The 105,104-nt window shown below is 39.7% G+C and overlaps 1 protein-coding gene across 1 annotated transcript; it reads right to left on the bottom strand.

Annotated features, from left to right (window-relative positions):
- Nucleotides 1-27,297: 27,297 nt before the first annotated feature.
- On the bottom strand, nucleotides 27,298-87,114 carry CDYL2 (chromodomain Y like 2). Its single transcript, XM_075714809.1, has 8 exons — nucleotides 87,099-87,114; nucleotides 86,059-86,081; nucleotides 53,592-54,186; nucleotides 44,538-44,755; nucleotides 37,364-37,536; nucleotides 32,508-32,718; nucleotides 31,628-31,771; nucleotides 27,298-29,369 (listed from the first exon to the last, which is right to left on the bottom strand). Exons 1-8 carry the CDS (start codon nucleotides 87,112-87,114, stop codon nucleotides 29,211-29,213), a joined length of 1,539 nt encoding a protein of 512 aa, XP_075570924.1. The 3' UTR covers nucleotides 27,298-29,210.
- Nucleotides 87,115-105,104: the final 17,990 nt, after the last annotated feature.

Below are 105,104 nucleotides of genomic sequence, written 5' to 3'. Positions count from 1 at the left end.
GGAAGGTTCCCTGCTCTGTTCAGCATCCAAGCTGAATGGATATTAAAACCGGTGCTGACAATATCATGTCATCACCAGTTCTTTGGAATAGGGCTTGTGCTCATCACAACGTTGAGTGTTTCATACAGTACTGCATTCTAGAAGGCATAAAATTACTGGTGCAGGAAAGAGGCTGGATTCTGTGTGAAAATACAAGCAAGATTGTATTAAAATGAGACAGTACTTGAAATGGTAGCGGAGGCTTCTCAGCATTCACAGCTGTAGGTGTTGTTGCCTCTTAGGCACAACTGGATATTACATGCCTGGGAAGTCTGTACCATTCTTCAAGGTTTTTATGATTTTTCTTACTGCCAGTGGTTAGCACATACCCGTACCTAAAACTGTTCTGAAAATACCCTTTCTCATTATAACTTGTCCAAGCAGAAGAATAACTGCTGATTCAGGTACTTCAGGCAGGTTTTGGGACACAGGGACTGCTCTTGTGACTAGGCAGTTTCAAGAACTGGCAGAGAATGGCACTGAGTCGTGGCACCAGCAGCGCTTGCTCAGGCTGCAGTTAAAAGGCCTTCATTAATGTGTTGTCCAGCAGCTTGTACCTGTGCAAAGTACGGGCAGAATGTCACTAAATCAAAAAGGTTGATTTCACAGGGACAGATTTATCGAGACGGGATGAAGGACCAAAAGGGTTGCTGCTTGCCTCTGCTTCTACTTTGCATTGCCTGGTATGCTGTCCCACATGCTGGTCACAAAAGCAAGAGCAGCTGTGAATTCCTCCATCCACACTACAGCTGTTTCTGCTTTTCTATCATCTCATGTACTTCAGAAGTTCTTGGTCCATAAACTGAAGCTCATTTCGCTGAGCTAGTGGGAGAGTCTGCTGCCCCCAGAAACTTACCTCTGCCAGAGGTTTCTGTATTGCAACAGAAGCTGTGTGAACGCTCCCTAAGCAATTCTACCTAATGGTGTTAATCTGCCTTTGCTGGAGGGTACTGACCTGGCGGATAATGATGAGAAGCTAGAGATGGGTGCAGACTTAAGCGGAATCTGGCAAAGATGTCTGTCTGTGGTTTCCAGTAGTTTGTGGACAGGTGGCCATCTTTCAGCCCTGCCAGTGGAGCTGCTCTGCAACCTATTTCTGTCAAATTGGAGAACTCCGTTCTCTACAGCTGTTTCTTGTAGCCTGTCAGATTTGGCTGACACATTTGGGGCAGTGCTCACCCAGCATGTCTGAAGAGATGGTGGCAATGGCATCATGTTGGAGGATGCAGATTCCTTCTAGGGACATGGGTGTTTACAAGGTTTGTGATGCCACCCCTGTGTAAGCAGCTGTAGCCTGTATTGGTTCACACCAACAAAAAATGTAGTCCGTAAACATGGAGAAGGAGGAAAAGCAGATCAGAATGAGGGTACAGGCGCTCTCAGTGTTTTTTCTCCTTTGTACCATTTAGCCCAGGCTCACTCTTCTCTGCTGTTCTCTAGAGTTGCCTGTTCTTTGGGACAGTAGCACAGAATTTGAGAGTTTTGGTGTTAAAATATAAGGGTAGGACCAGCCAGGATATGAAAAGAGAGAATGTTGTTATGTTCCAGCAATAATAACAGGCCTGAGAGAGCTCAAGAAATGAAGACATGCCTTGCCGCTTTATCATCTCACATCTTCCCTCCTCTCAGCTTGCTCTGACTCTCACGGCCGTGGTATAAAGGCTCCTGTGCAGTTATCCATTGGTAAATGTAAGAAACCGTCTGGGGGAGTAAAGAGAAAGGGAATACTGTGCACTGTGGTCTCAGTTACGAGGCTTCAATGTTTTGTTTGCCCCAGGACCTGAAACAGCTTGTGGTCTGAGAGCTGAGGTTGAGCTGGAGTTCTGTGCTTTGGGGGGACACAGATCAATAAGTGCATGTTGGTGACAAAGGAAGAGCTGACCCTTGGCTGTCACTTCCATCTGGCAGCTGGAGGCCAGGGAGGGGTTTCTTGCAGTGGGGGAAGGGACCGACTCCTTGGGTAGGACTCCAGCAGGACTCCCGCTGCTGGCAGGGGCCAGCGACCGAGGATGGCTGATGCTGATCTGAACCACTCAGCTGGTATCATTTCACAGCCAGTCTGAGTCAGATTGTCTTTCTTGTTCCCTTATTGCTTTTGTGTGTGGCTCGTGAGCACCGTACTTGCTCTGGTGTAAACACCAGTGGCTTTGAAGAACTCAAGAGTAGAGGAGGAAATGAGCACATGCACACGTAAACACTCGCATACAGAGAAGGAAATTAGGAGGAGTCAGCAAAGCAAGGAAGAGTCAGCAACAGAAAGTGGTAGAAGTGTAGGAAAGAGTAGCATCTTGAGGAAGTCTTATTAGGGGTCCTCTTTTCATCAAATACATGTTCTAGTGATGAACCCAGTGAAAGGTTGAGTAATCTTGCAGCAAAGAAGCAGAAAAGGAGAAGATTCTAGAGAGCACATTTTTTCTTGACCAAGCAAGCAATATTTGGATGAAGTAGACCTTTATTGTTTTGAAAATAAAGTAGTACTCAAAGCCATATTTAGTTTAGTACTTTCCCTTGCAGCATTAAAAAACCTAGCTTCTGCCCTGAAAACCTTTATGTAGACAAGGCAGAGGAATAAGGAAGCATGTGAAACAATGAGTATTTATTACAGTTTTTCAAACAGATGGAATAGAATCAAATAATCTGCGAGACTGTCTACAGTAGGGATTTTTGGGGGGAGTGAGAGTTTTTAAAGGGGTTACTTCCATCAAGGTCAAAAGAGTTGTTGTTCCAGGGCACTGTATTTGTGAAGTACTGAGGCTGCCAGGGATACATGTTGTATCAGTTCCTTGTTGACTGTCAGTTAGCTCAAGCAGACTAACCCTCAGGGATGTGTTCTCCTCTTGTCCTCTGGATGCTATTGATCCGGCTGTACTGCTACTTGTACATGTTCTTTCAAGGTATTGTTCGACCAGCTGAATAATGTATTTCTGGCTTAATAGTAATATTTTGGCACTCAGAACATTTTATTAGCTAGCCAACTTTCAAAGAGTGGGAATGAAATAACGTTTCTGGAATGGTATACTAGGAGTTAGGACACAGAGTTAAGCTATTCTGGATATGTGGTCCCAAAGGAAAAGATTCATGTTCGTGCTGGAACGAGAAGAGCTTGGACTCCAGGTACGGAGGGAGGGAAAGGACTGTCTTGCACTTGCACTGCACACAGACCACGGGGTGACAGACCTCATGCAATGCTTTATTTGCTAGTCTAAATCGCCACAGCTGTACGAGGGGCTGACAGGGATGGGCCATATGGAGGATTCACCTCACGGCCATCTCAGTGTGGAAGTGATCAGCCATCCCTTCGTGGTTCACATCAGTACTACTTAGGTCACACCTGATGTTTTTGCCATCGTGGACTGTTACAAAGATCATTGCTCAGGCTTTATCTTCTCTAAGAAAAGATAATCTTGGACTGTTCTGTGCAGAGCAGTTTTAGTGAATGGGTTAAATTCGTCATTGCAAGATTTACCCAGGATGCATTAAAACATGTTAGTTTTGTGAAAAAAGACCAATGCCGCTTGGTGAGACTGTTATCCACGCAGTGGGCAGGAGGAAATTGAAGAGCTCTGAAAGTTTTGGTCTGAGCGTGTTGCCATTGTATTGCAGAAATGCAGTTGCCATAGCTAAGGTGTAATTACCTTTTAGGTTAATATTATAGTGCTTTTGAATTAACCTTCTCTAAAATATGCAGCAGTTCTACCTTTTTTTGGTTGTTTTGTTTCCACAGATTAGACACTGCACATTAAAAAACACTCTTACATGCACGAACACACATCCACTCTCACACTGTTTTTTCTTTCTTTTTTTTTAACCAAGCAAACACTGGAACACAGGCATAAAATTAAATGCAGGACAAATGTTGTAGTTGTTATATGCGTAAGCAATAAGTATAATTTTGAACATGACAGTATTATCTGTTGTGCTCCAAAGCAGAGAAACTACATCTTTTCTACAGTGACAGAAGCAATAGTAAAAGTTAAAACATCATTTCTCAGGTTATTTAAACCAAACTGACTGATGTGCTGTCTGCTGAAATATACATTGCCTCAAAATTGATGCTGCTGTTATTTTTTATATGTCTAAACTTTTAGCGATTTGTCTTCCTCAAAGACAGAAAAAAGAGGTGGGTGGAAGGGTTTCCTAGCATCTGCCCATAATGAAGGATTCTTTTTATTCTGTATTTCAAATCTTTCTTGATCAAACCCATGCCATTCTCCAAACTGCTTCTCGAGAAGGAAAAATAGCTTTTAACCTTGAAGACAAGAATTAAACAGCTTGCCCTAGAGGGCTCTAAAACTAATAGCAAGGGTGAACACTCTTGTAATTATTCATTCTGGTGTTTCAGGTTTGGAAAATGTAAAGTAAAACAATCTGAATAGTCTTTCTAAATAGTTGCACAGTAAAAGATTTTCTTGTCATGAGGACAGGAGATCTTGATCCTAAAGGAGAGAAAGACCTGGGATGGTTTAAAACTGTCTTGCAATATACTTAGTTTACTCTTTCCTGGGCCCTTTCTTCTGTATTTTGTCTGTTGAAGAGGAAACATAATATTTCTCATCAGGTGAAATAAATTAACCTTCCTTCTCTCTCCCATTCATATACTGAAGGTAAAGTCATGGCTTCCAGGTTACTTTAATCCAGGATACACCAAGACTGCATGTGAAGAGGGCCTTCCTGCTTTCCCCCTTCCCCCCATTTTTCCCCTCTTCAGTAAAAAGTCATTATTTGACTGTTTAGCACCCTGTGATGCCTAAAGGGGCCAGTTAAGTGCTGTTGCTTGCATGAGGGAGAGGATGAGTGGATTGGAGGGGAAGGGCAGGGGATGCATTACCAGCTTTCATCGGTCTAAATTTTCCTAACAGTATTAAAAGGCAGGGCTGTGCTAATTTTTGGCTGAAGTGGTTTTGGTACCAGTTAAAGTGAACAGTTGGGAGCTGCTCTGAAGGAGCAGTAACCTCTGCAGCCGCGTTGGTGATGAACATCTGGGGATGAACCTTTTGCACCAACAGAGCTATTTGCAAGGTGGGTGTTTGTCCACACCCTTAACTACTTCTCTCTGCAGAGCTGAACTAAGAATCTAGTAAAATAAATGTCTGCATGCAAAACCCTTAGATATCCATTTGGTGCTGAAAACTCTACATATTAATTTCTTATTATCTTTTATTATTTCTTATCCATTCCTGTTTGGCAGGTACAGTGTTTTAGTTTATTGGAATACAGAGCACAAGGAAGTTTTGCTATGGCACATCTCAGGAAAATATACTTGAACATACTGTCAGTTAAAGGATTGGCAGAGATCTTACTTCATAGTTGCAAGAAAATTTTGAGAATACATTGCTCTTTATTTTCTTTTTTCCCATTAGTTGAATGACTGATTTCTTCAGGAATTAATAGCCCCATCTTCCTTCTCTTCCCATCTCTTGATCAAGGCTACTGAGGATCTGCAGTAAGATAAAGCAGAGGAGAGCTGGTGGCAGAAGCTGTGTTTTGTGGTATTGCCAATCCGGTGTCCTTAATTCTTAATCAGGCATTGATTAAGAACCCGTAGCATTGGTTTAACAGGAAAGATTAATTCAAATTATAACAAAGCATGAGCTCTTATTGCTTTTCTCCTGTCCTGCCGCACCAGGTTTTGGAGAAACCCTGGATATGAATGAGTGCTAAATCTCTCCACAGTGCTGAACCATTCAAGCAGAAGCTAAGTGAGGCTACTGTTTGCCTCTGCTCTGGAGTGGCAGTTGCTGGACAGCTGGCTGGCTATCCCCATCAGCCCTGTGACGCATGCATTGCAAACCTGTTCCATTTTTAAAGATTGGGAGCAATGTCCTTGAACAGCAATAAAAGAAGCACGTTCCTTTATGTGGCATGGCCTGTGGGTGTACAGTATGTACTTCTTAAACTTCGAATTCTTGATCCTGTTAGAAAGCAAACCAGTAGCCAATCTATTATGAAAATTCTTATTATGAAAAGAGTTCAGTACACATGACATGAAACACACTTAAGGCAGGTAAAAAAATCGACAGAAAGGTTTTCTTAGGTCTTCATCATCCTCTTTGTTGTCATTGTTTTGTTCTTGATTTTCTTTTTCAGAAAATACTGTAAAATGTCAACAGCACAGAGCTTGGAAATTAAAACTTGGATAAATGATTGTCTAGTACAGCAGAAACTGATGTATTAAAAATTATGGAAGCAAGTATCTTTTACTAAAGCAGACTCTTTTGTGCAGATCATAGCAGCTGAAGTTGGTTATTTAGCCTTTCAGAGAGCTGGTGTATATTTTATGGTGGGAGATGAGAAGTTATTGAAATGTGATAAAAATCAGCTGCATGTTCTGAAATTAGCGATGCTATTTCATCTGGCTGCTTTGTTTTTCATAGGGTTCAGTACCTTCCGCAGTGTAGTGCACACTAGAGGACCTTCAAAATGAAAACATCCTAGATTTGATATCTGTATCGTGACCAAGGGAAAAAATATTTCAGTACAAGTAGATAATGAGCAAGATTCTCCATGGATGTAAATTATCGCTGCTCCATTGGTTTTAGTAGATCATGGTATATAATGTACAACTTGGGGATCTGGTTCTGAATAATATTCCTTACAATATTTGATGCCATGAATATTTATGTCTATCTTTCTTGCAGCCATGATAAACTAAACAACTCGCAAATATCTACATTAAAAAACCCCATCCAACCAGAAAAAGGTTATTTGAGCAGTTTGTGAGAGGAGAAATAGCCAATCCAAATATTGTATGTGAGCTTCATGCTTTGTTCATGCTGTGAAAATGACAAAAATCTTAGCTGGGATCATGTAGTGGTTTTAAAACTGAGAAACCTAGTTTGAGAAATTGATGTGATCTCAGCTTCCTGCTGTGTTCACTCACACCTGTAAGAGGATATTGAGTGTCAATGTGCTTGGATAGATTAGTGTTGTTTTTTGGCAGATGGTACAGACTGGTAAAAACCTAGTATTGTTTCTTACAGATCAGTAAGAAACAAGAAATTGGGTTAGCAATTTTTTTTTATACTAGGTGCTTTGGCTTTTGTTGTATAAAAATGTTACGACAAAGTACTGTAGTTACTCTCAAATAAACTATCTTCTGTAATGTCATTCTCATCTACCCCACCTCTCAAATTCTGAAGTAGAAAGTAAAAGAAGTGAAATATGTAAACTGAGCTGCATTTGTGATCTTGTAAATGCTACAAACAGCTCAGATTCGTCTCAGTGTATCTGTTTGAATATTGGTGCCTCCTAGTAGATCTGATGAGGTGAAACAAGAGGCTTTGGGTTCATTCTAAGTACTGCCAAAAAGACCATGAGATTGGAATACAGGAACCTTTAGGGCATGTCAGAAAGAGAAAGTAAAAATCTTTAAGATTACATGAGGACTAAGGAGGCTAAAAAAAAATCAGTTGAATTTTATGTGTGGTTATAGGCTTTGCTACAGTAATCCTTGCACATGAATGCATGCATTCACAGCTGTTTTTTAATGTACATAAGCAGTGCCCATACTTTTTCCATTCTACATTGTGCTGCTTCCTCCTCCTTTCAGCAGTAGTGAAAACTGTTCTTGCAGATGCTGGTAATACCCATGTACGAAGATGGTAGTAAGAAAGCTGGGGCTTTCAGTAATAAATACATGTTTATCTGGTAGCATGTGTGTTTTCTAAAGTACTTATAGTCAGAGTTCAAAAAGAGAAAGTTATTTCTGGAGTTTTCAGTGTTGCTTCATGGTTAATTTCTTCTCTGTAACAGCAAGAATTCATCTGTAGTGCTTGCTCCACATGTAGCGAAGTGAGAGGAATAGTAAAATAAGCTCTGTTAATAAAAGTGGTGTCATTGAGGAAGATCTGCTATGTAAAATACTCTGCAGCCTATTTTGCCATAGTCAGAAGATAAGTGAATTTCAGTATGTGCACGCCGCCATCAAAATGCTGAAACTTTGATGGATAGTTTCCAGTTTATTGTAGGTTTGTATGTCAGCTGAGTTTAACATTGTGCGTGGTATCCCTTCTGTAAACATTTTATGCAAATTGCTGAAAGCACATTGCCAGATTTGCTAGAAAGGTAGCAATTTCAAGAGTGAAATTCATGAATGAACTTCCTGTACATTAAAATGGCTGGCAACTTGGTATTTTGTTCTTTTCTGATTTTTCAGGTGACTTATGCACAACATTCACATTCAACCATGTAGACAAGAAGATTAATTTCTTCAGAGGTTTTCTTGCATAATATGTTTGTTCTATAACCATCAGGGTTTTTCAAAACAGTCTGAGAGATGTGTGAGCACTGTCGCCATTTTACAGGTAACAAACTGAAGCAAAGGAAAGTGAGTGACAGTTTATACTAATGCTGGTTGCCTAGGACCACCTAGGACCTAAGGTACCTTTTGTGAAAAAAGGTACATACCATGTGGTACATACACTAAGATCAGGGAACAGCTTCCATTGCAGCTAGTCAGTATTCAGAAATGTACCCAAGGATCTCCAGTCAGAAGCTCTGAAATTGTGGAACAAGTTTGATTCAAACGATTTTCCAACTATGGGAAAGTAAAGCAGGGATGGGGATGAAATCCCATTCCGCTATGCAATATTCAGGTGTCCTAACATGAGACTGTCTTCTTTTTGCTTGCCCTTCTCTTCCCACTGCCTGACATCTTGTTTCAAAAAGCTGTGAACTTCAGCAATAACATGAGAGCCTTTTTCACTAAACAAACCAAGCCCAGCGTGTATCCATCCTGAGCAATAGGGAGTACGGAAAAGCATAATACAGAATTACATAATCTGGGGCCATATGATACTACATAATGTATGGGATGTTTCCCCACATACTAGTTCTGCTGGCACCTTGCATAGCTCCTCGCAAGTTCTTTCCCTTCCCTTCCCCCTGCAAAGTCTTATCCTGCCAAATGTGTTGTAGTTCTCTTCCCTATTTATCTACTGTTCTGCTCCATCTAGACAGACTACTGGCATGAATGTTTAAAGTCTGGCAAAGACATTATCAACTGAGCGCAGCGTTGCTGTGCTAGACTTTACCTTGGTGGGGCTGCAAGGCCAGGAGGATTTCTGGAGCATGGCTATAGCGTACCAAGCTGCTGCCATGCAATACCCAAACATGTTTTTGTGAGAGAGGCTTTGTTAGGCTTCATGTGTAATGATTTGTTGACTTAAAGTATAAAGCAAATAATCAGGCTGAGTACCGTTCCTAAATGGAATCAGAGTAACCTTGTGTAACCTCTTACTATTTTTTGTGATAAAACCTCTTTAATGGACAGGCTTGCTCTGTGAGATCATACCTCATTCTAGTGGCTGGCCCTGGAACAAGAACATTTAACTGCTTAAACAAAGGTGCTCTTAGCTTAGAGACTGGAAGACAAGTTCGATTTTTGTTTCAAGATGTGAAAAATCCAGTCTTCACTGCCAAGTCTGTGTGGTTATATGTTGTTGTACGTAGTCTCATACATAAAACATACTGCCATGTTGACTCTGCATATGTGTATAACATAAGACAATTTAGTTTAAGCTTTGACTCTGCTTGTATCCCTCTACTTTCTTCAGTGCATAAGAATAACCAGGCATCCTACTGTTTTACTATTTAACACCAAGTTCTCTACCCGTTCAGAGGTTTTACATAAAAATTTGTGACTGTAGAAAAAAATACAGTGTATCTGTGGCCACTGTATAGCATTGATGTAAGAGCTGTATTGAAGCCTGACTCAGTGACACAGGGAGAATTTTTCTATCCAAATGTCCTTTGGCAATTATTGCTGACAGATGTAACAATAGAAAATAATGGTATTTTAATGGAAGTTAATATTTCAAATGTATTGAGTATATTGCGGCACTAGTGACTTTCTGCAGTTGTCCACAGAACATCCCAAAGGCATAGTTAAGGTGCATTAAGCAAGAACTATTTAGTGTTTATTTTAAAACACTTAGGAAAGGTAGAGCACAATAGAAGAGAACCTTGCCTGCGATCTGTGGTTTCGTTTGCAGTATATTCAACAGACAGTCTGTAGTTTGTGTTTCCCTTTTCTGGAACAAATTGCCTTTACTTGTGCACTTGCAAAATGTGCAAGTACGGTTGAGCATCTGTAGCCCTTATGTTTTAATTTGTGGACATTTCTGCTTGTGTGTATAAGCTGGGAGCTGCAAACTAAAACTCGGAGATTCATGTGCCCAGTTTTAAAGACATACACGGTTTTGAAGGTATGAACACCTGAACCTTTTAAAGGTAACAGAGCGAAGAGAGATGATTTCAAGTTGTTGAAATATGTTATTGGAAAGGTAGAAATGTTGAAGGCTGTTAATAGCTTTGCTTTCCTTCCCCCATGTGAATTATGTATGTTGTAATAAAAGACCAAGTGTATGTTGGGATGAATGAGTAATTGAATGAACTGTCATATCTCTCTCCCACTCACCAGCTTGTGGAATCCACAGTTAGGGACCGTTAAGCAGTGATCTCAGCTGCAGGGCAGTAGATGTGAAGTTCACAGCTAATCTAGCACACTCACAGTTAAAAAATGTTTGCTTATTGCTTCAAAGGCATCACTGTGAACTCTCACACTGGGATTCCAGTAGATCTCATAAAAAGTTACTGTTCATGAATGTGCAAACACAAAAGGAAAAAGACTCAGTAAATAAAATGGCACTTCAGTCTTGTGAGTAATTCTGGAGATATTCAGTGTTTAGTTTATGCAGTTGGTATTTTCAGGTGTATTCTTCTCAAGTGTAACTTATAGATCATTCAAAAAAACCCTGTGAAACTCTTCAGTTCAAGAATTAAAATAGCTTGATGGAGCAAGGAAGCAAAGTTTTGAGGTTTAGAATGACAGTCTAGATGTAGTAAGTAATTTCTTCTAAAAGTAACCTTCCCCGGGTGTGATGTATTTTAAAGTGTGTTTGGTAATGAATGCTACAGTTAAATTTAGACTTGCACAGTAAGCCTGTTTTATAAACTCATTTCTTTACAGCAGATTTTTTTCTCACATTAGAAGATGATTTTGTATGATTTTAGATTTTGAGAAAGACTGCAAAATCTTTCTTTTCCTCTCTTCTGTCCAAGCTTCTTGTCTACATTCAGACCATATAATAATTTCTGAGTGTTTTTAATATTCGTCAGGGTCACAAGCCAAACCACATTACTGATCTCTTTGGACATTTTGTTCCCCAAAACTTCACCCCCTTTCATTCTTGTGGCCTCCTTCCTTGTCCCTGCTTTCGTTGCTCTTTCCCCAGGGAGGCCTCTCTCTGTCTTGGATACATTTCTTCTAAACTGGGAACTGTTTTTACCCTTCTGCAAAAGAAAAACTGTAGAGAGCTTAGAAATTCCTTAGCTATGTAAAAACGCAAGCCAAGGTCTAAAATGCCTTCAATGATGTAACTGATGTCATCTGAGTCTCTGAAGTTTCCTGACAAGGACGGGGAAATGGGGACTTGGTATGCCAATAATAAAACAAAATGTTTTAGGAAATCTCTGCTTCCCTGTATGTTTTTTTTTTTTCCTCCTTACTTTTAGAGGCACATCCAATATTGTTGAGAAATACTGAAGATCAAAAAGAAACTTATTCTGTATGATTCAACCTAAAAAAAATGTATCCTATTTTAAATTCATAATCCATGAAAGTAGAAATTGCACTCATTTAGCGATCATGGAATCACCATTAATAAGAAGAAAATAGTGTCTTTTGTATATCTCAAATGAGCACATAGTTCTTACGTTTAGGGTAATGTTTTCAATGTACATGTGTATATATGTTGAAAAACAAAAAAATTATCCATGAGCATTAACAATATTTCATGAACAAGAGTTTGATTAATTTAATCCTAATATTTTCTAATTTCCTGCTCTTCTGAGAGTCACTTTTAAACAGGATATTGATTCTGTTTACAAAAAAAGAGCCAGTTTATTAATATAAAGTTGGAGTTGTGCCCAGATGGAAATATGTACTCCCTTGCAGCTATCTGCCTTATATTGGAGCTGAATGCTGAGGTTCACCCACCATCCGCAAATAGTATCTGACTTTACTGTAAAGGACTTTTGGGACTTCTTTTTAATTTTTCTTTCTGTATATGCTTGGTAAATTCCCTGTAGAGATTCCGTGACTGGTATCTGCTGAGGGTCTGGTCCAGCACAAGTTAAAATGTCGAGGTTCTCAGTAGGAGCTCCAAGGCTCTCATCCTGCCCTGTGGAAATGAGCCTATGCTTTATCACTGGTCTCAGTCCATACAGAGTTATGCCTTTTCCAAAGAGAGATTTGTTGACACCATTCATGCAATATGTATTATTTATTTACAAATATACTTGTTCAGTGACTAATTTCTTAGTCACTTTATTTTGCATTTACTTAACTGTGGAGCTGGAAGCTTGAGGTTATCTCGTGTGGATGAATGGTTAGTCTGTGTGATGTTTATTTTTCAGAGGAGCCTTAGTATCTCAGAAAAAGACAATTAACACAAGTGTAGAGTGGTGTGCACATACAGAACAAAAATATGTCTCCATTCCCCTCTGGTATCTGAGCTTTTAAAAAAGCTTATGTTTTTATTGTGTCTCTTTTGACTTGATCAGTTGAGCACAGTTTTGGAGTTTAGTGTGATAATTTAGATGCAAGGGGAAACTGATGGTGGAATGAGGTGCTTCATTGATACAATCTGGTTTAGGGGATTTCAGTGAAAAGTACCTAAGTATCTTTACAGATTGAGACCAAAAGCAGTTCGTATGTCACACCGCATGTTTTGCTGGAGCAGAGAATTGAACCTGGATTTTGTATAGCTAAACATACCACATCAACCTACTTACTTGTTTTCTCTCTATAAGCTGGCTGATTCATTTGAATTCATTTGAACTTCATTTGAAGTACGAACTGATTCGTTTGAATGATTTGAATATACTGATTAATTTAGAAATGCACATATGACCACAAGAAAAGTAAAGAGTAGATTGCAACAAACTTACATTGGCAAAGAAGGGGGAGCAAATCTGATCTGCTGCGACGTGTCTGAGTTCAGCTGTATTGGCTGGAGTTTAATTTGGGGAAAAAATAAATTTCTCATAAATACGATTAAACAATGCGATAGAGCATCTGATATTTTTCTGGTAAACGACTGGTCATGTATGAAAGCCTCTCAGTCTTTCACCCTTACCAGTCATTTAAATTCTGTCATTCCTTGGCGTTTTAAAATTACTTCCAGTATTTTTAAAAGGGGCCGTTGACTAGAGATGAGTAGGCAACCCTTCTCTTGAGATAAAATAGACTCTTTGGCTTGCAGTCCCTAATTCATTTGTCTTGCTATTGGTCACAGTGGAAGTATCTTTATATCTTTTGAATCAAATGTTGTTCATACCAATGAACTCGAAAATCAATCATGTGGTACCCACTAACTGCTCGTTTGCTTGCTGATGTCATTGTGCACTCTGAGAACACTCAGTTCTCAGTATCCTTACATTTCTGTGGTTATTTAACAATTGTTGTTTACAGACTTCGCAATATTATGTAAATTAATCAGTGCGTTCCTCCCTCATGTTTAGGCTAGTTCCTGCTTCCCTTCAAATCACTAAAAGCTCTTATCTAATACCTTTCACTCTGCGGGCTGACAACAAATCCATAGATGTATTGATGCAAGTCTCAATTTTGATTGAATTTTTATTTCCCCTAATTACCTTTATAAAAAAATGCACTCAGCCATCCTCTTTTCTGGTAGTAGAGCCCCATTTTCCACTTCTTCATTTTTTTGTCCTTCACCCGCTTAGTTTCAAAGCCCTGTGTTCATGAAGTTGTTTCACAGTTCTCTTGGAGTTGTACCGATTTGTATCAGCTGCTAACCTGTGCTTCTTCCTATTTGTCTTTTGTCTCATTTTCTCTCGATCCCCAGCCTCAAAACCCATTTCTAAATCTCATACAAACTTACTGTGTCTCTTTCGGCTTCATATTGATCCTGAAGGCCTCCCTCTAATGTGATGATTGTAATAAATGAGACTGTGCAAAGGCTAGGTAGAGTCTGATGAGCAAAACTGGCATATCTCCCATCTCCGGGCTTGATCCTATTTCCATTCAAGTTAGTGAAAAATCTCATTGATTTTAGTACAGCAAGGTCAATATTAAATTTCCATGTATCTGTATTTATAACTCTGCATTTCTGATGTCCCCCTTCTGGGACAGGAACTATGTCTTTGTCTGTGCTACCACAGCATCTTGGCAGCTGAGCCAAATCTGGGTTTGGGATCTCATCTCTGTTGTAATACCAACATCAAAGGCTGGGAAAGAAAAAGAGAAGGGAAGAGGATTTGGGTGTTACTGATCACCTTGCTGCCGCATTGGAATCGGTGAATTTGCCCACTCTGTGTTCAGTTGCATGAATTCTTAAGCGAGAGAAGTTTGCCTTTTTGCTTGGCTATGTTATATATATAAGCACCGTGCCTGATCTCTGACTGTGTGTATACATACTACCACGATCCTTTTGTCGGCTTGTAGTGACAATGCAGTTATCATAATGCCGCTACTGTTTTGGTTGTGGTTTAATTACATGACTTAGTGTTATTTTAATTACATGACTTAGTGTTATTTACTAATCAGTCTGGGAAGGTTCCTTGACTTCATCTCACACTACTGCATGACATGTAACATCCTCCTTTGTAGCTCAGCAGTGGATATATAATAGCACATGAAATAAAGGAAGACATAAGTCTCCTAAAAATGTAACATAGAATTCTGCAGAAAATGAACTTCTGGATTCTAGTGGCCTGTCTTGCAACAATCTCTCAAATCAAGGCTTCCTGCTGTAAAACTTGAAGAACTGAGTCTGTGGACTAAATCTACACACAGTTAATTTAGATTTGTGTTGGCTGGCATTGCAATGCCTAAATCTTAAGGTTTATGTGATCCACAGCAAGTTAGGTGCCGAGGTTTCTAAACAGGTTAGAGCAGAGGATCCGTAGCCAAGCAGGAAAACTCAAGAAAAATGTGAGAAGGCCAATGAAGAGATAGATCCTATTGACTTCTATCCAGTATCACAGCTTTTTTTCCAGAACATGAAATGCGAGAGGTGTAGCTGCAATGCCCTCACCTACTTCATGGATTTGAATCTACCTCCTGCAACATCCAAAAGTGTATCCCAAAGGATGAACAGGTTACTTAGAAGTGAAGGAGGGCTTTCTCAGTGCCTCCCACTGAAACTGTTCTCCTTTGCAAAGAGCAGTTAAATCTTCAGTAGGCCAGTGAGAGAGAGCAAGCGTATTTCTGTGACTTACTGCTCAGGGCACCTGTCTGGGAGGGTGGGAATGAGGTTCCTGTTCCGCCTCGGCAGCGTTGCGCTGGGGAAAACGAGCTGCCGTGCATACTGTACAAGGGGAGTCCTGAACAGAGCGTGGTGGCTAAGTACAACTGGGACTGAGCAAAAGCAAGGTGCAGATTTGAGCAGCAGCAGATGCAGTCTAACTCTTTATTTCTTGGCTGGTGCTGCTGCTCAGCGGTCTCCTTGATGACTCAGTTACGTGGTGAAATCAGCTTTCTGAATCCAAAGGAAAAAAGTGGCTTTTATGGCAAGGGAAGTTTCTTTCTTGGTAATCTGTTCGCAAAGTAGAACATTAACCCGCTGCAAATCATACTCCCGTAATATAAATGTCATCTTCCTTAATGTTCAAAGCGCAGATTGGGAGGTCTTGCAGAATAGAAATGAGGACATTTTAGGGCATTAATTGACTAATAGGGCGAGAACCTCACCCCAAGCATGTGGGTTTGGCTTTTTGTTCGTGGTTGGTTAGAATTCTTTTTATATCAGTTGAAGATGACCTGTTTTTCTAGCGGTAAGAATTGAACGTCTAAAAAATGTACCGTTCTTGTCAAATGAACAAGACCTTCCTCCTGTTTTAAAAAGATAGCTGTTTGCATGCGTATAACCTGTGGTCAGCTGCTTTAATAAAAAACCCAAAACTGCAGTTTAGTGTTTTTGTAGATTATATGCAAGTAATACACAGGCAAAAATAATCCAAGCCTCCGCAAATTCAATATCTCAGCCCGCCTCTGTTTTGTAAGGTGATATGAAGACTTATTTTCAAGAAAGAGTTTTTTAAACACACGGTGGTTACACATGTTAAGAATATGACTGTCGGAGAGCTACGTTACTGAGCACATGCTCAAAATGCCACCTCAGTGGACATACTGGAGTCAGCCTGTGCTCACAAAAGCCATCGCTTTTGTATTTTAAAAGGGTTTATTGGCACAATTCTAAGTGAACAAAGACTTTGCCTAAACACAGAGGGAAAGCTTGCCTCTGAAGACACAAAAGGCAGGTTTTCAAAAGCAGCTATTTAAATTTGGTACCTAATTTCCATTGATGCAAATTTTGAAAAAGACGCATGAGGAGGTGCCCTGTTTTCTTTGACTTGGAAGGAGCCCTGTTGCTGCCATGATGTGCAGTGCAGTCATTCCACAGGTCGTCTTAAAAGCAAGTGGAACGGTGGCCTCAGGAAATCTGGGGGTTTTAATGGTACAGAGATGTACCATGTTAGTCTGCAAATCATAAAATAATTTAGGTTGGAAAGGCCTGCCAAGCTTTAGTTTAACATAGAGTAAAAATAAAATTCAGTTTTCAAAATTATTATGTATATTTATAAACCATTTCTCATCGTAGTAATTATATGAATGTTACTCAGATTTGATTTAAGAACAAACAGTTCCTTTTCTGGAACTGGGGCCCATGTTCGCAGCAGTCTATCGTTAATTAGTCTAAAAGACACCAATGCCTATTACTGAGGAATATAAAGTTTTATAAAGAATATAAAGATTGTGAGAGCATTTTTGGGACATGCTAGACTGTCAGCTACTTACTGCATTTATACCGCAAGTGGAGAACTACTGTCATCAGTAAGAGGAGCTGTTAGAAAATAAAAATTTCTCTGTACTTGGTGTAATTGGTTGTTATCTTCTAAAATTAATAATATAAATTATATCTAAGTTATAAACATTTTTCTCTCCAGTACATTTTATTTGATTTCTGCGATAATGGCAGTTTTGTGGGACTGCATTTCAACTTCATCCTCATGCTTTTTTCCCCTGAGCCTTCATCTTCATTGACATATTTTTCAGTTTTATATATTTGCATTTTCTTTTGGTTGAAATTCATCCTGGCTGTGCTGAGTTTCATTTGCCTATTGCGCTTTTTGCTTACACACACAGAATTATACCTATCTAACCATACCTAGCCGCAGCAAAACATTTTGGTGCCTCTTCCACCAAGTTCACTTTTGAATGGAATGCCTGTCCCTTTGCTGTGTACTGCTGGGGACAGGTTTCTGCTCTGTCACCCGTGGTGTGGTCAGAGCGTCTTGTGTGCTTCCTGACAGGCTCTTACTTGTTTTGTGGTGTTTTTTCATTATGACTGTGCAGAAAAGCTGCTGGCCTCACTGCTACTGTGTGTTTGTTTGTTCCTGTATGTGTTAAGAATATGATTTTTTTTTTTTTTTAAATTTATGATGTAATTTCAGTCCACTGCCGGTGGCATGTCTTTGTGCTTGTGGTGGTCTTTTTCAGTGCTTTGGATATATATTTTTTTATTATTACTTTTCTCTTTTAACTTCTGTAGCTCCTGTTAGAGAAACTTAAAGTGTGCTTTTAAATAAAAACCCCTCTTCTATGACTTAGAGCCTAAGTTTCATAGCTTGCCTGCACGCTGGCCACTGTACAGTGGACATTGGAATCCTTTCTGTTTTTAAATGGATTTGCACAGCACATGAAAACTGAATGCAGGCTCTTGCAGAATGGTTTTTGCACTCTTTTTTAGTAATTACATGCCATTATCGTGCTATTTAAATGCAACCTGATGAAACATTTTATTAGTACTTTACTACTTAATTAACAACTATTGCTCAAAACAGTCCCCATACTAGATGTATTTCCACTTAAGCATCCATCCTGATGAAATGTACCTCCCCATTTGAAGAAATATATGACATTCTTTAGAATGTTTTTTCTTGGTTTCTTGAAAGTGAGCCACTTATTTAGTGCTGAGTATCTGAAATTATTTAAAACTTTTATTATTTATTATTTAATATCTGCTTATGCTTTCTGCATAAAAATTGCAGAGATTATATAAATAAAATTCTCAACAATAATTCACATTCTTATCTGGGTGAAGAGCCTTCATACAACAAGCCACTGAGTTGTAAAGCATTCAGCTTTTTCTGCTGCTAAGTCAACAGTTGTGTTAGTCTTGTGGTGCCACTGCATGTGTCATTTCATTTGGTCTCTTACTCTCCCGATTTGTTCAACATGTTGCAAGCAGCGTAAACTGGTATAACCTGTAGATGTTAGCATACCCTGGGTATGTACACACAGAAGACCAAAAAGGTGTTTGACTATGGGAGTGCAAGAATGGGCAAATAATTTTCTATTTGTAACTGGATTTTTTTTTTTTTTTAAAAACAGTTTTTGATGGAGGAGTGCTGGATATATGAAATAGTGCTCTAGAGAGTTCTGGAGCTCTGCAGGATTTCTGGGAATTAGTGCTGGGATGATGATGGAAGACTACTTAGAGCTTTCTGCATACAGGAAAGATGTGTCATGATTTCCTTCCATAAACTGCAAGCTTAATACTGCAAGCTGACAATCTTTTACATTCCTTTTTCTTTATGAATTTCAGATGGAGGAATTTAGCAGCATACAAGGGGAATTTGCTTTCAAAACTGAGTTCTGCAGGACTTGATTCTACTCTCACACTTGCGTAAGCCAAGTGCGAGCCATGACAGAATCGTTCACAGTACACTGCTTTCTCATCAAAGTTATTCTTTGGTCATATTTCTGTATTTCCAGTCCGTAAGATCATGGTGGAGGGGAATGCGATGTTTGAAGAGATAACCTCCATCTTGCTGCTGTGTTCCTCTGTGGGAGGTTGCCATCTTTCAAGTGTCCTAGATCTTTGTCAACCATTTGAGCTCATAGTCAGCTCAAATTTATCTTCTTTGTGCAGATGCAGCCGTCTAATCCACAGCCCCTGCTGCAGTTGCTAAGATCTGGCAGGAAGACAGGGCTGAAGGTTGGGGTAAAAGTCTTTTCACCCACTCCAGCAGGGTTTGGCAGGGCTTGTCTCTTAACGCTGTAGGTGGCGGGTTAGTCTAAACTTCGGGCTTAGGCTTTATGAAGGCTGTTAGACGGGAGAAAAATTCTTTCATAGATCTGTGCAGGGAAACCAACTATGAGTATTTCCACCCTGGTCATACATTAGATGTCCGGACAAACCAATTCTTATCTCTGTAGTTTCACAGCCCACGCTTAATCCAGGGCAGGACAAACAGTAACATTAAATGGATGTTACTGGCTGTGAGTTGAGTTCCTGTAGAAGATGGCTCAGGCCGTGGAGTTCAGTGGGGCAGCGAGTGAAAAAAATTACTCATTTGCGTAGGTGTTTGTAGGATTGAGCAGCATGAGGTATGGCAGAGCTCGCTGCTCTCAGCCTTTAACTGGAAGCCGTATTGGTTCATTAATGGGGTAAGCTGTAAATTCACAGCTGCTCTATAATTACCCTTAACTAACACTGTAAAGGTAATAACTAGTTTCCCCCCCCCCCCTTCCCCTCCTCCACAGGTGTCCAATGTGGTTATTTACACCTGTGAAGAGTCAGTAAGAAAGTAGGTATAAAATGCTGCCATTCTGGTTTAGCAGTGTTTAACAACCTTGTAAATGAGTGTTCAAATTTTCAGGTGGAAGATTGGGTCCTCTTTCAAATATTTTTTTTTATTTTTTAATCTTCAATCTTCTCATCCTTTTATGCCATCCTGAATAGAATATCTAGGGTGATGATGCAAAGTGATGCTTCAGTAGGGAATTTCTTAAGAGGGATTAATTTTAAAATGATTTAGGAAATCTCATGATTTCATCAAACACTCCGCAAAAGCACTGTGAAGCAAAGTAGCATGCACAGATACTCCTTTGGGAATATGACAGAGCATTTGAGCTGTATTTTCATTAGGAAAATGTACTCTTTTTTTATATCTGTGCAAGTATTTAGTATTATAGATTCTGACGCTCTCCTGAAACCCTTCTGCACTCAGCCTTGCCAGGTTTATCAGTGGGATTTTTGTCAGAGTGAGGATCATAGGACTGGACTGATAAGTGTTCGTGAACCTCCCTCTCATCAGTTTGCTGACTGCTATTTTCTTAAGCATTTCTCCTAATTTAAAATTTGAGAGCTTCTGTAAGTTGGAGGAGAATTGAGATGGCTGCCTGTGCTAATGGAGAAAAAAATTCCAGTAATTTTTTTCTTTTTATGGAGTGTTTTCATTCTTTTCATAAGAAAAGTGTTCTCTGGAGTGAGGGTTAAATGCATTCTTGACACTTGATTCCCTACCCTGGCTGCTGACTCACCATTTTGTTGGCACCCAGCCATGCTACAGTTGTGGAGTGTGTTTACCAAGTGCTTGAATCGCAAATGGAGTGCTGTTGGATTTCCTCGTACTTGGAACGGTTGGGAAAAGTTTTCGCCTTTCAAATCAGCTGTATCGCAGCCTACTTCTTTAAAGCTCAGTTTAATCTTTCAATAGGCTTTTAGAGAATGTGGGCTTATTTAAGAAACATCATTTAGAGAGGGACAGTGTCTTCGTGTTCTAACTAGTTACAGCCATGTATAGAAGATGAATCCTACCAGGTCTAATGTGTTTTGGGATACTTCTTTCCAACTGACATCACGTTAGCATCTGGGAAAATAAGTCTATCTGTTTTATCCTGTTAATGTAAATACATGAAAAATATAATGTCCTGTTTTTCTGGTCTGATTAAGCTAGGCACAGCATGGTGCTGGGGATGGTATGGGTATTATGGTCACCTTGGCCGTTGCTTTTTTCAGGTGCGCCTGGTCACTGGCATAAGGAACTTGCAGGTTGCTTTATAGTTAATAACTTACATTGCTTCAGATGTCATTCCAGGGAGCAGCCCCGTGCAAAGGAGTGATGAAGGGTCATTATGTCAGGAAAACCCACAGAGGGCTGGACCGCTGATATTATTAAGGCTTGCTTTCAGAAATAAAGGGAGGATCAGGGTCAAGCAATTGTCGACTCCAAACCCCGCACTCCAACCAGTGGGCATGCTGCTGCTGATCAGCAAAGCCCTGCTCATCTGACCTTTACCCTTGAAACAGCAGGGAATCCCTTGGCAGCTCAGCTGGCAGGAGTTTTGAGTTGTTGCTCATTATGAGCCTAATGGGCAAAAAGTGGACTTGGAGGGAATTGTTTGCCAGAGCCGGAGTCCCTGACAAACAACTCGCTGCAGCTGCATACAAAATAAACCAATGAGAAGCTAAGATAATGCAGATCTTGAATAATTAGGCATGGGAAGAGTTTTATGTGAACGCCTTTATCCATTTAATGAACCTCTTGTAGAAAGTGAATACCCTAGAGCCCGGTAGGCAGCATACGTAATCACTAAGCAGAAGGCTGGAAGGACAGCAGTATGAAATTGCTGATCTTTTTGGAGTAATAGAAATTGTAGCACTTATTTAAAGACGCATCAGAAACACATTTCGGGATGACTGTGGATAACTTACTTCTAGATGACAGTAATTAATCCTAACAAGTCAAGATTGCCGCTTAGTGTTTAAATCATATTTCGTTATAGAAACTCTAATTAGATGCAGCTTTTCATCTAACACCTTAGGAGGCAGTGGCAGTTCAACAGCCCCTGTTTCAAACATGACTCTTAGCTGCAAAGAGCATTTTTGCTTTTCTCTTTATAGTTGTTCACCAACATGCTTCTGTCTATGACCAATGTATAAAATAAGTTCCATAGATGTAGATAGTCATCCAGAATCCAAGTTCATAAATGTGACTGAAGAGTTGAGGAAGGTTAAAACACAGCAGAGCATGTCTTTCTACTAACAAGAGTCAGTGATAAAGCTGAAAATGTTGAATTTTATTCAAAATTTCTTAGACACTGCTCTTAAATTTTGAACTAAAGATATGGAACCCTGCCTCCCATGCTAATTATGCCTTTCTGATCACTGCTGCATTATTTTTCAAAGAAGTTAACTCCAAGATGTTCCCTCTACTGTTATGGTGAAGGAGTTTGCTGTGGTATCTGTCAACCACTGGGGTTGATCTAGAAGCAACTGAAGTCAGTAGGAGGATCTCCATTGATGTTGGTGGGTTTTGACTTACATCCGCTGGATTTGCTGAAGTGACACCAGTGTCAGGAAGCGACAAAAGAAAGGTCATACAGTTTGGCTTAGCAGTTTTAAAGTTACCCTCTGCGTTACTGACTTCTGCTCAATGTGGTTCATGTATTGTGGGGAAGGTGGTGTGGAGGCTTAAGTTATGGGTTTCCTTTGGGGTCATGCCACTCCATTTTTGCTAGGAATGGGACATGGAGTCACATTGACAGTCCTGTGTCTGTCAGATACAGACCTCAGGTGTTAATGACCTGTCCTGGAAGGAGGATATTTGCTTATTACATGGAAATTTACTGAAGGACAGGTGAAATTGTAACTGCTACGATTGTTCCTGACTCATTAAGTAGCATTACAATTTTTGTGACAGGAATTTGATAAGGATGACATTCTGTAAATTATGTCATGATAAAAATGGTTGTAGTGCTTAAGATAATTAAAATCTACCATCCCCCACCCAACCCCCCAACACCTAGGGCTGCTTTCTAATAACATACAGCTGGAGATCATATATGTTTAGATATTCCTCTGTAACCAGTCTGTAGTAGAAACTTGGTTCTTACACTAGTAGAGACTTTGTATAAAACTCTTCATTGTTTCTTGTGCATTTCTGGTCTTTGCTTCATCCTCTGCGTAAATTAATTCATTCCCTACTAAATGATAAACTGTTTCCTTTTCCTGAAATGAAAATTCCCTTCTTTCTCCTATAGTACTTTTGACAGTTCCAGGTGAAAATTATTGTGTCAAGCCAGGTGGACTTAATAATGGGAATTCAACAAAGTTCTAAATGGTTCTGTTTTTATTATACATCTGTAATGAGCAAATTTCGTAAAACCAAAGAAAGTGTATAAATTAAAGCAAAGTGGTGCTAGCACAATTCAAGTGGTTTGAATTCTAGAGTGGGTTGTTACTCTGGCTTTCTTAGTAATTCAAAACTCTCTCCATGCTATGCCTGTAGATTGGTTTTGAGGATAAGTCAGACATCAGAGTCATGAACAAATGCGCTACGTTTTATTAAATTTTATAATCTTCTGAGGGGGTTTCTTGAAAAATAAGGCACCAGGGAGAGGTGAATACCTGAAGTTAATAGGCCCAGAATTTCACCCTCTGACTTTTTCCTCCTCAACCAAACTGCCCCATAGTCTGACTTCTGAAACTTGATTTACTTTGAACTCGCCCAGTCTTTAAAATGATGTCTTGTTTTTCTCATGTGCTTTCATTTCCTCTCCTTGTTCTTTCCATATGCAATATTGTTTGTCTGTTATTCAAAATGAGAAATAAGAAATGGCATGTCTTAGTTTATGTAGAGCTTTGACCTGTTAGAGTACTTTCTATATCTTAAGTGGGATTAATACCTGCCTGTTCTTTCCTACATGCAATTCATAGACTAGTCTCTTGTCCGCTTCAATTTGTAGACCTTCTTTATATATACTTAGTGGGTTCCTCTTCTATATAGTTTGTTGGTATATTCATTTACAGCAACAAGGACTAACATTTCTCTTGCTTTAAAAAACCTTGACTTAGAATATTTGGATGGATTTTTAAATTGTAAATAATTTTTGCTTTCCTTTAAAAATGAATTATTTAAAATAAAATTCATATGTTGGCCATCTATGTTAAGACCAAAACTTATCAATAAAACTGTTAGACAAGAAAGGTGTCATACTCTGTTCATCATGTGCACATTGCTTAGTCCAGTGCAAGCTACAGTAAGTTAATTCCTGACAAGAGTCACCGTAATAAATAATTGGATTTGTCGATTGTGAAGCAAGACTAAATTGCTCAATCCCCCGCTCTAAATAGCTGACCACAGTTTTCAGTAACAGTGTCTGTCAGTTTAAAGCTAACCAATACAATTGCTAGAACCTAGTTGTTGTCCTTTGAATCAAGTGTAGGTCATTTTTTCAGACCTTGTGGTATGGGTGGTTTGGGTAGCACTGGCTCCCTGTAAAAATACCCTTCCTTTTCTGCCCCAGGCAGAAGTAATTTACAGTTACTCTTCCAGTCATGGGAGATACATGATTGGAAACAGCATTCATGGATACCACAGCCAAACGATCACCTTGTATACAAGAGACCCCATGGAAGGGTTGCAGGCTGTAACCATGTAGGAGGACCACAGGGTCATCCAGCTTCACACTGCGCCAAGGGAGTTCTGGGCTGGATCTTGGCCTGCCTGGCAAATACCACTTCAAAATCAAATTCCCTCATGTGGAGCCGAAATACTGTACGCAGTCGTCGGTTCTGGGCAGGTATGCTTTAGGTGACGTGCACATACCAAAGAGTGGAAGTGACAGTGGTGCAGGTGTCCTAGAAGTGTGTTTATAAGACAGTTCTCAGCGGTTTTCTTGGATTTGATCATGAAATGATAAATGAGAGGGATCACGATGAATGATTTCAGAGAGTTCTTATTGCAGTGTCTTTTAGTGCCCTGGATTTTGCCATTTGGAAAAAACCCCTTTTGAGTTTAATTTCTCTTTTAAAAATCCTGCTGTATGCATACTTTCCTATAAAAGGCCGGAGTCCAGGAATAGCTTTATCATATATAATACATGGGCCTGCGGGTACTACTTATCACATTAATTCTGATTATGTAAAACTGAAAATCACTGCATTGAAATGAAGTTTCAATGTTTTTATTCAAAGCAGCTTCTCACAATGTATAAATACTGCATATTAACACACATGAAAAATACAACTTCTAAGGCACCCAGAAATGTGTCCATACACTAGTTACAGGACCATCAACAAATAAATTGTGTACAATTTGATCTAGACAGTCAATATTTGATATATCAGAAGATACAAGTCCCTCGGTACTGTACCAGTTTCAGAAAATATTTACAACACTGTGATATAGGGGTGCCTGTACCCTTATAATATTATAATATGTACTCATCATTACAAATATTAGAAACTGTTTTAGTCTGTTCCATGGCGTTCTGACAAAATAACTTAAGGGCCTAATTTGCAAAGTTCTACAATTAATCGTTTGTGCAAGTTCTGAAAATAAATTTACATTGACATAATTTGTGAATTTTTGGTTCTTTGCTTCATCTCAGAGGTTTGGTAATAAGCCTTACCAATAGACATGCCATCCTAGCTGAACGTCCCTCCTTTCCCAATAGGTCTGTGGATACATCTTTTCCCCTTACACTTGACATGGATGAGAATGCAGTGTTTGTAGCAGAAAGAGACTATTTGATCTTCAGTACCAATGTCAAACTAGTTCACTGGCGAAGGAACTAATGCTTTGTTAGAATAATGCAATTCTTTGGTCCTTTGTTTTTATGGAAGGCATAATATTTTTATTCACTAAAAATTGAAATCCTGTCTGTGAGTAAGCAAGCTAGTGAATGACTTTCAGTGTAGTATTTAAAGTAGCAGTAAAGAGATTTAATATGGCTTAAAACATACGGTTAATTGGGCAGACGCAGATAACACATCTAGGATACCGAGTACCCAAATGTACTATGATTAAGATTGTCTATAAGTCTCTTATGTAAACTTCTTTAGTGTCTCCTAAAGAGCGCTGGCTTTAGCCAGATTTGACTTTTATAGACCCAGCCACACAAAGCCTGAGATTAAACTACTGTGGTTGGGAGCACAAATGCACAGTTTATATATAACAAAGCCCATGCTGACAAGTCTGTCTATGTTGTTCAAAAGAAACAACCCGTATTATCCTTTTCACAAGAAAAACTTAAGGCCCTGTACTCTGATTTGCTAACTTTCTTACAGCAATTATTTGGGGAAGTCCTTAGTACTACATAAGCAATTATGTAGCTTTAAAGAATTTCTTGTACCTAATGGTAAGGCTTATTCACAAATGCAATACATTTATAAATTACATTTAAAACTGTAAAGGCTGGCAAAATAATAATTAAAAAAACCAAAATAAAACAAACCCCAACCAAAATTGTCTGTTTATCCCTAAGGTTAAAAGAGCATTTTATTCTAATGAAAAACTATTGGCACAAAACCATTGTATTATCGATTAAAAGAACAGTTAATAGTAGTGAAAAAGATTGCCTAAAACGCATACCCTAACCTACCACAGAAATATAAAAGTTTATATTCTGAAAATATATACTGTATTAAAGTTTGTAAGCTTATTCATTTAAACAGAAATGTACTGAAATAGTAAACTAAGCAACACTTATCTACAGCAAAAATATACATGCAGGACAACACAAAATAAATTGCTTACCTTTAATATCTACAAATGCAAAACTGTAGATTTTTAAAGATTGTACAAAACAATTTACACAAGAATAAAATAACATACTTAACAACAAATTGCATTTATAATCTTAAATACTGTGAATATTAGTAAAGGTACCCAGACTAATATGTACAGTACATCTAGATATCTGAATACCTAGTAAGGACAGAAACACAAGAGAAAACTGATTCTGATCTTTAAATACTGGAAAAGAAGTTTTTGACATTGTTATTACTCTTTATTGAAGGGAAAATAGATTCCATGAAAACTAGATTGTAACTGTATAGATATGAATAATTAAAAATGTTAACTATGGTTAGCACTTGCTTTAATGGAAAAATAATTCTAGAAAATGTATTTCAACCATTCCTTTGTCATAAAAAATGCTAAGATACAGCTATCTGAAAATTCAGATGAAATGATGCAGCTTAAAGGTCTAACAACTTACGATTCTTCTCTGTTTGAAAATCTCATATGGAAAGCATACCTTCACATTGCTGAGCAATTTTTCTATATTTATCTACAAAAACCAAGCATAGTATTGAAATAAACTTCCTAATATCTTATTAACACATGACTAGCAGTTATGGCTCTCTGGACAGGAATAAAGGAAATAAAGGAAATTGAGGAATCATGGTACTTTCCATTGCTTTTTTTTTTTTCCCTTTTTTTTTTTTGTTTTTTTTTTTTTCTGAAGTCATATGCTGGAGGCCTGATTGTGCAAACACGTACGCACGTGAGCGGATTTCACCTGAGCGCTCCCTCTCGTCTGCACGGGACGGCCACGCAGGCGACTCAGTGCGCGCACGGCACAGCGGGGGTCCCGTGGCCTTGGCCCAACCGTGCACTCTGTGGCATTGCTGGCAGGTTGTGGAAATAGGCAAGTATTAGTACAAAACAAGTGGTGCATCTGTCACTTCAAATGGTTATCGAAAGAGTTCTGTTTCAGACATTTAGAAATAAGTCACTTGTTTTGAGAAGTTTTTTTCAAAACATTTAGACCAGGCTAATTAGAAGCCGGGTTTTGTCCTTTTAATGAAGCATTTCCATGATAACTTCTGCCTTTAGGGTAATGATTTCCTTACAAGTCAGTGATACAATTAGGCCATAGAAACAGGACTTTTAATTATTTGTGGAAAAAGAAATGTTGTATTAATGTGTCGAAGGCTACTGTTTAGTATAATCACCTGTTTGTTAACTTTACAAAGGCTTTGTTGAAACTCTTTGTGGAAATACTGGGAGGGAGAAAACCTAGCAGGCTCATTTGCAGAGGTTTAAACCATAACCAAGTCACTGAGCTCAAGGATGGAGAGCAAGGGCACAAATTACGAAGCAAACAAATGTGCAAAGCTTCTGCTTCAACAGGTTTTAATTCGGGCATACTAAAATGGCAGGTGAAGTCACAGAGCATGCTCGTGTTATTTCCATATTAATTGCCTTACTAGCAAGAAAGAAATGAGAGCGATCCAGTGTTCAGAAGTCAGTGTCACTGAAAAGTACTAGGCTCACATTCTAAAATAGCAGGTTGGATTTGTGGTGTTTATTGTGGACTGCTTTTACGGATAGCCGTAAGTTCTTGTAACAGATGGTGGGGTGGCCAGATGTGGAGAGCTGGGAAAAGCAACACAAAACCTCTCCCTCCACTTAGTTCAATACCTAGCACCTTGTATAAACTGTTGGCCCACACCCAAAGGCCTCCAGAGCAGAAATTATCTCACACCTGAGGAATCAGGCAACTAGACTAAGGCTCATAAGGATTTGCTTTTAGACTTCAGACCAAAAGGGGACGTTTAAACCTGAAAAACTGTACGATGCCACATAACGGCACCACTCACCCTGTTACTGACATCCGGCTAACAGGAATATAGTAAACTTAAATAAAGCATCTTGTTGGCAAGCCCTTCAATGCTCCTCAAGAAGGCAGAAAGTGAAGAGAGACTTAGGGGGGACTCCCTGTTTCGGAATCCACTTTTTTCCCCTTAACCCTGGCAAATGAATCAGTTTCATACTTTTTTTGTACAATTTTGCACATAGAGGAGCATGCACGTGGCTGTTTCTTTTACTGCCCACAGCATTCTGTGTGTTTTCTATATATTCTGTATTTTTCTACACAATTTGCTGCTCAAAATGTGTTTGTGTTCTCATGTGATGCCATTAATTCAGTCAAGGGAAGTATGAAAATAAGATCTGTGATTAACAAACAGCTGAATATGAACACAAAATAAATAAGTTAAATAAATTCAACAAAGAAAAAAATTCTAGTAGATTTTGTAAAACTAACTTTACATATTATACATATAAATTATCAGATTTTTCCATCACACTGTTAGAACTTAGAAAAAATAATTAAAATATTTCTAAAGTATGGTGTTTGGGCCCCCAAAATATCGTGCTGACCCAGTTTTCAGATTGAGCCCTCTATGTCAGCCCAGAAGTGTTGCAACAGCAAGAATAAGTTAAGAAGGACAGATAAAATAAATCATTGCAGATGGTGTGCCTTATTGGGCCCCAGTGGTGCTTCTCAGCACATGGAATGTATACTTTTGTCTGGATGAGCATGTGAAAGATGCAGCCCTCTGCAGAGATTACGTGCACTGAACAAGCCTGCCTACGTCTCGGTTACACAAAATCAAACCAGCTACAAGCAGCTGGGTAGCTCACAAGGAAATCGACACAACCATATGCATTAGGATACACTGTCACAAATTCCTCAATGATGCATTGCCTCTGCTTTTCCAACACAGGTAATGTTTGACTCTGTTCACAAGTGGAGCATTTTCTCTTCAAGTTAGGCCAAGACATCAGACTTCATAAATTTTATCTTGCAAGTAACTGAATAATGAATCCAGTCCTTTGGAAGAACTCCAGAGCTGTTTTAACATCTGACACTCTTTCTCATTCACATCTTCAAGTCCGGATTTCAGGAAGCTCCGCACGAGACATTTGGACTCTTCCAATACCTAAAGCCAAAATATCGCTCAGCGTTTTATTTTGAATCTGACAAAATTGTTATGGATAATGGCGTGAACAGCATTTTTACACTACTGACTGTTTTACAATCTAAGTAACAACTCCTTCGGGCACAGAAATGAGATCTGATTTCCAGCTGTAACTCCACTTGCTGATAGTCAGCATCTGTAAGAATTAAGGACTTCTGAGGTTTATGCCTTTTTAAAAGGAATGAGGGATTCTGAAGTACCTCAGTTTCTTGAAGGTCTGCCATGAAGCACTAGAAGGAGCTGAACTCCCTCCTGTTCAAAATGTGATCCCTTGAAATGAAAATGCGTGAGGCGTGATATATTGGCTACTTGTTTTCTCAAAGGTAGTCTTTAAGGTTATAGAGGTTGGAAACCCAAAGTGGGTGTCCATCATCTTTAACAATTTTCCCTCATGTATCATTTCCTTATCAAAACAGAAATGAAGAGGAAAGGGCCTTTACTGCAAATACCTTTTTAAGCTTATTTACTTACATTTTTATAAAAGTCAAATATTTTATAAAAGAAAGGTGTTAAGCAAAACGTGCACCCTCTGACTGTGTTCTGGAGATGGATTTGCTTAACATATACAAGCAGTCATAAAAAATCACCTAAGGTTTTTACAAGGGAAAGCCCAATCTCAAGCCCTTAGTAATCGCTCTGTGTTCTTAAAGGCATGAACAGCAGGTCCATGGTTGCTCCCACACTTCAGCTCATTTTTCCCAGACCCATTTTTAGACACATTGAGATTGCCTTTAAAATTCTTTTGGAAATATGTAACACCAGTCTGTATCTCACAAGGAACCCAACTAGTCAAACGAAACCATTAATAATTCATACATTATTGATTTTTTGGGGGCAGAAGACTTAATGTAAACTAATACAGTGTTTATGGTAAGGGAAGCGCATAGTCTCCACTCAGCTTTGTCAACCCCTACATGTTAAGCCTAGGTCCTATCTGTTTTAGGTTACAACGCTGCTATTCCAAAATAGTGTTTCTGTTTAAGTCAAGTAAATGGTGTTAATTGCAAATTGTGGGGCCTGCGCATTTTTTTTGGTCTGTTTGTGAACAAGTATCCACAGTGAACTTGGATGAGCTCATCATATTCATTGTTTTTGTGACTGCAGCCTGATTTGCATTTAGGATCTTGGAGAGTAAATCTAGTGTTGGACAGTTTTAACTCTCATCTTTGTCCACAAGTTAGCACCAGTCTTCCTAACAGATCTCAAGGGAAAATTTCATTGGCAGCCGGTAACAGTGAAGGAAGGAAGAATTCACAGTAAGGTCCAGAGGTTTTCTGAACTCATATGATACATGTTATATCAGCATGATCAAATAAGCTTATGCTACATTTCCAGAGAGTTTCATTCTGAATGTCTTTTGTGAGATCTAATCTACATTTCATTTAATTAAAAATCTCCTGTGTCTCTACCTTCTCTTTTACAACGGATCTTTTAAATGAAACTGAGGGATGCTAAGACAGTTTCAGGCATAGGCAGTATAGCAAGAAACCGCAACAATTTGCGCTTTCGTTAGTGCAGTTTTATTGCAGTCAGTATCACTTTCTTCACTGCATTTTTTTTTAAACAAAGATGTGCCCAGAATAGGAGTATATCTGCCTGAAGGGAAAAAACCTTAGGAAGTAAAAATAGGAAAGGATCTTCTTTCAACTTTTATGTACACAAAAGGAAAGTTATAATACTCTGTGACCAGACTGTGTTCAAATCCCTCTGTGTCTGGATCTCACCTCTCCTTCACAGCAGAGGTTAGCTGGCACTATCCTACCCTTCTGGGGCACTGTGTAGAAGAACATTTTGCAGAATCAGGAACTATGCAGGTACAGAAAAGAAGGCAGAGTCAGCTGAAACATAGTAGGCCAGGACAACGTGAAAGGCAAATATATTTTCTTAATGTCCCTACAGAGATTTCCCAGTACAGTTGTGTAGTTTCAGACTTTTCCACCTTCATGAAGGAAACCTATGCTAAAATCCCCTTTCAAAATGGGGCAAGGAGGTTCCACTCACACTGCATAAATGTGCAGATGGGGAAAGGAAACAACCCTCCCTGCCACTGAAAAATGGGAAACTCCAGGAGCTCACCGATCCCTATCCAGATTTTCTGTTGTTAGCCCTCTTCCACAGGTATGGTTGTGGAAACTGAGGACCCACCATGTGATGAGCCTTGGGAACACATCTTGCCTCTGTGAAATGTAATTTAATCACAGAAGAGTTTGATTTCTTACCACTGCACTGCAGGATGCCATTTCTTTCACTCGTAGCATCACTTCTTGGCTAAATGTTGTTGGCCAAAATACTTGTGACACTAGTCCTCTGCTGCAGGCTTCCTGTGCTGTCAGCTTTCTCCCACAGAACAACATTTCATTTGCCTGTGAAACCAAAAGATTACTTGTGATCTTGGGTTATAATTCCCTTAAAAAATTTTCCATACTTGCCTGCTATTTTCAAGATTAAATTTACAAATGGTCTCCTGTATCTTTCCATATTGCAAAATACTTAAAAAGGAGTTTCGGTAGCTATTTAAAGATTGTGCAGGTGGCCAGAGCACAGCATGGGTTTCATTTAAAAGAAATGTGCTGGCATGCATGATGAATCTGTATTGCTGATTTTACAAGAGTAGCTATCAGTGATACAGTGATACTGTGCCAAGAGTCATGGAACCTAGTATGAAACCTTTGTGGGGCAAATTTTCCTTTGTTATACTGGTAAAAACTAAGCAACCTTACTGGAATTAGCATAGATTGTTTTTAGAGAGCAGAGAGCAGTATCTTGTTCCGTTACTGCACAATCCTAACTCAATACAGACAAGTACTCTGCAACATTATTCTGCTAATGCATTTCTTCCCTTTTCTACCGTGATCTTGACAATTTTGGCTTTTTCAACCTGTGTTCAATCTTCCTTGTGTGCAGCATGCGTAATATATTGAATTCTGAGGTCATTTTTGTGATAAGAAACTGGTAGGGATTAGATTAACTTTCCACAGATTTCACTTCCATTCTTGACAATTAAGAGAAACAGTTGTTTTCTGTTTTACTTTTTAAAGAGAGAAAGACAAGCATGAATTTAAGAAAGGTTCATCAGCAATTTGAGGTGGAAAACCTTACCAGTGCAACACCCAGAATTTGTGGGAATGTGTATGATGAGCAGCCAGCTGGAGTGAGTCGGATTGTTGCATATGGTGTCTGAAACCATGCCTTCTCACTTGCCCAAACGATATCACATAGTGGTAAAATAGAAGCTCCTAACCCAAGAGCAGGGCCGTTGATAGCAACCACAATTGGCTTCTTAAATTGAATAAAAGCTTTTACAAAATCCCTAAAATAAAAAATAAAAGAAAGATCTTGAATATAGAAGTAACACTTAGATAAATACCCGAGCTTAAAGTACTTAATCTGAAAACAAATTAGAACCACAGATGAACACAATAAATGCCATGGCCCAGTTTTACGAGGTCAGAATTGCAAGATACTTTCTAGTTTGCACATGGAAAATTTTGCTCATGTTTAGGTATTTAATCTTTCTGAATACCTGGGATATTAAAAGTTTTGTATATGTTGTACATGAACTGATTAATTGGAGTGCACTGACTGTTGTACTTTTTGCAGAATGGTTTGGTTAGGTTTAGTTTTACTTCTGGACCAGTAACTCATGAGTTTGTACACACAGTGCTTCTCAGTTTGCTCTACAATGGCTAGTATGGATTCTGACAATCCAGGCTGGCTAACCTAAAGACAGGAAACTCATAGGTGGATTGCTGAATATTTTTTTTTTTCAAAAAGTTCTGTTAAGATCCTGTGTCGAAGGTTACTGCAAGTCCCATCAATGGATCAGGAGATAGTAAACATTTATGGCACACCAGTGGAAAGAACAAGACCCACAGAGGGGAGTCAGAGAGAGAGAAATGTTTGAACAGGGAAAGAATTAGGTGAGCGGTCTGTTGGGTCTTCACTGCAAATGTCTTCAGCAAAGATGTAACAAATTAGATGCCCTTGCCTGCCTACAACATCAAATGTGAAGTGATGGGAAATAACGGGGAAGTAAATGTGATCGGATTCATCTGGATGAATGAACTAGAACATGTTAAATTCTGTGCAATTAAGAGATCTTTTAAATATGTTACCTACCAGCAACTGTGGAAAGACATCTGTTGAATGGAACAGCCTAGACACTGATTAGGAAGAAGCATGAGTGTAATTGTGGGCAACTTATGGGCTCCAGCAGCTTAGTGCACAGCAGGTATGTGGAGGCAAACGAGATGCTCAGTTACTTTAGAAAAGAGACATGTATAAATCAAATTCAAAACAAAAGAGAAGATTCTGTTCCTGCATTGGGTATTTATTAGATCCGGAGTGCATCTTTGCTGACAGATTTTAGGAAAGAACATTTTGTCAAATGTGCCCTTCGATGAGTTGCAGCTTTCCCACTGACGTCAAAGAGACCTAGACTTCTGTATCTGAGAATAGGAGGTGTGCCTTGCAGGTTCAAGTGCTAATTTGGAAAAAAATGGAAAACATACCAAAGATAAGTATTTTATTGGACTGAAGTGCAAAGGCATTGGCTATATTTTAAATGAAAACAAAGAGTCTGAGGTGACCCAGCATTAAACGTTCCATGAATGAGTTCTGTTTTTCAGGTTATCTGGTAAGGAGTTGATTTTTGACCATGGAAAAATAAGAGACTCATGGGAATTGATGCAGCTCTGTTCACACACTGAGTAATACACAGAAGATCAGCAGCAAGACAAAGAGAGTGAAGTAAGGAACATCACGTTTGTTCAAGACCATTTCTTTTTAGAGCATAGCAGGGTTAAGGAGAGTTGTTGTTCATCTTTGTTTGCAGAAGCAATGCTGTTCCCTTATCTTGTTATTTCTTCGGTTGTTTATGGTTGAGTAATGACTGTGGATCACTGCATCTGACTAATTCCAGAATTTTGAGAACCTCAGTAGTTAAGCAAGTAAGCCTTCCAAGTAGGACTACAGATAGGAACAGGGATGTGACGAATGATAGGTAAAAAGAACAAACTACAGATAAATGGTGGCAGCAGATCTGAGGACTGTGTGGAGGCAGAAGAAAACAGTGTGGTGGAGAAAAGCAGGAAGCGTGTGGTGATAAATGGGACTGGAAGTGAATATGGAAAAGCCATTAGGGATTATGGAGAGGAAACGGTTAGATGATGGGGAGGAAGAGCAAAGCAGAACACATTAATGGAGGGAAAGGGTTGAAGGAAATGTGAAATCTTCACATGCGTGAGCAAGGAAGGGAGGACCTGGAGATGGGGAGAGAGTGGAACAGAACATTGAGAAGACATCATGAGCCTCTGTCATGAAGGAAGGAGGGGGAGCACAGAGGATGGTACAATGGATGGGTATGGAACATGCCACCTATAGGATCAAGTGGAAGGCTACTGTATTGGGAGCTTACGAGGGGAACAAATGCCTGCATTTGGTCTACAGAAGCTGCAGTGTCCACCACTCCACTCATCTGTGTTCCCTTATTGGTATGTTAGTTGTTTCAGCGAGTTGTCTTTGTACCCAGAACCTGGCACGTTTCTATGTCTCTGAACCGTAAGTTCACATGTGTAGGTTCTGGGCTAGAAGATCTTTGTATCGATTCAAGGCAGTCTTTGAAAAGGACTTAAAATTGTAACTGTTGTTGCACAGTAGAGCCAGAAGCTCAAAGACAGGAAAAAGTGTCACATGCACAAGGCTTTTGGTTTTGCTAGGGGATATATGGCAAGTTGACCATCGAATACACTTTGGGATGCTCAGATACCTCTGCATTGTTGCCCAGGTCTTGCTGCAGGTCAGGGCTCGTAAGTAGGTCAAAGGCTCTAAAGAAGTTGAGAGAGTAAAGTCGTCCTTCTTTGTTTTCTTCTGAGCACACCCAGAATTTTATGTATCGGGTCACGTAACCATGCCCGACTGATGATGTGAGACTGATGCTGAGAATGACTTCCAGTGAGTCCTTTGATTGCAGGGCTCTGTAGGCCACGTATGCACAGTTGCAGCGCAGTCTGTCTGCCTTTTCCCTGCTCCAGAAGTGCAATGCTGGATACACATCTGGACGATGGCAGCTCAGGCTGATGGATCTATGTTCAATACTTGGAGAGAAGCTACAGTGCCACACGTCCCTGAGTTGCAAGCCCCAAAGGCAGTGGATGAGGACAGGGGCCAAATGAATAAATCATTCATGTGAGATGAGACTTGATGGGTATTTAACTTGTGATCAGTATATGAGATCCATATTTTAGAAAGTGGAAACACACGGTAATCAAGATCTTAATTTCATTTTGATACAAGTCTAACTTGATGTAAAGCGGTGGAGGCAGAGATCCATTAATGTGTTTTAGGGCATCCTAACCACTGAAAAAGCAAAGTGTACATTTTTTTCTACTCTTATTACAGTATATTTTCCATGAGTTGAGTCCTTTGTTCACAGAAAGCACAGAGTGCGCTAAATGGAAAGCGTAGCGTATTGTTTCCAGAAGTACAATAAAAATCTATTTCCAGTGGGCCTGAAGCCGACATTCTTGACAAGGAGCAGTACATTGTACCAGTATTGCAAGAGCGTTCTGTGAGTCCAAGGATGGAAAAACTGAGTATCATAGTCTGGCTTATACTCATTTAAGTGTTGAATTGTAAGTATACCTGTATATTAAACGTGTGTAGATAAATGTATACATACATAACAATACCTATCTACACAATATTTACATGACTAATACTAAATTTGTATCTTCTAGTGGAGTGTGAGTGTGCCTGTGTTTTCAAACAAAAATAGTGAATTTCTTCCCTCACTTTTTTTTGGTTCCACATTATTAAAAATCCCTCACATTTGAAAAAAAAAAAACCAGGATGTGTCCTTCAAAGGGTTTTCCTTTTTTTAAATGTCACTACATGATATTCAAGCATAGCTAGGGTCTTAAAAACATGTCATAATTCATATATTTAAGAAGTACATTTTAAATTATTTCAAAATAATTACTACTTTGAGAATTTCAAAAGTATTAAACTGAGAATCCAAACTGATCTGCAGTAGTTGTAACCAAGAGAATTGATGGTTAATACATCATGTAATAAGTGAACCTGATCTTATTTTATACTAATATATCCAAAATACAGATCTGTTGTAAAACAAATTCTTTAATATTCCTTCATAGAATTGTTGCATAAAGTTTTAAAGCTTTCTGAAGAATAATATTTATTTGTAGGAAGTGGGGGGGGGGAAAAAGGGACCACACCCTCTCCTGGTACAGACTGGTGAAATACCATTGGCTTTAGTGGAGTAATGTTGATTTATACGGGAAGATCTGCCAAGTATGTATAAAGTATACCTTGTGGATAATGGAAATATTTGGTGATGTATTGATTTGTAGACTGCATGTCATAAACCCTGGATTTCTATTAAGGTAATGTGATATATATAAGGAAAGTCACATTTTAGTTATGAAAATAAAACTACATTTACATATATATTAAGTAATTTAAGTTTAAGAAAAAGAGTGGAGACCCTTCTAATAAGGTTCTGAAATACAGTGGCAGACTGCTATTTCAACAGAATATGAGTAAGCCATGGATTCCCATTTGCACTGAAATTCATTAAAATGATGAACATTAAAACAAGTAAAATATCTGCCTTTCAGGAACCACTTTAGAACATGAAGCAATAGCTAATTTGGAAAAACAACAACAAAGTTGTATTTGAATTTGGAGGAGTGATTTGAAATATTAAATACAGAGAATTGGAGTAAAATAAATCCCTATGGATATTAGCTCTGGAATAAATGTGCTTTCTTTTCTAATAAGGAAAGGTCCAAGGTTCTTCTTACTAAACAAATTTGTAGGACTATAATTAGAATGCAATCAACACTTAAATATACAACATTTTTGGACCTGATAAATATCTTTATAATCACACACTGCATTTCATAATTTAGAGATCATAGGTAAGCTTGGGTCACCTTATAGCTTCTGCAATCCTAGTGCTTTCCTTTCTTCTGTCATTGGATAACCTGCCAATTAAATATGAGTAATCTAGGCCACTACAGAATACACTTCCCACTGCGCTGAGAAGTAAGAGTTTACTGTCATCAGCTGATGCATTGCACAATGCTCTCCGAACTTCCTTCATGATCTGTGGATAAAGAAAAGTAAACAATTCGACATGCATGCCGTTGCAATATCATTTCCCTAGTTTTACAAACCTTATTGATTTTGAGAGACTTAAATTTTGGGCACTATTAAAACTTACATCAATTATATATATTTATATAATTTTAATATACTTAGAAAGATAACACTGAGAGTTTACAACATAATTTATGTTTGGAAGTGCTTTGTTGATGCTTACTAATTCAGAGAGTTTTTAGGACTTGGCTGTTCTTTGCTTATTCTATGGGAAATTCTAGCCAGCTATTTGATTGCAATTTAATAATCTCAAATATGACTTTTTTATTTTCATCGTGTATATTCAGTGTACATCACTGTACCCTCAGTAACACGGTTATCACAACAATAGCTTATTAACCTCAGCAGGCTGTAAGCAAAGCCTATAAACCCCAGTTTTCAGTTCTTCAACTACTTTGGTTTATATGACTTCAACAAGAGCAAAGCAGGTCAAGAGGACACCATATACATCAACATGACAAATATATCATTCATTTTTCTGTGGTCAGTGATGTTGTTGAGATCTACGAAAGTTAGAGCAAAAAAGCCACCTGAAAGAGAGACATTTTGACTCTGATTTACAACTGGATCAAGCTATTAATTGCACCATAAATCAAACCTAATCAAAACCTGTACAGAGTTGAGCTGCTGGTATTGTAAGAAAATGGCCTCTCATCTGAGCAGAGAATTGTTTTTCTAATGATTTTTAAAAGGAAATATTATTTCATAAACTTCTGATCGGTAACTTCTTGTTTGGTCACAATTGAGTGTAGTTTGTAAGCTGTAATTGATTTCAGCCGTTTCAGCTTCCCCTCTTCTCTTTAGTGATTTGCTCCTCACTTCAAGGGCCATGATTTCATCTAGTGCGACTCCTCCTATGCTTAACCATACTCATGTGTCAAAGTATTTCCTATAGACAGGGTCCTGGTGAGTCAATTTTTTCTCTTTTGTACTGAAAGATTTGCTGTTAGCATAAATTTAGGGAAAAGACAGCAAAATGCGGCTGGGGGATTAAATATGGTTTCCTCGTGAGAGAAAAAAAAAGATTTTTAGCTTGTGATTATTTTTGTTCACTGCTTTCTGTTTCCAAAAATTCTGTAGATCTCTGAAGTGTGTTATTTAAGAAATATCCCTAAACACAGAAGTTTTGTTTATACCATTCTAGGTAGCCTTTTGTTAGAAATCCTGTGAGACCAAGCTTGAACTTGTACATTCAAACCATGCAGTGCAATGCTACCTTCCTGCTTTCCATATGTGTTTGCATAAAAATGATTGTTACGGGCTGCTGAGACCGGGACATGAGAAAGCAGGTGGTGAACTTTTGGATGCTTCGCTTTTACAAGTGCACTTCAGAACGCCTGTAATACCGAGTATGTGACAGTGGGTGGAACTGAAGTAATTAAAAGCAGCAGAATTTGGAAGTGTATTTGAAATTCTTGTGCAGGTACAAAAATGTCATCAGCGATTTTACAAGTACTGTTTATTCTCAGAGTCTCAGAGGCTGTCTCAGCCCTCAGTTGGTAAAAACATAGCAAAACCGCACATTTTGTAAAGGGGAAACAAAGGAATAAAACCACTAAAGCCTCTGTTCAAAGTTAAAAAGAAACTTTAGAAGGTGCTAGATGTTAGAACTAAAAAAGATAGGTATTTTCATTTTCCTAGTTCCATGTGAATGCCAGGTTGTCCTCTTAGTTTATTTTAAATAGTCTCAAAATCTGCTCCTTCTTAGGGAGGATGTATAAAGAATATCAGAGAATACCAGTCAAACATGTTTACGTACAATGAGGAGTGTTGCTTTAAATATGATGCCACGATACGATACTGCATTCAGCAAGTTTCTTTACTGTTCCTCAACCTCCAGTGATATTTGCATATGTACCATCTCTTTGATGTTACCACTGCTATCCCTCAAACACATCGTTACCATTACAAACTCGTCTCTTTTTTATCTTACCCCTCATTGATTTGGATGGCTAAAGCCATCTAAACGTATAGCACGCTTTTGAGCAGAGGTTATACTGCTTGGAGGAAAAACCAATGTGGTGCTAGCACTGTTTTTTCAATGTTTTGGAGCAGGTGATATTAAAGGTCTGTTATTAGGAACTGATTTGTCAGATCTAGTTGGAAACGGGAAGGCTTTGATAGTATTTTGGAGAGTATTTTTGAGCAGGAGTGGAAATTTAGTTCCACTGCTCCACTAGTTTCTAGCAAAAGAAAACAGTATCAGAAACCAGGAAACCATAATGTATCGGTGTTTTCAGTCTACAAGAAGTATTTTTTTTAAACTATCTGTAAGTTTGTCATTAACTTGATCATCAAAAGGTGCTCGGAGGCTCGTTGGAATACACCAATGCCAGCAAAGTCAGTTCTCGCTCCCTTGTTTTACGCCACGCTTCCTTTGCTGGCGCAGCCCCACATACCCCCTAGTTACAGCCAACGCGCTGCCCGCTGCTGCTTCCGAGTGCTGTGGCATCACGGCTTTCCTCCTTGATTATCTGCGTATGGGTATTGCTCTACAGGTGTTTCTATCACTATAGGAAAGCTCCTAACAATAACATGCAGATAAAAAAGATGGTTTGTCTCTAGGGTTACAGAACTGTCTGTTAAACTGCAGTACTGTAAAGTAAATATAATTTTAGTTCAGAACTGCTGTCTGGTTTTAAGTACAAATTTCCATTTAATGCAGTAGTGGATTCAGTTTGCAAATATAGAGATACTGGGTGTCTTTAGTTACGCTTCTTTGTCAGATTACATATTCTTTTTCTCTCTTCCATGGTCCTTAACCTTCCCCCAGTTTGGTATAGCTATGGCATTTGTCCAATTAGATTTTACTTTCTCTGGCGGACCAGATCTAGTATTACTATTTGCAGGGCTCCATAGCAGTATTCTCCAGTTCCATGCTTTTTTTAATTAGCTTTTCTTATGGTCTTTTAGTTAATTTTCAGTTGTGGGGACAACATTTTTATTTTCATGCATTTGACTAAAATTCCTGAGGAAGTATTTACAGAACAGTATGAGCCAGTTCTTTCACTTATGAAAATCTATCAAATTATAAATTTAGACCAGGCCTAATGCTTCACTTAGTGTTTTATGGAAACCCAAATATATAATAAAATTATCACTTTCTCAAAAGTTGCTTATTTTTTTAATCCTGTCAAGAAAGTAAGTTGGTTAGTTCTTTAATAGGACACCTTATATTGCAAAATAAACATAAAATGTTTAAAAACATCATTACACTTCTAAGAGCTTATTTTAATGCTTGTTACTGGACGTAGGAAGTTTTAAAAGGCATTTGGTGCACTTTGCTTTCAATACTGCTTACATTCTGGGGAAATCAGGAAGCTGGAATTTATCACTGTAATTATACAAAGTCTCTTGAACAGAAGTCTCTTGTTCATATAAATAGAAATACTAGTTTAAAATGTTAACTTCTCTGAATCTCTAAGGATTCACTGTTGATATTCTTAAAGGTAAATATTCTGTAAATATTACAGTAAACTAAAATTTTAAAGCCATTCAGTTGTTCTTAGAACCTCTTCCACAATTGTACTTTTTTACATAAATGCACTTTTTGTTACTTACTGACTCTTTGCACAAACAGATTCCGAGTCCTTTCTGTTTGATAACTAAAGGACTTAGGAACCTGTAAGGCTGGCTTCAGGCAGAAGTACTGGCCAAAACCCCAATTTGTCTTTGTATGAGGCAAAACACAGATAGCAGTAAAATTGTACCTGCCTTTTTTTTTTTTTAAAAAAAAAAAAAGTCAGGAGAAGTTGCAGGTAAGGAAAAGTAAAGGCACACCAGTGCTCCAAAATTCACCTGGTAGAACTTCAAACCCTGTAATTCTCATGGCTCGAAATTTGAAACCTGATTCTTTTGTACGAGAAGCTTATTGGAGGTAGTTATATCAGTCTTCAATGAAAACATTAGCTGCTTAGGGTATGCTTTGCTTTTAATTCAGGGGACTATTAATTCCTAGCTCTATTAATAGTGTAAAGTAAAACCAGTGGATGGATCCATTTAATCTTCAGTTTGAAACAGAACTTGGACCCTCCAAATGTGCTGAGTTAAAACAGCAACATCATCACTGGAGAAAGAACTTGAGAAGCAGCAAAAGAGCCGTGAGAGAAAATGACCTAATAGAATTTATAATGATGAAATATTTTACATATCTCTTTTAAAAGTGAATTTTAAAAGTAGCAAGCCTGAGCCACTGAAATAAAAACAAGCTGTGCTGTTTCATGACACTGGCTTGGAAGTTTTATAAGGTCTTGTAAAACATAAGAAAGAATTTCTATAGTGCCCTGAACATTTTGTAGAAAAAACTCAATTACTAGAGTGGCACTGAGCCAACTTCAATCAGTGCAAATGCTGCTGGAAGGAGCATCAGCACATTTCATGCTAAAATCACCTGCACAAACCCACAGGTGTGATGTGGTTACCAAAAACATAGGATAAAGATTCAGGCAGACTTCTCTAAGCTTTGCTTTTTCTTTTTTTTTTTTTTTTCCAAGTAAGTTCTTCGTTATTTTAATTAAATTGGCATAAATAGCAGAGGCCAATGGTGGAACAAAACTATTACATTTCATCTGAAGATTAAGATAAAGTGCAAAGGGAAGCAGGGTTGTTTAAGGGCGAGAGTGATTTTGTATAAGCTTAATTTTATAATGATTGTGGGCAGTGGGCACCTTTTCTTTTCTTCCTAACACAGATGGCCAAGAATAACCAGAGCACTATTTTAACCACACCAAGTAGACCTGCTCTGAGTAAATTAATCATTTACTATTTGGCAAACATAATTTACTGAATGTCTAGTAAAGCTTGGAGTTAGCGTTTCTTTTGACAAAATGAAACACGCTTTCTTCGTTTTGGAGGAATTTTGTGTTCACTGGTGATAAAAGGTGTCAAAACTGAAAATGTTGGAAATGTCCCTAAAATACTCTGTCAGTTTGTCTCAGCCATGGGTGACAAACTGTAGGGACAAGGCATTCAACGTATCCCTCCTCTCAGTTCCTTGGATTTCTGCTGTAATTGCCAGCAAGGATGTGGAATTGCCAATATTGGAGGTGCTGGATTTTGTGGTGTGAATGATCATGGGCTGCAGCCTGGACCGAGGCCAAAGAAGTCGTTTCATGTTTGCCAGCAAGCAGCCTTCCGAGAGCAAGAGCTTTCAATTGCTCTCAGCTTGGATGAGTTTTAAACAGACAATCTCAATGTGGAGAACTCATTACCTTGATTAATTCCTGACCATCCAGATCCTGGTCAGTAATGTAGTTTTCTAACATGTATTTCCTGGTTTTTGAGTGAGCTTCAATAAAGGTTCTAGAAATAGTCTATGCCGGTGATGCAAGGAGAGGACTACTATTATATGCTTATCATTTATTCTTCCACAGAGGTGGGTTCCCGGCATATTGAAAATTTTCAAAGAATGAAACAGATTGGTTTGGCAGACCTGAAGAGCCTGAATTAATTCACCGATTAGAGCATTTGAACACTGCTCATGTGGAACAGCAACGTAAAGGTATGTCTGTTCAGCCCAAACATATTAAGTCCTTGATTTCATACTTTTTCAGGCCCTTGAGCTCTTTGTTTAAATTACCTGCAGTGTCAATTAGCGGTAATTAATACACGGATGGAAGGATGGATTTGATGCAATCTGATGCATTTTAAGGAATTAGTATTAAAAGCAGATGTTTGGTGTTCTGTGTTAATTACTAAGCTAGTCCTTTTAAATATTATGTAGTTTAAAACCTAGGAGCGATAAATGTATGTACTAACAGTTTCAACTATTTAGAATCATTCTGTGTATTAATGTCCACGTGTAGGTGTGCATTTGGGAAGGGGAGTCAGATTTAGAGCCATCATACCTGCCAGTGGTTTTATCTGAAGCTCATTTTAAGTAGTTAATTTCAAAGTTATTCGGTTTCTTACTGAAGAAAATAATTCCTCAAAGCTACAATCTACTTTTCCCTCAAACGGTACCCAAACTGATATTTCATATACTTTTATCCTGAGTTACTGTATAAATCCGAGCTGTACTGGTGTGTCTGGAGGGTAGCAAAGGTAGAGATGTGCCACGCTGCGGGCAGCTCGGGGAGGAACTCTGCCTGCGGAATGCTCACACAGCCCAAACTGGCGCGGGGAGGCAGCTCCCGCTGTCTCCTCTCCGATCTATGGTAACCCCCTTCCACCAGGCCGTTACCGCCCACGTGGCGCAGGGCTCGAGCGTGTTCCCTGCTCTCCAGGACACGCATCCGGACGCAGGCATTTACTGACACCCTTTTTGTTCTGACATGGGAAAGGTAGAGCAGAGCATTGCTGCCCACTGTCCTGGGATCACAGGGAACGGAGGAGCTGCTCAGCCCTTCCAGTGACCAGTATATGTACTGGAGTTGTACAACATTTGGAACAAGGGAATTCATTAATATTATTTGTATGTTGTATGACTTTATGCAATTCAGCTGAGAATAGAGCCCCTAATTGGTTCAGATTTCATAAATAAGGACTCATAAAAAGTGATCCAGAGAAAAAGCAATTAGGGATCAAGATACACTTTTAGAATTACTGTTTCAGGATATAGCCTGAAATTCCTCTGTATGCAACAACTGGAGCACTATTTAAATTAGGAAAATTAAAGAGACCAGATTCTCCTAAGGACAGTAAATATCAGTAAGTCCAACATGTGAACGACTGCTTCACATAACTCCATGCTGGAAATACCAATTCTGCCATTCCTTTCTTTACTTCTGATTTTTGTTTTCAGACATGTGAATTAAAAATTAATTTCTATTGCATTCTTTTTGATAGGAATCCCAAGCATGAAAAAGTTAGGTATATCCGAACTCCCTATTTCCTTTTTATGATAATCAATTAAGATAACAATACATAAAATCCAGTTCAAGTGCAGTGTTTCCAAGATAACCCACACACTAGGATGGCTTTCTTTGGCTTTTATGGCTACGTGCTTACCTCTGGGGTCAGTGCATTGTTATCTGAAGTCTGACTCGACAGCAAAATATGTGTGAAACCATCTTCTTTCCGGACTACAATGTCCCTGAACCGGCAGTTACTTTCATTTTGACGCACGCTGTATCTTAGTCTCTTATCGAAGACATAATCTTTCTCCCCATCTAGTTTCCTTTTCACAGTGCTGTGTAGATTCAAGCTTCCATTGGCAAGAGAAGAACCTTTCAGATGGAAAGAATCAAAGCATAATCATGTATATACCTTCAGAGAAATGGAGTGATACTTTCTATTAGCTTAACCATAGCTCAGTATTTACAATAGCCTCTACGTGATAAATTTGATAGATCAAAAATAGCTTGGCTACTCAAATGTGGCCTCAAGCCATTTTTATTATTCTATACTCCAACATGCAGTACTTTTTCTTCTCTGATCAGACAACCTCTAGATCCAGTGACTTGTAGCATATAGGACTGGTACTCTTAATGGGATTCAGTTCCGCTTTGAAGATGAAAGCAACTGTATCATAGTCTTTCATATGAATTTGGGGGGATCCCTGAATTCATTGGAAAATTCTAATTCAGCTTTGGAAAAACCTGACATGACAGGTTTAGTCCAAATCCCATCCTTCAAAGTTTCATTTTCTTCCTTTTATGGTGACCAGAAAGTCATTATCAGTTTCAAATGACAACCTGAATAGACACTTGTTGCACATCTGTATATGACAGAAAGCTGGGGGAGTTCTTACTAAGCTGACACAACCGGCATTCTCTTCTGCGTATCCTGGTGGTTAGCGTTAGAAGTAGCAGCTGGCCATCCTCTTTGCTCTGATCCCAAGCCTCTGCTCATTACATTCTACAGTAACAATAATTACTGACTTTTGACTAACAGCTGGGATATTAATTTTGGGCTTTGTACACAGAAATATTAATGCTGATGCCATTTTGGAGTGTATCCAGCAGTAGGAAAAAAAGGGAACTATGACAAGAAAGATACAGTTCCTCCTTAAAAATAAAAGAGAGTAATAGTGCATCAATTTTAAAGGACAGTTTATTCAGACTTACACTGTGTATGCACGGTAAACTATTACTTTGCTTATGTTTACAGTTCCTCTTTAATAGGCAATATATTATGATTGGTAACAATGCTGAGCCAGAATGTTGAAAATATCGTTACAAGATTTGTATGCAATACTCCTTTCCTAATTACAGATGTTTCACACTATTGCCGTTAGAAGTAAAGCAGAGACAGGTTGTTGAGGAACAGAGATTAAAGTCACTCCATTCACTGAAATAGTTTCCAAATCTGTTTTTTGTTTAAATAGACATGAGCCCACAACACGCCACATTTAAGAAAGGCCAAGAAAGAGCTGAATGAAAACACCTTTGTTTGTTCCGTTCTTTACCCTGCCAAAGCTGACCCGTTCCAGCTTCTGGTATCAAATAGCCAGGAATTTTTAAAGGGCAGATGACATGGATATTACAACATAGATTTTAATTTTGTAGTTTAAATGACCACCATCCAATTAAAAATGCTCTGATGGAATAGAATTGAACAGTGAATTCATAACAGCTTACTCTCTAAACCAAAATCACTTACCCTCATTTTGGATTAGCTATGTTTCAACTTGATTTTGTGTAGGTAAGTTAACTGGCTGATACCCCTCAGCTGGCAAAGGCCTGTGGAATTGTTCGCAGTGTGTGGAATGCCTGTATATACGCTGCAGTTACGATATGTGAGGTTAAAATATATAGAGTGCTTAATAGTATTTAACTGGTACCTCATTTGGCTTCATTGTGTAACGTGTGCATGTGTGTACACATATATCTACACACAGAAATGCAAGTTTGTTAAAAAGTCTGCTATTTCAGACAATCATAAAATTGTTTTTAATTGTTAAGAGATACCATCTAAAATATTGCCTATATTACACTGAAGAGAAGATTTAACTGGTGCAAAGCAAACATTGACAAATTACATTAGATCATCAATTTGAAGAAAAAGCATTTGAAGCCAGCAGAATTGGAAATTTGTTTTCTTGACAAGAATTATATACAAGTGTAGAAATCACCATGTGCTTGAATTTTTAAAATTACGAATTATTTCTGATGGCATGTTTCTTCTTTTTCATACGGTTTTGCTACTGCATATATTTTGACATGTATTCTTAAAAACAAAAATCAGCTTGTGAAGTTACTAATGGAAAACTAATAGCATTGGGAATAATATACTGAAACAAATTAATTATTTGACTGAGGCAGACTTTTAAATATTGCATTTTTATCTATTCAATCCTTACTATGTTGCTTAACCCAGCAATAAGCTACTAAGATGTGAAGAGTTAAATCTCCCCAAAAAGTGTAAAGAACTTATAAAATCAGAGGCACAAATGAACATTGAATGGAAGATGTGTCAGACTAACTGTGCTGATTATCCACCTAGTGTTGAAGATTACGCCACATTGATTTTAAATACAGATGTTAAGAGAATGGTAGAAGATTAATTTACATAGATAATCCAGCTCAACAAAAAGCCTCATAGTAATAATTTTAATTTTTTGTTGTAGTCTTGAGTAATGTATTCAGTTTGTAAATTAAATATATGATGTAAGAAACTATAGATCTTATAAAAATATTTTAACTGTCTGCACGCCAGCTGACAGAAATTTAACCAGAGGAAAGAAAGACCTAAATTAAATATGAGAGAAACATAAATGGAAAAGTGTCGTTTCCAGGAACGGATGATTAACAGAACAGCATCTACTGAGCAAATTGTTGTTTCAGTGTATACTGTGCATCCCCGTAATCTTGCTTAACCTGATAAACTGGAGAAAATGATCAGCAAAATCCAATGGCAACACTCAAGGGAAACCAGGCCAATTTAGGATGTCTGTTGCCTGGATGTGATGGAGCTACTGCAGGTTTGGTCTGGAGCACCAGAGCATCCAGGCTGTCTCTGCATGAGGGTTAACAGCACCTGCTTAATGCACATGAGGGTGACACTACCTTAATATGTCACGATGCAAAATGACTGTGACATGGGAAAAAAGAGGCATTCTCAAAGCAGTCTATACTGCATGTGAAACAAATTAAGGATGTCACAAATTAACTAAGGAAGCTTTAGGTACCTCTAAATGTGGCTTACTGGCGTAGTAATGAGTATTTGATGCTAAGTCTAAGTACAAAAAGAAAACAACGGGAGAAAACATTCCTTCCTTTAGGGGGAGTTTAATCTAATTATTACCTTGTTTTTAGTCAGCAGTAGAACATGTGGAATACCTAAAAACACACTGGTGTTTAGAAGAAGTTTCACTATTTTTTAAGGGAACTTCAGATGTTTCCCAGACCACTGGTGCATCTAGTAATCCTTCTCCGAGAATGGCAGTAAAGGATGCTATGTAAGGAGAAAATGCAAGCTTGGCCACTTTCTGCAGTTCCCTCCCCTCCTATCACCCCTAAGTGTTGTACAGCAACATGAGAGGATTCATCCTTCCTGTTTACTTCAGTATTTGCTCATGGACCTTTGCATACATTTCTCTAACCTGCTTTTGAGCCTGCTGATGCTGTCTGTCTCCACAGCCTCCTGTGGTTAGAGTTTGAGAAGTTGTGTAGCCACTACACAGAGAAGAATTTTCTTTCATCTGTGCTTTTATCTGATGTTCTACCAGTTTCAGTGAGTGGTCCCTAGTTCTGCTGTTGAGGGATTTAGTGAACAACAGTTCTGCATTTACTTTATCTGAGGCCCTGATGATTTTGTAAACTTTGATCATATTCACCCTCAGCCTCCCCCTCTCCTAACTGAAGCCTCTTTTGTTCCTGTAATCCTCTTCATTTTAGTTGCCTGTCCCTGTATCTTCTCTACCACGCCACTACTGTCAAAGGGTTACTGCTGCTGCTGTTGGTACTAGAAAGCGCTTACAGACTCCAGACTGAGCCTGAGACCGGGGCTCCATTACACTAGGCACTGCAGAAAACACATTAGAAATTTAGAGTCTAAAAAATGAGGCAGACAAAGAGTAGGAGAGGGAAGAGAGAGAAGATCGCAATGAGCCTCAGATCACTCAGTGCTTCAGAGGACTCGGATCCCCCCATCTCCTTCCACTGCTTCTACGCACTAGAAGAGGTCACCTCAAGCTACCGCGATTTTCAGATGTATCTTTTCTTAGTGTTTCAGCACAGTCAGTTTAATGGAGCAGTCTCTGTGCCACCACCCGATGTAGTGGTCCTTGTGTTGGTACCAGCATGCAGGTGGGTAGCCATACTCTGAACTGACCTGACGAACTGTTCTGGCTGGAAACTCACCCTGCAAAACTGTGGTTCGTTTTCAAACAGATCGGGCTCACCTTGTAGCCTCAAGAGTACTAGAACTAGTGCAGGGAAAGGGATGGGAATAATGATCATGGGATGGAGGGCTGGACTGTTCCTTTTGTTAGCAGCATGCATTTGTGCTGAATGAAAAGGATCATGGAGCTGGGGCTTTAATTTTTCTAGGTGAAATAAACCATGCTCCCTTACTCTCCCTAGTAAACCAGCTTGGCATTCCTCAGTCTTCCCAATAGCCTTTCTCTGTCTCCTTTCTGTCTTTCTTGTGGGTAATGGTTAATACTGTACATACTTAAAAGCAGTGTTCTGTTGATAATTTACTAATAATTTCAGACTTCTCCAGCTAAGGGAGCATCTGTAAGATATCTAAAAGCAATGAGTTTTTATCCAAATTGAGAAAGCAAGCATATTTGGTTGTCTTTTACTGCCAGTATTGCTCCAGAATAAATAAAACAGAACAAGCTAAAAAAACAAGAGGAAGCAGTGACTAAGTTCATAGAGAGTATTTAAATTAAGAGCACCATGAGACTACAAAGATTTTCGTAATGGAGAAAAACAGTGGTTAGTGATACATGACAAGCAAAAATTCTTCAGCAGATGGTACAGAAATAGAATGATGTAGAAAAGGGAAAGAGAAAATTAAAAGGGGATGGTTTTTGATGCTGTCAAGAAACTTGACAAAACAATCACTCTCAATTACACTATCTGGAGAGAAACAGAAATGTGATAACAGAAGACAACAAGTATCATCAAAAGAATGGTATTAGCTCCTGGGAGCATCAGTGGTTGTTCTCCTGTGGAGTTTTTCAATATTTTCCAGTTTACGGACCCTTAAATAACTGTCAGTAAAGATGACTCTACTCTTCTTATGACAGGATGTGTAGAAGGTAGAAGAGAGGTTTTGGTACGAAAGGTTTGTCCCAGCTTCAGCAAGGTTCCATATATATGCTAGGGTGCATATATGATTTTGTGCATACATCTGTAGGTATATAGTCATCTTTCTGGGGCAAACAGCTTACTGGTGAGAGTTTTATCTGTAGGTTGAGCAAGAAAGACTTGTACCCAGGTGGATGTATACACAAAACCAAACACAGACTGGTGGAAGTCCATTCAAGGAGTCATCAAAAACTAGTTTTCAAATAGCTGTTATTTCTTGCAACAGAACTGGCATACCACAGAGAAACAAAATAGGTATTTTTTGATTAGTTATTGCCTATAAATTACTGATTATATTGCTTGGCTCAATATGCTGGTAGTTAAACATTATTATAATATGAAAGAATACTGGTTCAAGCCGATGGTTTTGGAGGCCTTCAACCATAGGCCAACACTGGTAGCAGAGCTGGGCTACAGCTGGGTTTTCAAATTGTGGAGAATTTTTGAGTTTTCCGAATCTAGGCTTCCTCTCAAGACCAACTTAAAATTTCTATATACATTTTCTGTGCACTCTTAGACTTAGCTGTGAAATGAGTCTGACATTGATTTGGACTTCATATGGGCAATCTCAAAACTGACACAAATGTCTGCTTCCTGGGATTCTGCACGGGGCTGCCCGGGAACCACAGCTTCTGGGAGCCAAACCCAGGTCCTCCAGGCTCCCTCTTTGTTCTACACATAGTGCCTGGGAGCCCTGCGAGCGTTGATGGGGCATGCCGGGCTTTCGACTCCCAGACTCTGTGGCAGACTGCCTGAAACCTCTGGCATAGCTGGCTGCCTCAAAGCTAAACGTGGGAGTCCGGCCAAGCAGACTGCCACATTGCTCCCAGTCTCACGGGACAAAGCCTTGGGACCTTGGCTCAGATTTGGAGAAAGTTTTGAAACCCAAGATGTTTGGAACAAAACTTCGGTTATTCAACAAATTGGCATTTTCCTCTGAAACTTTCTTCATTTGTAAATTTGTAAAATTTCAGATCAGTTTTAGTGGACGTCTATCCCGTTTAACATGAGTTTGTGATGCTAACAGAACACACGGCAGAATCACACTGGCATCTTCTGCACTACTTCCCTGCGAGTGTGAATACTGAGGGAGTTCAGTAAATTGTTGGAGTTGCTGAAGAGTAGTGCAAGTTTCTTCAATTTGACATTTCAAATGATGCAATATCCTGTATCAGGAAATGTGACTTCTCTGAAGCTTGTAGGGCAATATTAGGAAAAAAGCTAGTGCTTTTATTTTGGCCCTTCTTCACCGGTTTCTGCCTGCCCTTACTTTGGTAGTCTCATCTCTCCTCTTTGTAGTTTTCTCTACTATGCATGTGCTGGGTATCACAAAGCAAGACTGGAGGGATTTCTGGAGTGCTGCCGAGTATGGGTTTTTCAGACAAGAACCAGGGAGAGCTTTAAAGATCTCTTGCTTTTGCCTACAGGGAGGTCAGAATGCAAGGGAGAAAGGAGAGCAAATTACAGAGCAGAAGTGATGGATTTGGAGAATGCAAAAACCGTCATAAAGAAATGTTTTATAGGAGCTGCATATGTTAGGCCAGGAGCCCTCTTCATGGCAGAGCACCTGGCTGCTTAGGCAAAGCAGCTTTCTACTGAAACAGAGCTCTCTTACAGAGATTATTCAAACAGGGGCTGGTGGGTGCCTTTCATTAGCTCTTGTGGGGACAAATGAAAGGCTCATTTGACCGTACAGTTCTTTGTGGCCCTTTAGTTCTTCATGAAAAAAAAAGACTCTAAAATATGGGAATAAATGCATTTTAAAGATGCATTTTGTATCAGAACTTCCCCAATGAATAACATAAAACAAATGATTAAAAAAAACTTCATTAGAAACAGTAAGAAAGCAAAGAAAAATAACTTTATATGCATCTGTAATTAGATATGCAAGTCTTTTTAAAGAAGCAAGTAACTTTTTAAACAGTCTTATATGAGCTCAAACTCATGAAAATACAAAAGCCTGCACTCCCAATTTTAACTGTCATTGACACCCTTTGGGGTACTTCTGCATTTAAAGCTGACCACACATTTTGCTGGTTTGGGAGTCTTTAACAAGACATTTGATGCCTGGACTGAAAGATCCCAGCAGTTACAGGATGCAACCAGTAAGACTGGGCACGGACAGTTCTGCTTCCCAAATCAAGTAGCATTTGCTAGGTTGCCAGTAGGGTGGAAAATGAAAAGTGGGGTGATATCATTTATGTTGACTTTTGAAAAGTTTTTGGCAGGGCAATTCACAAGAAGCTGTTAAGGAAATGAATGCTATCATGGGCTACAGAAAGTGGCTAATAAAAATAAATAATTGGAACAAATGGTTACTTTTCATCATGTCAAATGATTAGTAGTTGGCTGCCCCAAGGACCTGCAGAAGGATTAGTTTATTTAATGTATGTATTAATGAACTGGGAAGAGAAGTATGAGAGGAAAATTTCAAGGGAATACAAAATAAGTAGAGTAAAAACTAGGAAAGAATTTGAAGAGCTTCACTGAGTCATAAGAAAAGGGTGAACTGGCAACAGTAAAGCAGATTAAATGCATAATGAAAAGAATCATACTTATAGCTGTGTTCTAAATTAACTGTAACCAGCAAAGAAAAAAAACCTAAGAGCAACTGTGTATCACTCAATGAAAACCTTTATGCAGTGTGTAACAGCACAAAAAATAATCCTCAAAAGGTTGTATCGCCACTCTATCAGTAAGCAGTAGGAAATCATTTGGAACAGCTCCTGCTGTTTTTAAAAGGTATTAAAAAAACCCACACACACCAAAGGCACAAGAGGATACCGAAAACTACCAGGAATCTGGAAAGTCTTCCACATGGTAGGAAGGCTAAAAAGGCTGGGACTGCCTACAGATTGACAGGACGTCTTCCTCTTTATCCTTTCACATAAGGACAAGAGCTTATTCAATGAAAGCAAAGGTCAAAAAAACCCAAACAAAACCCCAAACCCAAAAAACTGATCAAATAAAATGTGCATCTCATTGTTAGCTCCTGGAAATTACCACCACAAAGCACCACTGAGGCTTTAAATTTGGTAGGATTTAAAAAAAAAAAAAAAATTGGGCACATATAGATAATGAGAAGCTACTTAGTTGCATTATGCTGCATAGTATTTATAGAGAACATAAACCTTTATTCTTTGAGAACTAAGCCAGTCAGTAACTATAAGGATTAGAAAGAAATTTCTCTCCTGTTTCTTCTCGTTCACTTCAAGGCTGTTTGTACCTTCCCGTAAGGTACGTCTTTCGACTTCTGATATATCTGGTCACTGTCAGAGATAAGGACATGGCAGTTCTGAGTACTCCTGAATATGATGAGCATTAATACCAAGGAACTTGAATGTTACTCAGCCATACTTACCAGGATACTTTAGCAAGAGTGGTATCAATTATGTTTCTAAAATAATCCTGATCTTTCCAGACCATTGGGTCTGTGCACACGTAACTGAGAAATGCTTTGTTACTTGGTGATACACAAACCCAAAGTTGCAGTATTGTACGTACCTCTGTTGTCATTCCTACTGCGTGCCTTGTCATCACTACCCCACAAGAACTTTACACTGCACAGGCAGGTAACAAAGCCCACATTGCCTCATGTCACTCCGTGGGAAACGGAAGGAGAGAAGCCAACTGATTAAAAAATGGTATAATATATGGGGAAAGAGCGTGAAACATATTTATGTGCTTCTCACCGTATCACTAGTGTAGCATGACAACGATTTTTCCATGAGTGGACTCTCTGTTTGCAGTTGCTGCAATTACCGCCCCCCCGCCTCAAAAGACTATAGTTTAAATCACATACCAATTCCATTCACAACAGGTGAATCATTACTAACTTCCAACACGCTGGGCAAATTTTGTTCTCCTTCGTGATCATTTAAATCCGTATTTTGCTGTTGTGAGCCATTCCCAAAATGTCTAGAATCCTTTTCATGACTGCCATCTCCATTCTGCAGACCATTATGCGGCTTTTTCAGTGGCATGATCTGTAAACCGCTGGGAGTAGTTCGGTAAGTCACAGTTTTAGCAGCCCTGTCATTAGCAGATGCTGGCTTTGCTGCATATCCTCTTTTCTGTTTTTGAAGAGATGAATTAATTCTCTTCCTTTTGTGTGCTGACCCTTTAGACTTCCCAGATTCAGAAGGTCTATGTGATATTTTCTCCACAGATGACCCTCGGCTTTCCCGTAAAAATTTTGGAGCACTGGCCTGTTTCCCATGTCTCGATCGCTTTTCTCTAGTAACATGTAGTCCATTGAACTCATCAATAAATTCCTCACAATGTAGTAGATGATGTTCAGGTTCCCAGGTGTCTTCATTGCTTCCGTAGCCTTTCCACCTGATGAGATATTCCCATTTGCCCTTCTTGTTCTTCCTTTTGTCTACAATCCTCTCCACCTAAAAGAAAAATCAAAAAAGTATCATATTAGAAAGAAAACCACTTTGCTCATGAAGACAACTGTCTTCATTTACAGCTAGGAAGGCCTCCCTGACATTGTAAAGGCACTTTAGTATTCATGAGGTTTGCCTAAAATGTAATGCCTAAAACATGAACCGACTGACACGGAAAGCCACCCAGGCTAGCCAAAATGTAGCAACCTGTTTTCCAGATTTAAGTTTACCTCATTTTCATAGGATACAGTCCAACACTGTATTCCCATTGGATCCTACAGAGACCATGCTGACTGCTGACGAGAAGCTGCTCGGCGTGTGTATAAACCGCTTGACATAATGGTTAGGAATCAGTGTTACATGTTTCTGTTCAACAAAGAATTCCAACAACAGCCCTGGCAATACAGGAGAGGAATGCAGTAGCCCCAATGGTATTTTGACAGCAAGGCCATTTCCCCTTCTGAAAACATTGAGACATAAACACCTGATCAAACCTGATCGGGGAACCTGCGATAGCCACAATGTGAAGAAACAAGACAGAGCCTGAATATCATTAATGAAAGTGTGTTTTCTTTGAAAATCTGGATGTAAAATGAGACTGTTGTTCCTCAGCTACCTCTTGCTTGAAAGAGCTAAATAAAGTATATTTTGCTGTATGGTCAGTTACTGATCATTCTCCTGAATCCACACATGCATTATGTCCCTACAAACATCCCCATACTTCATGTCCCGAAACTATCTTGAACAGAGAACTGACTATAACAAATTACACTGTTTTACACTGAAGATATATTTGCAGTAGTGTACATCCATTTGTATTTTTTATGAATGCAGTATTTGAGTAAATACACAAAATTTGTGAATGCACCAATTAGGAAAAAAAAAGCAAATGAAAGGCATAAAGGCAGGATTCTTACATCGAAGTAATGAATTTCATGAACCTATGCTAGAGAATGTCAGTTTAAGAAACATTTCTGCACCAAGGGATAAGGGACTATGTTGGGACTGCAAGCTGAATGCGAATTAACAGTAGCATGCTGTTGTGGAAAATGGGCTGTACAACTGAAGAAATCTTTGTGCTATCTCAGCACTGGCAAGATCTCAACTAGAGGGAGAGTGCATATGAAAACCCAAGCACAATCAGTGGACAGCACGTCGTGGGTTTAAACTGCATGAAGTGAAATTTAGATCAAGTCATTAGGAGAAATGTAATGGTAGTAAGAATGAAGCATTAGAATAGGTAACATTGGGAAGGTATGGAGGGGTTTTAGAACAAACACTTTTTGTTAGACAAACATCTGCCATGAAAAGTCACTGCTGGAAAATCAAGCTATGAGAAAACCTTTTGAAGTCTCTACCGAGTTATATTTTCTGATTTTTTTTTTTTTAAATGTGGCTTATGAGGGATAAAGATGCCACTAATGAAAAAAAAAAAAAAATCATTATCATTAACGAAAAGCACTGTTGTTAGTTCAGAAAAATAAATAAGTGGCTAGCTAATGTAATAGTTTTCATTGCTCTTCAGAAAAAATCATCTCATGTGAAGAACAACTGTGGAATCTGTATGGAGAATTTAACCTTGAAGAAGGGCAATCACAGCAGTGTAAGTAATTGTTCTTTTTAGGTCCCCTGTTAGAGCAAACCAATGGATTAATTCTGTCTGTTCACTGGCTGGAACTGTACATTCATAAAAATCTTGGTGGGTTCCCCAAAGGAGTCTGAATGTAATTAGCAACTAAACATTATACTTCTATCTCAATTCATTTACATGGGAACTGTGCTAAGATATCTGTGTCTGAGTGGTAGTGGACAGCTTTCCTCCATCTCCAGGGCACTCAACTGCAGCATCCCCAACAGCTCGTTCCAGCGCTCTGTCTTATCAAATATCTGCACAGAACCACCGCAGAAACAAAGCAAGGCATCCTCTTTGCTCTGAATTTAGCACAGTCCCCTTCAGGATTGCTCAGTGTGGCAAAACAATTAACTGAAGCTCAGGCTAGGCAAGTTTGAGATCATTTGTCGGAAAAGAGGAAAAATCTTCACACAAAAAATGAACTGGCATTTCTTTTGTCCTCATTTGGGATGTGCGGCTTTCAATTGTCAAAGTAATAGACTTATTATGATCTTGTTGACTTTATAGAGAGCAGCTGTCCAAATTATCCCTGGATTTAAAATACTTCTCATCCTCCTATCTGGGACTAGCCAGAAAGACCATACAGCGAACCATGGAACTCGGTAGTGGCCTGTGGTTGTCTGCGGATTTGTTACTTTAATTACTGCAGCTCACTATACCAAGGAGCAAAATGTACATACATATATATATATCTCTATATATATGTCCTGTGGAAAAAATTGAATTGCTGCTAAACTCAGTAGACCACAGCTATCATTACTGCAGAGAATTTGGTTTAGAGCTATTCTGTCTGTACTAGCTAACCAACGCACGCATTCCCCTCCCTTTATAATTCAGGAGTTTGGAATGCAAACTCCGTGTCAAGTTGATGCTACCTTGGAGTAACTTCTTTCTTTCGAGGGATTACACCAGTTGCATTCCCCCCCTTGCTCACTGAAGGAAGAACCTCAGGAAGGACAGACAAATGCCTTGCCATTTTCAGAATCGCATACAAAAACTTCTCTTCAACCTCACCTTTTTCACTCATGCACGTACCTTTAAATTTAACTATATCGATTTCTCATTTTCACATTGCTGCTCTACTACAAGGAGGAAAAGTGAAGGGAAGAGGTTTCGTGGAGAGCAATTTCTAATACGGAAAACACTCAAGTATTTTGGTGATGAGGCATTATGCATTTCAATTAAGAGGATAAAAGGAGAAAACATGAGTGGTCTTTGTTCCTGGTAAACAAAATACTGCCAATGGAGAATGTGATTAACCAGTTCAACACATCATGAAGGAAGAATAAAAGTATTTATGAAATTGGGTCAAATTTAATAAATGGTTTCAGAAAAAACGTGCAGAAAGCAAATATATTTGGGAAAGACTAAGCATTTCATTACAGCATTTTCAGAACACAACGATCAACGTTTCACTTCCAAATTAACTAACAAAACTAAAATAAAGTGGGACTAAATAAACTGAAGACAAAACATTTTCTTTCTGGTCAACCCCCTTCTCAGTTTATTGCTTTGCTGGGGAGAAAATGACAAAAATGTGGGTTGATCCAAAATTAGTTGTTTTCCTTGAGTTTTTTGGTTCAGCCATCATACCCACTGGCTGGGCTAATGATGCATAAAAAGGCTGAGCAGATACTTGCCTTGTCCTCATTACTGCCTCATTGTTCATTACTGAATGCGTTTGAGGGTAGCATCGACCATACTTGACCTCTCAACATGGTCCCTTTTCTTTCTTGGGGCTTGAAGTTCTTCATTGCTATTTATCCCCTTCAGAGTGCCACCGTGTTCCTTCACTCCATACAGTGAAGCGCTTCAGTGGAGGCATAAATATCAGGTTTTTACCCACACCTGATACTGCCTGTCCCATCTTCCTTCTATTCACAGTCCACAGTAATAACAAACATCATTATTTTGGTTTTTTAATTATGTATATTTATTTTAACAGGTAGTATATAAAGTAATAATCTCTCTGCATTTACTTCAGGTTACACAAATTCATATGAGTTTTCTTAATGAGAAATAATTCTGTGACAGCTAGTGATTAATAGAAATAATACTTTCATTCCTTCCCTAGAATCAGCAATATACAATTCTGAGAATATGCAGAAAATATCTAGGGCTTTAATGCCTGATTTTCCATTTCCCCCCTCAGTTCTGTCTTTAATGAGAACTGAGTAACATCTTCCCAAAAGTGACCTTGGTAGTTACAGTTTGCCAAAACCTTGAATTCACTGTATTTGGTTTGGAAAACTAAGTCGTTAAATGTAATAAAAGTGAAATGACTGCAAACAAAGTTTGCAGGGGTATCACAGTTAAGAGAGTGCTAGAATTGACATATACCACTGCTTGCCTGGATTCTCTCTCTCCCTGCCCCTCCTGGCTAATTCTGGATGAACTGAGGTGCTGATATGTTACCATATAAATATGTTTAAAGAGAACAAATAGAATGAGACCATGGCATTCGTGCAAACGCATTTACAACACACTTTTTAGCTTCCAACTAGCCTTAAACCTAGCTCTATACACAGCTGCACAAACTAGGATGAAAATCATAAATAAAAGCCTTTTAAAAAAAACTGTATTCTAAACTTAATGTGAAATAAAAAATACTAATCAACTACAGTACAAATATGTAGTGCTTCATAAACTTTGTGTTGTGATCTGGCGATCAAGTGCTTATATATGCAGAGTACCACACACACATCCTCCTTCACAGAAGATTCAGGGTCAAAATCACTCATTTAACAGCGCAGTGTTATTGTCCACGTATCAAAAGGCTAAGTTAAAAAAGGGTAATTCCTGTTGAATTATTTCCACATATAACTGTAAAGCTGGAGCACAGTATACACATCTCACAGTTCACAGGAGCTCTACAGAGCATAAATAAAAATCCTCATGTTCCCAGAGAACACCTTCCAGGAGATCAGTAAACTTCCAGAAAGGTTTGGAAGATTGCGTATCTACTTAGGGATTTCAAAACGAGTACAGGTCATCTCTTCTTCCTGCCACGCAGATCTACGTGACCAATTTGAACTGTAATCTGTGATGCTCAGATGGTCTCTGTTACTGCTCTCTACAGAGCAGCAGACCGATTTCATGACATATGCTAGAAAAACTTGTGTTACAGGACTTGTACTGGTTTATGTGGTTTTTGCATTGGACGTCTTTGTCCCATGTTGTGCCTCAGGGTGTTGGAAGGGTATTTGAAGAAAGTGCCAAGAAAAGAAAGGCAGTAAGATTTCTGAGAGAGATAAAGGCCGTCTGATTCAACATGTTTGTCTTTTAAAAATTCATTATTGCCCTAACTTCCTCCTTTTTGTTACCTTCGCTTTAAGAAATAATGTATCTCATTAGTTGTAAATCTCTTGCTTGCTTGCATTTGTAACTTATTTGTGTTTCTCTTGTATTTCTATTTAATTTCTCAAAATCTGGTAATTGAGCATTTGTTCCAGATGTACAAAAAATACAGCACCGTATCTTCCGAAGCAGTCAGCATTCATGTTAGAAAAATAACAGTGGAATGGATGCTGTGTCTCTCTTCAGAATCTGACCCACAGTTTAAGACCAGAGCAGATCCAATGTGCCAGCTATGAAACTCCCCCAGTAGTAAATACCTGGAAGGTCAAGATGAAAGCAAAAGGGCTAGATAGTCATAAAAATGAAAGGGAAGACATTCCTCATTGGAATTATTCACAGGCAAAAACATCAAATGACATCTTCCCAGGAAGTTCAGTGAACACCCTGTTAATGTCAGGAAGACACTGCTTTTCATTTTCTTCCCTTTTTCTCTTTTCAAGCATATGGATTTCTAGTTTTCTACAATCTTCTCAGAATCAGAAGAGGTGTAAACTTGCTAGGGAAATCCCGAAAATTCTGCATTTTCACTGGAAAAAGCCTATCAGCCTCATATTACACATGGTTGCAAACCCCTGCGTTAGGTATACATGTCGTCCAAAACATATGCATGAAGACTTACAACAGACCAAATAAATGCTGTAAAAACTCCTGCTGCTCCCTGTACGTAAGCCTGCAACTTTGATCTTCCTCTCCTGACAGTAACACCGTAGAGGCTTCCTGCTATGGGATTCAATGGTCCAGGTTTACATAGAAAACCAGAAGCGCACTGCAAGTTAGTTGTATTTTACGGTAGTGATGCGGCAATTAGAAATTACTGCTTAAGAGTGGTGTTTTCACATTCCTAAGACCTTCTCGACCCAGCATTTTGCCTGCATAAGTATACTGTTAGTTACCTTCCCTGGCATCCAGGTATTTTAAAGAAACTGAAAGATAAGCCTCGCTCCAGGCTTATGCAAGCAATGTGATTTCCTCTTCGTGTAAGGGGTCTTCTGGCAGAAGGAGCTTGCCTTTATCACCAGTTTAGATCAAATGAAGCCCTGGCTGATAGCCTGCAGAAAAACAGCCAACCACAGCTTCCATGTAGACTTGTATCTCTAGTGACCTTACGCCATTTTTCTTGGAAGTCCCAACTTTCTCTGAAATAAAGTCTCACTGAAACTGAAATTCTGGTCTGGTCTCTCAGTTGTTCATTTCTGGCTCTTTTGAAAACTGCCCCGGTGCCATATCTCCAGTTCCACACAAGGGCTGCGTCTCCCCCCTCGATGCCATCTGTCCCCGTGGCCAACTCTACTGACAGAACCCATTTTCATGCCCTTGCCTCCTCTCCTTCTGTTTACTGCAGCTTTCTCCTGCTCAGAACTTAGAGTGCTCAAATCTCCCAGTCTGTTAAAGCCGTTTCCCTCTCCCACTATAAATTTAAGGATGTAATCTAAATCACTTTCTTTTAGTAGGATATTTAAGTGTATGTATGTAAACAGTACCTATGGTGGAAGTGCCACAATCATTGTGGTTTTTGGAGCAAACAGGAATAATAATATACACAAGAATCTTGCACTGGAAGAAGGGCATTTTATATAGACTGATACTATCCCTTGGGAAAGGACTGGAAAAGGCAAATTGACAGATGACACAGGGACCAGGACAGGACTTCTTGGTCAACATGTGTAGTCCCTGTCATTGTAGGCAATTACATCATACAAACCCTTCTGTATTGGGTGTGTTTGTGATACGGAACGTATTTCTGTGTGGGCTTATTGTTGATAGGTTGCACAGCAAACAGCTGGTCATTCTTCAATGTAATAGTTTTCTAAAAAATATTTTAGGTTTTCATTTGGAATGCAAGATAGTTTTCAAAGGTGCAAGAAAACTGCACTAAAAAATAAAGATATTCTTTAGCAGTAGGTTAAAGTAATCTTGACAATGTTCTTTATATAGAGGAAGAGTAGGATTTTTTCCTTTGCAGCCCAAGTGTGCACCCGTGTCATCGAAAATGCTGCTACGTGGCGTCGGGGAGACCTCTTTAGGTCTGTTCCTCCGTATAAGGTTTAAATCCCTTTCACTTACAAACATTAATCAACACATACAACATATGTGGAAATCCAAAGAACATGGGGGTTTCTATTTATTTTAAAGCATTAACAATGCATTTCATTTATCAAATCCCTGTTTTTCTTTTGTACAATACATCAGTTCATTATTGGATTTCAGTGTTCGTATTTCTTAAGGAAAGCAAGAAGCAGGGCATACCAAATTCTTGATGTCCTTTATGTTAAAAAGTGAAGTCAGTTCTGAACACACCCTCTACAAACTTGCTAGCACAATTTATTTCAGAATGAATCTGTTAGAATTCTATCTAGAACATTTGAATTTGATGATAAATGCTTACTTTTATTTCAATAGTAAAGTACAGCTGGTAATTTTTTACTGTACCGCTAAATTTGTTTTGTACATTGTAGTGCACACTTTAAATTTAGAAACAACAGACATCTTCCTGGTTTGTAGATCTGCAAAGGAAAAAATAAATGCTGTTCCTATTTACTATCATAACTGAGATTTAAAAACACACTTAGTGTACGCTGCTAATCTAAGAGAATTGAGACAGGGATGAAGTTTGCTTTAAGCAGAACTGTTCTTGTACAGTCTATTTCTGTGACAAGCACAGATGACTAAAACAGGAATGAGAAATCTAAATTCAAGGACATAAAATATTTTGCCAAGCTCTACAAAGAGCTGGCTGGTTTGGACACCTGTATGATGCTCAGCTTTTTAATACTGTGAACTACTTCCTCAAATGTTCCTCTGCCGAATTCAATGGGATTCTCCAGTTTTACAGCATCTGAGAGCACGTGTATGGGAAATGTGTGTGTTTGTCAGAAGAGTTCAGCACAGCCTAGTAAGGACCTGATTCTGCCTATGCTTCCTTTACAGTACTACAAGTCAGCACAGTTATTCCCAATTTACTTAGATGCAAGTAAAACCAAAGTAGGAGTCCCTGGGATTTAAACCACGAGGTTTTTTACTCTTACTTTGAAAGCAGTTTATAGGAACAGGAGCAGCACTTGAAGAGACTTCTAAGCAAACCAGTGTTTATGTGAACATATCACAGTTCTTTCAGTAAAACTGCCTGGAATTTGTTAAAAATACTCAGGTTTCCAAACAGATGTGGAAATGTGTAAGCAGCAGTTAAAAAATAAAAATATGACTATCACTAAAGGTGCTTTTCACCAACATTAAGGCAAGTCCAGAAATGCGGGAAGCAATTACTAATTTACATAAAAGCTGCACCTGAAATCATTAGAAAAAAATTAATGCAGTTTTCTTTTATGTTCATTTGCAGTTTGTTCTCCTTTACCTTGTTCACTTCTAGCTTAATTTAGCGTTCTGTTGTACAGCTCGCTCAGTCTTTTTCTCCACCATATGGGCTTCATTCAGATTCAACACAAGGCCAGGACTTCAGTTCAACACTTTTACATCCATCCCAACGCTTAGCCAGAAGTGAAGATTCCACATTAAAAAAATACAAAGGTTCAGCTATAATACAGTATAAATAAATATTTGAACTACTCTGCTGTACTACCACTCAGTGACTCACTGCTTTACAAATGCTACTGGTACGACTGTCACAAAATAAACGACGTGTTCTTGTGTGGTAGGTAGAAAAATAGTTTCCTGGCCCTCTTAGAGCAAAGTGGTAAACTTGAGTGCAAAGAAGTGAAAGCCTGCGTTTTGGGGAGCTGTTTGTCACTTGGTTTCCATAGGTGCTGAGGACTTAGGATTTCAAAGTGAGCATGAGCTTCAGCTCTTCAGAGAGGCTTTACCAACTTCATGTGACAACTGAGGAGAATTGTCTGAGGGCAGCTTGCTGGCTTTCCAAAGCTATGTGCCAGGGAAAAGACGAGAGACAACAGGAGGGTACAGCACATCTGAGGGGAGGGGTCCAAGGTGACACTGTCAGTAGAAGTGGCCACTGTACAACACGCTCTCCTCACCAAAGTTTTTGAAGTGAATTTTACAGTGATAATCTTTGAAAGAGGACAATGTAGTAGCTTTGCAGGTGTTTTCAAGGAACATGCCCCATATTGAAATGATTGCTTGGTAAAAATTAAGGCTCTGTGTTGGCAAACAGAACAGATGGACAATTAGAGCATGTATTAGGTAGTTACTCCAAGATGCGGGATGTGGAATAGCAATTTTTGGGTATGGTGTGTAGAGAATCTCCGGGAACAGTATATGTTTTCTAGCTACTGTACACCGGGAGACACAAGTATTTTTGAAATGATCAATACATATTTGACAGAGCAGCAAGTCAAAAAGAATTCCCAGCTCACAGGCCTGAATGTGAAGGAGGATGGTAATCTCTCCTCCATCACTGAAGCACGAGGGAGAAGAAAATGAAGAACTCTGTCCGTGTTATATTAATGGCTGGACAGGGATAAGGAGATGTCAGAAAGATAAATCATATATCCACTTCATGCTTTCTATCCAGACTAGAATAGGAGGCAACTGGTTCGGAGCATCCATATAGCAAAGGTAGTAACAGTCAACTTTGTGAATAATACCATGCAGGGATAGGTTTTCGAAGGAAAGGGCTAAAAATAGATAACTTTATACAATACAGATGGTTCAGGGGCGATCCTTTGAGTGAAAAGCTGAAGTAGCAGTTTGTAAAGTAGTGGGATAATAAGAGAAGAAAAGTCATGAAACACAAAGGTTTCTTTCAGAATTCAGTAGAATTCTTCATTTTCTTGGTTACACAAATGAAGCTAATGTAATGGCAGAATACAGAAATGAGCCGAAAAGAAAGGTAGAGCAGAAAAAAGGAATAAAGAAACATGCTTTAGGCAACTATAATGGCATGATAGGAGCACAGAATTTTACAAGTAAGTATCCAGGATACCACTGCACCATCACAGAAAAATGGCACATAAAATTTCAAAAATTATCTGTGAAAGAGTAATTGTCAAAAAGGAAGAATAATACATGATTATCCCCTCAGAAATAGCATTCAGATGAGCAGGGTCAGTAGGCCAAGTTCTGGCCTCAATTATTGCATGGGTTTTCACTGCAGATTTAATTTGTGTTCGAGATCTGAATTCCGTCCAGTGTAAAACCAACCAGTAGTATACTGGTGCCTGGAAGGAACAAGCTATCTTACGTACAGCAGTAAAGGTAGTTATGAAAGCTGTCACTGTTCATCAGACGGATGCATTTTAAATCGTCTGAGAGTGCAGCTAGTTAGAAATCTGCATTTAAGAAGCGGGGACAGCACTCTAAACGTGGAGATGCAAAGGCATAAAAGCATATTCATTGATATTTAACATAGGAGTGTGTTTGGGAGGAATTAGGTGGACTCTGTGTGAGGAGGACATTTGCTTACAGTGTGGATGAAAGGCACTAACACATCTGTGCTTGTACAAATGTCTGCAATGAGTCAGACCGACTACGCCACACTGCGTGGCCGGCTCTGGCCGCACGCTACCGTGAAACTCCTCCGGCAATGGTAGAGTCCCCCGGGAGCTGCTACCAGAGTGGCGTGCTGCGGAGGAGACGATCACAGGTTACCCTGCTGCTGTCCGCAGGCCCTAGATCCTCTTGAAAGCTGACTTTGGCAACAGATGGTCACCATTCCTTGACCTCAGTGAGTCCCGCTTCAGCCCTGGTAATTCACACAAACGAAGGAAGTGTTAATTGATGAGCCCCGAGTTCTTTAAGACCGTCATTATTCCTGATGATAGGGTTTCAGCCAAGTGTTGGCAGTACTTCCAGCCGTAGGGGTTGCTACAGACTGGAATCCATTAATCCTCTCAGGGAGGTCCCAAGGAACACCATCGGGGTTTCTCTGGTGGAGGGATACACGTCTTGCCACCCTGCTCCAAATGCCTGCTGGCTCACTCCAGGGGTTACTGTGGAGGCATGTGCCACATCTCCATGCTGATGGCTATTTTCTCCTCCTGGTGACAGATCATGCAGACGTATCAAGCATCAGGGCGAGACTGGAACTCTGATGAAGCTGAGGAACCATTTAGAAATGTCTGTGCTCGAAGCAGTATTGAATATGTAAGTAGTGAATATATTACTGAGGAAATTTTCCATGTACTTGTTAGTCAGATTCCTAACTTGGCGACTGTGTTAATACCTCAGCTGCTCCTGGATGCATTTACAGCAATGATGTGGCAAAGGGCTTTGTTCCATGTGCCTCTGTAGAATGGGGCACTATATTTTTATAAATGTAGAGTTTCTGAGATTTATTCCCTACATTTGTCTCACTGGGATTAGGCTGGTGTATGTTCTCTCCGTGGCACTATGCCAGTCACAAACTGAAGCTGTGGAAGGCTGCAGCTGTCTGCTTGTTATTAATTGAGGGTTAGTGCAGAGACCAACACACACTGGTGCTCCAACACCCGTACTGGTTTCCAGATACTTTAGGAATGAAAGCTTAAATCCACACTTTAGTGTAAGAAACCTCTGGGTCACATTTAATACTAAGATCCCACTTGCATGTAGTTTACAAAATTACAAAAAGGAATTTTAACAAATGGCTAATAAGTTGTTAGAGACCCTTATGAATCTCACACCTAATTAGTCTTCTAATTCTAATGAGTCCATGATAATCTGATGTCCTCGCTGTCATCCCTAGCACAGACTACACATGTAGTCAAATGCTGGAACAGATGTTCAGAGAGGTTGTGGAATATCCATCCTTGGAGATACTCAGAACTTGACTGAACAAGACCCTGAGTAACCTAATTAAGTTGGTGCTGCTTTAAGCAAGGGGTTGGATCAGATGATCTCCAAAAGCCCCTTCCAACCCAAATTATTCTATGATTCTACGATACATAAATTTTGTCTAAAATATTTACTAATAATTTACTAATTCTTCATTAATTCTTTCCCACTTGGAAAAGCAGCTCCATTTGGAAAACTGAGTTCTGTGCAATCTGTGGAAGTGGGTGTACGAACTGACTCAGTTAAGCTGAGTTTAGATTTACCAGGCAGCTGGAAGGGAGTTCCTCACAAGCAGCTCTGAACTTCCTTCTTTCCTTGACCTGATACCATCAGGGTTTGTTGACTTTCAGGTCATACGGCAAGAGCAATCTACTCTCTGAGATGTACAAGGGAGACACGGGTTGGAGAGCCAAGGTCAGCTGATCACAAAGTTAAAATGAGTCTCTTAGTCATTAAATGCACATTTTTTTAATACTGAGATACATTGTGAAGTAATTATTCAGTGTATTTTCAGCGTTTGTATGAACACTCAGTAGTTATGGTATAAGCAGAAAAAGGAATTCGCTAAGCTGGGGTATGAACATACAACATGCTCCATGATAGCTGCTATCTATTTGCTCATCACCCAATATGAAGGAATTAAAGACAGGGATAAGAGGGATAAGTTACCATACATTTACCACAAAGATAAGAGGAAACATGCTAATAAAAACACACTTGTAGTTCTTGTACCTATGCTGGAGGTCTGTGCAGAGATAGTAACAGAATACTCTGCAGAACAGGATGCTTAGATGGGGCTTGACAGTCTGAGTTTCTGTTTCTAGTCCTCCTCACCACCTCAGCTGTTCTCTTCATTTTTCTGTGCCTTATCTGAAAAGAACACCCTCTCTGTAAAGTCATTTCAGACCTGGTGTTGAAAATGGGAAAGGTGCATTGAAATAATTTTTATGTACAGCAGTCTACAGAATGAAAATTTTGATGAAGCAAATCTATTTCGAAGCCTAGTGAGCAACATAAAAATAGGAAAAAACCCCAAGATGAACTTGTGCTGAATATCTGCATTTAGTACTTGTGCTAGCTGCTGCTTGTATTTAGCAGTTTTGTAGTAGATTATGCAGTATAATGTCCTGACAAGACCAAGAGGTTCCTAGCATGCTCGGGAGGGGTAAGAGACTCATAAGATGAATACACATTCCCTTTTGCTGGGAAAAAGAATACACCTGGATTAGATGGCTCTGGAATTACATAAGGAATTTCTGATCACACGTCAATCTTTCTTTTTCTGCAAAGAGTAGTTGTGTACAAAGGCATACCTAGAAAAAATAACGTAGAAATAAACAGTAACATACATGATGGAGGAGTGTTGTATTCTTACTGCTTCAACAGAAATACTGATAAATATTGGGGAAAGTATTGCTTGTATTATGCTTGCCAGCTGTAGCCTAATGAAGGAACATAAACCTCATCCTTTTGGAATATTTCTGGGGGTATTAACTAAACTTGATAAGGTACCTAGAACGCAACTAAACTTGCTTTCTAGATAAGAAGAAGAAAGTATTTTACATTTTGATGTTTTGAAGATTTCAAGATGATACGCTCATGGTTCAAGTTTTTAGTTTAATTCCAAGGAAACAAGAAACTTCAGGTGGTCATGGAAGAAGGATTTAAACAAACTGACGGTTTGCCTTTAAATAATCAGAGAATTTCCCTCGAGAGTACGTATTTCCCCAGTTACTATTCTGAAATGTTATTTTCATAGTTACAAAGCACCATGCAAATCTATTCTACTAAGTGCATACTAATGATCATTACTATTATTCAACAGCAGAACAGGTGGAGCTCGGACCAGTGAGCACTTTCCTTTAATATGCAGTGTGCCATAATGGTTTACTTGTTCTTAAAATTAAATGATCAGAATATGTTAATCACAAAATCTAGTATAGGGTGTCTGCCAGATCAGTGCTAACAATTGCTTAATGTGCCCCAACGACAAAGATGTTAGTTTTGCAGTATAAAAATTCGGTATTATTCTGGAAAAGACCTTGCCCTTGGCTGTTGAATGTCGCATGCGGTATTCAGAATAGGCACTGTGCAGTACCGGGCAAACACAACACATGCAGTACCGTATGCTGCACTATCTTTACAATTTCTGCCTTGTTGATTCCGTTAATGCACACAATTACAAACAGTGCAGACTTTAAAAGGCAAGTTTCCACCTGTGAATTACTTGTAAAGGGAATCTGAGATATCTTACAACACGTGTAAGGATATATGCTAGTTAGATGACAGCCACTGGGGGAAAATGAATGGGGAACATTCTTCAGTTTCTCTAAATGGCTAGAAAGAGTCTTCTGAAGGTGACAGTAAGGGAGAACAAAGTGTATGAATCACCTGTACATCTCCTACATTTTGCTGGAAATTTTTCTTACTCAGATGAGCACTCTGCGGTGTTTAGTAACTTCCTCTGATAGCCATATAATACGAAACCATTTTTATTCAAGATAATCAAAATGTCTGAAATCTTTCCACTTTCAACTGTTTGGTGATGTACTTTCTTATTTTTTTAAACCCTTCATAATACTATATGTATTAACAATGGAGGGCCCTGTCCAAGTTAATCAATAAGCCACTTCAGTTTTGTGTAAGGAACATAATTGCATTTTTTCTTCAACATAAAAATCTATTTGGCTTCAGTTTTTTTAATGGAAGATATTTAGAGAGCAAAGAGATTTTTCAGGCTCTCTTCTACCCCGGAGTTCGTATTTTAGGATGTAGGTTCTTTCCCCTGTCTGATGTCTGCCTAGTTACAGGACAATATGAAATCAGTATGAAAAATCATGGAAGTAATTGTGGGCATCGTTCACTGAATGGCATCCTGTGATAATCTAAATATGCTGCATGTACCTTGAGAACATATATCATTCTAAAAAATTAGAGTCTGAAGGAGTTTGTTATTTGTAGCAGTACAAAGTACTGAAAATTTCTGCTACGTGAGAGTGATATGCACTTTATTCACACACTAGAACTCATTCTCAAACAGTTGGTCACCGTGCCTTTCTTAAAACTGTAGATTTTTAACCACTGTTCAAAATAAAAAGCTAATAATATCCTGTTCATCAGATGTTCTAATAATAATGGCAAAAGTGACTGCATGTTTGAGCTTGAGTTTTCTAGCATTTTAGGTGTTTATTGTGTAGTACAGGCTAAAAATGAAAAATACAAACCCATTAAAATAATAGTGACCTTCTGGAGTGAATGACATATGATACCACAAAATTTTTTGCAATGTCACCAAAGGTTTCTTTTTTTGACAAATGATTATAGTCTGTGGCTATAGAACTTCGGGGGATGTCATGTCTTGATAACACTTTGAAAAAAAAACCTAGAATAAAACTAGAATACAGATCTAGAGTAAGTTTTATATACCATGGCACTGAAAAAGTACCAAAGCCACTTCCATTTAAGAGGAACCTGTATTCCTTTTCAGTATGATGGCCCAGACCTGACTATTTGTCTGTCATGACATTACTTACAGGCTCACAGATTCACAGATTTGGAGGCCAGAAGGGACAATTATATCCATCCAGCCTGACTTGGGTTACACAGGAATGTTCTTCATTCAGCAGTTCCGCACCAGGTCCCAAATTCTGATTTAGTTAAACAGCATCTATTGGAAAATCATTGCATCTTAATTTGAAGTGATTCACAGAAAGCACACCATTGCTGTTAGTGAATCTTTCTAAGTGCTATAAATAAAATACTATAACCTTAATGTTAAAAAGGGCATCTCATTTCTAATTTATGAAGGGTAAACTTCCAGCCACTGGCACCTTTTGTATCGCTGTTAGCTAATTTCATTTTCCAAACCTGAAATCCTGCAAAGTGGTTTGTAGCTAACTGAACAGATGGTCTCCATATTTCTTTAAGTTTTGTAAAATTTGGGTGCTAATGTGATGGCTCTATCTAAAATTTTGTAGCTGCTTCAGAAGCCGTATTCTAAAATTTCATCTTAAGTGTTAGGCTTTATCACTTGTGTTTACAGTTCAAATTCACGTTACTTCATATAATTTGGGGAGAGAACATTTTTATGAAGTGCAGGTCTATAACAACTGCATTCACCAGATCAATATAAGTCACTTATTTTCTTTGTTTTATTGTTCAGAAAAATAATGCACCTCTTAAAGAAGGCACAATTTAGACTACAGGAAAAGGAAAAATTAAATGTAGGGAAGATGTGCAGTGTTCAGTTGTGTGCCCTAGTTTTATTCCTGCTATGCAAAAAGTTCACTACTTATTGTCTTAAATCTGTACCCATGTGTTCAGTCATATGCACAAAGAGAACGGTTTTCCCCCGTGCTACACTGGATCATTGCATACAACTATATAATTACCCACACCTGTCTACAGACTGCTTTACATCCACATAAATCTGTACCCTTCTGAAACAGGACAACAATATCCTCATCCGTTTGTGAAAAACTCAAGTGCTAAATATTTATTTGAATTTATTTAGAGTCATAATACTACATAAGTGCAAAATCTTAAAAAAGAAGTCGCACATGCTGTAAAAATTTAATAATCTACCTTTAAAGAAATTAAATTTTCAGTGTTCAGGGTTTTTAAAACCACATGCTATGAATTAAAAAATGCTAATTAAACAAATTAAACCAGAACACTTCAGGAATGTTCTGAAAGCAGGCATATAAAGCAAAAGGCATATAATGAAATATAAGGAAAGAGTTTAAATACTTTTGAGTTTACTGGTTTGTATATTTTTTTACCCTTGTAAAGTACATTCAAGTCTCTTTATTCGAAGGATTAGTATCCTTTGGATACACATGCCCGAAAATAAGAAAGGAGCCGGTTTTGCTGACCTGAGAAACCATTCACTACGGACAAGTGATTCACCATACAATGCGTTGTGGGAAACGAAGAAGTAGCAGCATTTTCTTCTCAACCTCAAACTTACTAAATAGTTTGTTGAGACTGTTGGGGTGTGTAAAAGAGCTGCTGTCACTTTAGAGCAGACAGTGAACCAAAAATTACATGATTTTCTCAAATGAAATTCATGACTAGTGAATCAATTTCTACTAAAATAACCCAGTTCTGCATTTCAGAGATCAGGGAACTCCATGGGGTAAATTCAGCCAGTCGTTTGCACTAGTGGTACATGAGCTCACTGGGCCAGGGCAGCCGAGTATGAATGAGATTTTCATTCACTGCTGAAAGTACACAAGCTACACTTACCTGTCCTTATAATACTTTTGTAGCCTACATGAAAGCTGTACGTACTGAGCTTAATTTTGAAGCCAAATTTCTGTGGACGCAGCTGTGGATGACCTGTCACACCTTCCAGGCTTCCCCACGCGTAGACGCAGCAGAGAGAGGCAGTGGGGTGCCAGAGAGCTGGAGGTGGGCAGCGGGGCTTGCGGGGCTGCCGGGTGACTTCCCAAAGCCAAGGCCAGCAACACCCAGGGAAATGCCGCTCAGCAGCACAAAGGGAAGAGATGGGATGGGAAGAGCATGGAGCAGGTCTGAGCACAGAGGAAGAAGTTCCTTAGAGCCTTCAGAGTAGGATGAACAATTTGGGATTAGGAATGATTTTGGAATCACTGTACATATTGCCTGAATTTTACGTCCCCGCTGGTGAAGAAAGTGACTGCCTTATCCATACGTCACATGGGAGATTCACTACTTTCTTGAGCCACACACACACAAAAATGAGCAGCACAGATCTATCATAAGGAAAGGAACAGCAATCCTGTTGTGTTCTAGGATGCCTTCATTTTCCTGGAGGCACCACAACCTTTTGCACCATAAGCATTCTGGAAAGTTGTGAATATTTTCACTCAAGGGCCAGATGCTCAGGTATGTTTTGGGTTTAGATAGCTGAAAATCTTTTCAGAAGGCTTCATAAGAAAGGAAGGGAAAGATAGCTTTACCGAATAGTAGGATAGCATTAATTTTTTTAATATACATAAATTATGTTCCTGTATGTGACAGCAGAACCTAGCATATCAGACATTTCCCTAATCATCTGAGTCAAAAGCTATATATTATGTCTTAGTAGAAATCACAAAGCATTACACCACTGGTAGACTCTTGATACGTTATTTAAACAGTGCTATACTCCTAGCTATGCACAACCAAATCTCTCCAGCACTGTAACAAGTAATATCAACTTGGTTAGTTGAAGTTCTGTTTTTTAAATGACTTTCATAAAAATATTTAGCCCTAGGGCTTTTAATTTTCTTGGTATGTCTACCATATTTCTCAGCTTTTGGTATTAAAGCACACTGGAATAATTTTAGAAAAGTAATGTTTTAGTTTTTGAGCGTTCCAAAGTAGATTGTCCAAGAATATATAACTTACAATACATGTCCATTAATAAAAGTGTTCTGTAGCCAGAAAATAGGCGTGATGATAGTACTTTTCTTTTAAAATGATACCAGTTCATCACCCTGAGTCATTTTTAGGTTTCTGTGATGAATGTTTTTTCTGCAGAGGAGGCCTGAGAGTTTGCTGGCTGACTGAGTCTTTCCTCCAGTGCATTTTCAGTCCTAACCACTATGAGAGATGGGTGGTAGAAATCCTTTCCAGAAGTGACCTTTAACTTTAGGAGGAGAGGGTGAGAACCCTGCTCATTGTAAGATGGAGTCTGATCCAGATATCCATTTCTTTTGATGAGAGTGATTATATGACATGGCTGACTGTGATGAGGAGTTGATAGCCCTGACTGTAGAATTAATAACTTAGGAGATCTCCTTCCGTCCTGCCTTGCTGGAAGTGAGATAACTGGTGCTGCAATGAATTTTGCCCTTTGAAGGTCAGTGTCCATACTGCACATGAAACGAATCCTTGCCATTCATGTTTTACAAGAACAATATTAACATTCATGAACGTTTCAGCTTTAACCATGTGATGAGTTTGGTTAAGAAAAATGCCAACTCCTTATCTTCTGCAGGTCCTTATTTCACAAAGCAAATCAGTTTTGTTTCTACATGAGTATGGATCTCCTGGACTTCTGTGAACGTCTGTGAACACAGTGACTGGGGCAGTGGAAGCCATTTGCAGTACAATGTCATTTAAGCTCCATTCAGAGAAGTCTGATCAACTTGATGCTGAAAACAGCTGCTAAAGCGGGTGAGCTACTTACACGAGAGTTGCTGATGTTGCTGACATTGGTGCAGCATAGAACTGGTGCAGTTTTTTAGAGCTCTACAGCGTACGAGGCTCAAAGGTCAGACTGAGAGCGCTGCTTTGCAGGACTGAGAACTCCAAAGAAACTCTCAGTCCTATACACGATTTATTAAGCTCATTAAAATAACACCCAGTCCTAAATGAGCCACAGCTTTACTTACTCTCTGTTGTGGCTCTTGAAACTCAGAGAGTGTGATTCCCTCACACAATAGCAGCAAGAAGCCACAGATCGAAAGCAGCTGCCACCATGTTTGCGAAGGGGAACGTGCTCCTAACAGTCTGCAGTTTCTGTCCCAGAAGTGCTGCAGCTACTGGTTTACCCCATTCAGAGATGTCTGTTTGAGTCAGAGGTTCAAGTAACCTTCTCAGAAATGGAGCTAAAGACTAGTCACTTCAAAAGAAAAAAAAAAAAAAACCCAAAACTGGCTGTAAAACAGCCTTGGTTCATCCTCTGTCTCCCTCCATTACACCGTGTCTGTCACTGCAAAGCCCTAATACACTACTGTATAATCAGAGGGGGAATGAAAAGGTAGGTCTTGCTATCAGTTCTTCTGCGAGATCTAAGGCTTATCACACAGTTCCTCTGCTAACCCTGAGGCTTACTACTCAAGTACTTTCCAAATCTTGAATAAGTGATGTATCAAATACTAAATATCTGTAGGCAATCCCCAGATATCCCCTCGATGCCTGTAGAAGTATATACATTTAAATACACATCCAAAACATCCCTTTGTGATTCTCAGTACTAAACAACATCCTCAGTGCGTAACCCTGCACTTTGAAAGATCAGCTGCCATTAGACTGCAGCTTTGCATTAACCGAGATGCTTGTGATCTTGGAATGGCTGCCTTTTGGTGGTAATAGGCGCAACAGCAGCTGGACGGGAAGTAAGAAAGATATTTAGGGAAAGTTCTGTTAGAGCTGTTCTCAGCTGCACAAGCCCTGGAATTAATAAGGAAATCTAGAAATTTTACAGAAGTGTTAAGGCAGTTATTACTATAACTAATAAGTTAAGGCAGAAATTATTTCAGTTTCCTAAGGGATTCTGCCCTGCGACCTGGGGATAAAACAGCATTAAAGAACGTTGTCCTTGGTTTGTGAACTGTACTTTGCACACGTCTTGAAAAGGACTGTAGAAAATCAAGGGGTGTATACTCTAAGATCTAACAGCAATGCAGATTGCATATCCGAAATAAAAGAGTAGTTTTCATGTCATAATTGATCAGTAAGCAAGACTTTTTTCCCTGTATACTAAATAGGCTACAAGAGCAGCAGTTAATAGCAGGGGAAGAAAACTGCATCGTTCATGATACAAACAGAAAGTCCAGTTCACGTTAAAAAGAAACCTGCCTTTGTCTTCTAAACACAGCAGGTTGTCGGTGGTATTTGATATGAGTGGATGAAGCAGAAAAAATAACAGCAGCACAGTTGCAGAACAATTCAAATCACAGCCCACAGTAGCTTGTCAATAAGTGGTAACCATGCACACACTGCAATACTTGATACCACTTCTAAGAGTGAGAAATGCGGTATCACTGGCACTCACTAGAAATACTGTAAGTCATGTCATGTCAGAAAGCCAAAGCGTAGGATGGTCAAACAATGCAGGAAAAAGATACGGCATCCTTTGTGGCGCTCATGACAAAGCTAGGGGACACGTTATTCAACTGGGAGAAACAGCAGTCTTCCACCAATTCTACTAGCAGTTGCTTGAAGCTTTCTGCGGCAGCAAGAACAACAGCTCATACAAGATTATGAACTACAACAGGCAGTCCAAGTGTTGAGCCGTGATGTTCTTTGATGAACGTGCATTCTATCAGTGTAATGAAAGATTGATGAGAATAATAATCCAAAGCTTGTGATGTGTACAATGAAGAAAAAGAAGGGTGTCTTCCTTGGAGCCTGCAATTTTTGTTATCTTGATCCACTTGATAAATGCCATACAACATACTGTTTGCATAGGCCTTAGTCAGCAGGGAGAGATGACGAGGCCACCTTGGCACTCCTGCTTTCATCTGTCATCTGATGCAAGGGCATGCCAGTGCCTGGGAAAGGCACCGGAGGTCGTTCGCTGCTGGTGAGAAGGCAGCAGGGAGGATGGCAGGAGGGCGGTGGATGAGTCTCCTTCCAAAGGCCTCTGAACGGTCTTCACTGAGGACGCGGGAGGGGCAGAGCTCCGGTACTCCTTAGCTGCCGTCAGGTCACGCAGGCAGCCTGCCCGCCGCGCAGCCTGATGGTGTATTTATACCTCATCTTCCCGAAAGGTACTAACACACCAGTATTATGTGCAAACCAGCCAGTTCTAAACCAAAGGAAAGTCAGAGGAAGGAGCTGATCCAAACCACCTGGGCTCTGCAGGCATTGCTCGGCTCTGTGATGCCCAACAATTTTGCTTTGAGACACCCACGGTTCCCACTGTTAATTGACGATTGCCGCTCTTGACATCAAGAGACAAATAAAATGTGGCAGTGAGAAGGCCACAAAAGCTGGCCAAGGGCCTCACCCTTTTTATTTTATTAAGAAACATGAGTGTTTCTGTGGGTGTAAAGTAAAAGAGATGCTATTTCCCTGGTATATGTAAAAATACATTATCAAACAGCTTTCTCTGGGGTTTCTGTTGCATCTTTTGTGTATCATCGGTGCACAGATGATCAGGGCTTTTATCGTACATAAGACATTAGCAGGCCATAAGGGTAAGTAACAGGAACATTCAGTGTTACTAAGTTTTGCAGCCTGAATTGTCTATTTTTTATTTAGTTGCCTGTCCCATACTTTGTTTTTATATATACAGAAAAGCAGTCATTTTGCATTTCCATTGTAAAAACAAAAAATACCCCCAAAACCTGTAAAAAAAAAAATTCACCTCTGCTGCTGCCAAAAAGCTGAAGCTGATACCTATTGCTTCTTTCAGTTTCCTTTTACTTTTATCACTGTTTCCGTACTATGGTGTATTTTGCTGACTATCAAATACTGTATATGATTATGTATTAAACTGCATATTAGGAATGTAATAGTGACTACTTGGATAAAACATTGTCAAGTTGCTCATCGTCTCTACGATCTCCTTTTCTGACTGTTACAGTACATCAATTCTGACATTTCAGCACAGAAGAAAATAATGAACCAGCGGTAATGTTTAATTACACAGTGGTGGAAACTGCTTTTCAACTTTTCACATTTTTGCATTGTGAAAAGCTTGAGTTTGTGCACCCAGACTCTATTACAGTCTCGCTTCCAGTTACTGCAGTCAAATTGCAAAGTTTTAATTGTCCCTCATCAGCCAGTATTTATTCCTTCAAGAACTTCCAGGTTACTTCCCCTGGCGTATGTGAAGACATTTTAGTACATAAATGTAGTTTTCTCTATAATTCCTAGTACTTAATTTGGGATCCAGAAAATCTCCATCCTCGTCCCTGTATGGATTTTGAATACTTGAGCCACATTACTACTTAATTTGAAGCTATGCTCTTATGCTGTACCATTGCTGAACCTAAAAGTTTGCTACTTCCTCTGCTTAGGTAGAGATAAGTTCAATCACGTCTCATCAAAGAAGGTCTTCTGATGCTGCATCATCCTAAATTTGTTGCATTTGCATTTGCACTGGAGTCCCCTATTCCTCCCTTACATTAATCACCAAAACACTTTGTGATCAACACCTTTGCACTCTAAGACTCTCAGAATCCATTTAAGAGCCCAGTAAGCATTACTGTGAATTTTCTTTCCATGTGAACCATATTTAGTAGGAATTCCCCAGCACCTTTCCTGTCAGATTTCCTGTGCTAAACCATCTGAAACCTATCGCAAAAACATTTCATAAAGACAAATTCATCAGGTGTATTAATGTGATAAAGTGAATTTATATTTTGCAAAACAGTCCCTTCTCCAACAAAAGGAAATGATTTAACAGTTTCAAAAATATTGTTAGAGCAAATTTCAACTGCATAACATCTAAAGGAAACTCCATTAGCATAGTCAAACAAATTTTACAAAGCAGTATTCTGACAAACTATGTAATGTCACGCTTTTTTTTGTAATATCTCTCATTTTACTAAGACTAATAAGATACATAAGCAAAGCTCTCTCCTTCATAGTTAGCCTGACATCTGAGAACAGTTTATGATACCGCTGCTCATTACAGTGACTGTGAAGTGATGTTAAAAAAAAGTTAATTTTGTATCTGTGAAAGAATTCGACAAGTTGAGCGGTCAGTTAGAAATTATACCATTCATATTTCAGTATATTAGTCATCACCATTTCTGGAAGAAACCCAGCATAACAGCAACTTGATGGGTTTGTTAAAAGTTAGCGGCTTTTTAACATATATTCAGGTAAGGTCTTTAAAGATTGATAAATGGGTATTAACAACCCTGTACAGCATTAAGGAAGCCTACCAAAACCATCCAAAAATGTAAGTACAGAAAAGTTGTGGATAAACCCTTTTAGATGCTGAAATGCTTGTCTCACAGAAGTAGGAGAAAGCTGGTTTTGTTCATTAGAAACATTTTATTACATTAATATAACTTTCTAATAATAGAATCGATCATTTGCCTCATTCCATGCATTTACTCAAATGTTTACTAGTTTATCTTTATCCCTTTTACCCCAGTTATTAGCCAGAGCTATGGCAATGAGCCAAAACTTCATTTTTATTATGCATGTTTGATTCAGTGTTACTTCATCACCGCCTCCCTTCTACTCTTTTGCGTGCTTCTACCACCTGTTGCATCTTGTTGGAAGTCTAGACTGTGCGGGCTCTAAACCAGAAACTGACTTTTTCTGCGTCGGAAACAGCCCACTATTCTGATTTGTCCTTTGATTTGCAAGGATACTAAGTGACAATGATTAGCAATTAGAATACCAGAATATAACTTGTAAGGCAAGTATGTTTGTGATCGCTGCAAACCCTATCACCAGCTTAGTCAATAACTATGTTTGTTTAGTGACTGTACTAAGTACAAGACTAAGAACTGCCATATGAGGTCAGACTAAAGGTCCATCTAGCTTGACATTTTGTATATTCTAATAGAAATTAATATTGGATGCTTAGGAAACAGCATCTGTAGAGTAAGTGCTGCCCTTGCTCTACCCTCCTAGCTTCTGGTGATGAGCAGTTTGAAGATTTTTTTTTGTGCTGAACGGTATAAAGGGATCTATCCTCCAAGAAGCTGTTTTACCATTCTTTGAAACCATTTACAGTTCTGACTTCCACAACATCCCATGGCAATGAGTTCCAAGATTTAAATACTGTGAAGAAGTACGTTCTTTGTCTCAGTCATTTGTCTAATTGTTTCATTTGCTGCATGCCTTTTCTTGTGCAATGAGAAATAGCATTCATCACTGAATTAACTAATCATACCCCATTTGTCTTTTCCATACCATTCCTATCTTCCTCGATCACTTCTTCTGCCAGCCAGAAAGTTGCCATAAGGTGTCTTTTCACTGACAGCCATTCCATACCGTGCAACACCCTGTTGGCCCTTCTCTGCATTATTTCTAGTTCTGTGTTGTTCTTGAAGTGGGTGCAGTACTGCAGATGTGGCAGCGCAATGGTATTCCCCAGTGACATGATGATGAACATCTTCTGTTTCTTTCTCAATTGCTTTTTTAATAACGCCCCAAATTCTGTTTGCCTGAGGTTTACCTCTGATAAGCAGCAGTCTGGTCCCATGGACCGGAGACCCACTGGGAGCTGGAACACATTTTCTGGTTTAGTTTCATCTAAAAGGAGTGCGGTTGCTGCTCTCCAAGACAGTTCCGTGATGCAAACGGAGGTGTGGTAAGTGGGGATCACAGGGAGATTCACTTCAAAAGCACGCACCTGATCCAAATTAAAATACTAACGTGGACACACCCAAAAACTTTCCACAATGATTCCAAGATCTCTCCTGAATAGTAACAGCTTCTTCAGGGCTCATTGTTATGCAAGTATAGTCAGGATTATTTTTCCTTTGATCATTAGCTTGCATTTATAAACACTGAATTTTAGCTGCTGTCATCCAGCTCTTCACTGTCAACCTTCCTCTTGACAATGCTAATAATAATCTATAAGTTATCAGCAGTGAATGTCATTATTTTGAAATAATTGATGATTCTGTTGAACAACACAGGTCCCAGTACTGATGTTTGGAAGCTCTATCATAGCCACCCTTCATTGCTTTCTCTCCATGAACCAGGCAGTCCAAGAGATGACCAATCCTTCTGGACCACAGCTTTGTTTCATTAGCAGCCGCTCCTGTGGGACCTTACAAGAAGGTTTTTTGAAAATCCATTTACTCCAGCCAGAACCATTCTTACCCTGATATTGACTAAGAGTTCTGTGAGATGTGCTTTTCCTCCAAAAATTCATGTTAACTTTCCTCCAAGCCAAGACATGCTCACATATATCTGCTGATTCCATTTCTTTTTATAGATGCTACTAATTTGTGTGCAATGGAGCTCAGACTGAGTGGTGTGTAGTCCCTTGTATCCCTTCTTAATCCATTGGGTGCTGAGCACATGTAACTGATTACATTATTGTAAGATGATTTCAAGTAAACCCCACAAAATCTAAATAAACGCAGTGAAGTGCCTTACGGAAGAAAATATCCTCATTGTTCCTGTTTTGCCCCGAATGAGCTGTGCATTTTGCGGATGGTCTGTGAGAAATCTAGCAAAGCCCAAGTGGGTCAACTGCTGTTTTCAAAGAAAAGTGTCTCTTTGACAGATGTTTTCTATGCTGTTTTTGTTTTAGTGTTTTGTTGTGGTCTACTGATCATGCTGCTACCGTTTACAATTTTGCAGGAGTCAACCTATTTCCCCTTCTTTGGTAAGCCACAACAAGAATCATTTTTTCCTGCACGGGTCAATCATATCAACTTATTGTGAAAGTTTTTAGAGATCTAATAGATCTGCAACAATATTTTATATTATTACTCATAATGAGACAGTACTGAAATGGGATTGGAATCTACATTTTCTCTGTGCAATAGAAGAAAACAGATTGAAGTGTATTTCCCCTCAGCTTTGCAATATTACCAGTCTAAAGTTTTGATGATAAACAAAGTGTGACATTGTTATTCAACAGACCAAAAGGATGATTTTCCTTTTGTCAAAACCAGAATATTCTTATTTGCATGAATGTAAAGCAAGCCAGCATTCACATACCCCACTATTAGTTGCCCTACATTGCAAGTATTTCACTTTAAAGTGTTGGCTATATTATATTGTTCTAATAGTTTAAACACAAGGAACAGTTAACTATTTAAATAATCTTTTTTGCCAGTGTCAGGATGCCAGTGTCATAAAATGTGCTGCAGAACTTGTCTGGAAAATATACGGGTAAGGAGGAACAACAAGAAGGGATTGCACTGATGAAAATGTACAGAGCCAAGAAACTGTAATGCTGCTAAAAGTCAAATGAATGGACAAAGAAATGCTATTTACAGCATAGCTGGCCATCACAATTACTCCATTGATTTTAAAAAAATAATTAGCCAATTTCTTTCAATATTAGACGACATTTAAATTTTGCCATTATTTGAACTGTCTCTCTCTAAATATTTTAACTTTCAGAAACAATTACTAAACAATGAGTTTATTGCTGGTTTTAATTTTTAATCAAACAGCAACCCAAAGTAAAACACTATATCTGTCATTCAGCAAGTGTTACAAAAATTGATGTCATTTTAATCTGAATTCAGATAGGTATGAACACTGAACCTGGACAACAAAGGGAAGCATGTTCAGTTCAGTGTCTTTGGTGGTGGGAAAATCATCACTGCATGTGTTCAGGCTTTCAAGAGTCACGCAGAGCGTATTTTCAGTAGCCCTTCCAAGCAGGAGCTTGCTTATGACACGTATCTTGAGATAAACTACACTTGATCCAGACAGAACACATCATCAAGATTGTAACAAAACTGTAACATCCATAAGAAATCAATCGGGTTTCAGTATCCCAAAATATGCCAAGCAGTTTACAATGTAATGAGGAAGTTGGAATCGTGGTAACAGAGTGACGTTGTAGGTAAACAAGACAGTCATTATGTGCATTGTAATGTTCCATATGCGGCTTGACACTGGAATTTCTTAGTAAGATAATGAATATTGCCAGAGTTATCCAGTTACGCTTTTGAAACTCACTCAGCATCTTTAATGTAGAGAACTACAAGACCCGGACAGAACGGACCTCAGGTTAACTCTTCATTATTGACTTTATACCTCAGTTTAATCTATGGTCCAGATGACTGCCCAGTTTAGGACTGAAGAATACTGTCTGCACTGCAAATCACACCTAATTTGGAATAGAGTTCTGAAAACTTTAATCAGGCAGCAAGATTACTAGATTTGTACTGACTGAGGGTAATACTGCTCACAGGTTACCTTATTTTGAGGACAGTTGTCTTCTAAAAACTGATTTTGGACAGATCAATGACAAAGTGTAAAGAAAGAGCTGATTCTTTAAAATAGTTGTTAGTAAAGCTTTTCCACTAAAAAAACCCAACAAGGTGTTACTGACAGATGACCAGATGCTTAGCTGGTGGGAACAGACCCAGTATTACTGAAGTCAGCATTGCACCCATTCTACAGCTCGCCATTCAACAGAAGGAGTAGGCGCTTAACTCTGTTCTATATTCCCCAGATCCTACTTCAAGTCACTGTTTGTTTTCTGCTTGTGAAATCAGTCTTGCTCTTTCAACATGGAACTGTTGTATCAATAAAGAGGTTGATTTAAGTTGAGAAATAATGTTTACTTAAATATACCATCTTCTTGCAAATCACCTATGTCTTAGAAGATACATGTGTGAAACGCTTGAAAAACAGACTTCTGCTTTCCAGTTCAATAAGCAGGTTTAAGTATGTGTCTCTCCTAAAAAGTGACTCCATTGAAAGAGATGCAAGACGGAAAGCCACAATGCTCAAAAACTTGCATTTCCTCACTTTGTAAAGCAAAGACTATTTCCTAAACTCTGCATCTGCAAACCAAACCTAGCATCCAAAACTTCAGCCATGTTCTCTCCCATTTGCATGTCTCCACATGTAATAGGCATTCAACAGGCCAAACTGTGCCATTATCATCTTCAAGTTTTGACTTCGCTGGTACCTGAGTCCAGATATAAGTGGGAGATGTTGTAACTCATCTGGAAATACATTATTTTTCTGGTGGATCACGTGAGCTAAAATAAACTGCAGCTCATTCTTATGTAGCTGCATAAACAGGCTAAGATTTAATTGCAACCTGTCACTATGGTGGACAAGCCTCCTATCCACGGGCATTGCATCATTTCAGTGAAAAGATGCCATTTTTTAAAACATCACTTTTCCACACAGAGCAACACTGTAATGCAAAAACTGCTAAGTTTTAAAGACTGATTTTATTATTGTGATCCAGGAATACATGCATGTGACAGTCCCCTTCAGAGATTCAGCTATAATCTTTAGATCACTTACCTAAGGTGTTGTAATATAATCTGACACAATGTTAAAATAAGACTTTAGATTTCAACATCATCATCCCTGAATGTCTAATTGTGCTTATTGTATATAAACCCCCAAAATATTAAATAAAAAAAAGCATCAAAGTCAGCTTCATGAGCATCTCTATGATACTGATAACTGATTCATATATTCATCAATAAAGTGGAGTTTTATTGCAGTAAACAGGATGCTCTGTGCTGGGAAAAAATAAAGTTAGGCGCACTGTTCATATTGAATATTTTTCCCCTCTAAAGCCATCTCATATACTTTTAATACCAGAGCCTTTGTGAGAGAACTATTTGGGTTAAGATAATGCGAGAACTAACTTGTACACGGAAAATACAAAATATGACTTCAAATTACTGACAACAACTTTAATGTGAATCAACAAACTTGGTATTTAAGAGGAAATACACTACCCTTTCTGTCTGTTACCAAAATTAACGAGGACTTCCTATCAACGCACCCAACAGTGTATTTGAATCATAAGCAAGACAGGGCTGCCTTACTGAAGGCCATCGTGAATACCCTTTTGTCAGTCCTTTATTTTCAATTTGTTATTTCTAAGGAATATGCACCATAGTTCTTTAACGAGTGTTCATTTGCTTCTGGAATAAATTGGTACCTGATTCACAGTCCTAAAAGAAATATAATAGGAGGTATTTCAGGTGATTAGAAGCCATTTCTAACTGGAAAGAGGCACCTAGTTAACCAAAGACTGAGGTTGTTTTGTCTGTGATCTTATTTTGCTTCAATATAAAGATATTAATTGAATTTAAGTTTAAAAGGTTGAAAAGCCTTTTAAAATAACACAACAGTAGAAAATGAACTGACAGAATAAATATGCACATCTATTTCCAAAATTCAGAATTTGATACTTAAGTTATCTTGAGCGCCACCAAAATACAAGAAGTTAGCATAGGTAATACACACTGCACTTTTTAAATGTGCTTTATCATGGCTCCTAGATCATGGTTGCCTTCAACAAAAATAATTTTGCAGCCCGTATTAAATACTTCAAATTGCAGAGTAATTATTGTCTTATTTGCTGAAGTTCAGTAAGAACCCTTGAAGGACTCAGATACTACTAATGGAGTCAAAGAGGAGCGAGGAGTGTCGTATACCTTTGGAATGTCACCATAAATCCCAAATTATTTATTTACACCAATAGCCCCGACGTACTTCAAGCTAAAATCCTGAAACTGTTTAACGATCATCCTGCCATCCTCATAATGTTTTACTTGTTCAGGAGGACAGAAAAGAATGATGTATCCAAGCAAGACCGGAGGTGTCAGCTCTGAAGGCACAAAGCGCTTGATCTCACGTGCTAACTGGTGTGGGACATCACAGCTGTAAGAGCTTCTTTCTAATGAGTCCCCTTGATGCGGTTGGTTTTCTGGGACGGGAAGGAGCAGGGAGGGAAAGCTGAGTCGTTTTTAAAGTGAAGCTACTATCATCTACACACTTGCTACATATTAGACATACAAACTCTTCAGCTTTCTAGACATTTCTCTGACCTCCGTCACAGAGAACTTCACAGTGGAGATGCAAAATGTGGACGGATTGATAATTTAAGCCCTGCACATACTTCTTCCCACATGTCTGACATGTAGATGAAGATTTTACACCACGACCAGCTGAGAAGGTCATATTCCAAACACCTCACACAACAAGAAATGAATAGCCATACTACCACTTACCTGTTGTGGTGGATACAATTCTTCCATATTATACAATGATAAGAAAAAGTAGTTCAAATGGAGCAACAAAGAAAGGAAGTGATTCAGAGGCTTTGAACCACAATACTAACAATTGACATTCATCCATGCAGATGCCTGCAAAGTGACTGGGCCTAAAACTGACTGCAGACTGGGTTGTAAGTCTGCTCTTTCACAGAAAACCTCCATGCCAGGTTACTATTGAGCAACACCACTCGTACGCCGCGCAGTAGTACTCGACGCACAGCCCACATCCAACTGCCAAATGTCATCGTCTTATAATAACACAAAGATCATAAAAAAGCAGAATTTTTTAATGGTGAACAGGAGCTAAACCAGCATGACTACCATTGTACCAAGAGGTACTAGTTTTATTTCTTTGTAGAACTAATCCAAACAGCTAAAGAAAACTTAGACAAGAACAGGCAAAGATCCTCTACGCATCCCAGAAATTACTGATACAAAACTGTATCACTAACTTTTTCGGGTCAAAGTTTTTCTTCACAGAACTCCCACTGGCTACACCAGAGCCACAACAGCAATTCAGCTGACATGCAGTAGCCTTAAAGTTGCAAAGTAATATGACAGATATCACAAAATGGTGGGGAAAAGGTCAATGACGCTATTCAAATCATCATGTACTTCCGATAATTTAACACCACGTAGGAGAGCGTAAGTGCTGTTCACTTGAAAGGAGGCCCATGTCCCACTCAGCAAAATAAAGTCCTAATAGAGCAATGTCATCCCTTACCTATGACCTTTGTTAAAGACTTTGAAAGACCGCGACAAAGTAAAAACTGTCTACGCGAAACCTGCCAGATCCTCCACTTCTTGCACCGAAGACCCTACAGCTGATCCTCAAGATCATCAAACGGAGAGTAAGTCCAACCGCGTCCAACCAACCGCAGCAGCGATTCCGCACCCAAGCACGCCCCGATGGTTGAGCAGCGCCTAATCACCAGCACGCAGTTCCAACTGGAAGGCGATCGTTTCTGTCCTAGCCCTTGAACTGTGCGCTCCAGACAACCACAACGCAAACGGCCATGTCACCAGGAAACGCGGAGCCTGAGGAGGTGCTTCAGACCAAAAGCCGGCGTAGGACGTCCAGCCTCGTTTGGTTTTTTTGGATGGTAGACTTCCACCCCGGTTCCACTTACTGGAGCCGGATATTTAAAACACCCGGGTCCAGCCTTTCTCATTTTTAATTTCTGCTTTCTCCCTTCTCCTTCTCTGGCGCGGGAAGAGTGGCTAGACTTGTTCTCAGTTTGGGCATTAGAACTGGGTGCCTGAGGTCAAAATTTGGCTGGGTCTCGCCGACCGCCTGCCAGCCTCTTTCCCTCTCCCTCCCCCCGACCTGGGAAGCGGGCGGCCGTCGCCCGATGCATCGCCGCTCTCCCCGCCGCGGCGGCCGGGCCGAGGGGGACGCACGGGGGACACCTCGCCCCCCCCCCCCCCGCCTGCCGGGCTGCGGGGGGCCGGGGGCCGGCGCGGCGCCGCCGCCCGCCCCACCTCGCACCCCGGGCCGCCCGGCCGCGCCGGAGCGGGGCCCCCGCCAAACTTTGCAGCCCGCCGCGGGCCCGGGGGTGCGGCGCGGCCCCCCCCCGCCCCCCCCGGCCCGGCCGCCGCCCCCGCAGCACCCCGGGCGCGAGGTGAAGCAACCTGGCGCCGGCTCCTGCACTTTGCACAGCGGGCGCAGAGCCGCCTCCATCCCTGCGCCTCCCGGCAGCGCTAAGGCGCATTTTTTCGCACTAATCTGCACATTCAGCACGTCCAGAGCGCCTATGACTTTACCTGGACTTTCTCCACTCTCCGGGCTCATCACACTGCGATCGCCTCCCCATCCTACCGCTAACTCTCGCTCTCCTTCGCTCCTTCCTCCTTCTCTCTTGCAAGGCCTGCTAAGATCAAGCCCGATGGAAAGTAGAGAGAGAAAGAGAAAGAGAGAGGCAGAGGGAAGGGAGGGGAGCCGCTCCATCCCTCCCCCCCCCCCCCCGGCACACACGCCAGCCCTTTTCCCCCCACCCCAGCCCTTCCCTCGGCGATTTCCTCCGCTCTTCGGCAACTGCGAGGGCTCCGCGGAGCGGCTCCCCCGCGCGCCACCGCTGCCCTCCGCGGCGCCCCGGCCGGCGCCCCCCCGCCGCCCTCCCGCCCCGCGGCGCCCCGCGGCCCCCCGCTACCTCGTAAAGGTCCCCTGAAGCCATGCTGGGTTGCGGGACTGGGCTCCTCCGCGCCGTCTCCCTCTCTCCACCTCTCCCGCTCCCCCACTCGCTCTCTCTGTTGAGTAAACTGTGTTTTGCAGAATGACAGGCTTTGGGGCTGGCTGTGCGCAGAATCAGAGGCGAGGAGCGGCAGAGAGGCAGGCGGCGGGGCTGGCGTAACCAGCAGCAGCTCGGGCGCACAGCGCCGGGAGCCGCGTCTCCCCCGCGGCGGCGGGGCCGGCGCCCCCCCCCCCGCCCCCCCCCCCCACACACACGCACACCCCGCCCGCCCGCCGCCACCCTCCCCGCCCCGGAGGGGGACGGGGACCGGGACGGGTCCCCCCCCACCCCCCGCCGCGCCCTCCGGCAGGGAAAGTCCCGGGGCCGCTCGGAGGGCGGCCTCCTCTTCTCCCCCCCCCCCCCCCCCCCGCCCCCCGCCACCCCGCTCCCAGCCGGGAGCGCTTCAAACTCTTTCCGCGGCCTAAATAAATAAATAAATGCATAAAAATAAAAGGGGGGGAAGGAGCGGCCGCGCGGCGGGGAGGGCCGCGCCGCCCGCCCAAGGTCACCGCGGGGAGAGGCGGGCGCGGGGCCGGCTCCCCGCCGCCGGCCTCGGGCGGCCCTGCCGGCCACCTTCCCGCTCCCGCATGGCCGCCCCACCCACCCCGTGGCCATGGCCGAGGAAAGGGAGGTGGCGGGATCCCTTCGGCGAGCCCCCCGAGGAGGGGCAGCCCGGGGAGGGCGGCGGGGTTCGGGGCCACCTCTCGCCCACCCTCCGCCAGGCGAGGAGAGGCCTCTCCCGCTCCCTTGCAGCCATTTTGCAAATTAGCCGGCCCTCTCCAGGAAATGGAAGCCGCCGACCTCCCGCCACCTGGTCTTCACGTGGAGGCGGCGGGCGGCAGGCGTTTTGAAGCGGCTCTGGGACGTGGGGCGGCGCGAAGCCCTCGGCGTTGCCAGGTTAGAGCCTTCTGGGCCTTTCCTCTGAGGGAAAGGGCCGCCCGTGGCCGCTGGCGTCCTCGCGGCCCAGCGCGGTGGCTTGCCTGAGCGAGGGCGACCGTGCCAAGATGGCGCCAGGCGAGCCGGGCCTCCCGCCTGCCTTCGTCCGCCATTGCTGCTCACGGACTCCCAGGTTGAGGAGGTTTCTCACACCAGCTGGGCCATGAGTGAAGACGAGCCAGCTCATCGCGAGAGGAAGCCCCGCGTTCCACCAGGCACGATGGAGCCTTGAGGAGGCAGGCACCGGTGTGCGGCAAAGGGCCCTTAGCGCAACGCCATGGCCACCGCGGAGCGAAGGGCGGTGCTCTCTGGAGGCCATTTGAGTATCAAGCCGTGCAGCTTCACGTTGTGAAGGATTTGTTTCTCCAGGTAAAGTGTTGAGCGTCCTCTCGATACTATCTTTCTTGATACAAAAGAGCGCCATTAGGCTTTGCTCTGACCAGCTCTTCACACCTTGGCTTCGTAGCCAGCCTGCTGTAGTTACTGGTTTTTAGCCCCCATGTTCTCATAGCTGACCTCTGGAGTCCGGGAGTGATGCCGAGTGCTGCGCAGTCTGGCTTTGCCACGGTCGTGGCTTTCGTTCGTCTTCATTATGTTGGCATTTTTCATCTCTTGATTTCAGTCCTTTGTGTAACGCTGCGCTCTACATTAATGTGGGACTTGGCACTGCCCAGACTATTATCTGAGCAGCAGATTGGAGTCGGTTATTGAGTATAATACAGTAAGTCCAGGCGTGGTTAATAAATGTCGCTGGTATCGAGCGCTGAATTATTTCTGGAATTTCATTTATGACCAAAAATCCTGGCGTGGTCCAAGCGGGGTGAAGCCGAAGATTCTTCTGACTGAGAGAATTCCTGTTTGAAATATCGATATTGGCTATTTTGAACGTTGTCACTTTTTATCGTGAAAGTAGGAAATAACACATACACATCCAGCTCTTGATTGACCCTATCTCTTGAACTGTGAATATTACCTCTGGTGATTATGAACTTGCCAGCTAACCAGTTTAGTATTGACTCACAGTTCAATAAAAACTATCTTACGGTAGTTTGGAGCTCAAAGATGTTTATGGTTCGTGTGGTCTGCTGGGTGGTGTGATAATGTTGAATTCCTAAGGACGTGCCACTCTGCTTATGTAAAACGTAACTTATTTTATCTAAACCGAAGTAACTGGAGGGTTGTGCTCTGCTTTCCAATTTGCCAGCGATATTTGGATTGTTGGGATTTGATATTTGAAGAGTAAAATGTTGAAAGGAATAAGAAATACTGTAAACTAGCCATGCCTTTAGTAATTTTAGTAATTAGTGCAGCAGAAATGTCTTAATTCCCAAGAAATGCATGGCTTAATAATCACACCCTATGGTTTCTTCTTGATAAATCAATTATTTTGTCATATCGTAAAGCGTCTTTTATTGTTTACAGTAGCAAATCAGCTCTTTGGAGTGCTCACTGAGCAGAATATTCCATCAATAAGTAGACATTTTAATACATTTCTCTTCAAAGTCTGCTTTATTACACCTAGGCTTTGCTGCTTTCCGCAGCAGTAAACAAAATGGCAGTCAAATCCAGTGAGTCATTTTTCAGGTGCATTCCAAAATATTCCTTCTCTGAAACTGATGGCTTTCTTCATAGTATCAACTCTCTCCAAAGGTGTCTTGAATGAATTAAAAAAATGTCCCTTCACAAGCTATAGAAGAATATATGTCTTTCCTTTCCAGACAGGTCTAATAATCAGACTGTTCTTTCTGGGCTTTGCTGTTACTCTGCCCTCAGACAGCTTGCATTAGAACAACGCACCCTGCACCATATTGGTCTGTATTTTAGAAGATTTCATTGACAGTGTACAGTGTTTAGATCACATTAACACTGTCAATATTGTTGCCATAAGATTTACAACCCAAACAAATATTAGTTTGGAAGTTTTGAAAGGATGAATGCTTTAGTGAACACTTTGAAGAGGGGAAACATCTTTTTCCTGATTACTCATTCCTCGTTTTAGAGTACACAGTCCCTTGGGATGCAGTGGTGTGTGAGTCAATAGTGAAGGGCAGAAAGAGGACTTTTGCAATTGTCAAACCCAGGAAAAGTTGTTTGTGGTTTCAGTGTATTTCCCTGTCATTTAGCAGAAAACAAGGTTTTACGTTTTAAAAAATCCAAGTGACCTTCATTTGCCCAGCAGGTCTCTATTGTAACTAGTCAAGTCATACGGTATACCTCTGGGTCTTCTGGGAAAAAATGGAAATATTTAAACTTATTACCTTTTTTTTTTTTAAAGTTTCTGATAACAGATTTTCTGGAAACACATGTTTTCCAATTTTAATTGCCTTTAAATGGAAATATCTTTGCTCTGAAATGAAATTGCTGCAAAATCCAGATTTTTGTACAAATTACAAACTCTAAACTGAATGTTTTTGCTAAATATGTGATTATTCATTACTCTTATTGTTTCGCCGCCTTCTCCTATTTCCCATCCCAAGAGAGCAATGCAAGCAAGGGAGGCATTCCAAGTGCGATACGTCACATTTGAACACTTCTTTTGATTTGGTGGATGCTCTGGTTTCCACTACTTTAATTATAGGAATTATCTCTCAGACTGAATAAACTTAAAACCGAAACTATTATATTTCAGAAAGCTAAAATACTGTTGTCATAGCTGTGCCATTGATTTGTTACTGATTGTTTAGTCAGTCTGTCCAGTGCTATGGAAATACTGTAGATACTGTACAGTCAGTAATACAGTTCCCCCAAGGAGCGTACAGTCAAACAGTGCATTTTGGCAGCAAGTACTACGAAAAGTTGCTCTAAAGGACTGCGTTGTCTCTTGAAGAGGAAGCTGGATAGGTGAGAATAATTTGGTAAATGGAGAAATTGAGAGAATTCCTGTACTAAGGTATGAAAATCAAAGGAGAAAAGGGTGAAAACAAGGCATGGGTGAGAGGAAGGAGAGAAGGACAAGGAACCAAAGGTGGATGCAAGGAGAAAAGTGTGCAAAGCCTTGGCTGTGTGAAAAAATGGGAGGCAAAAGGGAGTATTTTAGCAGCAGCAACTGGAAATGAAACCAGCGAACAAGGTAACAAGATGTCTCTCTCTAACTGAAGAAGGGGGGATGACCAGAACATGGAAAAAGTCAGTGAGGGTGAAAATGAAAGGGAGTGTTTTAGTGAGTTCATAAAGGAAGAGTTGACAGGAAATGGTGAGCAGCTACAGCAGGAAGAGGAGAGTCACTTATGACGCCACTGCTCTGGCTGGGTGATAGGCAGGATAATGGGTTTCCTAGGGCTTGGTACCGTGGTGGCTGTATACTCACCAGTTAGGTCTGAGGGAGAGCTAAAGTGCCCCAGGAGGCTCGTCAGGAAAATTATCCAAGATACAAAGTCAAATAGGAGTTGCAAAACAAGATGAGGATGTCCTTAGCGTACATATAGCATCTCAAAATTAGAGAATAGATGAACATGAAAGGAAAATAGGAAGGTGCCTTTTTTTTTTAATAATTGTTTTACATTATTTTGTGAGAAGAAGAAGTAGACTTGGGAGAAGCCCAATATGCTTTGCCCTGTGCCATGCTGTCTTTGAAAGCAAAGAAGTAGTTGTGATCATTTGATTCTGATGCTAAATTAATGTCTTCCTGCAAACCCTTCTTTGGATCTTACAACATGCAATTACTTACCATCAAAAGGAAGCATTTGAAATAGAATCTGCAATACCACAGTATAATAAAACAAACAATAATATATAGAAAACAAAGTAATGTTTATTTGTTGGTGTACAGCATATGCCATGGAACAGAACTTTTCTAGGGTTGACAGTGTATTTTAATGGCAGCTGTTCTGAAACCCGTCTTTACTTCTTACAACTTTATGATTCCGTTCTATTAAGTATGGCCAATATAGTTTTGCCTTATTTTGGGAAGGGGAAAAATGAAACTTTGACCAAAGATACTTGAAAAAATGGATGCCGACTAAGATATATGGAAGATGACATTAATATGGTAATACTTCATATGGGAATCCATATGATGCAGTTGTATATACTTGTCACTACTCATCTAGACTTAGAAAATAAGGAAGTCCCATTGCTTAGCACATACTTGCTTCAGTTACTTTCAGTGGGAAATATTTCATATTAAGTATAATATGTGCCCTGCTTCTGTGGGTTGATTGATGTGATCTGTTGATTTTAACAGATCTCCATGCAAGTATGAGCATCAGCTCACTGCAGTCATTTTAACAGACTAACATACGTGAGAAAGAGAGATGGAGGAAAAAAAGCCTTAAAAGTTAAAGCACGGAGTGGTGTGTCACAGGAGAAGGAAACAGAGATAGTGTACACCATTGCAAGAAAAAACGCGAGTACAGAAATTACCCCGCTACAGGAGACTTCGCTGTCAAAACAGTGTTTCCCTAAACCAGTACAAGCAGTGTTCATAACAGCAGTCACTGAAGAAAGCCTGGTAGTGAGTAAGACTTTGCATCAGATAGAAGTGGCTCAGAATTGGTTTCTGGTGTGAGTCAGCAAAAGCAGCAAAAGTGTTTTCCATGGATTATTGTCACAGCCACGTAACAGCCATTGTGGAAGATGCTTTACCAGGACACATGCTTGTTCTGGAACATAAATGATTATGTAGGGCCTCATTCAAAAAACATGGAAATGAGTGGAAGTATTCTTTTGACCTCTGTGAATTTAGATGCCTTCCACACCTGTTCATCTCTCCTTTTTCTGGTTCATCTCGCTATACTGTTGTATCATTCAACCATCTTATTTTATGAAACTAGAACCATGTCTGGCAACAAGGATTGAAGCTAATCATTGTTGTGTCTTATCTTATGCTGCAAATTAAGATAGCTTTGTCTTTGTCTGAACACATTGATTTTTTTGCCAGTACCTCCCAATGACACCCAAAATAACATCTTTCCATATTCTGCTCCCTCTTATTTGCAAATGCCATTTTTCCACCTGATGTGTTGTCATAGATAATAGAAAGGTGCCAAAACATTCCTGTTGAAAGATTTGCTAACTTTCTGACTGAGGCAAAAAGAAAAAGGGAAAGTGCAGATCATGTAGAAGTCAGTTTCATATGGGAACTCTTGTGTATACAGAGCTTTCAAAATTGATGGCTCAACAGTTGAATTTTGAACAGATTTAGGAAATCATGATATATGTCAAGCGGGAGCAAATGGCACACATTATTTTCTTATATTCCTGCATATCCTGAACATCAGGTAAGAGTCCAGTATTAGAGACTTCGGTTTATGGCCTTCTTTTTGTGTGGGTAGAAATAGAAGCATGAAGTGGATACCTCAAGTGGTTTCTTCTGGTAAGCAACAAACGACGGTGTGTAAACACCTAAGAATGTTATAAGTTGTAATGCAACGTGGGATTTGAAACTTGCACAGTGCCGATTAAAGGAAGTCAGGATAAATTTTATTAGTACTATCTGGACAAGATGTATTAGAACCATTATAAAGAATCCACAAATAGCAAGACAATAGAAAACACTGTTAGATTTAGCTGACTGAAATATTCCCTTAAGGGAAGAGCTCTGACAAATTCAGTACAGTTTACACATAGAGTATATGTAGTATTCAGAGTGATCACAGTGTTTTACAGCACATTAGTAAGCTGGTGGATTTTTTCCCTGAAACTTTGCTCTATAAAAATTGCACTGAACTGGTGATATCTACTAATACACAAATATGCCGGGTTTTAACATCTAGGTGTATAATTTTATATGTTAAGCATATTGTGATTATTAATCATGGACTCAGCTTGTATCTCTGTATTTGCCACTCGCAAAACACCCTCTGTATAGCTAGGCTACTCATGAGGGTCACACAATGAAAAGGAATATCACTGCATGATTATAACAATGACTCTGAAACTATGCAAGGACACAGAACATTTCAGAAAATTAAAAGACTCATTCCTTACTAATGGGAGACAGTATGGGGCCTGATCCATTTATGAAAAGGATTACAATACTTGTGAGGATGGAGAGCCTGAAGCCAGAAGGTGCCTCCAAGTCCATTTTTCTGGGCTTACAAGCAAAAACCCCATAATACACTGAAAGCATTTAAAAAATATAGACAATTATTAGAAAAGCACAGAATAGTGGTGGTTGGAGAAGACCCCTGTAGATCATCTAGTCTCACCCTGTAGCTCAAAGCAGAGTCATCTAGAGCACATTTGCTCATGACCATCTCCACTTGGGTTTTGAGTATCTCCAAAGATGGAGATTCCACAACCTCTCTGAGCAACCTGTTCCAATGTTCAACCACCCCCACAGTAAAAAAACTTTTCCTTATATTTAAATGGATATTTAAATTAGATTTCATAAAGCTAAATTTAAGCAGTTTATTTTTTATGAGATCTTTCAAAATACTTACTAGAAACGTATTAGTTTCTTCAACTGATGATCTGAAAACTGAAATGTATCATGACTTGATAATTCTCAAGGTCATGGCAAGTTGCATAGTCAAGGATGATAATCCATATCCCAGCTCTCAGGCCCTTGCTCCAGCAACTGATTGGATTATCTGTGGCATTGTTTCTGATTACATTCTTTAAAGAGAGACTTCTTTTTGCAGTTATAGGATTCTCAGGCCCTGGGAAATAATGTTAGATTTCACTCAAGAAAATGCAAAAATATTGTATTGAAGTATTGTAACACAGCTCAAAATATTATTATGAGCTAGTAAAGGATTAGCTACTCTTTGCCTGGAAATTTGAGACAACGAGCTCTTAGATCTTGACAAAATGGGAAAAGCCTATTGTAGTCCAGGTAGAAGTAACATTAATTTTGTCTGGTGGGCATTCGGAAATTCTTTCTATGCCTCGTTAGCTAGAATTACTAATGGCACACTTTTTTAAAGATGTATGTATTTAAAGTAGGTTTGTTTAGGAGCATGGAAGTGAAATTTTAAAGGAATATTTTTCTTTTTTTATTTTGCTAAGATGTTTTAGATTTTGAAATGATATATGTTATATGGTGCCTTATTGTACAGTCTGCACTTTAAAAATATGCATGCTAATTATTTGTTATTATAGATGCCTTTAAATACAAGCTAGTGGGATTCTCCATTTACATACAAGGGCTGTTGCTGGGTTTGGTAATGTCTCTAAGAGGAGAATTATACCCACTGTAAATGAATATACAACAGGCTCTACATTACAGGATGTACTTAACTATGCTAATCCTTAGAACTACTTTTTAGAGTAAGGGCTATAAACTGGGCCTTATGGGACCTAGTATTTGCATTGCGTTTATTTGTGGGAAAAGTATGCTTCAAAAGCATACTTACACAGTTTTTGACAAAGAACTTGCAAAAGGGTAGTATCTTGTTCTTAGACTTTATTCTAATTTTTTTATACTCTTAAGTTTTTTTTAGACATTAAACATTCGCAACTTTAGAACTGTCAAGAATTTAACTCTGTTTAGTTTTTGCACCAGAGTGACTTTTAAAAATTTTAAATCCATTTGCAATACTGATTTACAAATAATGAACCATTTAACTTTCCTTTAGTGTCTCTAATAGAGTGTATCAGTGTAGATGAGGTGGCAGCCAGCCTACTTGTGGTAGGCATGGACTGGTCCACAGTCTCCATAATAGTGCTTTCTTAAACCAAATTTAACTTTTAGAGTTAAAAGAAGTAAATGAAAAAAACGAGTTTTAATTTGAAAGACTGATTCATTTATCAGTGTGAATCGAGAGTAATTCTTGGAAAATCAGGAAGCGTGAAACCTGAGTAGAGATGAGAATCAGGTCTGTACCTTTACAGTCAACCCCAAATTTCCTACGCAGTCTGGTTGGAACAAAGCAAGTTGGAGCACATTAAAAGCCACAGCCTGAAAGCTGGACTTTCAGTGAATTTAAAGTAATGACTTCAGTATAGCAACAGCAATTCACCCCCTGCTGAAATTCTGGCCCGGAGTCTTTAACTGGAGGTAAATCACGTATTGGTAGGAATGAAAGGACTTGCTCCCCGCTCACCTCTCATCACTTAGTCTTACGCCGTGTTATTTTAGTTCTATAATAGTGCATTAATTTTACTTCTTCATCTGCTCTCTTGGCAACATGTTACTTCTGGGTCAGAGTTTCCTCAAAGCAGAAGTTGGGTTTTTGTTTCAGCTTGGCATTCTGGTTGGAGTTGGAGTTGTAATTCTCATTGACTTGTATTACTGTGTGTTCCCTCTATCGTTAAACAGTTAGACCAAACCAAATAAGCCTATCTAAACGTACTGTATGGAAGTAAGAGCTGAGTTTTGTTTATTTGTGAGCTCAAGCAACGTATTGCTTGTAAGTATATGATACAGATAATTTTTCATACAAGACATAGTGCAGAATATTGGTACTGGTATCATCGGAAAACAGTCTTGGGGGTTTTTTTTGTTATCTTGGGCAGCCTCTCAGTTAACTTTTTTGTGCACAAACTAGTCCATTCTCATTCTAATTCTGGGTAATAAAACATATAATTTTCTGTTCTGGTTTTAATAACACAGTTTCAGAGCATGTTTCAGCTAAGTATCCCAGTGAAATACGCTATCCAATTCCTTATCACTGTTTTTGTTCATTTTCCTCTCTAACACAGAAATCTTTGACATGTGTTCTCCACCCTGTTAGTCTCCTGAACTGAATTTTAGTTCTGTTCCAGCAGTAAGGGCAGATGTCTTAGGTGAACACCTGGCCTCACTGAGGCTAGTGCAAATTTTAATTGACTTGACTTAGAGACTGTGACCTTGCACCTGATGTCACTATGCTATGGAGGGATAATTTTCAACGCTTTCAACCTTGTTGATGCGAAGCAGTACAGTGTGTCTACATGCTGAGGGATACGGTGTGATAGCAGTTGGGCCATCAAGATGGTTGGGAGACTGAGAACCTCATGGAAGAAGGGGCTGAGGGACAAAGGTTTGTTTAGTCCAAGGAAGAGAAGCCTAAGGTGGATTGAATAGTGGTCCTAAGAGGTGGTAATAGGGAGGACGTGCCAGACTTTTCTGAGAAATGGCACAGCCGAAGGATGAGGGGCAATGGTTACAAGTTGCAAGAAGGGAAACTTTGACTAGACAGAAGGAAAAAAAAAGTCATGAGAGAGGTTACGTGCTGGAGCAGGTGCCCAGAAGGGCTGTGGAACCTTGAATCTTCGGAGATCTTCAAGAGTCAACTGGACAAGGCCCTGGGCTGCCTTATCTAACTTTGAAATTAGCCCTTCTTTGAGAAAGAGGTTGGACTGGATGACCTCCAGAGGTCCTTTTCATGCTTAGCTATTCCGTGATTCTATGAAACCAGAGGGAAAGATCTGAGATTTTTCTGCTTGATCTGTAACTGCCGTTCTAAGGATTTTACTCCTTGAAATTGCAACTGTTAACATCATGTTAACAACATAGTTATACGAAATAAGTGTTCAAATTACCTTGTGTGGGTGGAGGTAATCTGTGCTGCCTTGAACTGCAAATAGTAATTAAACAGGGTGGTAGCAGAATGTATCCTGTGCTAGAGCTCCTATCTGCATTGCTGTATGCCCTGTCTTCACTGCGTTGTGTACAAGTACCAGTGCAGCTTCAGCTGAAGGAAGGCAGGAAGCAGGTAAACATAGGAGACAATCATGAACTGCCCGTGGTTGTTGTGATACTGATGTACTACTCAAATGTGATTTTCAGCTAGTAAAACACACCTGCAGTTGGGCATTTGTCATTTCTAAGAGGACAGAGTCTGTTTCCTACATCTTTGTATTCATTCATATGCCTTTATATTTAGGTTTCAGGCTATTTCAAAATCTGACTCGAACTTTTCCAGAATGTTAGCAATACAAGTTGGTTACAGGGCAATGTAACCCAAGGACATGATCGCTTGATGGCTACGTGATGATTCTTGTATGTACCTGCCAACATTTGACATTCAGAAAGTGCTGGAGTTGGCTAATGTGCCTGGACAGTCTTTCTGCCTTAGCAGTCTTGGTGCTGTTTTGGTTGCAGTCTGAACAAGAGTTTCTTGGAGGGTTCAATACTCAGTAGGCCTGTTACGAGGGGTAGTTTCCTTGGGTTCTCAAAGCAGCACAAGCCAGTGCTCGAACTGAGAGCTGTCCTGATTGTCCCACACAAGCTGTACCATACTGTGTGCCACTTCCCCATGCATCTGCACAAGGGTTGAGTTGTAGTCAGATGCCAAGAGCCAGGACTGATTCAGCCATACCTATGGCAAAGATGCTGCTTTGCTCTCTGCTCAGGGCCAGAGCTGTGCACAGTGTCTGGCAGCAGTGGCCAAAACATGGTTGTCTCTTCGTGCGCATACTATCTGCCCAAAACCACCTCCTTTCCTGTCCACAAGTATCATCCCCTTGCTGCCCTGTCCGTAAATCCTGCCCTGACCCACCCATTATGTCTCACCGTGGCCAGCAGTGCCTGTGGGTGTGGTGCTGGCTGCTCTGCTGTACTTCTTGGAGGTCACGGAGAAGCTGGGCCGTGGACTCTGCTGAAGTCATGTGATTGCTTCCGTGGTTCTGGTGTCACATGGTGGTGACAGCAGCAGAGACAGGACTGTCCTTGCCTCCTCCTGATACAGCCAGTCGTGCTCAGTAGCTGCCTCCTTGCTGACTCTATCCGTACAATCATTCGAAAGACTGAAAAAGCAGTTAACGTGGAGGAAGGCTCATAAAAAAAAAAAGTAATCTGCTCCCGACTAGAAAAGGAAAATATGCCTGTGAAATACATTTGGAGTCTTGAGTTTCAGGTCTAAATGAACTGTTACCCATGTCACGAAACCAGCCACTTTTTCTGGCAGTCTCAAAAGACTAATACTAGTGGATATAAAAACAGAACTTCTCTGTCATCTTAAGTGGTGGTCTGCTTAGCCTGGAGGTTATGTGTATCAGCTGTCTACTCTTGAGAAATCCATGAATATGCCTCAGTCCTTATGGTTGTTAGCTGTCACCTTTCTTGAATAGCAAAATTCCTAACAGGGCAAATCTTGCCCCTTCTTTCACAGGATTATTAGGACAGAAATAACTCACTTCATGAGCTGGCTTTAACAGAACATGCTACGGATTTTGACTGTGTTGGAAGGTGGCACCCTTATTTCCACTTGACAGTTAGAAAACTTATTTCTACAAGAATGTAGTGAGGAAGATTATTTTCAAATGCAGTAGATATATTGAACTATCTCACTTCAGGAAGTCTGGATCAAAGAATACTCTTTTCTCTCAATAGTATCTCATGAGTGAAGGCAAACATGGAGGAAATTTCATATATGGACAGAGGACATGTAAAGTGACAAAAAGAAACTGTATTTCTTGTCAGAGGACAGAGACTACAGATACCAGGAGCCACTGAGAAGTCACTCTTGGAGCCTACAGCAAAATTGAGCAATAACAGATAAAACTTCTAACTTGGGAAGACCTCTAAATCAAATGACTAACCAGCTACGTTAGCAACTGCTCCTTTGACCTGTGATTGGTCTTGAAAGCTATACAAGACCTGGTGGCATTAAAGGCTCTTGTTATATACTCTCAGCTCTCTTTTCAGTAGAAATTACTCTTTTTCTATTTTTTTATTAAGAGGTAGTTCATTGCTGCAGATTTCAGAACTACCCAAGGAGGGAAGAAAAGTGGATATATGTTGAAGAGGTGTACCAACCTAATCCTTCACCTAGGTTAGTCTCTGGATTGTAATATTTAAACAACAAGTCTTTTGCTTGGCAAAATGTATTGCTGTTGTCCTACTGTGGTGTCTTCAGAATGTATTTTGTCAAGTTAGGCAGAACCACAGCAGTGACAGATTGTACTTGATAAAGCTAGATATAAAGGATTAATTTTCTAGTTTATGTGTCTTTCTTTGTGTATGTCCATGATAGATGACATGACAAGAGAGTCCCAAGTGCACTCTGAATACTAAATCATTCATAAATGCCATTGATGAGTATTCACCTTTCAGGTTGGCAAATGCACTGATTCCCTTGATCTCACTGTCTTTCTCCAGTGCTTCTCAGCAATGAACTTAGGTGAGAAATGGTGGAACAGTGCTGAGGCTCCTCTCCCTGCTCCAGGGCATCACATGTGTTCACTGTCTGAGAAGGTGTCTTTCTGATCTATCATCCTGAAATAGCTTTACAGAGCGAAATTCAGGGTAGAATTTATAAGAAAATTTATTGGGTAGAACACAAAAAAAAAACCCCTAAAACCCCAAACAACCAACCCCAAACACTGAGAAATAAAAGATAGAAAAGATACAGAACTAAAATTCCTTCTCTGAGATCAACACTGGTTTGTTGATCCAGTGCTTTGTGTTACTAACTTTCAGACGTTCACTGTTTTGCAGTTTACAGGCTCTAACAAATACCGTCATTAAGGAGCTTTTTCTAATACTCAAGCTAATGTTCCTTGTGTGGTTTTTTTGCATCAAAATCAACCTTGACTCACCAAATATGATTATACACTGTCTTTTTCTTTCCCATCATTGGTGCTGTATTTTTCCCACTTCCTAGAATTATGTTTATTGTATCCATCATGAAGTCTATGGGCAATACAATTACACCAATCTTTGTGTAGTATGTTGTTGTACAGACATACATCATATTACTTCTGTTGTATAGGCTGTTGCTAAACTTTTAAAACCTGCCCCCCCCCCCTTGGACTTTGTTAAAAGCCTTTTGATAACTTCTGGAAAATTCAGACTGATTTCAGTGGCTTTTTATCGGACATTTAAGAACCCTTCTTGGTGTTTTCTGGTTTTGTTCTTAGATCAAATACTTCAGGAGTTATCAATTCCAAAAGTGCCTGAGAAATAAAAAACGTAAGCTTGCACCAGTGCTGTCCTCCTCCTGTTCCCTGGTGGTGGTGAGCGCCAAAACCAGGTGCATCTGCAGGACTTGTGCTTTGTCCTTTTCTTAACTGAAATTATTGATGAATGCTCAATGATTGGGGTTAGGGAAGAGTGGTGTGGCAGCTCTCAGTTAGTCATGGGTCCCCAGTAGGTTTCAGGAGTTCCCAGTGTGTCATGTGCCTTTACTTTCGCAGCAGTGCAGACCTGGCCCTTTAGGATGCCCATGGACAGTTGATTTTTGCTATGGTCCTGAAGCTTATTAGGGGAATGGAGGATCTATTTTAGGATAAGGAACTAAAAAAGACTTGGCTTGTTCAGCATAGGAGGAGAAAAACTGAGAGACAATATGAATACGAGGGAATAAATACAAGACATGGAAAAGAGCTATTTAAGCTGAAGGGCAGTATTTGCTTATTAAAAATATGGGTCTAAACTGGCTGTGAATATATTCTGGCTGGAAATGAGAAGAAGGTTTTTTAATTATATGAGGTTCTGGAACAGCCTACAAATGAGGTAGCGGGTTCAGAAAAAGAACAGCTGCTTTTAAGGTGGAGCTCAATACTTCTATGAAAAGGATTATATAGCGTGGAGCCTACCGACTGCATCTGATGACTCAGGAGAGTCCTTCCAGTCCGATGTTCCTAAATTTTCCTGAGCAATTCAAGTAAAAGAAGAAAATGTCAATTTTAAACAATTTGTAACTCTGCTCAGCCTAAGTACAATTCAATGGGATAAAGAAAAGGCACTTTTTTAGCTTAAGGGCATTCTGCCTTCCGCATTTCAAAGGCCTATGGCAATTGTGGTAGCTTGTCAAAACAGTCCTAAGAATCTTTTAAAATACAAGGGTTTAGACATTATAAATCTAGGACCTGCCAATAGCAATAATGTTTAATGTCTTTTTAAAACTTTCTGAATCCTTCCCCCTAGCCTAGGGGAGGAGGAAGAACATGCTCCATTTTCATCATGTGTAGAGGGAAGGATTGGTATAATCCATTTAAGGGAAAGTTACTGTGCTACTGTGAATTATCTGTGGCCCAGGACTGGTCTGCAGTAATTACATGTGCAGTACACAAGCGTTGTGGAGACGCGTAAGTGGACAAGAAGTTGTAAGAAATGTTCTTCTTCATTAATTTGTTGGTAAAATGCTTCATATATTTTACGGAGAAATTTCGTTACGTTTGCTAGGTCTGGACCATTGGTTCAGTAACTGAATTCTCCGTGCCCATTATGCAAACTTCCTTTATTGACACACAGCTTGTTACTGATTGGAAATGCTGTAGAACTCTATAGTAAGGCTGCAAAAACTGGGAGACGATAAGATATGTGTTAAACCGTGTTCTTGTTTGCAAGCTTTTCTTTCAGTATTTGGGATTTTCTTGTGCACTAGGCTCACTAGAAACTCTTGCTTCGGCCTAGATTAATCCCTACAAGCAGAATACAAATTACTTTATACTTGTGGATTAAGAGTCAGTTAATGAGGACAGTTGGTATTGCCTCTTCTGTTTGGCTGAGTTTCTTATGAGCCAAAAGCCTCTCCAAGATTGCAGTTCTCACCTGCAATCTTAGCAGCAAAACCCATCTGAGAAATAACTAATCGGTGCATTTTCTTCCTGGCCTAATTGCATTTCTCATGAATCAGCTAAACCCACTCTGGGACTTCAGCTGCTATTTCTGGGTCCCTGAAGGGAGGTGGGGATTGCAGGAAGCTTGCAGCATTGCTGTGCTACTGCTAGAAAATTTATCAGTGTCAATGGTTTCAAGACTCTTAGCCTGAACACTAAAACTAGTAGTTGCAAGTAGGACATTTTACATCAAAGGGTTTTTGCTGGAAAGAAAATGGCTTTTCAATTAAATAGCACTTTTGGGATGGAAGAAGAACTTTTGTTGGTGCACTGTTTCTTAAAATCTGAAAAAATATGAATGTTCTCAATTTTGATAATCAAAAACATGTTTTATACAGAACACCTTCCTAAATTTAATAAAATACTTTTGTCTCTGATTAAAACTTTCCCTGAAAGAAGAAATATGGCTTCCCAGCTGCCTCAGCTCTATACTGTTTGGATTTTTACAGGTGGAATTTGTCTGGGAGAATTTTGAATCCCTTACAGCTGCAATAAATAGGGTAAAAAGTACTTGTTATATTTGCTGAGTGTCTGTCCTTGCTCAGTGTTAGCCAACCCTTACAAAGTCACATTTCAAAAAAGCAATAGAAATTTAATGTTTCTGTTGTTCTGTAGTGTAGTACTGGCATTTTCTGTAGTGAAAAGGTTACCTTTTTTGTATGTTATGTTTCTATGTGAAGAATATTCCAATTTTCAGCTAAAGAGTGCTGAAAGAACTCTGGTGTGTCTTTTAACACCCACTACTAAATATACAAATTCTTCAAAGTGCAGGAGGATACTTTATGTTGCTGATGACTGAGTGACCTTTATATTAACACCACTTCGAAGACAGTTTAGTGGCTTACCTCTTTAGCAAAATTAATAAATTCAGGGGTTCCATTAATAAGTATTTTGATTCATAGTTCTGCTTTAAAATGTAATTAGATGTTACTCCTAATGTTGCTTATACTCCACTGTATTCTGTCTCTTCATTCAAAAGCTGGCCTGTGATGTAGTTGCATTTCCATTCTTTCTTTTATCCCTAAAGCCACATCTTGAAATCAGTGGGGCCACATCATTGCAACAGAAAGTATTTGGCACTGCATTGTCTGAGACTGTCTCTCCACACGTTGTTCTTACTGTAACTGGAAAACATATGTCCCATTACTTCTGTTGTGGAAATACCCAGTAAGATGTAGAACGTCAACTACAGTTGTTGGGGGAGAGCGTGATGGCCGGGGAGGCCTCTGGAATAAATGCTGGAACCTGAAGACCAGCTTTCCACATGGCTTGCTCCAGCTTTCCAAATGGTGGTAAAATCCTGAGACCAGATACATGGTAGACGTTGGTTGTTTCCTGATGCAAAACTTAACACTTTCCTTTCTAAAACTGAGAGATTTATCTCACCTTTTCTGTTTTAAAAGTCTGTTGTTTGAGAATATGCTGAATAGCTTTCCTTTTGTTTTTCCTGTTGGCAAGTAGATCTCTCATTGAGCTTTCAGGCAGGCAAGAAGGTACTTATGCATATAAATATTATAATTATTTTTATGCGAGTAGTACCGGGATAGAAAATTTTAGTTTGGCTGCAGCTACTTAACCAAAACAATTTCTTTCAGGCCTTTCTTTCATACAACTAAACAGAAACAGTCATGAGTCAGCAGTGTATCCTGAATGACTCGGCAGTTTATCTGATTAGGGGTGTTCTAGCATAACTGGTGCAGTGAAAAAGGAAAGGCAGCAGAAATGAAAGTATGTAACTTCATTATTAGCACTCATTTCCTCAGTGCAGACAAAATGTCATCCGTAAGTTGTTACATCCCCTGCATTCACGAAATACCGAGAGGAATCAATTATTTGGATGTTTCCAGCTCTGATCTCACCATACTGAATCTTCAATTGCAACCTGCCATGTTATATCTCTAGTGACGCTTCCTGCAGCGCTGATTTCTGCCGAACAGCAAAACCTGGTTCACACACACGATTTCTCACACACAAGTATCAGCCGTGTATTTGTGAGCATCATTGTTCATTTGTCTGCACAAGATGGGAAGACTCATGCACCCAAATGGATTTCATGCCTGTCAATTTAATCACTCGTGTGTGGAGGTTCCAGCGCTCCTAGCTTGAAGTAATTTGGCTGAGAGATGTGTGTGTACTGGAATATATTTGTATGTGGCATATACAATCTGGCTATGGCCTAGTGGGAAGTTGAAAACTAATTTCATGACTGGTACCTGTGTTTTAATCATTGGTTCCAACAAAGACGTAATTTCTTTTAGATGTATCCTAGTATTTTCTATTTAGGGTTACTTCTCATGACGCAGGCTAAACCAATGGTTCGGATCCACGCTGCCTTTCTTTCCTTTTGTGCTTGCTGCGATTATAATACTTGGCATCCAACATCACAAACACTTGCTCTGGAAGCTATAACAATGTCACAAGAAAGGCCAACTGCATTAATCTGTTATGGAACAGAGTTTTTGTTTAAGTCCACACCTTTTCATTTTAAAGGTCACATGATGACATCAAAGATCAATAAATGGTTAATGTGTTATATTTCCGTGGTGAGGAAAGAGCAGATTAAGAACTGCTATAAAAAGCAATTGTACTTTTTCAATGGTTACAGCTTTGCATTTTGACTTGGGGTGTTATTTATGCAATTGCTGTATTCCCATGACTCCGTCATAAATGAGTTGTGAAATTCAATAGTGTATCCTGGCCAGGTAAATAAATGGGGACAAAATATTATAATGGCTTTCACATTTCGTATCCTATGTGTTTTATCTCAGATAAATAGGCTCAATAAATGTTACAGTGTATGCACTTGTGCCACAAATACTACATTTGATTCCTAATGGGTCATAAAGTGCCTTTTGCAAACCTTCAAAGAAACGTCAGTCTGTTCTATGGAAAATGTATTTCAGTACTAAATTTACTTTATACTGTTTTGCCCTACTGAACTTATTCCTGTCTGACGTTTCTAAACTACGTAGAGAGTAAAATTTATGCTTTGGGTTTGATCTGCCTTTTGGTTACAAAGGTCTTAATTCCACTGAAGTGGTACAAGCTGGATTCTTTGCATCCTGTTGTGTTTTAATGTGTTCAATATTATATTAACATAAAAATAATAATATCAAACCCTATTATGAGCTACATGAATTTTATTATTTGAACATATAAACCAAAAGTAATTTACAGTATTGCATCAGAGTAAGTCTAAATTATGTTACA

This window comes from Pelecanus crispus, chromosome 8, assembly GCF_030463565.1.
Source record: "Pelecanus crispus isolate bPelCri1 chromosome 8, bPelCri1.pri, whole genome shotgun sequence".
Classification (NCBI taxonomy): Eukaryota; Metazoa; Chordata; class Aves; order Pelecaniformes; family Pelecanidae; genus Pelecanus; species Pelecanus crispus.
This window is presented reverse-complemented; position numbering and strand designations above follow the sequence as displayed.

Excerpts from the sequence above, each read along its gene's own strand:
- CDYL2 (XM_075714809.1), bottom strand. Across the intron at positions 44,756-53,591 it reads ACCTGTTGTGAATGGAATTG|GTTCTTCTCTTGCCAATGGA; the intron begins GTATGTGATTTA and ends TCCATCTGAAAG. Across the intron at positions 29,370-31,627 it reads TGGCATCCTGCAGTGCAGTG|GTATTGGAAGAGTCCAAATG; the intron begins GTAAGAAATCAA and ends TTTTGGCTTTAG.